This window comes from Chaetodon auriga, chromosome 3, assembly GCF_051107435.1.
Source record: "Chaetodon auriga isolate fChaAug3 chromosome 3, fChaAug3.hap1, whole genome shotgun sequence".
NCBI lineage: Eukaryota > Metazoa > Chordata > Actinopteri > Chaetodontiformes > Chaetodontidae > Chaetodon > Chaetodon auriga.
The window spans coordinates 12,398,166-12,520,145 of record NC_135076.1 but is presented as its reverse complement, the minus strand read 5'-3'; the positions used below and the strand labels follow the sequence as shown (position 1 = coordinate 12,520,145).

At 41.6% G+C, this 121,980-nt stretch overlaps 7 protein-coding genes across 15 annotated transcripts; 1 reads left to right on the top strand and 6 right to left on the bottom strand.

Annotated features, from left to right (window-relative positions):
• The first annotated feature begins 3,373 nt into the window (after nucleotides 1-3,373).
• nr2f6b (nuclear receptor subfamily 2, group F, member 6b) lies at nucleotides 3,374-14,440 on the top strand. 2 transcript variants are annotated; one of them, XM_076724603.1, is made up of 5 exons: nucleotides 3,374-5,270; nucleotides 6,192-6,286; nucleotides 9,955-10,289; nucleotides 11,107-11,353; nucleotides 12,120-14,440. In XM_076724603.1, exons 1-5 carry the CDS (start codon nucleotides 5,002-5,004, stop codon nucleotides 12,392-12,394), a joined length of 1,221 nt encoding a protein of 406 aa, XP_076580718.1. In that variant the 5' UTR covers nucleotides 3,374-5,001; the 3' UTR covers nucleotides 12,395-14,440. The 2 variants fall into 2 exon arrangements, with proteins under 2 accessions (XP_076580718.1, XP_076580729.1); XM_076724614.1 differs by having other exon boundaries at nucleotides 3,394-5,270; nucleotides 9,958-10,289.
• Nucleotides 14,430-33,124, bottom strand: LOC143316810 (occludin). Of its 2 annotated transcripts, XR_013076621.1 has the most exons (10): nucleotides 32,868-33,124; nucleotides 28,344-28,941; nucleotides 26,929-27,120; nucleotides 26,029-26,196; nucleotides 21,219-21,382; nucleotides 19,518-19,736; nucleotides 18,640-18,811; nucleotides 17,691-17,732; nucleotides 16,599-17,356; nucleotides 14,430-16,497 (listed from the first exon to the last, which is right to left on the bottom strand). XR_013076621.1 is itself a non-coding variant. In XM_076724510.1 (9 exons), the coding sequence occupies exons 2-9, from the start codon at nucleotides 28,920-28,922 to the stop codon at nucleotides 17,255-17,257; spliced, it is 1,638 nt and encodes a 545-aa protein (XP_076580625.1). In that variant the 5' UTR covers nucleotides 28,923-28,941; nucleotides 32,868-33,124; the 3' UTR covers nucleotides 14,430-17,254. The 2 variants fall into 2 exon arrangements, 1 of the variants encoding a protein (XP_076580625.1); XM_076724510.1 differs by having other exon boundaries at nucleotides 14,430-17,356.
• A 2,336-nt stretch (nucleotides 33,125-35,460) lies between these two features.
• Nucleotides 35,461-41,590, bottom strand: mfsd12b (major facilitator superfamily domain containing 12b). The gene is made up of 9 exons (XM_076724524.1): nucleotides 41,319-41,590; nucleotides 40,651-40,861; nucleotides 39,133-39,256; nucleotides 38,872-39,057; nucleotides 38,363-38,455; nucleotides 38,156-38,248; nucleotides 37,826-37,999; nucleotides 36,386-36,480; nucleotides 35,461-35,653 (listed from the first exon to the last, which is right to left on the bottom strand). Exons 1-9 carry the CDS (start codon nucleotides 41,587-41,589, stop codon nucleotides 35,518-35,520), a joined length of 1,383 nt encoding a protein of 460 aa, XP_076580639.1. The 5' UTR covers nucleotide 41,590; the 3' UTR covers nucleotides 35,461-35,517.
• Nucleotides 41,591-41,601: 11 nt separating this feature from the next.
• On the bottom strand, nucleotides 41,602-76,296 carry csnk1g2b (casein kinase 1, gamma 2b). 7 transcript variants are annotated; one of them, XM_076724562.1, is made up of 12 exons: nucleotides 76,096-76,294; nucleotides 72,105-72,906; nucleotides 59,879-59,948; nucleotides 52,692-52,840; nucleotides 52,114-52,348; nucleotides 51,478-51,563; nucleotides 49,740-49,824; nucleotides 49,491-49,636; nucleotides 49,127-49,210; nucleotides 46,951-47,052; nucleotides 45,422-45,528; nucleotides 41,602-45,099 (listed from the first exon to the last, which is right to left on the bottom strand). In XM_076724562.1, exons 2-12 carry the CDS (start codon nucleotides 72,330-72,332, stop codon nucleotides 45,045-45,047), a joined length of 1,347 nt encoding a protein of 448 aa, XP_076580677.1. In that variant the 5' UTR covers nucleotides 72,333-72,906; nucleotides 76,096-76,294; the 3' UTR covers nucleotides 41,602-45,044. The 7 variants fall into 7 exon arrangements, with proteins under 7 accessions (XP_076580677.1, XP_076580651.1, XP_076580668.1 ...); XM_076724536.1 differs by having other exon boundaries at nucleotides 49,491-49,639; nucleotides 76,121-76,255; XM_076724553.1 differs by having other exon boundaries at nucleotides 76,121-76,254.
• A 1,851-nt stretch (nucleotides 76,297-78,147) lies between these two features.
• On the bottom strand, nucleotides 78,148-81,182 carry dmbx2 (diencephalon/mesencephalon homeobox 2). The gene is made up of 4 exons (XM_076721376.1): nucleotides 81,055-81,182; nucleotides 80,329-80,505; nucleotides 79,065-79,240; nucleotides 78,148-78,822 (listed from the first exon to the last, which is right to left on the bottom strand). The coding sequence occupies exons 2-4, from the start codon at nucleotides 80,492-80,494 to the stop codon at nucleotides 78,313-78,315; spliced, it is 852 nt and encodes a 283-aa protein (XP_076577491.1). The 5' UTR covers nucleotides 80,495-80,505; nucleotides 81,055-81,182; the 3' UTR covers nucleotides 78,148-78,312.
• A 7,679-nt stretch (nucleotides 81,183-88,861) lies between these two features.
• rexo1 (REX1, RNA exonuclease 1 homolog) lies at nucleotides 88,862-100,423 on the bottom strand. Its single transcript, XM_076726797.1, has 16 exons — nucleotides 100,097-100,423; nucleotides 97,073-98,940; nucleotides 96,841-96,939; nucleotides 96,151-96,361; nucleotides 95,784-95,932; nucleotides 95,533-95,670; nucleotides 95,287-95,410; nucleotides 94,224-94,349; nucleotides 93,078-93,218; nucleotides 92,838-92,951; nucleotides 92,595-92,668; nucleotides 92,190-92,300; nucleotides 91,672-91,787; nucleotides 91,412-91,550; nucleotides 90,853-90,973; nucleotides 88,862-89,987 (listed from the first exon to the last, which is right to left on the bottom strand). Exons 1-16 carry the CDS (start codon nucleotides 100,284-100,286, stop codon nucleotides 89,899-89,901), a joined length of 3,810 nt encoding a protein of 1,269 aa, XP_076582912.1. The 5' UTR covers nucleotides 100,287-100,423; the 3' UTR covers nucleotides 88,862-89,898.
• A 3,285-nt stretch (nucleotides 100,424-103,708) lies between these two features.
• Nucleotides 103,709-117,211, bottom strand: mknk2b (MAPK interacting serine/threonine kinase 2b). The gene is made up of 14 exons (XM_076724496.1): nucleotides 117,082-117,211; nucleotides 116,217-116,427; nucleotides 115,685-115,775; nucleotides 115,383-115,484; nucleotides 115,153-115,250; nucleotides 112,603-112,682; nucleotides 112,310-112,383; nucleotides 112,019-112,123; nucleotides 111,630-111,685; nucleotides 111,341-111,436; nucleotides 107,521-107,715; nucleotides 107,227-107,391; nucleotides 107,091-107,131; nucleotides 103,709-106,996 (listed from the first exon to the last, which is right to left on the bottom strand). The coding sequence occupies exons 2-14, from the start codon at nucleotides 116,265-116,267 to the stop codon at nucleotides 106,723-106,725; spliced, it is 1,428 nt and encodes a 475-aa protein (XP_076580611.1). The 5' UTR covers nucleotides 116,268-116,427; nucleotides 117,082-117,211; the 3' UTR covers nucleotides 103,709-106,722.
• Nucleotides 117,212-121,980: the final 4,769 nt, after the last annotated feature.

The window sequence follows — 121,980 nt, the reverse complement described above, 5'->3', positions numbered from 1 at the left end:
AAGCGCAGTGACACTTCTATAACTGCTGCATTACATATGCACACTGTCTGTTTCCTCAGCAGTGGCAAACACGGACACCCTGGTTTCAACCTCACACACCAAAGCTGCAGAGAATCCAGGTGATAAAAACATGTGAAGTCAGCTCAGTGGTCCAACCTGCATCATCAACAGTGCACTTCTTGCTGTGGTCTGCTTTATTCCTAAAAACTGTTACGACCATATTATTTTACTAATAGATGGGACCACAGACGAGAGTCTTGTTTTCATTTTTACTGTTTTTGCTGACAAGATTCAAAGATTACATGAATTTTGGAGTGCACACATACACATACTTTCACAAAATGTTTGCATATTTGTTAAAAATCAGCATTTATGAGGATAAATAAAGTATCTATCTATCTATCTATCTATCTATCTATCTATCTATCTATCTATCTACAGCACAAAAAGGACACATTAATGTTACATTTATGTGAATATTTCTGGAAGAGAATGTCACCAAGTTACATTTTCTTCTGACAGTGGCCCCAGGGGTCAAAACACAAAGTTTCAGAAAACACTTCACAATGACATTTCATGCTGTTGTGTTTTGTGAAATGCTGTTGTAATGTATTCTAATAAAGAAGCAAATAAACCATTTAATTTCATTCTGCTGAGTCACTCACAGTGATATCTGTGCCAAACAAACTTGCACAGAGTACGTCCAGACATCATACAAAATAAATTCAGCATGCTCCTGTGAAAGCCATGCTGGACATAAGGGCTTGTTTTCCTCTTCTTATTCACTAAAACTCATGACTGGCTGTTTCAGAAATAACAGATGACAGTTGGACTTCAGATATTTAAGTTGTACTTAACCATGTTCTACAAGCCAATCTTTTTATATTTAAAGTTTTATAGGTTTCCATTATGTGACCACATATCAAAAACTGGTCCAGCCTCTGCTGATACACATACACAGAGGCTTAAAGGAAAGGACTAATTCGACGTACAGCAGCTTAGCTTGGCCCCTGATAACCTCTTACCCAAACAAAAGGCCTATCCATGCACAATGAGTCTCACTGTGACGGATGTGGGTTAAAGTTACCTTATGCTCACATCTGAAAGACTGAATTAAACTCGCTGACAAAAATTGCCTGAGAGAAATCTTACGCCTTCCTGCCAGCTTTTTTTTTTTTTTTTTTTTTTAGCAACTTTTACCTCTTTGTTCCTTTGACATTCACACATCTTCAGAGAGACAAAATGTTCTTTTGAAGATCAAAATGTTTTGTCACTCTAGTGGAATTCCTGTAAAACCATGTGATGAGCAAACACTTTTTGGTACATAAAGGTTCTTTTAACCAGGCACGCAACGGTGAATACCTCCTCTGTGGGTTTTTTTTTCCTGCGTTTGGAGGCTGTTATTGGAAACCTTGGTTGCCGGCTCTGATTGTTTATTTTGTCCTCCCTTTTAAGGTGGGGACTTTCATATGACAATGCTGTAGGTATGACAGACAAAGCAAGCCAGAAATTCCACAGGAGCGCTGCCAATTACCAAGACGATGGACCAAATTACAAATTAGGTTTGTAAAACACAAGCATGTAACAACGCCTTTGTTTGTATCGTTAATGATTTACAGTCTAATTTAAAGGGACAATCCGCTGATTTTACATATGAAGATCAATTTACTGCACACTGTGTGTAAAGCAGCAGCAGCGTCTCTTAAAGAATGCATCTATGTACTGCTAATCCGCAACAGCAAATACAGAATAATTGAGGGAAATGTAATGCTGTTCCAAGTGTCCACACTGGGAGGCAAAGTGAACAGCTAATCACCACAGGGAGGGCATATAGAGGGAGGAAATGCAAAATTATTTTAATATGCAGATAACACAGACAATTTTGGTCTCTTAGTTTCTCCTGTAAAACATTCAAGCTTTTGCACTCAGTTATACACAATGGCAATGGGATGGCAGTGGCGTGACAGCTAGGCGAGGTGACTTTCAAACAGCAGAAGGCTGTTCAAGCTGTGTTTCATCCAAAAAAATGGTATTTTTAACAAGGCATCGGGACATTTTCTAGCTGTGTTTGTGGCAAAAAAACGTATCTTAAGTCAAAATATGATCTTATGATAACTCCGATTGAGTGGTTTTTGGACCTAGACCCACCGAGACCTTTGACCTTTTATGTTTCAACATCTGTAGTGTGCAGAAATGTACAATGTAATCATTTATCCTGGCGGCTGCACTCCAATTGTCCGACATCATAAAGGTGTGGGAGGAGGGAGCTCAGAGCTATCCAACCATCCAACAAGCACCTCTGAAGAGGCATTCTGGCCCTTTAACTTCAAGGAGACAGGGCTGGAAACAGCTTTATAATGTCTTTTGTGGCTCTGGAAGAGTTCTTTCACGTGTAAAGAAATAACCCTGAAGATGTCTTGGCTTGGGTTTGAGACTTTTTTTGAGAAGTTTTACCAGAAAGCCTGCATTACATTAAATGTTGGCACGGTTAAGATCGCGCAAAGACCATGTTTGTATATGACCTTTATTATGGCACATAAAATATGGTTTAAGTGTGACTAGCCAACTGAAACACTTGGTGAAGTTAGCGAAAGAACACAATTGCTGATTGCCAGTTTGTGGTGGGAGGTGAACTCTGGTCTCCTGCATGAAGGTTGGGTATGCTACATGCCCATCCACCCACGCACCCTGACCTCCATAACCTTACTTGTCCACCTCACTGCATATAGGGCGCACTACTATACTTCATGAGTGGGCACTGGACGCTGATTGTAAAACAGACAAAAAGTCAGAATATCTTCATTTTTCTTTATCGATTTGGACATTCCTCTCTCACAGGTCCAACAACTTTATGGACATACAATATTTATCAGCCCTTTTGAATGTGTGCACAAGAACACAACCATCCAGGATACAGCAGTTTATCCTCCACACAAACCTGTGAGTGTGTGCAGCAGGTGTGAAAAGGAGATGGTGGCATATCACATAACCTTTTGACAAGTTGCTCAACAACAACAGGCCCCCCCTGTTATTGTTGGGTCAACAAAGTCAGATGAATTCTTTAGGATTACAGTGGAGTGGAGGACATGAGTGTGAGTGCCGTGCGCTCGCTGTGTGTCGACCCGAGGCCCCCTCTTTGTCTTAGTGCTGGGGTTAACTCCCCCCCCTTGCTCCCAGGCTGGCCCGGGGTCAGGGGGGAAACAGGCAGCCAGTCAGGCAGCCAGGCATTCTTTCTGTGTGTGTGTGTGTGTGTGTGTGTGTGTGTGTGTGTGGCTGCAGCCCACTCTGTGCTCTTTGACTCTGCTGGCCTTATAAGGCATCCAGCGCCATGGCAACGGCAGGGCTTGAATAGCAGTGTCAAATCCCTCAGCACACAGACACACGCTCACTCTCCCTAAAGGAGGGAGCGAGGCAGAGACACAGAGAGGGGATTGAGAGGAGCAGGAGAGGAGGCTATCTCTGGGCTTCTCTCCACTGCGGCGTCTGGCTTTCGCTAAAAGGTCTATGACCGTGTTTTTCCTGCGCTTGTTTGCCTAATTTATTCCTGGAGGGGCCAGCAGAAAGAAAGGCGGAAAAGAAAAAAGGAGAAAAAAAAAAAGGACGGGCAGAATAGTAAAGAGTGCAACAGGACACCCTGACTTGCTGACAGGGAATGCAGAGAGGTTCTGGCCTCTGGTTGTTACTGCTGGATGGACAAGCACTGACAAAACAAGAGAAGGAAGAGAGAAGCAACACTTTGTAGAGCCTTGAGAGAGGAGGCGGAACTGCCACTGAGGAGATTTCTCAACTCTGCTTTTGTTTTGGCTCGTTGTTTTTCTGTGACATTTGAGCCTCTGACACCACAGACGCTGAGGAGTTGGAGGAGCCACAAGAAAACATCATTTCACCACAGACACAGAGGAGGAGGACTTATTTGATGAACTTTGTTGCTACAGAGACCACAGAGACTTTATTCTAGTCCTGAAAGGAGAGTTCAATGTTCTCACCACCTCTTGTATTGATATCAAGTGTGGAATCAGTTTCAACTGGCTCTTTTTGGCACAGAGGGGCCCCTGGGTTAAAGTCCTTATGATATATAAAAGCTGAAGCGGTGCTGTGGTCATCGACTCTCAGAATACCAAAGAAAGAAAGAAAATTTCCAAAACTCCTCATCTGTGTTTGTTTTGGGAGGGGGCACATGTGAGAGTTTCCAGAGCAAAATCTTATTTTTCCTCCTCATCACCATCACCTCTGCTTCTGTAACAGCCCCGACAAGTCAAGAGTGAGTCTGGACTAGACCTGGCTCAGATCAGCAGATAACACCACTGCACGGCAGGAACTGGTTGGACTAGTTTGTACGTTGGGGCAGAGGGCAGGGCAGTTTAACCCTGCTTGTAGGAAGGCTGTGTTTTATTTTCCTCCCACTTGCCTACCTTTTCGGGAGAAAGTCTTAGAGAGGGGAAGAGCTTGTTTTTCATTTGGAGAGCGGCTGTTTTGTCCCTTGTCACCATGCTTAGGTGAGGTGAGGTGCTGTTTCGTTTTAACTTGTTGAAGGGGGGGAGAGAGAAAGTGAGAGGGAGGGAGAAGGAGTCAAAGTGTAATTTATTGTTTCCTGTGAAAAGAGCAAGGCTGCACCCTTTTCTCCTGCCTGAACTCTGAACCACTCAATGCGTGTCTGAAGTTTTCTCAGACCTCAGGAGTCATTGATCGGAGGTCAGGGCAGCGAACACAGGGGTGAAAGAGAAGAAGAGAGAGAGCAGGGAGATTAAAGAAGAGAGAGAAAACAGCAGTGGGAAGGACCTCGAGGTCATTACAACCAGACGGCAAAGGGGAGAAAGGTCAGCACAAGAGAGTCCGGGGCGACTTTTAGATCCTCTTGGACAAAACCTGCCTTTGATACAAATCTGGAGCCACTTTTTTTTTGTTCTGGAATCAGTTTTTAGACTTTGAGGGTAGCTGGGAGCTGGGGGACAGGGCGGGTCTGTGTATGATCCACTCACAGGGCTGCGTGTCTCAGAGAATATGGCCATGGTGAGCGGGGGATGGGGCAACCCCAACGGGGACACTAATGGACTCGGGGAGAAGGCTTACCTGAGAAGGGAGGAAGAGGAGGGCTCGCCTCAGGCCGGGAGCAGCGATGTGGACATCGGGGACGAGGACAAGGCGTGCGTAGTGGACTGCGTGGTGTGTGGGGACAAATCCAGTGGGAAGCACTACGGCGTGTTCACCTGTGAGGGCTGCAAGAGCTTCTTCAAGAGGAGCATCAGACGAAACCTCAACTACTCCTGCAGGTAGGGGCTGCTGGGAGATTCAGACTAATGGCTTGTTTTGTTTCTAATCTGAACAGGTGTGGAGTTAAAGAACACAGGTTTCATTTATTTTGCTCACTCTTCTTGTTTGTTGTTTTTGGAAACTCCTCACTTTGCATTTAATAGATGCTTTGTAACACACTACAAGCAGATATCAGTGTTTCAACTGTGGACACCCATTTGTGGAGATAATGAATGAAACCAACAGTTGTGATAGTATAAGATGTGTCTTTACAGGAGAAGTGTACAGCACATTAATGAACACTTAAAATGTTCTTATACCTCTTCATAACTACTTTGTAATGCGTTATAAACACGTTAAAGTTAGGTTTTGCCATCTGTTCTCATAAGCCAATATATAGTAATCCACATTCATGAAGGAGAGAGCAGATCAGTCCATTTCTCACTCCAGAATGATATGTTCCAACCTTGGATACGTCTCACAAAGAGCCCGAAGAAAAAAAAGAAAGAAATGGAAGCCCTGAAGGTCAGTCATGTGAGGATGGATTGCCTCAGAAGGTCAACATTCCCATTATTCTTCAGCACAGGAACACAATGTTACAGCTCAATTCTCTGCTCTTACTAAGACTACTCTCGGCCTCTGAATACAGTTATTTCTTCCATATGATAATGCGCTAACTCTGAATGGAAGGTGTCTTAATAGTCACTTGTCATGTTCAGGGCTGAAAAGGGCTCTCTGTGAAACATTGGCAGACCTCGTCCTGCTGTAAAAGGCAACACAAGGGCGTGTAGGGCCGATGATTTACAAAGGTCACAGCCTTGATAGCTTTTCAGCCACGCCAGCTCGCACAGTTCACTCATCACAGGGGTCAATGAGAGAGTGAGAGAGAGAGAGAGTTTCCTTCCTGGAAACTCACCTTATCTCTTGTTTCCTTTGTGCAGATCAAATCGAGAATGCCAAATCGACCAGCATCACCGCAACCAGTGCCAATACTGTCGTCTGAAGAAGTGTTTCCGCGTCGGAATGCGCAAAGAAGGTATCAGAGCTCTGTCATCCATGTGCACAGTAGTTTAAACATGTTTTTTGGGGGGATTAATGGACACATGAATGAGTTTTTCACTGACAGAGGTAAAAAAAAAAAATCTAAGATTAAACCATGAAAGCCTGAGGTTACTGTTATATTTGGGAACAAACATACAGAGAGTTATTGCCTGACTCTGTAGGTCACCCCAGCTCTATGGACCATTTTACCATCTTTCAGCTCAATGTTTTGGTTTCAACAAGACATAGCTCTGATAGATCCTCTGTACACTACCTGATCAGCACCAAAAAGCAGACAAATACTAATTGGTGAACATAGTGGAGCATTTAGCTGCTAAAAAGCTAGATATTCCCCTCAGGAGTGGGTGGAGACCAGAAGTGAGTTAAAAAAAGAGTGAACATTGGACTAACATTCATCAGGTGGCCACAAATTTGACCCCAAATACAAGTTGCTCTGTAACTGCTGGTTGTGTAAATAAGCAGCTGCTTGCTAATGCATTTGTCATATCAACTTAAAGGCTATTAATACTGTATGCAAATATTATGTTTACAGCCTGTTGTGCTGCCCCCAAGTGGCCAAAAAAAGAAAAATCCCATAGATTAATGTAGGTTTAAGTAAAAAGTTGTTGTAGAAGAAAAAGCAAAAACAATGTAAACATACTCCTTAAAAAGTACAAACTCTGCATTAAACAGTAATCACCGCAGTATGCTTTGTAGAATAGCTGTTTGATAGTTATTTCTATTATTGATGTAATGTTGACGCAACATTTTGATGCTTATTTTTCTGCAATCCTATATTTTTTAACATTTTGATTTTCAAAGTAACTCCAGCTGTCAAATGAAAGTTAAAAAGTACCACATTTCAGCCTGAAGTGCAGCAGTACAGAGTACCAAAGTACCATGAAATAGAAGCCAAGTAAAGTCCAATTTCTTCAAAATTTTGCTTAAGTACAGTACTTGAGTCACTTTCCAGCACTGAGGTCTGAACCAGTCATATCCTCTCCTTTACATAGGCTGCCAACAAATGCCCTGATTCATGTACATGCGTCTTTAAGCACAGCAAAGCCACATTAGCACAAATACCCAGAAACACATACAAATAAATAAATATCAGAAATGGGTCATTCACAGAGAAAGCGCTTACTTCGACAGAAACAGCCACTGACATTTGCCAGTGATCCAAGCACAATATTTATACTCTCAACTGAAGCCTGTTTTCACCCTGGTGCTCGACTCTGCAGCTGCTGGGCTTCAGGGACGGGGGGCAAGCTGACAAGTTCACACACTGCTCCATCTTCAGTCCAAGCAAACTGAAATGTCTGTGTCTCTACTGAAAACTACACATATCCATTTAATCACGGTTATGATTTGTTTTTCTGGAGTGTCAGTTAGTCGTAAAATGAGATGATTCTTTTTCATTTCCTCGTTATCACATCACAAACCATTTCAAACTCATTTGTAGTTGTATTCTAGTCGCCCATGAGCAAATCGTATTGTATTTCAGTCTGTGTCAGTGGATACCACGAGCTGTCCCACACATAATGTGCACTGCGGTGACAGTATGCCAGGGGTTATATTGGGACTGGTTATTAATGAACCATGCTGACTGTAGCTGTGACGCAGGTTGAACTGTTTCCACATTACCTGGAAATGTCTTCTTCACCTTTAACCCCAACAGGGAGGCACATGCTCACTGCTTTAAGTGAGATTTTGGCATGTACCTACAGTATATTGAATACAATTTAAAACAGCCAATATTGTTCAGGAAAGCTTGTTGTAGTGTGGGCACTAGTGCATTAACCTCAGAGAAAGCAGTCACATTAGAGTATTGCCATTTGATTATAATCATGAAGAGCTGCAATAAAATTAAGCGGTCTCAATGTTAGACTGCTATAACTCATGATTATATTGTTAAAAGGGTGGTGATGAAAGCAACACATTTCAAACTATTGCCTGGTATCACTAGGCGTGATGCTGATGAAAGTTACCTCAGAGATCCATTTTCAAACAAGCAAGCATAGACAGCGACCATATGTTCTTTATGCATTTGAATGATGATGAGAAAATTCTGGTATGTTACTTTAGAAATGTAAATTGATTTTCCACAACCTTCAACTCACTATTCAAACTAAAAGCTGACATTTAGTGATAGGCTGAATTGAAAGAAAACCACAAAACACGAGGACCTTTACCAAGGATACACAGTCCAGTAAATGTTAGATGTTTTTCTATAATGAAAGGTGTTGAGACACTGAATGTGAAGTAGCTCATGGTAGACAGTCTTGGGATATGTGTGCCATGACATAACAGTGAAAATGTGAAGATAAAATGTCTGGAAGGGTAACAGTTCCTAAGTAATCCAAAATAAAAAAAAATAAAAAAAATAAAAAAGAGGAAAGAGAAAAGGTAGAGCTAAGAGGGAATGCATTAAAAGGAGAAAAGCCTGGCAGGAAAGTGCCCGAGATTGATGCGCATGGAAAAAAACTGAAAAATAAAGACCTGTATCCTCTTTTCTGTCAGGTGGAATTATGGAGCTAAAAAAAATTCATGATGATAAGAATAAGTCCCATGAAGCTAGAACAGTGAGTGTCAATTTGAAAATAACATTTAGCATTAAAAAAGGAAATATTGTTACTGAAAGATGTATTGGTAGATCTCGTGATTTTTTTCCTTCTTTTTCAATGACGTGATTATTTTTCAGGCAATCAAGCTTCTTTCAGTGTCAATGGTGTTACTATTCCAAACACCAGTATTGTAACTGCTTGAATAGACGTGCATCAAAATCCAGACGGCAGCTATCTTGACTTAGCTTACTTATTATGACATTAGCTAACGTTTGTGCTGATAGCTGGCATGATCTATCATTAGCTCTGTTTCCTGACATTAGCTATGATAGTTGACATTTGCTAATGTCAGCTATGATAGCTGACATTAGCTATCATTAGCTCTGATAGCTGAGCTTTAGCTATCATTAGTTCTGATAGCTGACATTAGCTAACCTTAGCTCTGTTAGCTGACATTAGCTATGATAGTTGACATTTGCTAATGTGAGCTATCATAGCTGACATTAGCTAATGTTAGCTCTAATAGCTGACATTAGCTATCATTAGATAGGATGGCTGACATTACCTATCATTGCTGACATTAGCTTACTTCAGCTCTAATCAGAATCAGAATCAGAAATACTTTATTCATCCCCGAGGGGAAATTGTTTTCGTTACAGGTGCTCCTTACAAGAATAGAAGAGATAGAAGAGATTTAACATGTAGATCTGACATTAGCTAACTTTAGCTATGCTAGCTGACATAAATGGACGTGTAGCTGAATATACTCTTGAAACCGAAACTGAAACTGACTTGCTTGTATTTATTTGGATGGATTTATTTGGATTAGATTGGATTCACTGGAATTGTTAAAAAAATATCTTAACTGGTGCACATTTTAAACCATCTCCGTTATCAGTAAAGCAGCAGTGTTTCTTTTGCATGTACTTTTGCTTGAGTAGAACATTGTAGGATGTTGCTTCAAAACCTTTTGCAGAAGATAAAGTTGATTGATAGGAAATACGTCTTCTGTCACCTGGTATACATCAAGAAACATCTAACATCTTTCACTCACCCTGTGTGACTCTCAGTCTGTTATTGCTCTTCACTGTCTCTGCAGCAGTCCAGCGGGGCCGAATCCCTCCATCTCACCCAGGTATCAGTCCAAACTCCCTGGGAGGGGGGGTTGGAGGTGCGGTGCCAGGTCACATTGGGGCAGACTACTTCAACGGGCAGCCGGTGTCAGAACTCATCTCCCAGCTCCTCCGGGCTGAGCCATACCCCAATAGCCGCTACGGGACCCCATACAGTCAGGCACAGATGCAGGCGTCTGCGAGCGGGGCTTCTGTCATGGGCATTGACAGCATCTGTGAGCTGGCCGCTCGGCTCCTCTTCAGCACCATCGAGTGGGCCAGAAACATCCCATACTTCCCAGAGCTGCCAGTCTCAGAGCAGGTCAGCTAAGACATACATGACCTCTTCTTTTCTTGTGCTTTCTTTATTCAGAAAACCAGATTACAGTTTCGGCGCCGAGAAACATAAGCCAACACTCATCTTTTCAGCCACAAACTGCAGCTCTAATGTCATACCCACACTCTCAAAGATTCATCTATGTACCTAACATGAGTTATCAGCAAAATACCAAAACTGAACACTGGCAAACGAGTGCTGAACTTACAAAATGACATCATCCTTTCTTTGTCATGTTGTTGACACTTGGTTTAAAGTACAGTTGGACTATTCGCATTGGTAGACATGACTAAAGTCAAACAATTACCGCAGAGTTCAAAGTTGATATGTGTAGAGAGGCCTCAGATTAAAAAAAAAAATCTTAACTGTTGAATGTCACAGAGTTTTAAACCACATAAAGATGCTCATTTCCCCTTAAGTCAGTTGGTCCTTGTCATCATCACTTGTGACCCCTAAAAATGAAGCAATAACTATAGAAGTTATGGCCTTAGAGTGAACTCCTGACCTTCAGAGAGGTCTTTTTGACAGATGGCATTATTGACATGTCACAGTAGGAAAAGCACAGGTGTAAATAATAAAATCAGTGATGGCTGAATGCCATTTAGCTGCTTAAGTTTCAGGGGCCTGGTATAATGCATGCTGGCTCACTGTCACGACGACAGGGATGCTTGGAATAGAACACTGTTCATGTTATTAGTAACATTTGTGCTTCTCCTGCCATGTCAAAATGGCTGCTGTGGAAAAAGCTCCACTGGGACCCACTATTCTAACTGACCTTTTCTCAATTTAATTGACCCTACAGGTGGCGCTGCTGAGGCTGAGCTGGAGCGAGCTGTTCATCCTGAATGCGGCCCAGTCTGCTCTGCCCATACATATGGCTCCTCTGCTGGCAGCTGCTGGGTTTCATTCATCGCCCATGTCTGCTGAGCGCGTGGTGTCTTTCATGGACCAGGTCAGGGTTTTCCAGGACCAGGTGGACAAGCTGAACAGGCTGCAGGTGGACACAGCCGAGTACAGCTGCCTCAAAGCCATTGCACTCTTTTCACCTGGTAAGTTGGATTTTTACAAAAAGACTGAATGATAATTGCTGCTGTAACTGGATCACTTCACACTCAACTGATCCCAAGTGTCTTAATGGAAAACAAAACAGGACGATGTGTGAGGTATTAGACAGGGTTCAGGTTTCTGAGCGAGTAAGACATCAAATCCCTACCAGCTCCAGAGATCCTCTGACCTCACTGTAGGGGAAATACCATTTCCATGCCCATTAAATATGAAGCAACGCCCAGGAGATGGTTAGCTAAGCCTGGCATTAAGACTGGAAATGGGTAAACAGTTAGCCTGGCCCCATTCAAAGATAACAACATCCACCCAAGAGCACCTCTAAAGCTCACAAACTCTTGTTTGTTTGACCCGCACAGAAATCAAAGTTATGTTTGTTTACAGGAGATATGTGCCTATTTCTTGGCTGGGTGCGGTGACTGTTTTCAAGGTGCTGGCAGGCAGATTTTGCTACTTTTGCACAGAGCCAGGCTACCTGTTTCCCTCTGCTCTCAGTCTTATGCTAAACTAAGCTAGCCAGCCGCTGGTCTGAAGCTTTGTAAGTCTCTGACAGATATGAAAGTGACATTGATTCATCTAACTCTCAGCAAGAAAAGTGTATTTTTTCCCCCAACCAATTATTCCATAAAGGGACCAAAAATGTAAAAGCATGAATGTACAATTTCAAATTGGTGTACAAGTGTAAAATAGAAAACATGTAAAAACAGAAAAATCAAATAGTGATAAACCTTTGGGGGGTTTTTTGCCCTACAGATGCATGTGGTCTAACTGACCCAGCCCACGTGGAGTCCCTGCAGGAGAAGGCCCAGGTCGCCCTAACAGAGTACGAGAGGCTGCAGTATCCCAACCAGCCTCAGCGCTTCGGCCGCTTACTGCTGCGCCTCCCAGCTCTGCGCGCCGTGCCAGCCAACCTCATCTCCCAGCTCTTCTTCATGCGGCTGGTGGGCAAGACACCCATCGAGACGCTGATCCGAGACATGCAGCTATCAGGGAGCTCCATCAGCTGGCCCTATGCCGCGGGACAGTGAACCCTGCTGACTCCAGAGTGAGACAGACCGAGATCAGATTGCAAGGAATCAGAGCTCACAGAGATTACACACAAGTACAAACTGAATGTTATAGATACAAACTGGGATCTCAGAAGTTTAAGGTCCTGTTTATGAACATAGAGGTCAGCTTTCCCCATATTAGCTCTGTATAGCTTGGTGGAAGTCACACCAAAGCTGCTTTCAGGGAAACAAAAATGTGTAATTGTCATCATATAGTATGTTTGCAGCACTTGTCAGTTTTGATCTGACCTCTATCTGATCTCGCTCCGTCTCATTCTAGACAAAAAAAAAAAAAAACAGGGCTTTTATTAAATTGCAGACTCTGACATGAGGCCATGTGCCTGTACTACCTCCTCCCATATCACCCCTAATGTGACTCAGTTTGAACCCAGGCTCGGTGTGTTTTCCCTCTAATTTCTTTTTTTAGTCAAAATGAAGCCATAGCAGTGCCACATTTATAGACAGAACTGGCCTCAAGAGGCAGCTCCAAAGCTTTATATCATCACACGAGCAGATCATACCTTTGTTGTGTCATGTTTGATATGTGCAATGAAATATCAGACTTTGTTACCAAATGTATTTATGAAGACTGCAAGGTATCACCTTGTACAGCATTAAAACGAGGCATGGGCATTGTATTGTATATTGTACTATGTGAAGTACTGTATATACAAGACGAGGCATTATGCTTATAATGTTATAAGGAATAGTTCAGCATTTTAGGGAATTTGTTTATTTGCTTTCTTGCAGATTTAAATGAGAAGATCAATTCCACTTAGATGTCTGTTCAGTAAAGATGATGGTGAGGCCTGTTAGCTTAGCTTAGCATAAAGACTGGAAACAGGTGGAACAGTTAGCTTGGCTCTGTCCAAAGATAGATATATGCTGGGCTATTTTTTTTTTTTTTTTTTGCCAGGGTCAGTAATTTCATGGAGTTTCAACTGTTTTATTTAATAATTATTTTTTTTCCCAGAGTCCGTCTAAGCCCATGCTAAGCTAAGCTAACCAGCTGTTGGTTCCAGCTATTTATTTACTGTGCTCTGTATGCAAGAAAGTGAGTTGTATTTCTTAAATTGTTGAGCAATTCCTTTAATATAGTATATTATACAATAATGTTAGTGCAGTGGTAATCGACAGGAAGTGGAGGTGAATGTATTCAAACACACCCTGGCTCCTCAGACAGTCACATCCCCGTTCAACATTATTACCTCATGTTTTATACATCCAAGACAGAGATTGTGTATTCATGTGCTAAAGATAAACATAAAGGGATCAAGGTATCTTTATCACAGAAACAATAAATAGTAATATTCCCCTGCTGACCTGTCTGTCCACCAGACTTTGGCCAAAATATATTTGAGAATGTTTTGAAATGTAATGCTTGCTGTAAGAGGACACACTAAGTTTGAGCCTTTCAAACTGGAGACTGTTGCCTCTGCTTTTATAAAGGTAGAGGTGGTTCATTTTATTTGATTGTTTTTGTTTGTTTTTACATTTGTGGTCCCCTTTTAAAAGCGGTGTGTTAAAGCATGGCCCAGTGGACAGAGGTCACTTTCAGATAATTATTATGCTTATGCAAGGTACTCCAAGTGTTGTAACTGTTGTAAAGGTTATGGTGTTTGTTGGTACTGAGATAAAAGGATACGAAGAGGTCACATTCATGAGTATTATTGCCATTAACCACAGCTCAGTGTGACAAAGTTTTTCTTGCCAAATTAACTGACTGAAAGAAAAGACAATGTGGGGATAAATGTGGAGTTTTTGTATTACCTGTTATTATGTCATAAAAAGGCAGTAATGGCCCTGGTCCCCGATGCTGTTAAAACATCTTTGCCAGCAGCTCATCATGCTGTCCTTGAATCACTTTGTGTTATTTGTTGGAATATAAACTCTAGTGAATTGAATGTAGCTTTACGTTTGAAAAGAAGCATGTTTCTATGATCATGCCAAACTTAAAAATGCAAGAGACGTTCATATGGCTAACTGGTTATTTTTGCATTACTAGAAATAAAAGTATGCACATTCCTTCTGTCGATGACTGGAGTATCTGAGACACTGAGACACACATACATACACGTCTGTAAAACTCTTAAACACTGCTGGCAATTTCAGCGTCAAACTTCCTGATAGGGACTGAAATAATTAGTCAATTAATTCCTTAGTTAATTAACAGACAGTTTGTTAAATCAAGTAAAAAAATGTTTGCTGGTCCCAGCTTCACAATGTCAGGATTGTTTAATTAAGATGTTTCAGTTTGAGGCGACGGATCAGATAAAACAAGACATTTGAAGATGTCACCTGAGAACTTGTTACAGGCCTTTTTCACCATTTGTGATATTCTATAGACTAAATCAACCATTAAATCACAAAAACAAACAACAGATTAACTGATGTTGAGAATAATGGGTAGTTGCAGCTCTATTCCAGATATTACATGTACACATTTGTATTAAACATAAAAGGTTACACACAGTCACATGACTTCTGAATTTATTTCTTTAAATTATCTTTCCAAACTGCTATAAAAGCATCTATTCCATCATGTTTACTCGATATTTAGCTACTTACTTGTGTTTGTCCTCCAAATACTGACACTCTGTAACATCATACTGTTATTATTTGTTTAAACTTGACATGCGCTTTTATTATAGATCAAATCCATGTTTCCCAAATTGGCAGAGGAACCTAAGTTCATTTCATGAGGTCTCATGAAATGAAGAAGGTACTCCAGAAAAAGGCAGCTTTTAGCACATAGTAAGAGAGAATGACAGCAAAAGTGACAGTAAGGGCAGAGCAAGCGCAGTCTAAGTAGGTTGTGATATTCAGTTAAAATAATAATTTGGGTCTAAGAGCTGTGCCCCAATTCCATACTACATATTAATTATAATCGGGTTTTGAGTGTGTAGTACATTTGCACTGGTAGGTGTTGGTATGCAAACTAAAAACATTAGTGTGCTGTTCGTGTACACTATTATCTGACAACGCAGTACACAAAGGCAACAGAAAATTCAAATTGCAGATGGTGGCGAAACAGCGATGGAAAGATCTGACTGTGATTGATGTATTATATAATTTTCTGTCAAGTATAAAATGATTGAAATGCGTTGATATTTTTCTTCACTATCTGCACTAAAAGCACATACTGTACACAGCCAGTGTGTATGGAATTGGGATCAAGCAACAACAGCCCCAGCAAAAGATTTTCAAAGTGGTTTACCAGATGAGGGCAGCAACAGCTCACAGTGAGCTGTGATCGGATCAACAGTGTCCCTGCTCTCCCTGCTGGAGGCTCACTGCAGATGCAAAGAGCTGCAGATATCTCCAAACCAGGAGGGTCAGCAAGCCATTAAGTAAATGAAAAATAAACAAATGAATAAGAGATGGGAATTAGAGAGATTAGAGAATTAGAAATGTTTATTACTTACTGAATTCAATACTTTTTAGACATCATACTTTATGGAAGTACACAGTTACAAAAATGGTCTTATCATAGCATCAAAGAAAATAAATTCATACAAAAATAAATGGCTCGCAAATGGTTTGTAAAATGACAACAATGTTCTTCATAAAAATACAAACGCATGACAAATCAAATGTGTGTCTACACAATTTTAGAATGCACACTAGATCGTAACACTTTGCACATCAAGCGGATTAATACAAACATTACCACACATGGAATTAGCAGATGATCACTTTCATTGGTAAAGAATCAAACGAAAAAGATGAGTGCAGCTTACATACTACGACAGACAGTGTTTTCCAGTTTGTTGAGGAGCATGCATGATGAAAAATAGAAAAATAGTCTGGATGTTTTTACTTATTTGCATAGCTTGAACACACTTTGAATGACCACTGATTAAAAAAAGACAATGGGTCTTTAGTATGAACAAATAACAGGTAGTGTCATCACAAATGCTAAGATACCTGCAGAATCTAACAGACAGATACACACTGTAAATTTGTTCATGGTGTGTAGTATGAACAGGATTCATTACAAGTTTATATACAACACAACAGTGCCACACATGTATCTCATTGGCCAGCTGTCCCCTTTTTGGTCTCACTGCGTCTATGATAATCTGTATCAAAATCTTAGCTTAGACAAAAAGCCAGCACACATGAGAAATTCACATGACTCCAGCAAAAAGCAGTTAATTTCACTGATGACAAAGTTAGATACAGACACTGATGCAGAAGATGAGAAAAGCCCAACCAAAGCTCATCTGTCACAAAGATAATGCTACACCAAGGGTTAAAAGATACTGCATATTTGGCAGCAAACAATCCCAGCAACCCTCAGCCATCACTACCTTCTCCACAATACTGTTCCACCTCTTATCTGTGGAGATAAAACAACGAAAAGTTGCCAATCTGAAGAGCAAACAGAGCTACAGAAACCGAGCACAGTGTTATCACAGGTGACTAAGGGTCGGGTGACTTTCAAACAACCTCCCTCCTTGCACGCCCTCTGATCCACACGGGGCTGAACACTGCAAACAAAGAGCTGAATCTTTTAGAAAAAATGGCAGTGTTTGCTGTGGAAGTGGCTACAGCTGAGGGTCCTGCTTCCATTTCCTTCCAAAAAAAAAAGAGTTACTTGTACATAACTGATCAGAGTGAATGAAGGAAAACACAAGGTGATCATTATTAACATACAGAATGTTCCCTGTGTGTGTGTGTGTGTGTGTGTGTGTGTGTGTGTGTGTGTTGGTTCTGTACAGGTAACTTTGGTCTCAGGATGTCAGAGTCTTTGCCGTATTCTGGAGTGTATCTTGGCCTGTTTCTGTGAGTGTTTGCTGTGTGGACCACAGAGCTCAGCGTCAGCACTCAGTGCATTCACGAGTGGTTCTTGTCGTAGTCCTTCACCATGCGTTTGATGTGGAACAGTTTGTGTCTCAGCCTGCGACACCGCTTCTTTTTCAGCTGGTAGTCTGATGTCTACAGAGCAGAGAGAGCACAGATGAGTCATCTCATACTGCAAAACAGTGAATGCATATCTATGATCCAGAGTGACGTGACTTTTATAATAATACTACACGGTGAAAATGTTAACTCTTCTTCTTTTAAACAGAAATAAAAGCTATTAATGGCAGTCTGAGTTAGAGAGAACACAAATTACAGGCAATTTATGTGAAAATGTGTACAATGAAAAATAAATGATGTGACATTTGGTAACTTGATGTTACGAACAAAATCTGTAATATTTCCAAAACTAACTTCAATATGTCTTGATGGAGTTTAGTATATAGAATGCATCATCATGTTTCCTCACCTGCTTCAGATCCTTCAACTGGTTATATTCCTCTGCTACAGCCTGTGGATCATGAGAAAAACATGTGATCATCGCGTGGCCCTCACATACAAACTGAGCGTTGAAGGAATCTCGTCTTTTCCTGTTTTATGTCTGTTTTTGTTCACTCATCTGAGTATCAGACGTATACTTGCATCTACTCACTGACATGAAGAACTGTGCAGGTAGCGGAATTCCAACAATATTCACTCAGTTGTGGAGTGAAAAAGGGCACATCTTAGTGAAGCAAAGTCAAATATGTTGGATATGTGATCTGGTTGGACCAATCAGTGCAGTGACTCCATTACTGAGAATCAAATTGTGCAAATGCTGCAAGCTGTGGATGCATGTAAAACTCTTATTTTAATGGTTTCTATTGTTCCCTCTGTGCACCATATTAGCATAATTCCCTTTAACAATTCTCACAACTTCTGCATATTAAGTACATTAAAAGATTTCTTATGTGAACTGGAACTGTGGCAGCAGCAGATTTCCTTTCAGACTGGACGGCAGTGCAAGGTTTACATTTCTTTTATCTTCTATAACAATTAAAATCCTTTTTGGCATTAATGCAGAGTTCTTGCTCAGAAACTCCAAAACACTGAAGGGCCAAGAAAACAAACCACATGAAGCAAGAGGACAAAGAAGGGGGCAGCAAACCCCCATGTGTGATTCTGGGAGTGGAATATGAGTGTGGCACAAATGCAACGTCAGCATACTGTAGCTGTAAACTGCAAATCTAAATTTAGGCAATCATAAGGGAGAAGCTCAGGAAAGAATTTTTTTGAGGCATGTGTTTGAGGTTTGTTGGGAAATCTCTGCACATACAGTCAGTGCTGTGTAGAATAGCGTCTTGTGTTTCAGTATATCATTTGTTTTTGCATTATCAGGATGTCTGATGGCTTTGCAGTGAGCACAGTGTATATCTGACCTGGTATTTGGCAGAGGTGTCATCCAGTGTGTCCAGCTGTCGGCTGAGTTTGTTCAACTGATCGTTGATGTCGTCCATCTCAGCACACAGGCGTTTGTATTCTCTAAGGTCGGCGTCAAACTCTCTCTTATAATCATGGCGTTCAGCATCAGATGTTATCTCTGGGTATGTGCTGGAGGAGGAGAACGAGGCGCAAAAGATCAGAATCAGAGAGACTTAAAACACTTTGCGTTTCTGCTCAAGAACATTGCACCTTACAATCTTCACTGAGGTTATCAGGTGCACTACTGAGTCACAAGCACACAGTGCACAGGTCAAGGAGGAATACTGTAAGTGCTGGTTTCAATAATGGTATGTTAGGCTTCAAACATCTCCCTCAGAGATATTCTTTAAAGTCTGGGCAGACCAAACCACAGCCAAATATAACTACTTTCTCATAATGTACAGTGACTGCCATGTTTTGTACCTTTAGCCCAATTCTCTTATTCTGCCTGAGTACAACCCATGTGAAGTGGCATGCCTCAGAGGATTAACGACTCTCCTAGACAGACTGAAGCATATACAGACTGTAGCCTTTTCCGCTTTTCACTATTTAAGCATCTGTTTATCCAATATTCTATACTTTCATTTTTCCACCCAAATGATATTATAGCTACATTTTCCTATAAATCATGTCAGTCTCATGTGAGCTTGATTTTCTGAGCTTACAGTTACGGATTCAAATGAAAGAATTAAGGTCTGGTCCCGAGAGAGCGACAGTATTTAACTGCAATCTACATTCTGTGCTCTTAGATGATGACATTTCCATCTTTAATCCAGACAGTGTATGAGCTACACGCACAGATACAACAGTGCAGTTGTGGAGGCTTAAGTCTCACCTCTCCCATTCTTCTCCGTCGAGTTCATTGCCCGTTTCTCCGCCTGTTGTGTACTCTGTCTCATACTGAGACTCGTCCAGCTCAGGGTTACGTCTGCGTCTCTTGCCCCTGTTGGCAGAGGGTTTGCGGCCTCCGCCGGTCTCCTCTGAAGGGCTGGAGCTGGTTCCTCCACCATGGGAGAAGACTTCTGATGGTCGGCTGGTCATCCTCTCTGAGTACCTGCAGAACAGCGACAATAACAAAGGAGATAATAATCAAGTGCATTAGCATAATAACATTAGGACGATTTTGCTGCCTATATTACTCCAAATAAAACTTGAAAGGGGCCGAAAAGCTGAATGAAAACAGAATGTGTAATTGTGTTTTTCTCTTCCGCTGTTGCCTTGACATCTTCTTCTGTCATCCTCTCAGGCTGCCTACAGCCCCAATGATAATACAGACCACATGTATGCAGCCTGAGAGGCAAACTCAGGACAAGTCATTCTCTGCTGCTCATTAAACTTACTGCTGTGATGACACTCTAAATCACACCGAGTAAATCAAACTGAAACTCTAAGTTAAACAAGTTAAGTGAAAAGCAAATTACATACAGACCATCGGGACCCAAATAACTCTTGGAACTTGGACCAGGATTGGTCTAATATAAAACAAATATTTACTAACATGGCCCAGATAGACACCACATGAAGGGAGATAAACACCTTGAGCCACTAATAATTACTGTTGCTTACACTCTACTATTTGCCTCTGTGCCATGTGGAGGGCCCTCAGTGACCAGGAAGCAGCTACAGCTCTTTAATAACAGAAAGGAGGAATCGTGCTTAATTTTATACATTTGTGGGGATTTGTGGAGGAATCCAAATCCAGCAGTGCAGATATTACAAGTTCTTACAAAAGAGGCTGCATTATTAAAAGGACTGCAGGTCTTCAGGCTAACATTCTTCTGCTGATGAAAAATGCCAGTTATGTTTACTTTGTGAGAGAGGAAATCGTCCAAATCAAAACCATTGCAGTTGTCAATGTAAAATGTGATTATTTTGTCCTCGAGTCTGTGAACATTAACAGGGAAGTTTTTCACCGGCACTGAGATGAAACTGTGAGAAGCAATGTCACACACACACACTGCAATCTTGGACTTTCATGCAAGCAAAAACAAGGTGCTTGAGAAATCACTTCTAGCTTTGAAGAAAAGCAAATACATATTAGTTCACAAACATCCTGCCTTCTCCCTCGCTCAGAGATTTCAATGAACATGAGAAAAAAAAACAAGGGAAAGTTAATCCAACCGGGGCTCAAAGGTTACACACAGAGCTCTTTTTGTGGGCAGGGCAATATGTTTTCAGGGGCTTTAAAACAGAGCAGTGATTAGATATTGCTTGTGTGAGTCACATGCTTGGAGGTTCACTGTTTGCGTGGAATCTTTGCTTTACAGTGTACAGACTCAAATGTCGCAGCTACTTTTTTAATAGCAATTTATCATTGAAACAATGACCTAATTCTGCTTCCGACACATCTGTCTGAGTGGAAAGACAGTCACAGCTACAGTATTCATGGTAACATAAATAAATAATACACGACATGTCAGAAGGAGTATTTTTTTTGTAATGCCTCTCTTTCCTCGCCATGCAAAACATTACATGAACTTTTGAACCAATCAAATGTGATTTGGGGGCAACTGAGAGAGAAAACAGGGTCACCCACTCATTGTGGACGTAGTCATCTTCATTATAGGAGCTGCTGTCCACCTTGGCTGGGGGGTAGGAGATGACACTGTTGGCCGAGGCGTTGAGCAGACCGGCTCCCTTCTCTGACACCAGCAGGGTAGGGGCGTCTTGAACGCTGCGGCTTTCCTCCACATTGTTCACCTACAGCAGGGCGGAAAAAACAGAAGGAATCAGCTCAGCAAACACAAACAAACAACTACAGCACTGACAAAAGAGCAGGCCACATTACAGGCTCATTTTCTGACTGACATCCTGTTCAAGAAGCCATTAGTTTTCTCCTCTTTTCCTTAGGCCTCCACTTGAGGTGAAAAGAGAAAAGCTGAAAAGTAATTAGTGCTCCAGCATTGCAGGAGCGGTCGGGCATGTAATTGGACAGCACAGTCCAACTCTTCGGTGAAATGAGGGTTATCTGTTTGGTTTGCCAGGCTTGAAAAGGTCAAGGGAACAAAAACAAAGGATGACTAAAGGCTAATTGTAAGCTAAATCCAACACTAACAACAAATAAAGCAAAAGCCTTGAGATTGTAATGTAGCTCATAGTCTGTTTACAGCATTTGATTAAGTTAAGTTCTTTTTCTGATAACAGTTTCTGACATAAAAAGGTTAGCCACAAGGATCCAGTATGTACACAGAAAATATCAGGCAATAATTCCAGCTTTGCTTTCACTTCTCTCTATTGTCCGATGTCTCCTTGAACACCTGGAGCGGATGCGCTCCTCCTTTCTTTCTTCAAACAAAAGCAAACAGTGTCTGTCATCTATATAAGTTTGCTGTTAATCTGTATTTACAAGTCCTTCCTGTGAGGTCAGAGGGCCTGCGTGAGGGGATTCCTCACAGTGAAGACCTCAGGGGTGGTCACTGCTTCTTCCACTTCCACTGGGTTCAGTAAATTCAGCAATCATTAGATTTAGCTTTTCTTTTTTATTTGCAAATGTATTTGACAGGGACCACGTATAAACAGAAATTTTCATACTTGAAGTCCGATGCATTATGCATACGCCTTCCACGTAACCTCTGCACAAACAGTCGAGTCTAAGCTTTAAACAGGTCTTTCTGATTCTCTGTGACCTGGAAGTCTAACTGGCTTAATCTTAGCAGAAACCCTTTTGTTGTTCTACAAACATGGCAACACAAAGAGGACATGAGGTCACTAAAAACACGTTAAAAAGGAGACTAAAACGAAAATAATTCATCGTAAATAAAGGTTAATAAAGGTTTTAAATTAAGCTTCAAATCTAGATGCACAAAATATCTGCCATGGTAAATGGATGGAGTAATGCTACATTTAAAAACGCATATTTATGGAAAAACACAGAAAATCAGAGTACCACGCAGGACTATGTGCCTCTGAAATAAGACATCTACTGCACCTGCACAAGAGGTCATCAATATTTGCTGTACTTATCGACACAGTATCGCAGCACCAGCCCCCGGCCAGTGAGTCGAACACTTTGGCCGCTGGTTAGAGGTGAGATTTTAACGATTATATAACGCTTAGAAAACATCCATCCTCCTGCTTTCTTACTCTCGTAAATTCCTCCAGTGCAGGAGCAGAGCCTAACACCAGCCTAGCCCCCAAAAAACAATAATCATGGCGGGTGGAGTGCCTGGGTGGGGGAGAGCTGCCCTTCTTGCAGCTGCAGGAGAATCTCACTTCAAGACTGCACTTCATGTAAGAATCCCAACAATGCACCCTCAGTGTGAGGCACAGCGGCTTCTGGGCTGTGAGCAGAGTGTGTACGCACAGTAAGAACGTCTGAGAGCCCTGGACCTGGTGAGGAGAGGCATGAAGGGACAGATGGACAGAGACGGACCCAGGCAGGGAGACAAAACAGTGGATGCTGATGGGGAAGAAGGTGCAAATAGAAGCAGACAAGCATGGAAGAGTAGAAAAGGTGAGGAAGAGGTACATGCGTGACAAAACGAAAGGAGAAAAGCAGCAGCAAGGACAGTCGTGATGGAAAAGAGTGGAAACCAGGGAGTGGTGTGTGAGAGGAAAGATTTGGCATAGTTAAATGTCATAAAATGCAAAATGTGAAGCTTTATGTAGCTGGAAAATGTCTCCTTCAATACCAAAAACCACTCTTAACTGCAGGCATGCGTGTCACCAAAGAACTAGTGAGAACCCGTCCACAGCACATTCTATTGAGCTATGTATTGGACTATTGGTCAGACTAATTACAATTAGATATTTTTCCCAAATCATTCATCCTCACTATGCCACTATACTATTCCTCAGTAACACGAAACATTTTAAAGCAGAAACCCAAACAGTCAGACCAGGCACAGCACTTTGGAAGCAACATTTAGTTTTATTCTAGCTCGTTTCATGTGTAGACAGTATTATTCTATATATAACAATGCTGTGCTATTACTTTAAACCATCTATGAAACCTGCCCAGGATGCATTCACTCTACATCAGTGCAGCGCTTCAATGTTTCCAGCTAACAGCCAGCCTTCATGCATGACCTCATGCAGCAGACACAATGCTCTGGGCTCGCTGAATGCAGCCAGTGTGTGAGGTCATCAGAGTATGGCAGGCCTCCCCGAGCTCAGCAACAAGGATGGGTCCAATCTCAAACCAACCACAGCCTTAGACTGTCACTGGCCTTGTGTTTAAAGGAGCCAAACAAGCCCGATGACTCATTTTGTGGCACAGCTACAGTATGCAGGTAGCACAGCAACGAAGGAAATACATAACTGCAGTGTGGAACATGAGGATATGTGAGGAAAATTAGGACAAGGGGGCAGTTATACCACACAAAGAGCTCCAGTTTATTGAGCCTGTTGCAGCATCAATATCTATCTACCTACAGATAGACATATACTAATTTGTGGCACACGGTGGCTGACCTGCTTTTGTACAGAATAATGTCTCCAAGGAGCAAAGTTCAGTATGTTCCCAACCTACATACTGCAAATGTTTTAACCCTTGAGACTGACTAGCTAATAAATACTAATAAATATTAATGACAACAGTCATCAAAGCCTCTAAGAACTCTTTGCCCTTTTCATCAACCTTCATAATCCAAAACTTATCATACTTTTTTAAAAACACTATTTACATCAAACGTGTCACGAATTGTGATATTTCTAAATGCAGTAGCAGTTTACACTCCATTACTGTACCTACAATAAGTGCAATGACATCAGCGAGCATGGCTCCATTATCAGACACTAGTATTAGTCATTGGGTCCACTCTAGGCTTGTCCTACTGTGCTCTGCCTGTACACCTCCGTGGACATGATGCCATATTCAAGGCAATGACAACCACTCTGAAAAACAAACAGCTCTGTTTAGTCCAATATAACAGCATGTCTGTTCCTTCTGGTATTTTCTAGTCAGCGCAAGAGATAAAGTGTAACTGACAGCACTTTGTGCATCCTTCATTGACTAATTTGATCACGATAGAGCCAAGCCTCTGAGTCAAAAGTGTACAGATATGTATGCTTATGCATGAAGAGGGGAGGGCAGCTCGGCCTTCCAACCCCTTACTAAAACAAAACAATGGGGGATTAAGGGGACAAGGTCAGCAAGCAATATTTGTAATTGTTTTCATGCAAAATTCAAGAGATTTAGTTCTTTATTTTTTCTATTTATTTGTATTTTTTTCACTTGCAGTTGGCAGTTGTGCTGTATGTACTGTATTCCACGTGTGTGCAGGTATCGATTTGTGTTTGTGACACTCCCCTGCTCAGCAACTGAACAAACACTGGATGTGGACATTAGGTACTGGGTTATGTACTGGGTTGCTGACTACAGTGTCGACGGAAAGGAAATATTCCACAGACCCATTATCATTTAAGTTTAATAGGTGTTTCAAACCTAGTTCATTGACTGTTTATGACCATCAACTAAGTGTTCAAACCTGAGCTCCTGATGTGAACTCATTGTCACTCACTGTGTAAAACAGGTATCATTTGAAATGGTCAAGTCAATTATCAACCCATGTCTCAGGTAACGGTATACGAGCAGTGTGATGCTGACAGGTAAAAACCAGAGGGCAGGCTCTCTATAGAAACCACCTGCCTGCTTACGATCCTCTCAGCTGGTTAATGATTACTCAGAGTGAAACCAGGTAGTAGACCATGAGCAAACAATCGCTCACTGCTATCATCCCTGACCCAGAACAAAGCGAGTCAGTCACAGGAAACACTGTCACAGTAGTGCGACCGTTTCCCTACCAGGTCCTATAAAGTGATAAGGATCTGTATATGACGCTCCTTGGACTTTCAACTCATAAACACAATCGATGAAAACAACCGAGAGATTTAAACTGGCCAAGAACATTGCAAAGTCTTTCTGATCAAATGGTGCAGCCATGTCCAAAATAGCATAACAAGTGACAAACCAACCCCAGGAATGTGCAAGTCTCAGCTTGGCTATTTACTGCATCTGCATCACCACATTCACCTAACCTATCTTTATAAGTGATGACCACCTTAGCAGGATGACTCCTTCACTGATGGCCTGCCTACTTACCTACTTTGCACTGTAAAAACAGGTGAGAACTAATTTGCACATTTCAGTGTTGGTAGCTGAACCTTCTATGCAGAAAAACCACTGTAGTCGATCATTTCATCATCTAATCAAATCCATTGTTGAACATTGCGTTCCATCCACTTTCCTTAGGCTGGATTTAAACTCTCTGTGACCCTGTTTACTTGACTGCAAGCTGTGCATGCACAAACTCAGGGTCAGTTAAGGACGAAATATAATTTTTCTTTGTAAATCCTGTGTAAACCCGGTCTTATTAAACTGTGACTACCATCCTGTTGTCTCTTACCCATTCCTCTACATCTCTGCCCTCTGAGGCCTTCCCGCCAACGAGAGGCTCTTCCCAGTAGATGTTTGGTTTCCCGTAGCGCCAGATCTTCCCTCTCGTTTTGTGTGCAAAGAAAGCCGCAACACCAAAGGCGATGACAACCAGGAATCCACACGCCATGGCAACTCCCTGGAAAAGCAAGAACATGGGAATAAAGTTGATAATCTGTAAGATAAAGCTGGTTTATCCTGGTACAAAAAGTACATTTTTGTGACTCTGTGTACCCAAAAATGCAACAAATAACAGATACCATTACAAACGAGCACAGGACTGATAAGACGAGAGGCTGTAATATGCTTTGTGAGTGCACTTTTATCTCACTTTTCCCAGATTTTTAACAGCTTTATACACAACAGTTTCACAAAAACAGATGATGTACAGTATGATACACATGTAAACCCAATGCATTTCAATTACATTCATTTTAGTGCCGATATATAAATTAACTGACTAGTCGATGAACACAAAACTAATCATCACCAATTTTGACAATGATCAAAATCATTTAATTAAAAAAAACATTCACTGGCTCCAGCACCTAAAATGTGACCATGTCCTGCTTTTCTTTGTTTTATGTTATTGTACAGTGGATATATTTGGTTTGGGGGTGTTTGTTCATACAAAATAAACAAAAGCAATGAAATTTTGATGGGCATTTTCAATAGTTCCAGACAATTTATGCACTAAACAGTTAACACACATAAAACATATAAATTGATCACTTGCAGCGGTAATTTCCTCATTTTAATATCTTATTATCTGAATCTGAACAGGGTCCAGGAGCAAACCCTGCTGTGTCACATCAAACGCTGACTCTTGACCCCTGATATTTACAAAATACCTACAGGAAAAGCTACAAACCTCCTGTGGGTCCACAAAGCAGTAGTGGTAGAGATACTGGTTGTACATAGGGAAGCCTCCCACGCCTCCCATCTGTGCGTAGCTGGTCTGGTAGAGGCTCTGGCACATCATAAGCATGGGATTGTACATCATATTGGAGGAACCCTGGGCCATGGGGTTCACCCCGACAATGTAGACAATGTTTATGACACCCTGGAGACAACAAGACGTCAGTATATTGACAGCAGTATTGATATTTACAATAAAAAAAATCTCAAGTCCCTCATTGAAAAGACTTACAGTAGTACTTGTCACTATTCATTCAACAAATAAAGTGAAACACTCCAACCAGTTCAAGAAAACCATGTAAACACTTCAATGAGAGCTTGAACGAGAATGAGAAAGTGAAGACTCTCTTTCCATATTGAACATCTATGTACTAATCCCAACCCAAACTCCAGCAGTTTGGAATAACACATCCATACTAACCAGCATACATCATCTCGGTGTGATCTTGGACAAACATCTTTTGAAAATGTGTTTTAACTCACTCAGTAAAGAACGTAGATCTGAGTTAAACTGTGTGTACAGCCCTGCTTCTGATTATACTTCTGGTCTGTAGGGTTTTTGAAAACACGCATATTTAAATACCATTCATAACACAGCAAGGCGTTTACAGTTTTCACTGTCAGCTGGGATGTGGGATGGGATCCCAGAATATTATACATTAATGTGAGACTCTTGAGCAGAGAGAACGGTTTAAATACAGTTTCTCAAATATCATTTTAAAGCGCCTACAATGTCAAACCATACATAACGTAATGCAGCAGACTGTAAACATTGAAAATGAACTCCACTTCAAGCTTTTACTGTTTCTTACAGTAATCAAATCTTCTTTCAGTTCAGGGTTTTTTTTTTAGCATATTTGCCTTACAGCTTATGAGAGGAAACAAAATATATTGTCCAGAGTGTGATGCAGCAATTTCCATTTTTTTGTCCTGTGTACAAACGTTGGAGTATTCAGAGCCTCTGTGGGCTGGGCCCTCACAAAAGGCACAGACTTCGTAAGTAGTAGAGTAATAAAGTCCTTAGAAAAGACAAAGTGTTTAGCTCTGGATATCACTAGATCAGGAAAAGCAGCTGAAGCAAAACTGTTTTATCAATGAGTGTAGGCAAGAGTCAAGAGCTCTCATACCAGAGACATGTAGAAGAAGTGAGCCTTCAGTCAGAATTTAGAGATATTTATCTGCATCCTACCTACAGACCATTGTGATTTCTACAATATTTGGCTCTCTTGTTCCTCTATAGTGAAGTCTTACGCATCTAATGAATTAATCACCCGTCATCAGTGTACAACGTGACTGTAGACTCTATAAACAACAGAGAACGTGACCAGCATAAACATACGGAAACCAGGAAATGTTAATGAATCCTACCTGAAGGAAAGCCATGATGATGCAGCTTATCAGGAGGGCCAGAAAGAACTTCCTGCTGCGGACGGTGGGGGATTTAGTGAAGCTGGTGATGAAGAAGACCAGCGCCCCAATGAAGTTAATGGCAGCCATGGCAATCATGGCAGTTTTGGCTGAGTAGGGGGAGATGTAGGAACCATAGCCGCTGCCGTAGCCGCCGTAGCCTCCATAACCCCCATAACCTCCATAACCACCGTATCCTGAACCGTAGCTGCCGATGCCATAACCACTGCCATAGCCCAGGCCCATTCCCATTCCATACTGCATTTCCCACATGAATGTGGAGGCCACGCAGGCAAATATTGCCACACACAGCACTATGACCGTACCCATCATGGCCCTGATGATTCCCGGAGGTGACAGCCATTTGTAGAAGTGCTGAGGCTTTTCCTCAATGTAGTAAGATCCAGGCGGAGGAGGGTATGCGTTGTAATCGCTCTGAGGGGCATGGAAGCTGCCTGGAGGGCCAAAGCCGTTGTTGGATGGCGAGGTGAAAGGAGGACTGTACACAGGTGGACTATCGTAGCGTTGCTTGTCAAACATTGTTCCAAAATGTCCTGACCTGTAAACAAAAACGACAAAGTGAAAAGACGCTGTGGACTGGCAAGAGAGCAAAGTGTGCTGTGTAAGTGTAAGAGAGTTGTCCAGCCCTGTTTTTCAGCTCACTGATAGGAGAAACACTATGTGGAGATATGGGAAAGTTAGGCGTGACTGTCTGTAGTAATGAACTCAGTAACAGAACAGTGTAAATGTTTTACCATTTCCAAGGGAGTGTGATTTATGACGGCACCAGTTAGGCTTGTTTGTGCAATTTTCTCTTTCAGGTCGGGTACATTAGGTTTTACAGACAGCACAATGTTTATCACGTATTATATCATGAGCTAGATCAGACCTGCTTTCCTACATTAACAGAAAATATAATTAGTAGAGGAGTGACCTTTGCTTTGAGGTCTCTGAAGCAGAAAAGTCAGAGTCAGAGTGGAGATGTCGGCACCAGGACGGGGAGCGCAGCCAAACAACAATACTTTCCTTTTTGCCTCTTCACAGGCTGTAGGAGTCTCCCTCCAGCCCCCACAATGCCCAGCCAGACTTTGAACATTTCAACACATCCCACCCTCCAGCTAAAAGTTTTGTTTTCTTTCTGCTACAAATCTTAGAGAGACATCCAAGGCCACAGTGTATACGACTAAACAATGACCATTCTTCTGCATGGAGCCCTACAGGGAGTGGATGTTTGAGTGAGAAGACATGTAAACAACAGGGCAAAGTTACTGCAGGGGACAAAAAAATGAGAACACTAATTCCTTTATTGCTCTTTCCTTATTTGCCAAATCAAACCTCAGCCTGATATAAACACAATGCAGAGTTCAATGTGCTTGTAACAGACTGGAAAGAAGTCATTAATCTGTTCATGACTAACAACTACTTCTGATAATGACTCATCTACTATGATTTTTTAAATGGATGCATTAATTGTTTAGTCGATAAAACGTCGAGCCTTTAAAATTATGTGTTTTGTCAGATCAACAGTCCAGGACGCAAAACATAGAAGGAGCTAATTCTCACAGTTGAGAAGCTGGAAGCCGGAGAATGTTTGAGATTTTTACTTGACAAGTGACTTGTTGTTAATTAATCTTGACAATTGATTCATCACGGATGCATTTTTCAAACAAATATGACGAATATTCTCTGGTTCCACCTCGTCAGACGAGGAGATCGGATCTTTTGTGATGTTTGTTAGTAAACTGAATATATTTTACTGATTTTAACAACAAAGAAATCTGACTCATCTCCACATTTCTGCTGTTCAGGCACCTTGGTGGAATTGTGAGGGAGGGGACGACCATTCAGAGACGAAGACACGCAGACGGACGGACAGAGAGACGGACCCTGGCACTGCCCACAGTCTACAGTACCGAGCGATAACTCTCCTCTCTTTATGGGACTCTGGCACACACAGCAGAAGAGGTCTCGCCTCAGAGCCTCCATCCCAGACACCTTCCCATTATCCCCTCCTTCATTCCTCCATATCCTTCACCCCCCTCACAATTCCCCTGTCCCCACAATCCCCCCCTCTTCTCTCCCTCCCTCCATAACTTCTTGCCTTTGTTTTGGCAGCAGGAGGGGCAAAAGTCAGGGCTGCTAGTCACAGGAACAGTGTTGCCATGGATTCAGGGTTAAAAAAAAAAGGAAAGAAAGAAAATTGGGGCAGTGTCCAGAGAGGATCAGACAAGGGCTCCTCTGTGCTGCTCCTGAGTGGACCGCGGCAGGAGACAGGGACAGAAAGACAGGGGGACAGGTGGGTGATGGGTGTCAGGTGTCCTTAATTGTTGATCAACAGCCTGTCTCATGAACCAGTGGACCAGTCTTAATTTATTTTCTGCTGCAGTGTTTGATTCTTCTCATAACTGGCAGGAAATAATCTGAGCCTCAAGCCCTTTCTGAGCGATGAAATGACACTGAGAGGGATCAAAGCGCTGCGGAGTCCTGTTAAACGGCCCCTTTTCTCCTTCATTACATGAGGAAAAGTACAACACTCTGAGGCCAGACTGGCTTCCTGTCAGGTAAAGAGGAATCAAAGGTTTTAAAGGCTTCACAATCAGAATCTTAACTTCCTCTAAACCAGCCGAAGAGCCAATCTGGGCGAAAATCTTGTAATTTCGTAATAAAGTAATACATTTTTTCAGACTAAGCTGCATCTATAATGATTAATGGTTGAAATCATTTGTCAGGCAAAAATTTGAATGTAAGAATTTGCTGCTTGTTCTTTTTAAACATTTGTCTTTGATTTTGATGAGTGGAAAATTACTCTGGGCATTTTCCACTTCTTTTTTTTTGTTGACATTGGATTGACCAAAAAATGAATTACATAAATAAAGACCAAAAAAAAATCATTTGATAATGACAATAATTCTTAGTCTCAGTTGTAGACTCAGGGGAGGCATTTAGGGATTAAACAGCAAATTCCCTGAACACAGCGTAGCACCCTTTCACTCAAATCATTTGTTGTAGGAACAGCACGGCAGCAATAGTAGGAATAACTAGCAGCAGTAACAGTTGCAGTAGTAGTCGTCGTAGTAGTAGTGGTTGTGGTTGTAGTAGTAGTAGTAGGAGTAGTAGTACAGTGGTGTTTGTCTAAAACTGGCTCACAAATCTCATTGTGAAGCTGGGCAGAAAGCTCAGCGTTTGGACCACAGTCACAGGTCAGGTCAGACACCCACCAGCAGCAGCCTGAGCTCCACTACAACACAGAGACTCTATCATCTGCTGCTGATAATGGAATTCCAGCCATACAGTCACATGTCTCACATCTGTCAAAAACAATTAGGCCCCTGCCCAACGTAGGCTGCCTGGGACCCGCTGCCATACACGCAGGAGTCCGCCAAGACTTCCTGCCCAAAAGCACCCCACTGAAAAATCCCCTGGGCCATAAAAACATGTGGAAAAAAACAGGCTGATCTGCATTCAGTTTCAAATGTTTTTGGCACACCGACGTAAAACTAATGCATACAAATAAACAACAGTCAAACTGTTTTAGAGAAGTGTTCGACTTAATAGTCAGTTTGGACACTGTGGTGATGCTGAAGTGCATTAAGTTATATCAACGAGGGAAGACTAAATGGTGAATTAAAAAAAACCTAAATAAACATTTCCTCTTCCCTCTGTGAAGTATATTATCCATATTTTGTACTAATAAACTGTGTTTTATGCTTCAAAGGTGTTCAGTTACCATACTTGTTAGAGGATCCTATGCTGTCCTGTTTCTATGTGCTGTAAATTGAAGACAAATTTCCACTCTGAGAGACAGTAAAGTTCCTTCATGAAGGCTGGATTTCCTGCAGCACTGCTGCATTGAACTGAATAGTCTTACCTGGGTGTACCTAATAAACTGGCACCTGAAGGGAATTAATAAGTCATAAACTAGTACTCCACACAAACACACAACTAAATCATAATATCTTAATAACTTCATAACTATTTCTTCTAACCATGTAAATTAGAGTTACTGGAGGAGCTGGTTACATCTTACAGCATTTCACATGTTCCAGTCCTGAAAGACACCTCTAACACCATGATGAGAGGACATCAGGCTGTTGGACCTGCCGTGTCTCTGGCAGCGGGGTTTCTTTATTGTTTGGCATTGATCGCGGTTTGACTGCTGTGTACGTTTCCAGCCGCAATTAGCTTCAATCAAGCAATCATCAGATTTCATAAGAGCCGCTAAAAGCCAACGGCACCGTCCTGAAGGTGTTTTCCTTCGTGTTGTCTCAGCAGACCTTTGGTACAGTGAGCTCACGAGCGTTAAGTGACTGGATAAGAAGACGAGGGTCCCACCTGTCGACGGTACATAATATCCTCTTTTCACTCAGATACTTCAGGCAGAAACTTTGACCAGCTTAACAAAAACACATTCATGCAAGTTTAGTCTGCCAGACTAACTCTACATACTGCCATTACAATACGCTTAACCCACTTTCACTTTCCTACCTGAGGGTCGCTGAAGGGGAATAAAACTCTGCCAGTCCCCGTTTCCTGTCAAAACTGCGCTTCTTCTCAAAGTTTGGAGCAGTTGAGGGAAAAAAAAATATTGTGTCCGTCAGAGATTGAACCAGTTTCTCAGTGGATATTAAGGAGAAGCTCTTAGTCTGAGGCTAACTTTGAGGGTCTCCTCTCCGCTTTAACCTGCTGTCCGCGGCGGAGACTGCGGCTCCTTCTCAGACAGCAGCCTCTGAACAAGTGCTCGGTCCCGCCTGTCCGCGGTGCTGAGGCCCACCGCACAGCACCGCCACACCGCCGGGGACCAGCCGCCAGAGGTCGGGCTTTCTGCGGTTCACAACCACCATAAGGGACAGAGAGACTATCAGAAAGACACGTTTTAGTTGAAATCAATCAATGATAAAATTATATTTAAGAAATCATTACCTGAAATAATAATTAACGACTACCATCGTCATCATAGGCTTCCGCCAGATGATATAGTTCTTAAACATCTGTCCAGCAATTTTTAACAAGTCAAACCTTTTAAGGTTTTCTGAAGGTTTGGGGGTCATAATTCATGTTAAAATGCTCTGTTGATATATAAATAAAAAAGAAAGGGCAAATTATTTTAATTAGAAATGGAGCTGATTCTTCATGTTTCACTGAAGTTCACAGATCCACAACTCAAGCATACATCTTATTTTGTCAAATGTTGCCCAGAGTGTTTTTGTTTTTAATTATGAAACGTAAGACTCTGAGTGTTTTTATATCCTTTCACCTTAAAGTTAATCTTTAGACAGTTATAAAGTCAGATTTAATGAGAAATCTCTTATAACAGTTCATAAGTCCAAACTTCATTATACCATGATCCGTGGTCAACTAGAATATTTGCTAAATTACTTCATTATCCATATAATCCATCACACTCGTGCAGACATAATTCAAAAAAATATTCTCACATAGATAAATAATAATCAGTGTTTCAATATGTTTGCTTTTCAGTCCTGATTTACTGTAAATCCCTGGTCTTTTCTTTTTGTTTCTCAGACTCCTCTGTTTCGTTCTATCTATTCTGAATTCTCCTCAATTCCCTCTTTGGTTCAGTGTACAAACTGTTTCATTCCTCCGTAACGGTGAACTTCCGTCTTTCTGAGACAAATATCTGGGCTTCATTCTGATGTCCTCTGTAGAAAACAGTGACCTTTTAACACAAAATGACCCTGAAGTTGACAAAAATAATATCAGAGTAATTCTTAGACGTTACCAACAAAGAGATAGTGACAAATCAAAGGTTATGAATGAAACACAACTTTGTGCCTCACAAGAGAAAACAGGACTCACAAATGATGCTTGAACTTAACAGAATTTTTAAAAACAATTTCCATTACAAGAAGATTTTAAATCACAGTGTGCAGCTTTCTGATTTATGGTTGTTGAGGTCCTTTAGGTTTTTTTTTCATTACCCCTGAGGAACAGCTTTTTAAATTTTGACATACTGTATATTTACTGAGCCATTTCACATTTACAAATTCAACATGCAGCTCTCATGAGACAGAAGAGGATGACAAACATACCACTTGAATAGACAAAATAAAGAACAAACCTAAAAATGCAGTGTGTGAACATTATTAAATGATTTTACATGTCAAAAGAATGCACCTTTATAAAGAAATTAATACAATTATCAAAGAAAATTCAGTTTTGCTCCAGTGTCGATCAGTCAGTCAGAACAGTTACAGTACATTTTCATTTTCAGATTTACTTTCATACCAACCAGTGTCTGCTTAGTTTTCTCCCACAGCGTGCATGATCAAAGAAGCTAGTAGAGATAATAATCACACACACACACACACACACACACACACACACACCCCTACATACATACACACAAGTACAAACTCACACAAGAGGAGTCAAGTTCACCCAGTTCAGTTCCTTGGACCAGTGCCACAATTGCTGCCAGGTCAATGAAAACATCGGCTGCATTCACAGTAGAAAACCGAGGCAGAGGTTGGTTCACATTATATTACAAACACGCGTCTCATGTCTGTGCAGACCCCGAGTCATCCAGGTCTCGGTATATCTGGAAGTGCTCAGTCGAGGCCAACAGCTTCTGAAGCAAGTCTGGTTGCCCTCGACTTCTTGATGTTTACATGAAACGTTATATTTTGTATTTGTGTTGTTGTGACATCACTTTCTACATTTCTTTTATAACTCTGAGTCCATTTAATCGTTTTCCAGTCACAAACTTCACCTGTGATGAGCAGCATTTAATATAATTCTTATAGCTTTAAATGCCTCACACAGGGAAGCGCTGTAGTTTTATATTCACACACTAGGTGGCAGCATGGCCTTATCCTTTATCAAAGGCAAAACATTTAGTAAATTATGTCCAAATATTTTGAGAGATTAGTGAGTAAGACTTGATCCTTGAAGATTTTAAATATATTTAAAAATGTGCTCAGCATCCATCTGAAATAGTAACTGCAGATTTTATCAAAAACAACCAAAAAACAAAAAGACTAAATTGTAACGAAAACACAAGTGGTTGTTTTTCTGTGTGTGTGTGTGTGTGTGTGTGTGTGTGTGTGTGTGTGTGTGTGTGCGCGCGCGCACAGGTATGACAGTGACTACCCATGTGTAGTGTAGATTTTGAACCCTAATTTTTCCGTATCCTGATTGGCCAGATTAGGATTGTGAACAGGCAAAGTGCTGCGACCAAGGCCACGCCCCCAGTTGCTGTCACCATGATGTCACGATAAAACCACACACATGCTGGGCAGCAGGCCTCTGTGCTGTTGAAGCGCAAAGAAAAGAAAAAGGGAACAGCTTTTGTTAAACTGTGACAAAAAAGCAGCAACATTGTGGTCTTTGAGAAGTGAAAGGTCAGGAGGTCATCACGTCTCTCAGAACGGACGCAGACTTCCCTGTCCTGCCTGTGGCGCTCAGACCAAAGTCTTAGTCTTAGTCTTATGGCACAGAGGAATAAACTATGTTAGGCTTTGGCAATGCAGGCAAAACTTGTTAGTGGGATCAATTTGTTGTTGGTTTTGGTGTGGCTATGGGATCTGATGGCAAAAAAAAATGTAGAAATATGATCAGAGGCCTTTTTGGTTCCCAACATAAGGGTCAGGACCCCCAAAAAGGGTTGGGAGCTGAGGAAATAAGAAAAAAGGTAAATTCTGCTACACAAAAATACGTTTCTCCAATCTTTGCCTCTTTTTGTGTAATACTGTACAGTTTTGCATATCTAGGCCTCTACAAATTATTCAAATGAAACAAGAAAAAGTGATCTCTGACTGACCTGCTTAATAGACACAGATTCATATCAAAGAGTCACAAACTAAAAAGGCTGGAAACAAAAAACACGTATTCTAGCCAGGCAGAAATAAAAGGTCAGATTAACCACAAAACTCTGTCTGTTTTCACTTCTCTGTCTGTAGGAAATGCCCACATCTTCCTGCACACTTTCATTTCAAAGCGTCCGTCTGAAGCACTGTGAGAGTGTCAGTCACAGAGACACTCACCTGCATGGTCGGATGCTCTGGATGAGGATGACCCCCACGCCATTAGCCACCTTGTCTGTGAAGCTCATGGACCCATAAACGAAGGCTCCACTTTGCTGCCGAACAAGACAGAGATCAGGGATTGTTACACTAAAGCAAAGCTCAACAGAATCAAACGTACGTGAAACACCCACACAAGTGTTTCTTCCTGTGAGTAAGACAAACAATCTGTGAGCATGCACCGGGTATCTTCATCATCTCTTTTCAGACAGTGTGAGTGAAGAAAGGCAGACAGAAGAAGAGATGTGACAGTGGTAAAATATGCTGTGACACAAACACATCACTACAAACCCTCCCCTTTCATTTCACAGCTGAGAGCGTTTCCAAAGCATCTTCTAGCGTGACTGTGGCACAACAAACTGACTGATTTAATGCTCTCAGTATTACAACACACATTAATAGATTTATCGTACTGTAGATCTTCAGTTAACTCTCCTGTGACTGGACGGCTGATTCTGACGTGACATTTAAAACAAAAAGGGTGCTGTTTGTTCCTGCCTTGTGATGAGGTTTCTCTTGACATCATTTGCCTTGAACATTAACTACAAAGTGAAACTTAGGTTTTGGCATCTGCATATTATCCTGCACTTGCAGAAGTCTTTTTGGAGAACCATGTGATTTTAAGTGTTTGTTCCCTGATGGGCTGTTTTTTCAGTTTTTCACAGAGAAAACTACTGCATTGCAACTGTCAATGCAGGAATTGTGCTTGACACCAACAATATCTTAGTCTGTCTCTTAGCACTTTTCAACCTCCCCGCCCAGTCTGTGGCTCTGTCACAAGCTGAAACTTCAATGAAAAAAATGAATGTTCGCTTTTAAAAAGGGCTCAGTGATTTCCTAAAACAGCTTGGCACTGTAGTTTTTAGCAAGTGTTACTCAGTCAGAAGGAAATTGTGTACTTGTTGGGTACTACTTTCAGCCATGGATTTGTACATATTTGGTGATCTACTGTGATCACTTACAGCAGCAGGAAGGTGTATGTTGGATTGACTCAAAAAACATTGCAGTTCCCATGTTCATCATAATGAAGGAACATGTCACCCACGGCAATAATGTGGCCCATTGAAATGTTTTTAATAAAAGCTGACAACAAGGACGTGCACATCCTTGGGTCAAATTGCCCTCTGTGGCTGAGCTGCTCCTCTGAAGAAAAAAAAGGTTCATATTTGCTGTTTTGGCTGCATAAATACAGGTAGCACATTGCTAAAGTTAGCCACTGCCCTGCATGTTTTCTCTGGTAGCCAACACTGGAGATCTATGGCACAGAGGAATAAGATATATGAGGATTTGATATATCAGATGTATCAGGATATCATGGCCAGCCTCATCCTTTTAATTCCTCCATGCAACAACTCTCCTGAAAAGCTGTAAACTCCTGTAGGTTAGTTCCCTTCCACCTACCGTCTGCTCTCCAATGAGTGTGGCTGTCATGGACAGCGACATGACCAGGACTGTAGCTGAACCAGCTCCCAGCAGCACAGCTGCTCCATAGATACTCTCGGCTCCCATGTTCTCATCCACAAACACCCAGGTGGCGAAGCCAAACACCAACAACAGGCCGATCAAATAGGTCATCTGACAACGGACAAATACATTTCATTCCAATATAACTTTTCTTTCAAATTACGAATGTATTAATCATACAGCAAAAATGAATTCATAACACAGGGGAGTACTGTTATGGCAACAGAGTTGATCAAAATGTACGTATCTTATTAGCTAGAAACTCACATTGATTCCTATGAGCTTGCTGAGTGGTTTCATGACCAGAGAACAAACAAAGCCGCTGACATACATCACCAGAGGTATGACAGCAATGAAGTTCTAAGGAGAGAGGAGGGAAATTGGTTTTTAAATTGCAACACAGATGTTTCCCAAACAGAGGCTACATAATGAGTTACACAAGTCAATGTATGATTAAACACTGTGTGGCCGTACCTTTGGTAACATCAGTGAGTTGGTGAGGTAAACAGAGATGTAGGTCTGAGATAAGTTGACTATTAGTCTGGTGCACATGTACAGGAAGGCCATCTGGTACAAAATCAAGCAAAGGACACAGTATTGAGGATTTTTGCAGATTTTAGTAAGAAGATCTGAGGAATGTATTTGTATTTTTTCCTGTTCCTGCCCACTGGCATCCACTTATTTCTATGCAGCGTCAGGACTGATACCAAAATGATGATTTGATGCTATGAACACATTTCTCAGCCCTGATCACAGTCACATCAAGTCTGCATTAGTTTTGCTTATGTTACATTATTCTAACAGGTGGTAATACAGTTTAAATGCAGACTGATTTGAACACCTTGTAATGCTAATATAACTTTGACAAAATAGAAAGCAGACTTCATACTCAGTGTGTTTATAAAGTACATGTGATTTAACGTCGACATCAGAATACATCCAGAGTTACAGCGTCTTTCCCTGAGAGAAAAAGGAGGTGTCACCTGGTAGAAGGAGGGCTCCTTCAGCCAATGCTTCCACTGAAATACAGGACAAGGCAAAACTTCCGGTGAGGGTGAAGACGTGATCAGCTGATCGTGTATCTCTGGAGCCGACACTTCCTCTTTTGTGCCCACGTGAAATATCAAGGAGAATAGAGCTCCAGTGCCCAGCATGATGAGGGCCAGCGTCTATGGACAGACAGCTCAGTTGAAAATAGTGATTTTACAGGAGCGTATAAACCTCTCAGACATCTCGTTTCTTACCCTGAACAGAGGAATGTCCACCTGGCCCAGGGTGGACTGGTCCACACTGTGCTGAGCCTGGAAGTGAAAGAGCAGCCAGGCCACAGTGTACACTGTGATATTGGCCACCACAGTGAATGCATACCTACACAAGACGGAATATAATTGAAGTAATCGAACAATAACTTGGTTGTTAGAGCTTTAAAGGAATTATAATAGATACAGAGGCTTCTTGTGTCAATGTTCACAAATGTCATTTGGTGTTACCTCTCTTTTCACGAGCAATTTGGCTGCTATTTCTGTCTTACTGTTTGACTACAGGCATAGAAATCGCCCATGACATGATGTTGATGTCGCAACTAGTTTTGTCAGTTCCGCTCTTATAGCTTGGAAAGTGGAAGTAGAAGAGGAAGAAGGAGTTACAGGAAGCCACAACAACTTTTTAAAGATGGGAATGAGGTTAGGGTCGAATAGAGCAGCGGTCCCCAACCTTTGATGCGCCACGGATCCGTTTCAAGTAAAGCAATAATTTGACGGACCGGCATAGAAACGAATAAAAACAAATTATTAAAAAACAACTCACCATTACTCTAAATGTAGTAGTTGTCATTAGTTGGGGCCCTGCGCTTGTTTCTCTTCAACGAGAAGGCTTCATTGCCTCATTTGCGAGCCTGTCGCCACATATTGCGCAGAGCGCGCTTAGAGCGAGAATCACCTGAAGCGATAAACCCGTATTTAAGCAGGACTGCTGACATTGTCTCTGTAATGCAGCTTTCTTTTTCTTGGAAGTTGTAGGCTCTTCTTCCTCTGTCTCATCATTTGACCTTTTCCCTTTTCTGAAGAAGCTCTCCAAAGAAATTTGTCTTTACTCATTTTTGCTAGCTGACTTTTTTTTTTTTTTTTAACTTCCGAATCACGTGACCGAGACGAGCGGTTTGACATGTGTTCAGACTCTGATGAGTAATAAACATTTTTTGTTCAGTCTCTCTGTGCGGCCCTGTACTAAATGGCCCCGGTGGTTGGGGACCGCTGCTCTAAAGCACTATCATTGTCAGTGTGTGTGTCCTGGGTCAGATCCCGGGACTGATCCGGGTCCGGGTGGCTATTATTATTATTATTATTATTATTATTATTATTATTATTATTATTAGTGGTAGAAGTAGTGTGTGCGTGTCCGGTTCGGATCCCTTGTCTGGTCCCGGATAACAACCGGGTCGGATCCAAGGTCAGATCACGGCCAAGTCCCGGCAAAGTCCCGCTACTTACCCGGGTCCGACCCAGAGCTTTCCCAGGACTTTCCCGGATCGGTCCCGGAAATGTCCCGAGAAATTTCCGGGTTGTGTGCATGTGTATAGGTGTGTGTGTGTGTGTGTGTGTGTGTGTGTGTGTGTGTGTGTGTGTGTTTGACATGTGTACAGAGGCACAGGCGGATGCACTTAATTTTCAAAATAAAACTTCTTTCAGACTGTTGATCAATAAAATATTTTTGTTCAGTCTCTCGTGCGGCCCGGTACCAAATGGCCCCTGATGTCACCTCACCTGTACGCCGTGAGCTCCACCTTGTCGCTCACACGGGACACAAGCTCCGGGATGAGGGACAGGTGGGAGATCTGAGTGGCTGCCCAGCCGAACTGGAAGATGATGATGAAGGGGGTAAAGTATACAACCTGAGCCCACTGAGGAGTGTTTTCGGTACAGGCCAGGCAGGGGTTGAAAATAAAGGGAAAACACACAAGAACACAAACAGTTCCTGGAAAGCAGAGAAGGAATTCTTTTAAAACTACAGTAGTATTAAACCCTATACTATATGTAGTATTTTGAGCGTTTTATACTCTATTTAGGACGACCAAATAAAGATTATTTTTCTAAATAAACACTGTACTCAAGTATGGTACGTAACTTAGTAAAAGTGCTTTCAACCATATAAATAAATGCATGTAAATGAATATGAATAGCTCCTTTCGAAGTGTAATATAAATGACTGGATTATTATTGATGCATTAATGTGTAAACCACATTTAAGCTGCTTGTTTAAGTGAATCTAATTTTATACTTTCTATACTGTCAATTATATATACAATCAAATAAATCAATAAATAATTGTAGTAGAGTTTAAAGTCATTTTCCTTCCCCTGAAATACATATGGAGTATGAAGGAGGAAGCATATAAATTCATATTATATATATTTCCTTGCTCACTCACTTACCCAGTAGATGCCAGGTTTTTCTTTTTCCACAGATGCCTGTTGTTCTGTCGGATTCGTATCCAACCAGCGGCGTGCAGACTCCGTCCGCTATTTGACCAATCAGCAGCATCACACCTGCATAGGTGCTCTGAAAGCTGAGTACGGAGTGGAGGTAGACCAGCAGGTAAGTGAACCACATCGAGGCGCACAGGTCATTCAGAAAGTGTCCCGCTGCGTAACATAGCCGCCTGCAGACCGATAAGGACCGATCAGCAGGCACAAACTGCTCCATGATTGATTGGACTCCTGTGATAAAACTTCCTTTATTCACAATTAGAGATCTGTCGTTGTCATATTTACAAAATACATAAAGCAAATAATTACACTAACAGACGTTGAGCAAAAGCAGAGTTGGTCTGAGCATCTCCAAAAATCCCCTTATAATAAATCTTATAATAAACGCAGTGTAGTAGATTATGCCAAGCCGGGTCCCCACGCTGGTCAGCTGAACCGGTTTAGCTTTCGGCGGAATAATTTCATGCTTCTCTGACCAATCAGCGGCACTTTGGACAAACCGACGACTTCACGCGTAAAAGCGCGCTGGTGCACCCTGCGACATCCTCGAAACATCTGGAGATCCTGTCTTTAGAGTTATTATGCAGCTCTGCAATGTACACGCCTCCCATGAAGTCTAAATTAGGTGATTTACCAAGTAAACCACGTGGTTATGAATGCCTTTAAGAACTTGTGAGTAACAACACTGTTAATAGTCACTTCCTCTTTCTGCTCGTCACATGGCGAGTGATTTAAGCAGGGAACCCACTTCAGTCCTCGAAATAATGCTTGTACAAAGATGTATTAGGTCATCAGTTAGGTTTGATGACAACTGACAAGTTCATACGTCAATTCAGTGAAACGCACCGGATTATAAGCAAGCAAAATGCCTCGACTTCTTATATTACCTGAGTTTTTTCCATTGCAGTTGTGTTTGGATTTTGAACGGATTAGGTCTGATATTAAGTACCTCAGCTGGTCTCTGATGTCAAGTATTTGTTTTCAGTCATTAATATGGATTTAGACATTTGCAGGATTGCCTTTTGTAAACTTCAAGTGGAAAACAGCCTTGACTTCCCTTTGAAACTTCATGACACACACGTGTGCTGTTGTTGTCATGGTCATCACTCGCGTCACACAGCGGTGACAATCTGGGCTGTCACTCTTGTGCAACCTTACATCTAAAGTTAAACTTGAATGAATCATAATACAGTAATACAGGGAACCTCCACTGATGTTGTGCACTGGTGGAGTTTAGTTTACCCATTACCAGGAGTACTAAGGCTAGGGCTGGGGCTTCCACTTGCATTATGGGAGACAGGGGATCAAATGTTTTTGGAATTTGACCCCCTGGGATATCCTGACGGCTGCTTTGACTATTCTTTTTTGTTTTGTTTTGTTTTAATCTGTCAATATTTAAACCATTGGAGAACTCCTTTAAATAACTCAAGGCCATTAAACTGATGACCTAGAAACTTTAGAAGGGGTTTAAACAATCCTGAACACAGACAGAGCACCAAGCCACACACACATCTTAGTCTGTCTGGAAACAAAAAGAACACAAATGAAATCAATGATGGAAGAGAAACATGAAGCGAGAGCTGCAACGATAAGTCCATCAATGCACCAGTCAGAGAAGAATGAATCAGCAGCTGCACTGATAACTGAAAGCTCATGTAAGTCATTCTTTAAGTAAGAATGTCAAACATTTGATGGTTCCAGGTTTTCAGGTTTTTCTGCTCTTGCATAAAAATAATTGAATATATTTGGTTCTGGACTGCTCGTCAGACACTTGATGACATCACCACGGGGCGAGGATAAGATTATGGCCATTTTTCACAGTTTTCTGATGATTTACAGTCCAAATGATTAATGGAGAGAAGAGTAAGCATGTTCATCGACAATGAAAATCATCATTAGTTGCATCCATACAGAAAACTACAGATGTTAGCAGCAGCAAGGATCTCAAAAAAAACAAGGCAAATTCTTTCTTCTCCAATCCAGAACACTGTGAATTTGGGAAGGTTCCTTTCTTTCCAGGCTCAGGAGCAGCAGCCCATTAACCTCAGAGACAGCGAGTCAACCTCAGAGAGCTGCATGTTCGTCTGTGACCTCCAGACAAAATGAAACAATGGTTCAAACAGATTTGGGTTGTTGTCTGCTAGACCTCTTTGAGCTGGAACCATGTGAACGTACACACACACACACACACACACGCACACACACACACACACACACACACACACACACACACACACACACACACACACACACACACACACACACACACACAGGCGCGCACGCACGCACAGTCCTGATCTCTCGCCAAACCAAACAACACCACTGTACAGATGTGTTGATTGTCACAGCAGAGGATGAAGGGGTACACTGCTTACAAGTGAGAGCAAGGGATGTGCACACATTCACTTACAAAAACCTCCAGATTTACACACAGACGCACAGAGAGAGAGAGAGAGAGAGAGAGAGAGAGACCGACAGACAGACAGACAGACAGACAGACAGACAGACAGACAGACAGTAATCCAGTGAGCATTTGGGACAGATTAGATAAAATGTCATTGCGGGACACTCACTTGAGCTTTAAACATTTTACTTAGAAAGGCACAAACTATGATTTCCTGGTAAATTATTTTGATGTAAGAAATAAAAATCGAAAGACATATCTTTTTTTTTTTTTCCATGTAAATCGACAACATTTTTCCGGCCATAACTCAGATATAAGCGTTGTGAAGGACTCTTCCTAGATCAGTCTTTATTAAGTTGTTTTCTTAATTGTTAATTTCAAACCTAAAGTTTTCCACTGTAATCGTTTTTTTTTTTTTTTTCAAAAGTGCAATAATAATAAGAGAGCTTAATATCTGTTTCTCTCGATCTTCCACAGTACCTGAGGCCAGTGACTGTGCTACAAAGTCCACGTTGACAGACAAAAAGAAAGCCAGAGTGAGGAAAAGAATTGAACTCCAGAACACTACAACATAAAAATAAGTTTTCAATGCAGGGATTTGACTTCAAAAAGTGAGGATTCAATTACAAAAAAAGAAGAAGAAAAAAAAACAAAACATAAAAATCCTCCAAATTCTGTTTTCTAGATGAAATGCTTCCTGTGTCTCTCAGATTTAACATCAGCATAGTTCACCTTTTCCTCTTAACCTTGATCCCAAAACACACACCAAAGGAAGAAAAGAAAGAAAAAAACAAATTTTCTAATGAGCAGATTTCTTTCACTCGAACGGTTCCCCCTGATCAACAGCTGACTGTTGGAACAATACGTGTTCTTTATGGAATCTAGAATACAACAACTGTTTCAAACAGTATTTTTTCATATTCACGCCACGGTATTCGAGTTTCATTGTTACAGCTTTTTTACTTTTTCTCAAGCCCCCCGTTGTAATGCAGGTACGTTTATTTTTCGTTGATAAAGGAATCAAGAGTCTGTTGTGGAGTCAGTAGGACTGCAACATTCCTTTAACTCGTCAGTAGCCGGGGAGCACTGACAACGAGAAAGAGAGAGCGCGAGGCTGGAGGTACAGAGTGACAGGGGAAATAAGGTGAGAGGGATAAAGAGGTGAGGGGGAAGCTGGAAAGAGATAAGGAACAGGGGGTCTGTGTAGTTGCTTCCATTTAAAACTTGACAGTGACCACAATGTTTCAAGTTCTCTCTGTTCTCTTCTTTCACTTGTGCCTCTGGAGGGCTTTCCTCTTTCTTCTTTTAAAGAAACAACAGCACCTGCAGGAAAACAAAGCAACACTTAGACTGAGGAAAAAGGACATTCCAGACACACATCTCCACAGCTGACATACTGCTTTATCAACACAGCACTCATCATGCTGCTGGTCATGGCTGGGTTTCAATAGCTGGTTTAATTCTGGAGCTGGTTCTGAGGCAGCATGATCAAGACTTGGTAAACCCTGATCAATCTTGATTTTTTTTTTTTTTTGAATGCATGTAAATAAAATTAAAAAATTCTGTGTGAAATGCAAAAGGTTTCCGATTTCAAATCTGCTATTAAACACCAATCCTCGCATGCATCTGCACAGCTGTTCCGTACTTGGTTTCGTCAGCCACTTCGACCTCAGTGGGAGCGGTGATGGGAGCGTTAGAGTGTCCGGCTGTGGGATCATCAGTGTTCAGCTCGCCATTCGTTGAGCTCATCACCTGCACAAATACAAAAGGACACCAGGCTACTCACACAAACGTACACATCGAGCCGCTGACTGCATGGTGGAGATGAACGTTCACATAAAAATATGTAACCTTGATGTTCTCTTTACATCTGCCCTCTCAGACAAGGAGAGCAGTTCAGCATGTGACCTGGAATGCTCCTTAAAGGGGCAGGTTTGCATTTTTTCATGTCTGTCTTGAAACAAAAGTCACAGTCAAGCCTGCTGTTCATACTGGTCATTCAGAGGTCCTTCTCAAATGTGCTTCCATTGTCAAGAGATGAGGGATAATATCCAGAGTTCTCTATCTGTGCAAATACACGTTCCAAAGTTCAGCTGCAATAAAAAACGAGGTTCCAGCAGTTCGAGTTACACACATGAAGTGAATATCTTTCAAACAGAGCCGCAACTAACAATTATTTTCATTATCGATCAACCTGCTGGTTATTTTCACGATTAATCATTTATTCTACGAAACGTAAAACATTGAGAAAATATCAAAACATCAACATCAAAATAGACTAACTGACTAATCTTTGCAGCTGTTTTCAAATTTACAGTATTTGTGTATAAAATTCCCTTTTTGTGTTCCTATCCCACCACTACTGCTCAGCATGACATGGACTTTCATACTACAAAGATTTTGGGAGATACACATTTGATTTATCTAACGTCAGACTGTTGAAGCAATACATTACCTTCACATGAACTCTGGAAAACATTTTTGAACAGATGGAAGACTTCCACTGGAAGCACAATGGAGCAGGAGGAATGACAAGAGCAAAGCAAAAGCTCTTTTGATTCAAATGGGAACGTGAATACTGTTTTAAGACAGAGTTGAATGAAAAACCTGAACCTATCCTTTAAAAGCTGTAATTCTATTAGCAAACGCTAGGTGGCACATCTGTGCCACATTTTCTATGGAGGCCTCTGATTTCTAATGACATGTAACAGATTTTTTCCACATATTAAATATATGGAAAATATAAAAAAAAGATTTTAATGTATACTTTGGATGCTTTACTGTATTTCTACTAATGAGGAAACAGAACACAAAAATCTACTGTGTTGCTTTTGGGCCATCTATTTGTTTTGTGTGTTTTTCTTCTAATTCAAAAATCTTTGTTGAATGAGGTTTGCAGGACAGTTGCTGTTGGCTGTCATCTTTGCATGCCCCCTCCTGTGGGCAGCCTACAGCAGACGAGGCGAATGAAGCAGTGAGAGCAAACAGAACGGGCAAAGCACTGACACACAGAGACTCAAACAGTCTGATGCAGACACACAGAGAGAAAACAAGACAGAGCACCTGACCAGGCAGGCAGCGTGGAGTCAGTGTGAGAGGGCTCAGACACATACAAAACTATGTGGCTTCATGCATTAGCCATCAGAGCAGCAGCAGTAGCAGCAGCAGCAGTACCTGAACAGAGCCCCCCAGCCGCTCAGCTGTGAGGTGCGACCCCAGAGTCTCCTTATTGGTCACTGGAGTGGGCTGAGACTCACTTCCTTTGGGCTCAGGTGACTTGACGCAAAGAGCAAAAAGGGTTGAGGCAGGTGGTCGTGATGTGGTGAGGGGGAGGAGGGGGGAAAGTAGGTTGTGGGCGGAGGGTGAGGCAATGTGGTGGGAGGGGGTGGGAGTAGAGGAGGGGAGTGAATGAACAACAAAAAAAAAGGAACAAAAAAAGAAACAAAAACAAAAAAATTATAGAAGACATCTCCCAAGCAGAAGCAGGCTGGTTAAGACAAACTATGTTAATAGAGGAGTAGAGGGAAGCAAAAATTTATGCGAAGCACAGATCAACACACTAACAAAGTCATGCAAGAGTAAAAGAAAACAGCCTTGATCACCTCAACTAGCACTCATGTTCAGTACAACACAGACAATTATCCATGTTCTTGGGCACTATTTTAACTTTAACTGGAGGCTTAAATTTAGAGTACATGGGTTTGTTTTTTTAAATATTGCGCTGTCATTTGCAGAACTAAAAATTGAACATTTCTCTTCCCACCAACAAATATAACCTGTAACTGCAGAGACAGATAGCAGATATTGTGTTTTATTGCAGCTGGCCCTTTTAACCAGGATGTCACAGGTTTTTACAGTCATGGGCATCGTGCATGTGTGCTGGAGGTGGTGCTCCGCGAGCTTCCAAAGGTGGCAAGTTGTTATCAAGCCAATCACATCAAATGTAGAGCAGTAAAAAGAGGCTAGAGTCCACTGCAATAAGTCCATCATAAAATCTGATGCACTCCCTGTATTGCTTTATGGTAAACGAGTCAGACTCGTCAAGTACAACAACATGATTTAAACCATGACTTGTGTCTATCACAAGGCCTTCATGGGCGTTCTCTACTAAAACACTTAAATTATAAACTCTGTACTAAATCAAACAAACAAGGCTCGGATAGCATGCTAATAAAAAGGAATAAAAAAATAAAATTCAAGTCCACACTTTGCCACACACTAAGCATAGGGCACGTCATTACTGGTATGAACAATGCAATTTGCATTTTCAACTCATGCATGCAATGACTGGAGCTTAGAGTGGCAAGGTGTGAAGAATAAATTGAAGCCGAAAACAGTGCTTTGTGTCACAGCTGGAGCAGAGGAGCCTGCCTCATCATCGTGCACGTCGATTAATTTACTAGTAAGGCATCCATCAAGTCTAATTGTCTGACAAAGACTTAGGACAGATGATGTCACTGCCCAGCAGTCAGGCTGCAGACAGGAACAGGAATGAAAGAGAAGTGGAGCTCAACGGCAGAACGACTTGGGGGATTTATTAGCAGAGTTCTTTGTATCCACAGAAAGAACGGGTCCTCCCCCACAGAGTCCGCCATGATTCTACAGTCGCCCAGAATGTGCAAACCAGACACGGGCTCTGGGGAGCACCTTTTGCGTTTTTCATGGCCGCTGTAGTGGAGGGTGAGGTGAATCTGCAACCTCACCACAAGAGGCCACTAAACCCCACACACTGGTTCTTTAAAATTGACAAATTGTTTGGAAAAACTGGTAAATTTCACAGATAATCAACATTAATAGCTAGCTGGTTAGCTAGTTTGGCAAACTGTTGTAACCTTTGAATCAGTAAAGACGAGTACAAATTGCTCTTTTGGCAGAACAGTGCAGTATCATATTGACTCTGTCAGCTTAAGTTAAGGCAGGCTAACGGCTACAAAACGAGAACATGAGTGCACTTGAAATGCTTCCTCATCCTTTCTCCTTGGCCTAAATGGCAAATAAACAGTAAGTGCAATCAGCAGAAAACCGACCATTGAACACATCTGCAGGTCCTAGTCTGAAAATAACAAATAAAGTAGTTGTAGGTGACTTGGCTATTCGTTGCAATGCATCTTAAATCTACACTACAGAATAGTCCATTTTGATGATTTTAAAGACGAAAACTGCATATCATAATCTCCCAAGTTTGGCAGATCTAGCGTTATCATCTAGACCAACCTGGTTGGACACAGCAGTGACCTGGCAGAGGAATTTGAATGACAGGGTTTGCAGGTTGGCTGGCTGTTTGGTCAGTGGGTCAGTGGACTGGAGGGTAGGTGTTGTGTTTGTCCTGTTTTAATGCTGATGACCTCACCTGGTTTTTGGTCTGCTGTTGTGCTTTGTCTCTGCTGCTGGGCTGCAGGGGGGTGTCACTGGGGATAGGGCCTATCGGTGTGGGCTGCAAGGAACACAAGGAAGCAAACACGTTTAAAATGAAGACCATTTAAAGAAAATAAAATGGAGAGGAAAGACTACAGAGTTGGATTTAGCAAAAGGTAAAATATTTAGCACTGACAATATGAACATTGTAAAGCTTGACAAAAGAATTCAGTTCTGATCTGGTGAGAGCTTATTACGGTGAGAGCGGTAAGAACTGCAGCTGTGACACTGGATGGTCAAACCAAAGGATTTCAGAGGGAGAGGAGAAGGAGGAGGTGGATTCAGTAAGAGGCACTCACAAGTGATTTTCCGACCCAGTCGTATTCATAGTCAAAGACATAGCCGTTCCTATCAAACAGATCAGTGAAGAGCTTCCTCAAGTAGTCATAATCAGGCTTCTCGAAGAAATCCAGCCTCCTCACATAGCGCAGGTAGGTGGCCATCTCTTCTGTAGCAACAGAGAACATATCGGTAAACTTGAAAACTGAACGAATGAGAAAGAACTTATGTAACACAGCAAACGAAGGAAACTGGTTGGTTCTACTGACCGGGGAAGCTTTCACAAAGCACTTCAATGGGTGTCGCTCGTTTGGTGTCCCCAATTTTCTGATACCTCTCCTTTAAAGTGTCCGCCTAGAAGGGAGACAGGAAAAATACATATTACACTGGAAATCAGATACCAGATGAATGCATCAAAATGGTTGCATTTCACCCATTGGCCCATACATTTTCGACTATGCATGATAGGTTCTCATATTGTCTAGTGTTATTCAGGCAACACGCTCAATCTACCAGCTATTGGTTCCTGATACAGGTCTGTGGAATGCCTGCTTCAGTGTAATCAAGGCCTGTGGTGAATCTGTATCTGTAGCCTTATTCTACTCTATTCTCATTTTTGATCTGTTTTCATGTCCATTCTGTCTTGTCTATGTAAAGCACTAACTTGGTGCATGTGACTCTTTCTTGTAAAGCACTTTGTGTATGAAAGGTGCTCTACAAATAAAGTTTATTATTATCATTATTGTTACCACTGTCAACTACCAACCAGGATTCATCAGACCGCAAACACATCTTCCACCCTCCATCAATCTATAATCACAATTCTTAACCTGCTGCTCTACACTTACCAAGACCTACTGTATACTGTTACACTCCATGAAGATGTGAGAACACTCATTGTGAGTTCTGTAACTGGTCACTATACTCCTTCATTGTATTTTGATGCACTGTCATGTTGTGTGTTGGTGAGAACTTGTTTTGGCCCGAGCCACCCAACATCCCCCACATTCATACATCCCTCACATTCATCTACCACAAGCTTCCTCCCACATAGCAAATGCTCAGATGAGGTGTCTTGTCTTCTAGTCTGTTCTATGTGCACCTTTGATGTGGACGCCTGCAAAAAGCTCAGCAAGTCTGCGCAGCTATAACCTGCCCTCCGAACACCTGTGTGTATGCCTGCATTTCTGTGCTTTAAGCTCTTTCTCAGCAAACGGTTCAAATGCAAAGTGAGTGCGCTTATGCATGTACTTGTTTATGTAGTAACACATGCAAATGCAAAGGAGGTCTATTTTTCTAGTCACTGACTGCATAGATTTGATAATGAGCGCCTATGGTGAGTCCTGCCACACAAGTGGTGTGTGGCCCCAGTGTACACAGAAAGCTGTGACAAATGACTTTATAAAAAGGAAGACAATATTAGATAACATTGCACTGTGGCCACTGAGAATTCTTGATTCTGACTGCCTGACAAAGCTACCTGAGGCAGAACTCTGCTGGAATATTAATGTTAACACTGTGTAACACTCTTCTCTATTGTTATACTTTGGGTTTGTTTAGGATGTCGGAGCAGATGATCAGTCTAATTTCTCTTTACTGTAGATAATGTAATGAAACCTAGTTTGAAACAGTTTAAAAAGAGCTTAAGCCTCAGGTCTATGGGTTTGGTTGAGTGGAGGGACCAGCTGTACCATTTGCTGCCATCAGCTGTTCTAAGACAAGCAGCATGACTTTAAGGTAAGTACAATATTTCATGATCTTGAACAAACATGTAAGATCATACTTTTGTTATACACTGCAAATAAATTGATTTGATGACATATGTCCATTTGTTGGCAAGTGGCTATGGTATAAGTACAATACAATAGGTATAAAAACAGTCCCGTACTGAGGAGGGCAGCAGGAAAAGGGTACATCTCTATGCTAAGCATGAAGAGGACTGCAGGAATCTGACACAAATCATTATGAGCCAATATTTGGATGATGTTAAACAATACACCACAGTACCTTTAGGCCCTGCCAGGGGAGGCTACCTCGGAGGAAGTACATGAACATGTGACCCAGTGCCTCCAAATCATCCCTTCTGCTTTGCTCTGGAACAGACAGAACAAGACAAAAACGAGGTTACCTGTGAGAAACAAATTCATTTCATATCCAGCTGGCAAGGTTAACAGGCAACCGGGCCCAGCATGACTGCACAGTTATCCAGGAGTTCTAATTATGACCCATGGTGGGCCACGTGCGCCGTAGATGAAAAACAGCAGAGTGAATAAATAGGAGATGCTTCAAAATAGCCAAGAAATGAAGCTGCACATTAGAGAAAGCTCACTTTGAGAGAAAGACGAGAATTCATGATAAATCTAAAGTGACACAGCTGATCTCAAGAAACACCTTATGTATGGTAACTTCCAACTGTTACACAAAAAGGTATTTTATGCTCTTATTTTAGTAGATGTGTCATGCACCAATTTCACCAGAAAAAATTTCTCGTATGTGTAAAAGCGTACTTGGCAATAAAGCTTTTTCTGATTTCTGATTCCGATTTCTGTTTTCAATGCTGCGCACATTTAGATGATGTAGCACATAATAGAGTTTGGATATCTCCATTAAGCCACCTGTCATCTCTAGCTCTGACTTTCTTACCCTTTCCCAAGTGTGTGTTAATGCTCATGTAGCGTGCCGTTCCAGTCAGACTCTTGTGCTCCCGGTAGGGGATGTGTTTTTTGGTCTCGGGGTCTATGTACTCTTTGGCCAGACCAAAGTCGATGATGTGGATGGTGTGCTGCCTCTTGCTTCCTGGCCGCCCAACCAGGAAGTTTTCTGGCTTCACATCTCTGTATATCAGACTCTTGGTGTGGACGTACTCCATCCGTGTTATCTAGAAGCAGGGGAAAATGGAACAAGATGAGTATTTGAAATTTGAGTCACTAAATCCTCCGGGCAGTTTTCAAACATTACGATTCTGATGACAAGAATGAAAACTAAAATTACAGTCAATTTGCATTACCTTAGTACATGACTATTTTTAGCTATCTTCCAAGTTCAAATGTCAACTGAAAATCAAGGTATTTCACACAAGACACAAGGAAGTCGTCAGGCTGTAGGGAGCATATGGGCATGTGTTGTTCACCGTGCCTTGCATACAGCACCTTAGAACTCCGTCTACTATATCTATAGCTTATCTAAAAATTGGCCTCCTGCTCTCCTCTTCCAGGCCTTACCAGCTGTATGGCTATCATGAGGACGGTCTTGAGGGAGAAGGTGCGGTCACAAAGGTCAAACAGGTCCTCTAGACTGGGCCCGAGCAGCTCCAGCACCATGGCGTTGTATTTCCCACAAGGACCAAAGTAGTACACCTGAGGGATTCCCTCTGTGAACACACACAAATAAAGTTTGTGGATTTTTGTAGAATATTCAATCATCACAATACAATTCTCATGTCTCACAGAATAAAATTTTCTCTTTTGTTGATACTTTTACTTTTTAAGTGTGAGAAGAGACTCTTCACTGGCACTACAGGTTTGTCAGAAACAGGTGTGTCTCACAGTTCCTTTTCCCCCTGAGCTAGGATTAAAGGGAAAGGTGTCTAAACGAAACACCGGAGATGGTTAGCAGCACAGTGACAGCAACTGTAAATAGCCTTTGCTACTAGAAACCACCACACCCATTTTGTGGTAATATGTATGACGTCTGAAGAATGTGGATGGATCAACCTGGCAAGACTTTATGTATATCACTGTTCTGACAGAGGGAAAACTGTGGCGTGGCAAAACACTACAGTCTGTAGTGTTCATAAAAAGGTACATAAGGTAAAGTAGTTCTGATTCTGCATAAAACTGTGCTTATATCTGAAAAATCATGTGGGAAAATTTCAATTTCTTAATTTCGTACTACACTTGGGATTAAAAACCAGAAAAGAAACAGCCTCACAGTGGCCTAAAGCTAATGTTTCTTAATGGCTATAGAATTGACAGCTTTGTTGCAACAAGCTGAATTGCAGATGCTTGTGGAGGAGCCAGCATCATATTTCACAAACAGTCCAGAATAACAAGCAACAGCTCACTGGAAAAAAGATAAGTAACACTACATAAACATAAAAAGCAGACCCATTTAGCTGCCTTTTTGTTAGTCCTCCCCCAGCTCAATTTCAGATGCATTTTATAATGGTCATGGACATTTTTGCTTGAGCATCCACTGACTTCTGATCCAAACACAATTTTTCATGATCAAAACAACCAGTCTCCAGATTTACTGTCTTAGCTACCATGTTAGTCCTTGTCAAATTGATTTTGTCATCAGGCAGCCATCCAGGCCAAAGCCCTAGTATCTAAATACCAGCTACCTCCCTGAAAGCTCACTAACCATGAGATACCACATGAGTGCTGCTACAACAGCAGGCATTGCAGCACTGAGAGAGAGAAACAGTGACACAGACAGATAAAGACAGTCAGTGAGATTAAGATACAGATTAAAACAGGAATGGACAAGCACATTTATACTATACTTGTCTGTGACAAAACATGTGTGATAAAGATAAATGAGAGTTGAGACTGGGCAGTGAGCACAGCACTGTGTGCAAAAGTCTTCGATTTGGATAGTGTGTATCAGCTGCTTGCCCTGGGGCCGAGAGTTTACAGTCAGCTTTACCTGATCCCCCTTCAACATCAGTCCAACAAGGAAACAAAGAAAGCGACACATGCACGGATGCAAACTGACACAGGTACACATGTACACACATGTACATATGCACACACAAACACACACACACACACCTGTCTGCCCTTTAGTCTCTAGGATTTTCCTGGTAATTATGCCCATGACAGATGAGGCAGTGACAAGAGATCACTGGGAGGCTGACTCATCAAAGCTTGGCCCAAATCTAGAGGGCATTCAAAGCACAGTCATCACAAGAGGAAAGCACACAGTGTATTATAATCTTCTGTTTGTGAATGTGAGCAAAGAGTGGTGCTAACAGCAGCTGTAAGCACCACTCTAGATATAGCTCGTGGAAAAAGCCCAGAGTGCATTTTTGGGGTGAGGGTATTCTTGATGTGTATTGTTATGGTTGACACTAACTATAACTCACAAAACAAACAAAATGAAACTGAAATCACACTCCAACGCAACAAATTTTCTCTGTGACAGGCAACAGTGAACACTTCAAAAGCAACGAATGATGAAACATGACTGCCAAGCATCATCTTGATCTGACAACATTCGGCCAAACAAAAAAGTTCAGCAGTTCAAAGACACATAAGCAAACCGAATGGCTTCTGTGATGATAAATGTCTGGAATCCGAACTATTACATAAAGCCATATCAAAAAATACATCTAACTGTGGTCAGCATTATGGGATACGCTCTGGCCTTCACTGCGAGCCAGAGTCAGTGGTGTTCTGACCCCCGCTGTCTTGACAATTCGAGACAATCCAACCTATTGTATCTGCAGGCAGGCCTCTCAGGCAACACAGTAAGAGGGAAGGCTGCATCATGGCAGCTGAAGGCAATGTTGCCCTACAATGAAATGTCAGAGTTAAGGGCCAAAGAGGAGACGGCTGAAGAAGAGAAGAGAGGAGACGGCCAGAGAGGAGGAGAGAGCAGGGAATGCGTATTAAAGATTGAGATTATGGAGTGGAGTGTACAGAGAGAGGAGGGGGAGAAGAAGTGACTTCCATTAGGCCCAGTGCTCTGGAGATGTTCTCACAAACATGAAATGTAATCAGTACTTGGGCTTGCACAGACTGAGCCTGAAGCTACATATGCAATATAGAATCAATCCTACAACACACCACAGGGCTGACCACTCGTGGAAAAAAAAAAAAAAAAATTAAATCCCAATACTTGTTCTTACTAAGTTAATAATTAATTCTACCAGATATATGCAGCTTTTGCAACAATGATTTGCCTGATTGACGAAAAGCTAGGGCAGTTGTTTCACTTTCTCCGACTCAACACAGCACTCTCTATATTTATTATGTGCAAAATAGTATCAATTTGGCTATATCAAGTTATTTATCAGACGGATTAGACTGCTCGTCTTAAAGATTAGTCATTATTGTTGTCATTCTTCATCAAGCGGCAAGATCCTTGGGTAATATAATGTTCCACTGAGTGGCCTAATTTGCATCTTTTGCATTATGACTACTGGACATAATGCACATAAATTGAGATGTAGATGTTGAAATGATTCATCATTCAGCCTCACTGAAAAAAGACTGAAAATTTAGTCAAGCCACCATTAAAAAAGGTATTACTGTGAAACAGTAACAAAATGTCATAATAACCATAATTTTCAGTGTGCTAGTTAAATAAATGTCTGTAATATTTAATTACATAAAAAAGTAAATGTCATTATATATATTTATTCATGAATTGTTTCTTTTTCTGTTATTTGTTCCTATGGTACCAAACTCTCACTGTCAAACTTTACACTGTTTTGGTTGACATTAGCTTAGCATTTTTACTGGCATTAGCCAACATTCTGCCACTTGATGCATCCAAAATTCTTTGCAAAGATTCTATATATCATCTTAAAGTTTTTACAGAAGAGTAAGTACTGAAAAAAGGTACCATTGGGCACCATTGCTGAATTCCAGGTATTGGCATCGGTATCGGCTCAAATGTGAAAAGTGCCCAACGGTTCTGAGGTGCCGTCAGAAGTTAGCAGCTTCTCAGTTTTACCTCTGAGTTGATAAAATAATCTTATCCATCTGATCTAGGATAATCCTGCAACAGCAGTATACACAAGCTGATTTTTCCAGGACTTGCATGAGTCCATGATTTGCATGAACTAATATGATCACCACAGACCCCATGTCACTGACACTGCATATCATACAGTCATACGTCTTGATGGAGCTCATTAATAATAATGGACATGCTGACACCCATCACTGAATAACATACAAAAGGAAAACTCCTTAGATATGACACTAATGTACAAAACAAAAACAAACTCTCATGCTGACAAGTACAAGACTTGTTTCACTATGACCAGCACATTTTAGCAGTTCTGCTAATACTACCAAGAACAACTACAATGCCAGGTCTATTGTCAATTGCTTGGAGGCAGCTTTCCCTACAGCTGGGATCTGTTCAGGACAGGAGAGAATTAACAGTGTGCAGATAAGCTCCTCCTGGGCGTTAAGCACTGAGCAGTCCAAGCAGTGACATATTTGAGGCTCTTGGGTTGTGTAGGACTATCAGGGTCACATGTGTCCATTTAGCCAACTTGACAACATAAGGAGATTTAATCTATCGCCTTGACTCCTCCCATGCTAGACAGTCAAGTGAGCCTTCTTGTCATATCACCCTGGAGTAGCCAGTCATCAGTTGGAGACAGGGCCTCTATGTTCAATTGTGTGGTAATATTGTAGCTCCACTTTTAGAAGACAGTAAAACTATAGAAAGTGTATCCAGTCTGGATGGACAATCAATGGACAACCCTTAAACAAGATAAATGCATTTCAAATCAGAATTTAGTTGAGTCCATTTTCAACCGATCTTTTGTGTTCTGACAATTTCAAGTGCTGTTTGGCAACTTAATAGTCTGACTTGGGTTCAAAGTATCATTTGAGTAGTGAAAGGCTGAAACATAGTGGGAGGGAATTTAACATTCATCATTACATGTGTCCTTGATTTCCATCCACCCACTGCCTGCCAGTAACACTTTGACAACATTGCCTGACATGTCAGACCACCTGTTGATTATTTTTCATTTATGTCAAAAAGTAGCAAGATCTCACCAGCTGTTTCAGCCAAAATAAACTGGCCCAATCGCAGACACAATATTTCCCTGCATGTTTCTATTTTTGAAAGCTAAAAATGCCTATGACAGACCAGGTCAATGTGAAATATCTAGTAGTGAATGAACACTAAGATGCAGGGCGTGCAAAAAGCATGTATTACTATGGATCCATTATAGAGTATAAAAGAGCTAAATGTTTCAGTATGCATTTGGAAACAATTTAATGGCGCATCATCAGCTTACCTGTGGACATCGCCTATCTCTAGTTGTGTGTAAGGGTAAGAAACATTTTTACATGTTGTTCAACCCCAGACCTCAGTGAATAAGAGAAAGGATAAAGGCCAGCAGTGGTCTCAATAGAGGAAAGGATGGTCATGGTGTGTTTAATGCACCAGAGGAAACAACCAAAGGCAGAAAGAGCCAAGCCTGGACTAGTGGAATCCTCTGCTATAATCATGGGAAATGGCACAGGAGATGACAATTACAGTTACTGTAGATTCTATGTATGTGTGTTCATGCATTGAATAACATTTTGCTCACAGATCAAAACGACAGATTAAATCGAGAACAGCCATGAAGAAAAATAGGCCACACCCTGTAGGCAATGCATGTTAGAGAGTTTCCCTGCAATCTGCAGGCAGCACACAGTCAATCAGGGGGGCAGAGGATACTGTGGCTAGGGAAGCGATCCAAGTAGACACACCATAAAGGCCTGACTGCTTGTAGAGGGCCATCTATAAATAGTCAAGGACTGCCCTAATGCCCCACCTCCTTATCAACAGTGGAGGGCTTTTGCTCTGGCACAAGGAGCCAAGAAGCTGGCACGTGTCACTAAATTAGACCACCCCACACACACACACGCACACACGCACACAAGTCTGCCCTAGTCTTAGACTGACAAACACAAACTTAAGTGAGCATGCTTGTATGTATAACATGAGTTTTCAGATCTACATATTGTACAGCGATCACTCATCATAGGGCCACTAACAAAGCTACAACACAGGCACCCACACAGAAACTCTCTCCAAGGGTCATAAATACGCTTCTAGTGACTGTCAAAGCTCTACCAGAATCTCTGTATAGTTACCCTTTAATAGACTAAGTAAGCCTACTTCAGGCTGAATTATGTAAGAAAATGTCAACTGGGACTTGGTACCTGCATTTACTCAATTATAAAAGGACCTGGTCTGAGAGAAGGGACAAAAAAAGAACAGATGGGACATGCAGGTGTGGGTGGTTGCAGTGCAAAACGCAGCAGGAGCAGGACACTGCACAGACTTTTTTGTCTGTACCTTTTGCTCTTGTCAGTTTGACTAAGTAGTGGTGACATGTTTGCATATGGTTTCTGAATTGAACACTGAGCGTGAGTGTTGTGAGTCCGCCAAATCAACACATGCATCTACACAAACTTACACAAACATGACAGGTGAGCCTTTCCAAAAACAGCCAGCCAGGCAGCCCTGTGAAACAAATCAAGTCCCAGTCCCTCCCAACCATCTGACTCTGCCGTCTCTCTCAGCCTCTGTAACTAGCTGACCAGCCAGACCAGATCAAAGAGCTGCTGCCCTGGAGCCAAAGCTATGCATCATAGCACATTAACATGTTCTGGGTCGTGCTGTAGGAGAGGAAAAGACTCCGGGCAAAGTAGAGGTGGGATTAGAAAAGAGTAAGCAGGCTTTCATAGCATTCATTGGCTCTCACAGATGTGGAAAGATAAACAAACTTGCTGTGAAATTTAGCCTCAAGTAGAGTGGAAGCCGTAGGACTGTTCATGTGGCTGTTCCCCTGATGTTACATGTCCACTCGAACGCAATTACTTTTGGAAATGCATCCTTTCCTCACCAGTTTTGCCTTCCATCCACACTATGCTCACAATTTTCACATGCAGAAACTGAATATTTTAAACCTGAACACAGATGTCTCACAGTGCAGATAGGAAAAGTAAAGGTTTTTTTAAAATGAACACAATCTGTGCTACATGGATGACTATAGAGGAAGTGAAATCAAATTTGTACAAAAACATCATGAAGACCTGACTGAACAATAGCTGAACAACAACAAAATGCAGACCTTAAATGAAGTATTTTGTCATTTTTTCAGAAAAATGACATAGAAGAACAGGATCACAATATGATCCATATATTATTTGTTGCAATACAGTATATAATCCTGTAAGCAAAATGTCTCACATAAGCTAAACACCAGACATAGCATAAAAAAAGATTTACAAAAAAAAAAACAAAACACTTCACCAAATCAGACTGTCAACATTTTTAGGGATTAAATCTTTGTTCTCCTCTTTCTCTCCCATTTGTTCCCTTCCTCTCTTAAAAGGCATACATTCCCATGTGCCATTATTCCTGATTACCCAACAAGTGTTTGTTTTTTTAATCATTGAGATATTACAGAATAATGCAGATAATTATTATCACAAACACAAAAGTGACCTGAAAACATGTGACTGGAAGTCATGCAAACATTGTTATCACATTTATCCCACCCTCAGGTCTATGTGCCTGTTTCTGAATGTAAAGGTTTCATTCAGGAAGTTTTCTCTTCCTGCCAAGCTCAATCTAGTGTGAAAAGACCCATTCACATTTAACTCATCATAGCTGGCTAAACAGAGACTAAATACCCTCCAAAATGAATCTCTCTTACCTGAATTTCCCAACTGTTTGTAAAATCTATACTCCAAATGGAGCTGTGGTGCCCTGGACTTTATAGGTTCCTGAAAGAAAAGAGAGGGAAAAGAAAGAGTGTAAAATATTACATACAGTAGCTCACAAAGCAGTTAATACAGAATGTCAATATTCTTTATCAACAGTGACATGTTGGTTGTTTGGCTCAGTTAACACTGCGGGGAAAATTATTCGAAATGGAGATAATAGAACATTGTGTACTTGTAAAAGGAAAACAAAAGCTCACTGAAGTAATTCTGAAACATCAGTGCTTGCATGGCTTTAATAGAATGAAGGGAAATCATCAACTCATAACACCACAAAAGCACAAATGACTGTGAGAGCTTCATCGAAATGGAAGAAAGTAGTTTGTGACTGACAACCTTGCATACACAAGATGCAATTAACTTATTATCTTTTTCATGGCTAAAAGAACTGAAATTTAGTCTCAGGTCAGACTTGTGGGATGTGAGAGGATAGAGAGCAGTTCCAGCTGGTGAACAGCAGGCTTTTGTGATGACATGGCTGATAATCAACCCACGAGGACATATTGTTCATTATATCGCTAGCTCCAGCTTTACAACCTAAAATGTAATCTGATTAACCCCACTCTCATGATGACAAGGGCATTATAGACAAACGTGAAGAGGATAGAACAAACTCAACTTAATTCCTTTTCTTAATCTTCAATAGCTGTACCACAGCCTGTGTTAAAGCCCCCAACCACAATAGCAATACGCAACCCCCTTTTCACACACTGCCAGCCAATACTGGCTTTTTTTAATGGGGCCGCAGATGTACATTATCCTGTTTGTCAAATTGATAAAATAAGCTCTGGACAGCCAAGTATCAGATTTACTTCTATTGTAAGTCAGTAAAATGTAAAAGTTGGTGATGTTTGCATTTATGTACACAGTGGGACAATTAGTTATGAAAGACACATGGAAAGTGAAGCCTCCACTCTGTGTATTAAGCTTGCTACTCTCCATACAAATTTATGAAAATGTATGAAAAGTTTATTAAGCTTGGCAACTTCTCAAGAGGTGCTTGAAGTGAGATTTAATCTTAAAAGTTATTTCCCATGTGCATCTAATTCCAAAGCACTTGTATTTTAAATTATATAAACTGAAAGCTGAAAGCTGTTAAGCTCCCCCATTCACTCCATTAGGCCTTTATCAAATCAGGAGCGTTTTCTCTTCTAGTGCCCTGCTAGCACACAGGAGAGCGTACACCAAGTATGAACTGCGTTCAACGCAATGAGGACTTTCCATCTTTTTATGATGACCGTTCTCAGTCCTAAGGGACGTGTTCTGTGGAGTCACTTCGAGGTTCAATCAAGAGATGGTTTAACAAAGGTGGTAAAAAAAAAAACCTGCTTTACATGTGTGAGAAGCCACTTGGGGAAGTATTAACAGTATCAGCAAGGTTCAGTTAAATTACCGAAAGGTGATTCAATTAAGTTTAGTAAGCTTTACCCATTTTTAGCACTTTTTCCCAAGTAGTCACTTTGGAACACTTTGATAAAAGGGAAACGATGAATAATAAAAGAGAGATGATCATAAGACAACAACAATAACCCTCTGGCAAACACTGCAAGGACTATGTGGTTTAATAGTTTAGTTTTGGTTTGCAAGCAAAAAGAAATAGCAGTCATACGCAGGTCAACAGATTAGATGATAAGGAGGTGTATGAGCTTATAATCATTTGAGCAAAAACCTCAAGCACATAATGAAGATGATTGCTCAGACTACATGCATGCTTTTCTACAATCAAAGGGAGAACAAATGGATATGTGACTTTAACACATCCCTACAAAAACCTATGGGCGATCTCATAAACACTACATACAGTACACGTTTTTCTTTTAAATATGGGAAGAAAAAAAAAAGATTTCAGCATACTGATCCAACATGATGCCAACAAAGAAGAGTGTCAGAGAAGTAAGAAGCCACTACTCATGCCAGGGGCTAGAAATTGAGAGTGGAAGAAGGCAATACAGAGGAGGGAAACCTGTAGGAGGAAGACATGTGACTGGTTGGGGAGGCGGGGTGGGGAAGTGCTGTAGCATCATCCACCTCCTACATGAACACGGACAACGAGCACGTCTCACACAAGTCAGGCCATGCCAGGGAGGAGAGGGAAAGAAAATATAAAATATATAAATAATGAGTCAAAACAGATGGCACCAAACCACAGGACCCTTTAAAACAGCTTACAATAGGAAACAGAGGCTTATGGCAGCTTTACGTACTTAAGAGTCATCTCTATTCCCAGTAGATGGGATAAGCTATGGCTGTGTAAATGACCAGGGCCAAGCGACAAATGTGTGATGTAACATCTTTGCATACGACGAGGATTTTTCACAGCTCCTGCCCATATCAAATCATGTTTGATCTGCTCCCTGTCCTGACATGCTCCCCTGACACAGCAGGGCTGCACCCACAGAAGCAAAGGAGAACATACTGAGGGTTTAAGCCTCCCGAACATATATTCAAAAACTGAAGTCAGCGACACCCTCCGTCTCATCGCCTTTGGTATTTGCATCATAAAAACCTCCGTTATTTTGTATGTAAATTTAGTGATGCAACATTTTTAGGGCATAATAAAAACTTTCACATCAAAAAATAAAACGTTTTCTGATAACTCAGCCATTCACCTTTAACTTCATCTTGTTTGTAATCCTCCACTGGAGTGAAAGTTTTGGTCACCCTGTTTGATGTCATGCAGAGACCAGCTTTTTGCCAAGTATGCAGGTCTGTGTCCAGGGCAGCTGACCCACAGTCCAGAAGGGCCCTTCCCTGTCTGACCTGCTGCTACAGTAACCTCTCCACCTCAGCTGTTCCACACTGCAACCCTGTGTGTTTCTGAGTATCTGGGTTCAGTGTATCTGAAAGGACACTGAATTCCCCCCTCATTAGAGCATATATTCAAGATGACAATTCCTCTGGCTTCTTCAGTTTACAGACTTGAGTGAACCTTTGTCAGGTAGTGGAATGATCGTAGCCAATAGGAATGGAACAAACAGCACAGTAATATATCCTGATATATTCTCTTGTGTCTGCCATCAACAATGTGATATTTTGTTGCAATTATGTAGCCTGGGCACATCCTTACTTTGAACTCTGGATCTGTTCTGATTGGCTTATGTCTGACATTTGAATGACAGAACATGTACACTCATTATCTTATCTTGTGAAGCTGCATATTTGTAGTTTTAGTTACACTCTTGATCTCCACCTACTCATATACAACTTTGCCAGTGACATTTACTTTTTTGTACTACTCAAATGAACATTAAGTTTAGAAATTTTAACCTACATGGCACCAGAACTGCAGTTCCTGGCATTTTTTATCCCATAGTCACATGTTTGTGCCAGAAAAGAGATGACCTCACGTCCAACTATGTAGAAACAGCTTTCCACAACAGCCAATCCCATACCAGCATTCCTACAGCCATCATCATTGGCCGACTTCTCAGTCAAACTACGATGACAACAGCAGGGGTGATGGACAAGATAGACACATAAATAGTGGTAACTGACTTATACTAGCTGCTGCTCACAGCTAAAAAGATTACAGATTGGTCGATATTAGCACTACCAGCAAATACTGCCAGAGTCGGATCAAATCCCATAGCTACAACAGCCTGGGGATGGGTGTGAGATGAAATGTTACAGTCTATTTCAAGGATCCCTCTTAGAGTAAAACACTTGAAGCTTGTACAAATATATGATTATGTCATCACGGATTATGTGGTGGTTTCTGTATTTTAACCTGTGGTAGCCTCCGTAGACTTGTGTGGATCGAGCAAGCCATCAGCGCCACACAAAGTCCTCTTCCTGGGATTAACCAACTCTGCATATGATGTCATCTAGGCTAAATCTGATCTCTGATCTCCAACACAGCTGAGAAAGATCAGATTTGACCTCAGTGACTGGATGGAGTAATGACCACCAAATGAAGAGGAAAAGGGAAAACTATAAATGACAGACCCAATCACAATATTAAAGGGGAAACAGTAAACCACAGTTACAGCCTACATACTTTGTGCTGCATATCTTGTGTCTGATCAAAACTTGCAGTCAAAATGAAAACCCCACACAGACATTTCAACAAATAATATGCTACAGCTGACCAATGAGAAATAAGATTTCCCAGCCCTTTTCGCACGTGCAAACACACCAACTACAATTCCTCGTCCTGTATATTGTCATATAAATATTTACACTAATTCTGGAGATCACTGTGATCACAGTTAATCATCTTGTGAGTCAGAAAAGACTTATTTTCCTGCAGTTTTCACTGTTGTATTAACAGTCAATAACAGAAAAATAATTAATCGGCCACCAGAAAATAAATCGAGCACCAAAAGATAAATAATTTTATACAAAAACTAAAATAATAAATTACCACTGGTAATTTTGCAACATGCCAATATTGTAAAACTATTAGGCACTTGAAACACACGATGCTGCGTTGTGGTGAAATACAACCAGAGACAACCCTTTGACCCCATAAACAGTATCTTGTATTTTAAAAGAGCATGGTACAGTAAAATAGACAGCTGGGATGCAATGTAACACATAAACATCTGTGTTGTTTATCATCTGGAGAGCAAGTGTGACATTCAACGGGTACATATGTATGCCTATGAGTGCAATGTCCAGGGGAACAGACCCAACATTATGCATAGAGCCCAGAATAGACCCTGACCTTTGCCTGACACCCAGTAAACCATTTCACAATATGCAACTGGCAATATGACAGGTCTCATCTTAGACAGAACGACTCAAATGTCAACACAGTGTATCTCTACTCAGCAGCATTCATAGGGGTATTAATGATGCTTAACACCAAGTGTAAGGTTAAAAGAAATAGATAAGTCTGAAGTGTGTGTGGTGCATGTGTTTTCCTCTTCCTGCAGTCTGTATGATCAGAGGCATCTATGGTTGGGAGGTAGTGTTAAGGAGTGAGTGGTGTCAGAGAGCAACAGCTGGCCGGTGTCCAGCACTTCTCCTGTTTCAGCTCAGATTTAACACACGCAGATGGAGCCATCAGCTGCGTCCCAAAACCCAGTGTGATAATCCGACACTGCTTGAAATCAGACAGAATTAGACATCAATTGTATGTTCGGGAGATTTTTTTGTACCTGAGTGGGGGGTAGCGCTTGACCTAGGTTTTGTAATTTAGAATTCAGAATTATTGTCATGATTCATGATTTTAGAACAATTTGAAACTGTTGAAACATTTCTACTTAGAAGGGGCTATGGGATGTTGTGCTATAGCTGAATAAAAGTTGTGATAGGATCAGAACAATTAATGGTGTATGATTTTAGGTCACTGTCAACATTAGCTAGCTTGCTAGTCCTAGCTAGGTAGTACTAATAGAAAGCAGCAGGTAAAATTGGGCTGGTTAAAGCATAATGAACACAGCTGCTACAGTCAGAGCAAGGCAAACACAGCACATAATGTTGCCTGTTGCCTGTCATGACAGAGGCAAGTCTCCTTTGTCATTTAACAGAGGAGCAAGGCATGGCATAAGTACAATGGATTGTACTGTATACTCTCTCATTTGTTTAACTGAAATTTTTATATTGGGTCCTGACATAGCTAGAAGTAATAACACAGTACACTCACTAAATAGTAGGGCTGAGAGTTACTTTTGTTGTTCTGGGTCTCTATTCTAATGTACAGCAAACACTGTGGATTGCATTTAAAATTAAACAGTGACTGAGTTTAAAGTGCTAATTTCCAGCATCAAGGGTGTCCACATTCAAATTTAAAGGCAGAGATTTTTTTAATACACAGTCACCCAATTTCTCTGACAATGCAGCAGGATGATGATCCCACACTAACAGCTTAAGCATCCAAGTAGGGAATGACCCTGACTAGTGAAGTTCATCACCAGACCAACTGAGTATCAGCTCACGTGCTGTTGACCAAACTGAAATCAAAAAGCCCCTTAAACAAGCAAGAATTAAAGGTGTCTTGAGAACATGTCAGAGATCATCATCATCAGAGATGATAGAATCACCTAATCACAGATCTCAGAGAGTCATTACGTGCATTTTCAACCACGTCTCAAATTAGTCGAACACATGCTGCTCCCTAATATCAGGGTACTATGTGTGCCAAGAGCTGCAGTTCCTAATGTTGTTCTGATGTGGAGGTAACGCCCACAAATGAAATTTGAATTTCAGAGTAGTCATGGGGCTTGTCACAGCTGGAATTTTGACATGTCATAGCAGGAAAAGCACAGGTAATTAATACCATTAACGATGGCTTTGTTCATTAAAAGTATGTCAGAGAGCTGGCATGCAAAATATTAGGGCCTTGAAGAGCAACCCTCGATTACATTCTAATTACATCTGTGGTTTTCTTTGTATGACATGCCAACATTTCCACTGTGAAAAAGGCCTGCTGTTTGATTTTCAAATTCAATATACTGAAGTGCAGAGTCAACACAACAAAAGAAACGTGTCACTGTGCTATTCCCTGTGGTCTGCACTAGATAATCCTGTCAAACTGAGGCCATGCAGCAACATACTTTAATTCCTTACATGGTATCAAGCAGCTTTAATTCTAACCTCAAACCTTGCCATTTTGTCTTGCAAAGCAAACTCTCAAAAATAGACCTGAGGTCAATTTGGCTTCAGCTCTTTTCAAATTACCATAATCTGATTCTGGTTTGGTTATTTTGGCTCTAGTTTACCACTTCAATTACCATGCTGTAAAGAAAGTTAAGACAGAGCTGTGCAGTGTAAATTCATGGCAGTAACCAACATCACAGTAAAAAAAAAAATGTGAGAAACTGGTCAATTATTCCTATTGCCTTGAGCAATACATATAATTTAGAAAATACAAGACTACAGTGTCAGAATAACTCCTTTAAAAAAACTCTTAAAATGAAAACTACAATAGTGCTTTACCATGAGCCAGGATGTACACTTAGAAGGTACAAATTACACAGCACTCACTGCTCTACAGGCACACACCCTACACCATATTCAAACCTTTTTTTGTGCAGTCATAATTTGCACTTATGCACTTCTAGATTAAACACTGACACTGTTCTCCTTGCTACTCTGAAGTCACTAACATTTAGACTCTGCTGTGCAGGTTTTATGACCGCTACTAAATCATCCTCAATCAACAATGTGAGTCTGTGTGAATGTACTGTGTTGCTGCTGGCTACTGATTCATTTGGAGGATTAGCTAGTTGACTGAAGGTAGGCTTTTACATGCTGTTGACATGCAGGGATTTATTCATTTAGCCGGCCCAGCATGCTCTCTGGAGAGCCCAAGCAGGGTAGGAAAGAACTTAAATCGTCAAAATGTCACTTTAATTCCAGCCAAACGTGCTGACAGGGCTTTTATGCCTTCACAGTTCTTCGACAACTACCTCATGAAGAGCTGTGTAAGCTACTGAGCTAGACTGGAACAAGATCTGCTTATCATGCTTCAGTGGGAGGCAGACTGGAGAGTTCAGTACAGCACCTCAGATTTCCTCCAGAACATCACGACTGACCAGCACCATGAGAGGCTTCACTCATAGAAACCACCTTCCTCTTATGCCTCTGCATCAGTGACTAAGCCAAAGAAAAACAAAGGTCTGCCAGAGACATTCCACTCTTCTCCATACAGTGCAATTACATAGGAACTCTTCAGAAGCAATACAGTTTTTCATGGAATACTTATGAGGATCATTAATCCCTTTCTTTTTTCCTACTTGGGAGCAGAACCCCACAACAAGCTGAACATCACAAGCACATCTGACCTATCATTGCTCTATAAAGTTGTTATTTGCCAGTCTACACATCCAGCAGACATATAGCAATATTAGCACGTGGAGTCAGGTATCTGACAACCTGACAAACATACCGCAAGCTCAATATTCACTCTCCTTTAAGCACTGTTTTGGTCCTTACAAGTGATTACAGTTACCTTTTAGTATCCACTAGTTATCATTCAGACCTGACTATAAACCTAGCAAGCTAATTCAGTTGTCTCAAACTTTCATCACCCACTCAGCAAGATAATTTCCCAAGATAACAACACCCCCATTGTGTCATTTTTCAAAAGCAAAACAACAGTCTAATATCTTTGTGAATACCAAAATGACACAGTGGTGTTTCTGGATCCGCAGTATGTCAACATCTTTGCTGAAGTATAAATGATACAGACACCAACAAAGCACGTTTAACAGTCAGTAAACAGCTACAGAAAGTGTTGAATTTGGTCAGCTCACAGAATAAACCCTGAGTAGCTTCAGGTGATAAAGTCTGCCACCGACACTTGTTACTTCAGCCGGGGCAAGTGAGGTCACAGCCTAAAAACAATAAGCCTGAACTACCATTGAATATTCTGGTGGCAAAGGGGCAATTTCATTTTCTAGTCTGAGATCCATCCAAGTTTTGAACAAGCACAGTGTAAAAACACTGCTTTATATGTACATGGCTGGCACACAATGCACAGTAGATCTCTGTGTTTACTGTGTTTGTCTCCCTAGATGATCACTCCAATATCAGCCCCCTCTCCTTGAGCTATGGGAGGCACTGTGCTGTACAATAAGTCCCAACACTATAACATTCACTTATTAGCCTCCTGTCATGTCAGGCAGATATTACTGCCACTTGTCATTGTCAAAAGTGTTTGTCCCCACAAAGAGGCCTCTGACCGGTTTAATACATATTACTGATAATACCAGTTTTACAGGCAGCATCTCAGAGGCACCTCCTTTCTGTCAATGAATGACCAAAGATATGAAACAGAGCGACAATATAATACATGTTGTAAAGTCTGTAACTGCAACTGTTTGCTTGGTGGACCGGTGAAAATGTCAGTGAAAATCAATACCATTGAATTTCTGGGCACAAACAATGCAAACGATTACATGGGTGTGTGCATGTGTCCTGCACCCAAGGCTAAACCATTGATGGGGTTAACAGGGGGCTGATGGCCTTGATAAGACAACACCCTTAAGACAATAGCTGAAAGTGATAGAGAGAGAGAAAGCAAAGTAGGAAGAGTATTCAAATAGAAATAGTATGATACAGTGATGTGCACAACATTCGGGGGGGAAAAAAGAGGATTAGATGGTCATTTTCTCAGTGGACAGTTATGTCACCATGCCAGGGGATTGTGTTGGTGAAGATGGTGGTGGTGTCCTTTTACCCTTTAACTGAGCCTGGTGGGTGCCAGTTTCAACAGTAAGCCTTGACAGAAAGCAGGCATTAAGTGCTGCTGTTTCTTTAAGACACTGGGATCTCCCCTTGGGAGTAAAGCCTGCAGTGTACTTACAGCAGTGGCTATATGGTCCTGCCTCCATCACACAGGCGTTTGTCAGTGTGAGAAAGCATCCAGCTGAACCAAAGACTGAACCACTGTGTGTCGACAAGGCCTGCTAACAAAGGCAACCTTTCAGCACTCCGCAGTTTCCCCCTTCTCTCTTGCCTTTTGCAACAACATTCACAGCAGTTCCAGATCCACTAATGGAGGATCTTGTGCACTGCCCTGCCATACATCTCTATCTCTGCTATCACGTGGTGGAGCAGGGTGACACTGGCATTCACCTTTGTCCCAGGTGCAGGCAGGCACCACCCACACGCCTAACTCTGCAAGTTGGTACACAAGATACTCAGCACAGAAAGACACGAGCTGAACTACATGCTGTCCTTCAGAGGCTGGCATCTACAATTCATAAAGTTCCAAGCAAAGAGAGAGATTACACTAGTTTGAACCAGCCAGATAATAAACTACACTTCTTATCACAATAAAGACACCTTGTTGGTTCCCAGCTGCAGAGACCAGTGGTTGATCAGTGAAGAAATCTGACCGGCCCTTTTTGATTTTAATTACAAGGGGAATATTGGTGTGTAGTCTGTATCAAGATCTGAAATGATTAGTAGTTTGTCAACATAAAATTAATTTCCAACTATTATTCATTCATCTATGCATAATTTAAATCAGAAATCAAGCAAAGCATTATTTGGCACAAGCCTCTCAAATGTAAGCATGTGTTGCTTTTTTCTTTTATAAAACAATAAACTGAATATCTCTGGATTGTGATTGATTAGATAGTCACAACAAGCAATATGAAAACATAATCTTGGATTGTAGAAAATTGCAATGGCCATTTCTCACCATTTTCTGACATTTAACCAATTAGTCAATTAATTGAAAAATAAAATTGTGTTTAAAATAATGCAGCCGTAATACACTACTTCATTTGACAGAAAACAAGATCTGTACAGTTTAACATAAATCTAGATTTTCTTCATTCTTCTAAAATCTAAGTATCAAACTGTACAACACACTTTAGAAAAATAATCAACACAAAGCATTTTGCTAGTCTTACATTCTGACAACTATTTTAGATTGCATCTACAAATGAGCAGTTACCACTGAAGTGACAGACAATGAAGGAGACCCTACTCATGTCGACCATGTGTTAGCAGGTGGTTGTAGATAACAGGACTGTTATGTGTGTTCGTCCATAAGGAAGAGCTCTGTAACAGCCTGACAAAACAGAGGCCTAACTGGGCAGGCAGTGACATTCACTGGGTTACCCCGGGGAGCTGTGACATCAGGGACAGACAGAAACATGTGGACAGACAACTGTGGCCGAGTCTGGGTTAGCCTGAGAGCTGACAAGGGAGGAGACCGCTTCATGTCAGGCACAACAACACCAGTGTGCAGGCCAAAAAATACTTTAACAATAACAGTCCAATTTGTATATGTCGTGTTGAAAACATAAGCCTTAAAGAGATCATTTTTGTGAACATCAAAGGCAGCAATTAGAGTCACTACAAATTATAATTAAACATGAATCACCAGCTGAAATTAGTCCTCAAATGAAATCCTAACTTCACAATCAGGCCCGACTATTAGCCAGGCCTTGTCGAGCTTTGTTGACACCATTAGCACACTTCCTCCTCTAACTGTTATACATTCAGATAAACGCTGGGTCCAGTGGGCCAAGAGATCCATGGAGCAGTGTCATGGCCGTAATGCCAGATCCAGATATAGCTGGACACCATGGGGATAAAAATACCTTAACAGATGGGAGGGTTCACAGGCAAAGGGGGAGAGGCAGCAAGCACAACTAAAGATTTCAGAGGAGAGGAGAACTGCAATTATAGCTGTTTGCTAACCTCTGCCTTCTATGTGGTTAGCAAAGCCTTCAGTGGATGCCCATTCAGAGATAATGACCTCGCTGGGAGATACAAATGTAAGGATAATCATACACAGACCAGTGCAGATGTGGTGGAGATGACGCCTAGCACACATGACCTTCAGTATGACTACTTAAGTAGAGATTGAGTTAGGCCTTGCTTATATTAAGGCATTATGAGAGGAATAAAATATCTGCCTGTGCTCAAAGCACTGCAAGTGGCAACACATTCATAACAAAGAAAAGATGTGCAGAGGAAATGGTTGAGCAGCCACTGGCTGTCCTAGAACCCATGAAAACAAAGAGGCCTTGACATTTCATGTGGTTTTACACAGCATTTAAATGCTACTGAGCCAGTGGCTCTGAAGAAAAAGAGTTCATGCTGACACAAAACAAAAAGAAGAAGTAAATTATTGATTGTTCATAAGGCCTGGTGTGAGCTTATTAGAGGGAGAGCTTCCACAAGAACTGACATCAACTCCACTGACTAAGGAAAGTGTGGGGTTGGTAGACTTGAAAATTTTGTACTTACAAAGAATATTGTTTTAGATTGAGTGTCTAAATACATAAAATCTTCAAGGAATGAATGTCATCTCAAAGGCTTTATCACCTGTTTAGAATCAATTTAAGGAACTAAAGAATGCTACGGCTGAAAAATGCAAGGTTTACTTTCAGTTTGCCTCTCTTTGAAATGATGTAAACGGAAAATAAGTGGCTGTTTGTCTATTTAAAAAGAAAAAAAAGAAAAAAAAAAAAAAACACCAATCAACATGTGGTTTAGGATATTACCCAGTCTCAGCTTACTCTTCTTCAGCCACGATAAACGCAGAGCGTGGTTGATTCATTAACAGTATGTTAAAAAATAACAGAATTTTAACTGCTTAAAAAAGCAGAATAAACATCAAAAAAGCAGGATTCTTCACGTAGGATGCAGAGTGACAATGCAGATATACCAGAACAGTGGTGTGGCACATTGGAGAAATTGTGAGTTCATATTTCTTTGTTACTTCACCAAACCTGAAGATGAACTTACCAATTTGATGGCCACATATTCATTAGTATAGAGGTTTTTTCCCAACCGCAGCTCTCCAAAGTTCCCGCAGCCGATCTTCTTACCCACACGGAAGTTTGGGCCAACCATAAGAACTCCAGAATTGGTCCCTGAACTCCGGCCCCCATGTCCAGTCCTGCTGCCTGCCGTCTTAGACATCTTTTTCCCTTCCTCTGTCTCTCCCTTGCCCCCTCTCTTGTCAAAATCCATAAGCTTGTGATACCCTGGCCTCTCCACGGTTATTCTCCAGCCATGCAAACCATAGAAACTCCAATAACAACGACAGAGGAGGCTTTAGAGGGGAGGAGGGAGACAAATCTCACAGAACAGAGGGAAGGTGTTGCTGTTAAAATGTGCAATGGTTCAGAAGACACTTGAATGAGCTCAAACTACAGTTGAAGTTCCTTGTGTGTCTATTAGACAGCTCTTTTGCTGAGTGCTTCCCTTTTTTCTTCGTGTTCCTTGTTTACCAGAGGGGCTCCTTTCTTGTGTGTGTCTCCAGTCTCAAAGAAGCATGTCCCTGCCCGAGGAGTAGGCAGGTTGTGCTAGAATGTGCCCAGAGACACACATACAATACTAGTCATAAAAAAGCACTCCAAAACCCGACTAATGCACCCACAAGGCCACTTGGGAACATCTCCTGGAGTGCTTCATTCCTTCTGGTCAGCCTTCAGTGACACAGTGGACACTCTCCATGTTGCAGGGCCACAGCAGACGAGGCAACCCAGAGTTCGTGAAGACAGCGACGAGGAAGACGGGGACAGATGGGTTGATGTCAGCAAGTCTGTAAAATAAAAAACAGATACAGATCACTTTCTCGATAACGTGTAACAACTATGATCATCTGTCACAAATAAATGCAGTCATTACTTATTCTTACAATATCTTTTGGCCAGTTTAAAGATTTAAAAAGTGAAGAAACAGATGGTGACTATGTTTACTATTAGCAGATGAGATACTCTCTCCGGTAGCTATCCAACTCTACACTTAAATGAAACATACTGTCAAGCTCTATAGAAGTGAAGCAATCAATATAAGCCAAAATACTGGAAAACTTTACAAATCAATCAGTATCTGTTCCCATAACACTTCATTGCCATAAAGAGATTAAAAAAAAAAAAAAAAAAAAAAAACTTGAACCTTTCACTTGAAGATCAAATTATGTCTACTGTGGCTGTTCCTTACTACAGCTGAAATAAGAGCTTGCTCCAGACCAGCGTGAGGCAAATTCAATTAAGCAATCAATATGAGCGGAAATATTCCACAAAGGACCTCAGGCATGAGAGAAAAGATCTCTTTTACAATTAAACCTTATTTTCTCAAAGTCCAAAACATGGTGCAGTACAGGGATTTTGTTTATCACAAAGCTGTATTTTTACAAATGAGACTAATGTACAGCATCTAATGTTCTGTAACACTGTTGAGATAAGTTTCATTCTACTGAACACTTCTGTGAATGTGTATAAACACACATCCAAGAAACCAGGGAAAAAGTGACAAGAGATCAGACTCAGCCATACAATTTCATAAAAGCAATGCCACGCACAAAGAACATCAATCACAACCATATTTTCAGTTTTCATTGGCAGTGTAACTTGACCATCTCTGTGCAGCTTTTCGCTAACAATCACATGCAGACACGTCTGTGCAGAGCAGCTCTCTTTACTCCCCGATGTCCATAATCTAAAATGCTGGTGGTGCTGAAGAGAGCAGGTAATGCAGGCACTAGCAATGGGCAGCTACTCTTTCCTATGGAAAGGCACTTACACGGATCAATGACTGCTGCAATACCTCATCTCATCATAACATTTGCATCATTGGGAAGCATACTATAAGAAGGATTTGGATACAGTCTATTTTACAGTCAGCTCAGCTGTATCTGACAAACTAAGGATTAATATAACCACCACAGGACTGGAATACAGTATTATCAGACCTAAGCATGCTGATGAGTGAGTGTTGTTCTGTGTAAAATATTAATTTATGCCATTCACACATATGATACCTTTGTGACTGTAACAAGGCTGGAGCTAACAGTTATTTTCATTATCGATTAATCTGCCTATCATGTCACGATTGATCAATTAATCTATAAAAATTGTTTAGTCTTTAGATCGTCAAAAAAATAACATCACACTAGCTTCTGCGGCCTGGAACTTTTCAAAATGCATGTGAAGGTAAATAAACTATGACATGTTCCATAAAAACCCACTGGAAATCTTGCGCATGACTGTATTCTTTCGTTAGTGCATTCAGCATGCCTGAGAAAAAGAACACATTTATGGGCCAGGTATGCAGTCAATCATTACACTGTCATGTCTTCTTGTAGCATGACGCATGGTGATACTTACTGTAGGAAATGAAACAAGCCTACCTTGTCACAAGATTGGAAGTACAATCAACAAGGTGGGTAAAACCTAAAACTATCAAATGATCACAATAATTACTGAAATGGAAAAGTGCAAACACTTCATTGGTCAAGGTGACCAAAATAAAAGGTCCACACACTTAAAACAAAAGCATTACGTGTGAGAGAGAATACAGATGGCCCGGAACACAACAGAGATCTCAATCATTTTCTGGCCATCTTGGCCCCTATGTCTAGACTGTCTCATTTCAGGAAGTTGTGTATTGTTTTTCAAGTCAGCTGTTTGGTATAGCTGCCAAATTGTTTAAAACACAGCGAGGAGGTAGTTATTAATTTCAAGTTTTATTGTGGCACTTAAAATATATGGAGAGAGAAAAAAAACGATGAATGATGTCTCGCCAAAACGAAATCTTGGGATAGACTGTGGCTCTAACGTCAGCCTGCTACAATTAACACTGTAGTCAGTACAGTTAGCTAATAATACCACGACGCAAGACGATTTCACACGTTATAAATATAAATCAGAAACCTCAAATTGACAATAAAGTGACAATAAACCGTATTAGCCGGACCAGATTGACAAGTTTCCCTTGTCGTGGCACGAAATATCTGCATTTTAGAGTTTATGTTAACGCTAGCTATTAGCTTACTTGCTGCCGAATGGTGCTTGGCAGCTGTCATTTAACGTTTGTTTCGGGTGATTCAAAGTATTCGCTTTATCCGATACAGCACGAAAAAAAGAAAATACGATGTTACAAGAACCTTGTAAATACATGTCTTGAGAAAAACTAGGGTTTAGATTACAGACTGTTAGTTGGTTCAACGGACAAGGCCAGATACTCTCGGCTATCTCGGCGTTACTTAGCAAGCTCAAGTTAGCTTGACATCGTTCAATCGTAGCCAATTTCTTTCTGGTGAGCCGTTTTCTTCCTGTACTATATAAATGCAGCATTAACAGCAAATTCATATAGAATACAAATGTACCTTAATGTTGCAGCTACACCGAAATGTCACGTAGCAATGTTAAGCTAGCCTAGCTAGCACCTACCAAAAACACCGTTCCTCTTGGCCCAACGGTCTGATAAAAAGCAGCTAACGATGTAACGTTAGCTAATCTGTTCACAACACTGAACCATACTAACACAAGACAGCTACCCAATGGCGAAGTAACGTGAATGCAAACTGAATATGTCGAAGTAGGACAGAACATAAAATATTCATTGATTGACAATGCCGATGTTACATTAACCTGGTTGGTTAGTCAATGCTTAATAACTGAGAAATAAGAACGTCCCGAGCGACGTTGTAACTTGTTAATGTCACCGAATGGAGTAACGTTGAGACAAAATTGGTCGCTGTTTCACCTGAGAAAATCGTTTTGAGTTTAGATTCGAGCTAAAGCCATTACCCTGACCACTGCCGGGCAACTCCTTAATCCTAAACAACCGACTGCACACCAACGGCAGGCAGCCTGGGATCTCTTACCGCTTAGCTCACTAGCTAGCCATTTAGCAAGCTACTACACGAAACATTAGCAAGATCGTTATGTAGCGTTACGATACGGCGAGACGGCGTCTTTGAAAAACAACAGTTAGGAATACACACCTTTAACCAAATGAGAGCATATTACCTTTAAATTTTAGCTATCGAAACGTAGTCAAAGTCATGGTTCTTCGTTCGAGGGTATGTTTCTCATTTCGTTTCTCTTGCCCTCAAGTTGCTATGATTTTGCTGTTGTCTCTTTAAGCCTCCCTCAACTGCCGATACCCAGGCACAGCGTCACGCTGGATCGCAGCACTATACTACGCTAAAGAACGTTGAAGAACGTAACTACTTTGGGGAATACGGTAAAACATCAGGCGTGCGTAGCTGGTCGATTTGGTTGGACAGTTTTCACTCTTGATAAAATTCAATCGAAGATGGTGTGAAGACATCCCAAAATCTGGTAAACGTGTGCAACCCAATTCTATTCTTTAGTTCACTAATTTAATACAAATTGGGAGATTATTCTCAGGTATGATCCGATCAAACATGTTTTTTATGCTACAGGTGTGTCCAGATCACTTCTAGTGATAGCTTCATCTTAAACGAAAAGCTGGCAGTTAGCATTGTGTCTTATTTTGACAAATCAAGCTACTTTGTACAGGTGGAAATACTGAAATCCTGATGTGGAATTTAGACTGTTTATCTTTTCTATCAGTTCAACAAACTGTAGATGTGCACACTTAAGATTTCAGCCATACCATAATATAAATGTTGATGAAAGCAAAGTCACAGCAGACATAATTGAACAATTATCCAGTCTGTCAATTGACAGAAAGTCAATCTGCAATAATTTTGACAATTGTTTAAGATAGATAGATAGATAGATAGATAGACACTTTATTCATCCCCAAGGGAAACTCACAAATTCCAGCATATTCCACAAATTTAAAGTAAAAGGCATGCAATAAATAATCAAAAGTAAAACTGTCCAAATGTTCAGCGCAAACAGAATTAAAAGTAAAAATGTCCAGTGCAACAGAATGTAAGTTTAAATGTCCAGTGTTTAAATTAGTTTAAATGAGATGTCCAGAGTTTAAATGTCCAGTGCAAACAGAAAGTCATATTTTAAGCAAATATACCAATAATAACAATTATTCCAACTTGTCCAAATGTTTGTTGGTTTTCTTAGTCTTCTGTTTTCTGACACTTTGTCAACTAAATGATAAGTCCATAGAACAAGTGACAGACAAATTGACAATCTAAATATTCGTTAGTTGCAGCCATAACCTAATTCACATCGCAGGGATTAACATTGGAGACACATTTTAATAATAATCCCCTGGTTTAAAAAGAATAAAATCCTTGTGACTTCAGAAACCCGTTTGTCTTCGTAACAAAAAACTTATGTTTGGTTTCTGTCAAATTCAAGCCTGTTCCTGCCTCACATGCTACCTTTTTTGTGATTAAAATATGTTTTATGAAAGCCAGCTGTTTGCTTCATCATATCTTAAAAGCAGTTTTCCCAAAATGCCAATATTCATGTACATTTTTGACAACTTATATATAAGTTTTAGACATAAACTTATCTAAGTTTATATCTAAAATGCTGTAAGTTTACATCTAAAAGTACTCTACAGGTATAAAGTCCAGGCTTGGCAATATGGTTGAAATTAATGTCACAATATTGATAAAAGTATAATATGATATGACACATACAGTATATGCAATAATGAGATATAAAAGTGTCCAAAACAATAATGTGTTATGATTGGAATACAATTTCAGTCTTGTTTCAAGTGAGTGAAACCATCCTACTGGCAGCACTAATGAGCCTTGCAAAAAAGAGAAAGAAACTGACAATTCAGGTACAAATAATTTTAATTCACAATTCTATGTTGCAGTGCCTAGTTACAATAGGGAACTTATCTCACACAGTTTACCATTATAATATTACTGTGCAGCTACTCGGCAGTGTAGCTAAATAATGCTGAAGGAGACAACAGTATCTTTGAATGTTTTGTGTCTGAAACCAAAATGTGATGGATCAAACAACAAGCTCCTTTGAGCAAACTCTGTTGGCAATTTAAAACCAAACCATGGTCTATCCAAAAAAAAAAAAAAAAAAAAAAAAAAAAAAAAAACTGAAAGTGTTTGACTGTACAGCTTTGCATCCACTAAATAAAAATTCCCATTGCATGCACTGTCTGCAGCCAGGTCAACAGGAGCAAGGCAGTAAGTGCATCTCTACCTTGTTCCCCTGTCTATTCTTACACAGGGTTGCTTCAGGTGTACCTGAGTCCACAAGGAGCAGAGATCTTGGGCTGTAGGTGTTAAAGTCTACAGTTGCAGCCCCAGGTGAGGCACAGTTTTATTTGGATATGCAGTCTGAAGGGAGAGGCTACAGTTTTTAGTAACTGACGATGGATGAACACCCTGGGCGGAGCTGTGCTGCTGTATGATGGGCCAGAACAGTGGGGGGAGGGCGAGCTCAGTGGACAGCACTCCTACAACCGGCTGGTGAGGTGGGTGGCTGTACCGCTCCGCTGTCATGAAGGGAAAGAGTGGAGGAGAGTGAAGTCGGAGGGGGCACTGTGAAACATCAGAGTCTGAAGGAGCGAGAGGAGGGCAAGCATCCCTCATTTTATGCACATGAGGAGGGGGAGGACAGCCAGGAGGAGGGATGTCGCTGTCTGTGTGTGACGTGGTGATGTCCTCTTTGTCTTCAGGCCTGACTTCCTCCTGTCCAGCCTTGCTGCGATGTGGTGCCTCCTCCAGACTGTGGTCTCTGGAGAGTAGGGAGCACCTCTGACCTTTACGAAACTTTGCCCTCCTGTTCTTGAACCACACCTGGATGAGCAAATAACAAAGATTAAATTAGGAATTACCGATAAACATAACATTGGAAGGCATAATGCAGCATCACAGCAGCCAAATCACTCATAAGAATCCTCCCAATAAAGTTGCATGTTTGCTGCAAGGTTTTTATTCATGCTTTCCAGCTAAATGTTGACCATTAATTAACAACTGCAAACATGCAGCGCTGGTTTCAGCAGGTTTACGGTCAGGCGGTGGGTGGAGTGTGCTCTCACCTGTATGCGAGCCTCAGGCAGGTTGATGCAGACGGCCAGCCTCTCTCTCATGCCGACGTCTGGGTATTGTGTCTGTTGGAAGGCTTTCTCCAGAGCCTGCAGCTGTGACACTGAGAATGCCGTGCGGCTGCGGCGCTGCTTCTGCTGGTTGCCATACCGGGCCTCCAGAATAAGCTCTGGCAGGACAGGGAGGAACAAAATGTCATCACCAAAATAAACTGTGAGTCAGCAGCAAGTCTGCTCCATCTTCGTGTAATAAGGAGCATGATAGGAAGTCATTTGCTATTTCCTTCCACATTTACATTTTGTTTTTCTGTGCTATCAGGGATGCAGCAGAGGTTTGACCCAGATACACTCAGTTTGTACTGATTTTATACTTTAAATGTCACCTCCTTTCTTAGGCTGACATAAATCTTTGAAATATAGATTGATCACTTACGGTAGCAAAACCACACTTTACATTAGTATTATCAATAGATTAATGCAACAAAATGCATTAATATGTACTAATTTATACACAGCTGACAAATCCTTTTTAAAAGGCACATTTTATATATGGAGTCTTTATTTACAAAGTAATCAGTGGTGGAATAACCACTCAGATCTTTCTCTTTCGTAAAAGTAAAAATACCATAGTGTAGAAATCCAGCATTCAAATGTTTACTCAATCAAATATTAGCATCAAAATACACTTAAAATACCAAATGTGACATTACTCATTATGAATAGCTTATGTCAGAATAATGCATTCAATTACATTCCTGTATTGTAATTACTGATTTAAACATTCATCTATACCTCACCTTAATGTTCAGCTGTTAAACTTAGAGCTATTGTACTTAAAGTCCTGCTTGTAAACATCCCCACAGGGACCATGAAGTCTTATCTTAATCTATTATAACATAATTTATGTGTTATTAATCTGATTCTGCATAGTAACTAATAACCAAAGCTAGGTACAGAATTGTACTTGAGGACAGTGGTTGAGTAAATGCTCTTTCCACCACTGTATACTTTGAAAGGACCCCCCAAACAAAGCAATGCTCATTTAAGCTTTTTGCAGTTTCTATTGTTCATAATCTGTTGTTCATGTTTCTTATGATCATGAACTGGACACCATCAGCCCTCTTTGTATTTACAGCAGTGTCTTTCATTCTAAAAGCTTTCTATCAACACAGTCCTGGATGTGATGTGCTGTCTGACTGATCAGCAGCTCAGTCGTTCAGGTGTTAGGTGTGTGTGGGACCAGGATGACCTGCTGTACCTGCCAGTCTCTCGGCCACAGACAGGGTGTGCACTGTGGGGCTGGCTGCAGAGTAAACGTGGTACTGCTCCGCCATCTGGTGGTGCAGGTCGTACAGCATGGAGTTAACACCGTGCAGGGGATACACACCAGCGCCGGACGGCCCGCAGAAACCCAACGAGTTCATGTCTACGGAATCTGCGGACACACAAAAACTTATTTTACAGACTGAGGGGTGAAGCCCTAAAGGCAAAGTCCCCAAAACGTCTTAAACACACCGTTGACGGCTGAATGTATGAGGTCAGGGAATCTGTTAGTGCAGAGAGAATAATAAAAGATGTTATTTTCTGTTAATTGTTAGAATGAGAAGCTGCGGCAGAACATTATTATTATTAGAGGGATCGACATTATTCCTGTATAATATTATTAATTCTGTTCTTTTGTCCCCTTTACGGCTAATTCTTTTGTCACTGTTCATATTGTGACCTCTGTATTTTTGAAGTTAGTTTATCTTTTTCCAAAAAGAAATTGAAAATATTCACCCCCAGCACCGAAATTTACACCCATTTTGCATTTTACAGCCATAAAAGCAGCATTTTGAACTCCAAAACCAGATTTCAGTGATATCATACAATTGAGACACTAAATATGTGCCCTCATTCAGCTTTTTTGTTTTTTTTCCGGATGAAAACAGCGTTAAAATCTTTTCTGTCCGCGCAGGTTGTTTGAGCGTCTTTGGCTGTTTACCTGAGAGCCGGACCCCGAGCAGGAGAGTGGTATCCGAGTGCGCTTTTACGCGCAGAGGTCGAACTTGGTGAGCTTTAGTCCGGTAGTTCCTAGTCCAGTTTGGGCCTTATGTCCTCGCACACCAGCACTCTTTGTCGTGGCACGGATCTAATTCTCCGAAACCATTCTCACCCACGACTATTTAAGAAGCATTTACCCAGGCTCCCCTCAGCCATTAGCCAATAGAAAGAAAGGTATTAACTGGGATTAGGTGGGATGAGGGAAGAGAGGGGGGTTGCAAAGGGCTCAAGTTTTTGAAACTATTGAACTTGAGAGATTTATGCCAAGGATCCCCGAATAAGCGAGCGTTTCATTCCCTCCCGTTAAAACAATTAAAACAATGTGGTCGGCTAATCTCCGAGGCAGGACAGATTAAAATAACAGCCTTTGATTGTGCTCTCCTTCTCAGTCCTCTTTCTCCCATACCGCTGCCTCTGACAGGAGGGGGGTTTCTCTAAGGGTTTGTTTTGCTAACAGGCACCATATTTTGCCTATAAACTGTCACCATGTGAAGTTAATCTGAACGCAGCTCAATGGGAACAATTTCCTCCGATCCAACTCAGCTAAATTAGAAGTCTTCCTAGGAACAGAACAGAATCGAGAAAAAGCATCAAATCATCGCCAAAACCAAGTCCTCTAATACATTTTAGAAGACACAGTGGAAGTATCTGAGTACATTTACTCAAGTACTTGACTTTTATGGCACTTTATACTCCACAACATTGACCCGAGGAAAATTTAATGGCCCTACTTTGTAAACTTACCCGCTATGATTTATTTAATAAATGCTTTATAACACACTATAATGTAGGTCTATGCAGGTATAAGGGCATTTTTATAATATAATGCTAATTTATCTGACAGCTAGAGTTAGCAAATCATTTGCAGATTCAGATTTTCCCTTCAGTAAACAGAAGCTTATAAAACGTGATGTGCTGTCATAGATTACACTGTCCAGTGGGATATAAAGTAGTTAAGAGTTGGCCATAAAAGCATAAAAATGCTTGAGATTGACAGTTCAAGGAAACAGTAGACACGGTATTTTCACCACTGGGCCCATTCAGTGTTATAGCCCATGTGACGCTTTTGATTATATCACATGATCTTCCGGATGGAGTTTGTCCAGTTGTCATCAAATTGTAGATTTCTTTCTGAGGGCTTCTTGTCTATGTTGAGCTAAGATGGACAAGAACTCAAATCCTCAAAAAAATCTATTTATATTGTGTTATTGGTACTTTTACTGAAGTAAAGTAGCTGAATGCTTCTTCACCACTGCCATGCTGCTGAATCTCCTAACCTGTACAGGATGAGGATAACATCATCCCTCACCCAAACAAATTCTTCCTACAGTTGTGAAAAAAATGTTAAACATTTACTCAAGTACTGCACCTAAGAAAGCATTTGGGGATCTTTAGTATTTTCATTGTCTGCTTTATGTTTCTTCTCCACTTCAGAGGTTACATTTATCTGGCAGCTTAAGATACTAGTTACTTTGCAGATTTAAATTAAAAATATAAAATATAATCAACAAGTAAGTTATGATGGAGACCATTCAGGCCAATGATCGTTTACTCCGACAATCCAGGAAAAAGCTTTGTAATCATTCATTTCAGGTGGGTTTACTTGATCTCTTCTTGTTAAGTTCATTTAGATACGATGGTATTTACTTAATTTTCTTAACCTACAAAATAAAAAGTGTAAGTTCTTTAAAATAATAGTTCACAGTGAGGACAACTTGTTGCATATCCTTTGTCATCTTTAATTACTGCATTTCTCTGTGTTCAATTTCACTACATGTTCACATGTCACACACAGATTTGAAGCAAAATAAGACGCCTCAGTTACATTCCTCCACCCAAATCAACTGCACTGAAAGAAATCGCTTAATATTTGATCAATATTCACAGATCAACGTCTACGGTGTCTTGACTGTTGTGGTCTTTGAGGGTGTGCGCGAATAACCATGGTCCACTCCTTCCTCTCACACTTGCACACAATCAACTGCTCAGACTTCCAAAATATGTGAAAATGTTTGTGCTCTTTTTTTCCCCTGGCTTTTTTCCTCCTCCTTTCGCTGTTCTTGGCTGTCAAGCTATATTAGTGTCCGATAGAAATAAGTCATTTAGAAGAGGCTCTGTCGGCCAGCCCCTCAGCTCCACTAAAAGCTCCAGGATTAGGTCCCAGAGGCCTTTGTCTCCGCAGCCCGCAGGATTAGGGGAGATTTACTGCGAGGAGAGAAAAAAAGTAGTTATTTCATGGCACTTTCATGATGAAACCTGGCCAAAGCTGTGTTGGCTGGGGGGATTAGAGGCACACAAAGAGTGTGGTTGTGTGTGACCCTCCCCATCCCAGAGCCGCCTCCACTGACTCACTCACCACCACCCCCTCGCCACCCCCGGATGGTCTCCCCTTCTGCAGGCCAGGCAGGGCTCGGCCGGGCTCACCTCCTACCCATCAAGATGACCAGGGTTCAGCCTAGATGAGTAGTCGCCTCATCAGTTAGCTCCTTTGTTCCCAGTCACCCAAAACTGCTTCATCTTCAGATTCCACGCAGCAACCAGCTCTAAGCAACACTAACAGCCATCCACTCCATTAGTCTGTAAGTTAATCAGCAGGTTTGTGAATCCTAAGAAGCAGGCCTTGGTGCAGCAGGTCTAATCACCAGGATGTGAGTATTTTGCATTAAAGACTTAGGTGCAGAGGTAAATGAGAAGTTACTGGATTTGAGTCCCTCCTGTAGTGTTTAAAACCGCTTAAAAGGAGTTATCCTGCTCTTAGAGGATCCACTTACACATGAGGGGATTACAGTGAAGAAAAGACAAAAGGCGAAGTCACTTCACTGACAACAGCGTCACCAGTGAGCAGGTGAAAACTGCTGCAGGTTTATGAACTGTTGTCACATACAGCGGAGGGAATTACAGGGACCTCGCTGAAGAAAACCATGATGTGAATAGTCTCCGTCGAAACGTTCAGTCTTTATCCTGCTTGATTTCAAATAACATGCAGTTATTAAAGACACCCTTTATAAAGGATTTTTAAGTTGTAACTAACTAGCAATCATTAAGAAGAGCATTTTGTGCGACCGTTTCAGCGCTTACATCTAGAGGAGGGCTGCTAACAACAGATTTACACTAACAGCTGCAGACTTGATGATTAAAACCAATGAGCATCAATAAAGGAACAGTTATTACTGCATTATGAGTAAACAGAAAGGATAAACATCTGCCAGAGGGATTTTTCACAGCTTGCCAACCCTGCAGTTATTCTAATGGATGGAATATAACTGATCTATAAAACAGATCTATAGAAAGGGTGAAAGGGTAAAATTAGAAGCTGGAACCAGCAAATGTTTGACTTTTTTGACATTTTTGCTTGAAAAATGACTGAAATGATGAAGTTTATTACCAGAGAAGAACAACAGCAAATGTCACCGTAGAAGCTGGAACAAGTGATTTTTTGGTGGCATTTTTCCTTTAAAAAACAATTAAACTGCTGATTCCAAATAGATTTAGTTTCTGATCACATAAAGAAAATAAGCAAATCACATCTGAGGAGTAGCAACTAGGAACTATATGCACATTTAATTGAACAATGACTCAAACAATTAACTAAATAACATAGCCACCACTTAATTTTCTGTCAGTAGTCAAATAACTTGACCAATCATGTCAGCTCGAGACTCAATGCACCTGTTGTTTCATTTAAAGCGCATGCATTGATGAAATACTCAGAAAAGTGTTTGCTTTGGTGGAAACTGGGAGGTATTGAAGTAAGTGAGGGTGGAGGGGCGAATCATTTTCTTCTTTTTGGCCATTGTCGTCTTCTTTTGTCGCTCAGAGGTTTTTGTTAATGTCTCCTGTTTAACAGATGCTACAGAAAGCAAACCCCTTATGTTCAGGCTTTCTTTAATTACTTATCAATAGTGGAAATTTGTATTGACAAGAGCCTGTCAGGAGGGGACCTTTGTAGTTGTCAGTTATCTCAAAGGAAGGCCCCCCCCTCAGACACCAACGGGATCGATCAGCATGCAAAACACAATTGAGAGGCCTTTTGGGGCCGCGATGATAGTCTGGGAGCATGTGGGCCGAATAGGGGAGAGCGGGCGGAGGGAGCTAAAGACTTCTTCATCGGGGGAATCGATTGGGCCGGCTGGCCTTTGACCTGAGGGAGACAGGGAGAGCGGGCGGCGGGTCAGTCGGTCTTCTTAAGCCCCTCTGAGTGCCCGGATCACGCTGTGAGGACTGACACTGGCTATGACACACTCAGGGCTTAGAGTGACATTGACCCGGCTGCAAACACAAACAAATGAAACAAATCTCAAACACACACACATCAGTGGTTCAGAGAGCAGAATGTACGTGAAGAGAACGAGCCGATCCATTGGTCTGATTTTATTGATCTGAAATGAAGAGCTGCAGCTTTGGGAAATACTCGAGAATCTAATAATTCCTCCTTTATAAGGCCAAGAGACTTATTACATTCCAATTAGCAGCTTATGATCTCCTGTGCAGCCCCTGGGAGCACAGCAATAAGCAGCTACAGCAGCAGATCAATACGAGGGGGCTGAGTAAAGATCAGTCTCTTAATTGGGCGAGAGTGTTAAAGATTAAAGACGGACAGAGGGACAGGCAGCTGTGGGTGTCCTGAGGGTCAAGGGCACCAGCAGTGGGCTCGGACTGGGGCGCAAGGGCCGAACTGGAGACCAACAGAGAGAGAAAACAGACCTCGGCCTTTTTAAGCCATCGTCTTTTAAGGCCCAGTGACAACAATCACTGTGCAAACAAAGATTTGGATCCACTCGCAAGCAAGTTTGAGTTTCATCCAGAGGAGTGCAGGAAAGTGAGAACATTTAATCTGCAGGCATTTAGTGCCATAAGAGGAGCTGCTGCCAGAGGAAGAGCACCATATTCAGATTTAATGGCTCGGCTTTTGTGTGAAATCCTTTATTTTGAAACATCTCTCAGAATATGTCACCACCAATGAGATATTTAAGGACGCAACAGATCAAGGGCCTTTTCCTAAATACCTTTAGAGCTGAATCGTTTAGTCAAATAATCAATTGGGCATTGATGAATTGGCAACTAGTTTTCTAATCGATCAATCATCTTAGTCATTTTTAAAGCAAAAATGCCAAGCATCAGCAACTTTCAGCGTCTTCACTCAGAGGATTTACTGCTTTTCTTTGTCTTATGTGATGGTGAACTGCAGATCTTCGTGTTTGGAGCTGATATTTCGACAAAAAGACATCTGAAGACGTCACTTTCAGTGCTGGGAAATTCAAACTTTCTGATGTTTTTTAAGATACAATGAGTATTCCCGAAAATATTTTGCAGATAGATTGAGAATAAAAATAATCATGAGCTGCACCCCTAAAAAGCAGGATGTTCAGGATCAGGGCTGAGCTAATGATTATTTTCATTATTGATTAATCAACTCATTATTTTCTCAATTAATTTTTTGGTTTAAAAGAATGTCAGAAAATAAGGGGAAATCACAGTTTTGGGTCCAAGATGTCGTCTTCAAATATCTTGTTTTTTTCCGATCAAAAGCCCCAAACCCAAAGATATTCAGTTTATAATCCGAGAAGAACAAGAAAACCAGCAAATACCCACATTTGGAACTGGGACAGATGCTGTAGCCAGTGATCTTTTGGATTATTCAGCAATAAATCGATTATCAAAGTTGCCTGATGAATTTTCTATAGATCAGCTAATCAATGAATCGCCTAATAGTTTCAGTCTATTCAGTTTACAGGCAGTAAAGTGCTTCATTGCTCCGGCTCTGGCAGAGATAATGCAGCTCTCCATCTCTCAGCATGGGGTCAGTTTCAGAGCCCCGGCTCGCAGCTTCCCCCTCGTGACCCCCACTAGTCAAAGGTGATCACGGGGGAGAGAGAAAGAGAGGCACTGATCGAATTTGATAATGAAGACGACCCCTCTAAGCTGCTTTGCTCCACATGTTCAAAATCTCTGCAACACTCAATAAACACTAGGAAGCCCCCCTCCCTGTCACTGGAACATTGTGTAGGTATTGATCCCAGCTAACTGGCTCTTTTAATACCTGGGGTCTGTGGCCCGGCCTGGGGAAATGCATACTGACATGTGACGGGAGAAGCTTAAGAGGCAAACACACCGAAGAAAGGATGGGCCTCTCAGTTTAGCATTTCTCTCCCATTTTTTCCAATTTACACATCTGCTGAAGAAAAGAGAATTACGACCGCTGCACCTGCTGTTACAGGGACATATAGACTGCAAGAGGCCCAGCACTGTACTGAGAAAAAAGCTGTCACACTGTCAAAAACTATTTGTGCAGCAGAGATGCAAGAAGTATTGAGACCTTTTACTGAAGCCAAAAGTAGCAACAGAACAGGGTAAAAATATTTCCATTACAAGTGAGTCCTGAAGCAAAATGTACTTTTAAAAGTATTAATTTCAAATTAATTCAACTTTAAATTTCTACTTCTTGTTTCTAGACCACCTCGACACTTACAAACAAAGGGTGACTGTAATGAATCTGCCGCTGGGAGTTCCCTGAACTCATCAGGTTTCTTCAGAAACATGATCAGCATATTTGTGGACTTCCCAGCATGCATTGTGTGAGAGGTAAACCCCTCCAGAGACACATCTTTATTGTGGTGAAGAAAACATATGCACCGCCTTTAATCCATGTTAAGACAAGTCGTGGTTGATTCTTTTCACAATCTTTTCACGATAATAAAAACAGTGCTTTAATTTAACACAGCCAGCAGCTTCACGAACTTTGGAGCAGCTGTAACTACACATATCCTTCTATGGTCATCACCTTAAGTTTATGGAACTTCAATTCAAGTTTAATTCAGGGGCTTTATTTAAGCCTCACAATCACTGAGGTTTCATTCGCAGCGACACACAGAGAAATACAAAGTTAAAAAAATGTAAAGACTTCATGAACACAGTAGCACACTGAGGTGAAGAGGCTTCAGATCATCATTATGAATTGTTCAGGGGTAGAGAGAGTGTCCATTTTGAGAGAGTTTGTGTTAACATAATCTCAGATAGGTAATAATAAAAGAAATTTGTTAGGATAATTCCATGTGTTTGGAGCACACAGGTTCAGAGTATTTATCTCTCTGTGCCACAGAGGACGAACCAACTGTGTAATAGAGAATTCAAAGGTGAGTGTCATTGACATCTCCAGTAATGACTCTGAACTTGTTTTCTTAAAGGGGAATTTCACCGCTGGGCAGATGGCGTCCTAAAATTGGTCTGTCTGTGAAGTAAATAGTTTTGAAATTGCTGCTACATGATGAAAATAGAGAAAAGGGGCTGTGGCGTTCCCCTTTGCTGAAAAGGTAGAAAAACCTACAACAACCAGAATGCACTGCACTTGTTGCCCTCCAAGGCCACTCCCAGACCGCTTCGATTGACCAGACCAGCAGCAGCAGCATCACTGGCACTGGCTCAAACAGTCTGCACTGCCCACCAAGCACGGCACTGATGGCCCAACCTTCAGAGGGAGCTGCAGCGACCCAACACGACCTCTGAAGCAGACAGACTTCAGGGTGTGAGGGTGGGCTGTGCAACAATGTGCAATGACTGTTATTGATCCTATTGAATCAGATTAACCCCCGAACCGTAAAGAATGTGCAGTAATAGAACAAACTACAATCACCAGATATCTGAAGGTTCATTCATTCATTCACCAAAAGGTTTGAAAACATTTGCACGAGCATCCTTCTGTTGCGTACTGCAATGATCCTGTGTTGTAAAGACGGAGCAACAACTTCTTTTAACTAATACATTTTAATAGAAAAAAGATAAACAACCAAAAATGAACAAATACAAAAGCTTACAGCGTATTTACAGCACTCAAGTACTTCTTCAGTCATTTTTAACATAAAACAGCACAGGTTAGCTGGTACTCACTAAATGATAACTGTAATCAATAACCCAGGGCTGATACATCAGTACTGAACCTAATTTTGTCTTCAGGAAGGAAAAACATGTCGTCCCTGCTATCACACTGATTCCCGTTGTTTTATTTCACACAGTGCACATGACACACAGACAGTGGTGGATATAGTCAGTATGTTGTGTGAGCTATAAAATAAAGTGATATATTCTATTAACTACTTCAAATAGGTAGCAGCAGAGACTTTACACGTCTGCTGAGGGTATTTATATGGTCAAGTATTACAGAATTAGTCAGGTTTGAAAGTCAAGCAATGACTCCATAAGAACTGCACTATAAACAGAGCGTCAGTGACGAGGTGCAATGTGAAAACACAAGTGCATTTACAAAGCAATGCTCAACAGACTAAGACATCAATGCACTTAAGTGTAACTAAGTAACGTGTTCTTCATTAGAAGTGAATGCTTTATAACATAGATGAGGTACTCATCTCAGGCCTCTTGACGTGGGCCCTATATAACAAGAGCGTTTCTATAGTGCAATTTAGGCTGAAGGTACAGCCTGGCATGAGTATCATATTAATCATCATCGTTCAGTGGACAATAACCTGGCATTGTAAGTAGTTCTTCTATAGAAAGGTCTCATTCAGAAATAGTTTGAGGCCGTTAAAGCCACTGGTCAAATAAACTGAAATGCATTTTAGCTAACATTATTCAGAACTGAAATACCAATGAGCAAATGAAAACACTGTTAATTTGGGCTCCTATTGCTTTGAGGGGACCAGCAGTTCTCTTCTTCAGTCCAGCAGGCAGCAACAACAGCAGGCTGACATTAAGTCTCTGAGAACAAGTGCAGGCCTCCTGACCATGATGTGAAGAAACTGGACTGAGGAAAGTGGTGCAGAGGGGTCAGAGGTCATCTTTTGACCTTTGCATCCTCCTTGATCTTCCAAATCATTAGCTCCATGCAGGCGGATGCATCTTCACTTGAGTCGTGGCCTTCCACTGCAAACACATGAGCAAGTGACAGAAATCATTTTTACCTGGATGCTGCAAACAACAGCTGAAACCCAGACTCACACTCAGGCTTCAGATGACACAGTGAGCATTAGTGACATCTGCTGGTGACACGGATGTACTGCAGCCAAACGTATTGGACTGCACCACATTAATATCACTGGCAGGGCATGAGAAATAGATATATATATAATATATATATATAAAGACTATTAAAACACTGAATATGATATTGACCCTACAAATAAAGTTGACTTTGACAGTCATTCTGTTCAAGATGATGTTAACTTGGCAGGTCTGATTCTGTGGGCTGTGTGTCAATGAAATGTGACAGAAAAATAAACATTAACTGACTTTGACTGATCAAGATGAGACAAGACTGAATTTATCCCACGCTGGGGAAATAAAATTCTGTCAACCTTTAGCTGTTTGTTGTTTGTATGGAAGTTGGTTACAAATGGAGATAGTGTGTTTATGTTCTTGGGCATAAATGTGCTCAGGATACAGAGGAGAGGGTCTGTTTGTGGAACTGGGGCCATATTAAAGTGACAGGGGATTATGTTTGTGTAATGGGGATGAAATCCTGTAAAGATGCTGTTTTATCTCAAAAAAAAGAAAGAAAGAATTAAAAAAAATACATTTTTACATCACATAACATCAGTTTAAAATGCTGTCACTACTCTCCTACAGCAACACAAATGCAAATAAACGGGTGAGCATTAATGACACGTTGCTATGGAACAGCACATACTGCATGTTTGGACAAACTAATACGTCAACACAAAAATGATGAATTATAAGTCTTATCATAAAGGAACAATACAGCTGCTGCTGTTCTGTGGGATTTTCTCACCATTGTCCTGGATGATGCGTTTAAGGTGGTCGGCCATCAGGTTCTTCAAGGCACGTTTGTAGGGCAAGCCGAGGCGGTGGGGGAACACAATGGCTGTGTCTACAACTGAACTGTGGATGAGCTGATGGAGAGACGGACGGACAGACAGACAGACAAAGAGAGAGAGAACACTAAACCAAGGATTTTTTCAGTGTCTCAGCCTGGACCGAGGCCAAGGAACAGACAGATTCATCCTTCAAAATAAGAATCTTTTGGAGTTGCAGTACCTCCTGATTGTAATCAAACATCACTGTTTAGAGCAGAGCTACATTTCACAATGAGTTACTTCACTGCTCTGCTTGACTGTGTGGAACATTTTCAGCCTCTACCACAGAAATACTCCGACACCTGTGAACACTTCCTCAAATGCACTGAGTTTCAGTTTTCAGTGTTTACCACAAAGGTTACTGAATGACTGTTTAATGAAGCACTGACTTTCAACCATTTTGGCTGATTTAACAAAGAGGGACAGTAACCGTTTTGGAGGAAAACCTTGAAGATGAATGAAGAGCCTCAGTACCTTCAGAGCCAGCAGGTCGCTCTCCAGACTGTGTCCTATGAGGATGGATTCAGCACTGAACATACTGAGCAGCACAGCCTGGACATCTCTCAGACTGATGGTGGCGCTCTCCAAGTCCTCCTCCGTCACACCTGAAAATCTGTGAGATACATACACTGCTTTTAAAATGCTGCTACTGTTTCAAAGACTGACAATCACTACAGTCACACTCATAAACGGACACGACAGACACGGGGTTGAATTGCAGGAGGAAAGCTCACCGCGTGTTGTAATCAACCACTTTGCTTTCAGGTTTGACAAATGTGTCGTAGATGACCTTCATCTCAGAGTCGATGACAGTAACCCTGGTCAGTTCCAGGCCCTGCTTTGTGTAACACTGATTCACAGGAGAGAAAATAATAACAAGTTCATCTGACTTTGATAAAAAAAAAAAAAAATATGACAAAACTGCACAACTATTCAGAGATTTTGACATGTTTGTGACATGTGAGAAACACGCTGTCTTCACTTACAGACTATTTCTTTTATCAGCTTCTGAATTTTTGAGACATTACCGAACGTGTTTTGTGTGGTCACAGCGACCTTTGACAACCAAAAGCTTATCAGTTCATCCTTGAGTCCAGGTGGATGTTTGTGCCAGATGTAATGAAATTCCCCAGAGGCATTCCTGAGATACTGTGTTCATGAGAGCGGGACACACAGACAACCTGAAAACAGAAAACCTCCGGCTACAGCTTGTCGTAGGTGTGGAGGCATAACAAACCTCTGTCTGACTCACCATCTCACAGTCCAAAGCAAACACCCCTGCGTTACCGTCAGGCGGCAGAGCTTTACTGAACGTTGCGACGTAGCCATCTACTGACTCTTTACGGCCGTCCTGGACATGTTGCTGTGGGAACATGAAATATTCCATGAAATATGAGAGGGCAGAAAATGACTTGAACGTAAGTTAGTTTTCCTGTAAGTTATCATGAGTGAGTGAAAGTTTGCCTTCATACTGAAGGCTCAGGAACATTCAATAAAAATACACACACAGTAACACAAGTTACACAACACATTGTGATTTTGTAAAACATGCTGTAAACCTATCCCACATAAAAACACACATCCTTAAAGGGGACACGCAGAGGGAAGAAATACAAAGGAGAAGATGGAATGGCCGCTGGCTTGAAAAGGATGATACCTTGGCAACCTGGCAGCCTGGCGTGCCCACAGCCGCGGCGCAGCAGCTGTAGTTGGTCTCCCAGCCTCCAGCGACTGACGGAGCGGACGGCAGAAGACGAGTCGGACAGAGAGAGGAACAAGAAAGTGGATAAAAGAAGGCAGATGGAGGGAGAGGGAGTTAGATTCGGCAGTGTGAATTACAAAACGCAAAAGACAAAAATGTGCATTCATAATATTGATGCTTATTAAGGAACAACCGTACCTTTATGTCTGCGCAGTCGCCCCCAGTGAAAGCTACACTCCTCTTTCCGCACACAGTTGCCGTTGACGTTGATCTTATACTCTGCTCCACATCGACAGCATATCTTGCTAAATGCTGGAAAGACATGACAGAGTTTCAGCTGAAAGTCAAAGAACTGCTGGACCACATATACCATGTTAATACCATATAAGATGTACTGCTGCCATTAGAGATGGGTGAGAGAGCTGTGGGGTCACTCACGGTCTGCGGTGGCCTTTTTCTCTGGGAGGTTGAATATGATGGCTTTACCCACAGCCTCCGGGTTTGCTCTCGGGTATCCGTGCTCCTGGAGCTGCTCCTCTGTCATCAGGTACGTCTTCAGCTTCCTGTACAGCGTGGCTCCTACAGAGAGACAGAGCAACACGTGAAGCAAATGCTGCGTTTGAACAATGATGTCATGAAATCTACACGGAGAATGTGAAGAAACACAAATCGAAGACAGAAGCAGATTTTTACTTTTGTTTTTTTACTCAAACAAGTTGATGTATGTTGCAAGAAATGCAACTTTTTTTTGGTTCATTGGTTCATTGTGTGTGAAAAATGCCACCAGATTTTCCTTGAGGCCAAAGTGACATCTTCATATTCCCTTTCTTTGTCTGACCAACAACCCAAAACCAAAAGATTCAGTTTACCGTCATCTGAAAGGAGAAAAAACAACTAATCTTCACACTGAAGAACCATGAAAAATTATTATGAAAAGAAAACTGCTGCTTCATTTTCAGCTGGCTGAACGACTCAGTGAATCTACTAATTGTTCAAGCTGTAATTTTCAGTGAACAATCATATGAAAATGTGAATTGACTTTGAAAAAGCTGCTGTCAGTGAGCAAGTCTTTGATATTTCAATTAATTTCCTATTAATCACACAAATCAACAGCTCTTTCAGAAATACGACAGTCCTGTAAACACACTCGCTCTGACATCATGTCATGGGGCAGGGGGTTCGCTGTGAACAGCACCTGGAGGTTGTCACAAGGGTATCTGAACAGCTCCACTGTGACTGTAAACTGATTCAACACATCACAGAGCAGAGAAATGGTCACACATTTCTACTCGACACAAAGGCTCTTTCAGTTTTCTATTTCCCTCTCTTGGCTTTTTGATTTTATCAGAGGTACAATCTGCATTTTTTTCATTGCCAGGGATGTGATCAGGTGACCGAAAAAAAACAGGAGATAACAAAACAGAATGATATGAAAAGCATAACTCAAGGGATGATGCTGAGACCAATTCTGAAAACAGAGGACTGAAAACACTGACAGCATGATACTTCTGCTCATCTTCACTGCAGTCCTCTGAGGGAGTTGGCTGAGTACAGAAAGTAAGAAAAACAAAACCTGTCCCTTACCAATGAGTTTCTCCTCCTGCTGTTTGCCCATCCTGTTGACAGTGAAGCTGGTTGTAGCAGCGAGACGACCCCCGAGAACCTCTTCGTGGGACTGGGCCCTCCTGTTAGTAACTAAACCAGGGTCCTCTGCAAAAAACACAGGCCAACACACAGAGGTTACCATATTTGATGCACTCATTAGTTTTCTGTGTCTGTGTGATTTGTACTCATGTACTTGAACTAAAGCAATACGTACACATTGACTAAATTCCAAAAGAGTTAGGACATGATACGAAAAGTAAATAAGAACAGAATGCAAACGAACTGTGTTTACTGACAACAGTTATTCAGAGTTCCTGAGTCCATGCAGTAATATCCTTTAATACAATCCTCTCTCCATCCTCGCTTGTGATCGACTGAGCCTTTCCAGGATGCCCCTTTCATACCCGATCATGATACTATCACCTGTTACCAATGAACCTGTTTACCTGTGGAATGTTCCAAACAGGTATTTTTGTAGCATTCCACAACTTTCCCAGTCTTTAGCTGCTCCTGTCCCAACTTGTTGCTGCATCAAATTCAGAATACGTTTATATTTACAACTAGGTATTAAGGTATTAAGCGCATTTTTGGGTGAAATGGAAGTTATCATGATGTTGACATGTATGATTCCAGTGAATGATTTCCAGTGAGAAACATGCTGTCTTCACTTGCAGACTGTTTTTCCAGAGGAGGACAGAGGACTGACAGAGAGCTCCATCACATGGTGCAACAACAATCACCTGAAGCTCAATATGAGCAGAACCAATGAGCTTGTGGTCGACTACAATGCTTCAAATATGGATGGACAGCACAGAAGATCTACACAATCAGCACAGTTTAAAGGTGGACAAACAAGATCAGTGTCACCAACTCAGTATCTGACCAAATATGAAACATGGTCACAGTCTGCCCTTAACAATAAATTTGGGTATATGTTGAAAAGGATTAGCGAGTTATCACATTCTGTTTTATCTATGTTTGACACAGTGTCCCGACTGTTGTGGAATCGGGGTTGTTTACTGCAGAGGCTGAGGTGACATACTGGTGACAGGCGATGGACAGGAGCTGCTCTTGCTGCGGAGCTTCTTCAGGGTGTTAACAGCCACATTGAGGTAGATGTTCTTACTGTTACTGCGCTCATACACCAGCTTCTCCTCGTCAAGGGCCTGAAACAGTAAAACCTCTGTCACTGTCAAAAACCACAACTTGTTCAACTGAAGCACTTCTTGAATGTCCTCTGTGTTCAGGACGGGGTGGGATCACAGCCTGGTTTGGGTGTGATTCATACCATCTGGAAAGCAACGTCCTCTGATGGGCAAAATTTGACACATTCATCTATGAATGTGTTGAGGTAGCGCTGGCGGATGTTGGTGGGAACTTTGGCTCCAAACTCAGAGGGGATGACAGGGCGCTTCATTGAACTACTCTGAAAAAGTCAGAACGGAAAGAGAGCGCAAACAGTAAGTCACATCCTGCAGATTAAGCAAAAACAAGCAATGAGAAAACGAAGCAGCAGTGGTTTTTCTGGTCTGTGGCTACCTTCATGGAGGGTGTGTGTGCCACCCTCTTCTGCATGACAGTGGACACAGTCTTGGACAAAATGCCAGCAGTGGTTTGGGCCTTGACAGCCTGATGGGTCTGGCTGGAGGACAACACTCGGCTGGATACTGGTTTCACATCTGCCGGACCTAATCAGACACACACACACACAGTTCATCTGACTTTCTCCTTAAGCAGGAAAAATAGCTTCATTTCTTTCAATCAGAGAAGAGTTTGAGAACATTACATCTACTTCAAGTTGTTATGACGTTAACATATTAAAAGCGATAAGAGCAAAGCAGTGATACACTTATGCAACAATGGAAACAAAAGCTGAGTCCTGTTACAGCAGTGGAGGCACTCGTACTGGTTTTGGAGGATGTTATCTGTGGGTTGGGACGGTGCGCTATTCTCTTCCTCTCTCCTGAAAAGCTGGGGCTGGAGTTCTGTGAGGCAGCCTTGATTGAAGCAGAAAGCTGAGCAGCTTGCTGTTGTGCCATCTGCATACGTTGGTAGCAGACCTCCTGGGCTGTGAGTCTCTTGTACGGCCGCACCGCAGACTTAGAGGGTGCATCATTCTGGTAAAAATAGAAGCACGTTTCATTAAAAAGTGACTGCTTTGTGTTGATGAATAATGCTGAAATCAAGTTAGTCTTTGGCTACCTGCACTAGAAATGAAGGCGGTGACTGCAGATGTATCTGTTCAGTACGTAATTGTACACATGTAACAGCATGTAGAGTAGAAGCTACCTCCCTGTGGAATAGCTGACTCTGCGAATCAGCTAATGCAAGAAGCTTGTGACACAACGTGAAGTATTGTGTGAAGTATCTAAATGGTAGCACTTGTAGCCGTGGTAACCCCCACACACAAGTTGTACTCTTTTTCTGTTTTGTCAACACCTATGACATGCATAAAATGATGTATCTGTATCACGTGATAAAGTTTTGTAACACAGGTAGAGATGCTGTGTGCTCACCCCACACTGACTGACTTAAACTTACCTTACGGAGCATTGTGGGATGGAGAAATACAAAAAAATCAAGGTAACACACTTACATTTGTTTTGGCAACAAAATGGGAGACTCTCTTCTTCTGACCAGGGAAGAGGGTAGTTAAAGCGCTCTCTGTGCTTCTCTCCTCTGAATCCCTGGAAGGCTGAGAGGGCACAACATCGAATGTTCATTAGATCCCACCAGTGGGTCATTTGCAAAATATGGCTGAAGAAAAATAATAATAAAAAACTGTATGTGGTACAGTAAATGAAATGGTGGAAAAGAAGTATCGATACCTGTTTGGCTTGCCTTCCCTTGTCTTCCCTCTTCACGTCTTTGGATTCATTGAAGATCCGCAAACACTCCTCCATGGGATCTGAGTCAAAGTCCAGATCATCCTGGAAACTGGAGAAGTCGATTCCAACCTCGTCGACCTCGTCCTGACCCGCCCCGCTGCCCTCCACGCCGCAGTCGCCCTCGTCGTCGGAGGAAGACGGAGTCAGCTCTGACGCCTTCCTCTTGTTCAGACGTCCCCTCTTTAAGGCATCAGCAGATTTCCTCACCAGCACTTCTTCGGGTTCCTCGTCGTCACTGTCCACTTCCATCGGTTCGGCCTCCTCTGGGCTCTCGTCTCCAAACAGATCAGCGTGGCTAAGACTCAGACTTCGTCGTTTCTCCTCAAGTCTTTTCCCGTTTGATGAGCTGATGTTTTGCTTCACCTTATCTTTACTGTTTGCAGAGCTGCCTTTACTGTTACTACTACTGACGCTGCTAGAACTGCTTTTACTCATTTTCTTTACATCCTTCTCTTTTTTACTGCTATCAAGTTTACCATTTTTGTGTTGGCGGTCCTTATACTTGCTGAGTTCTTTTTCCTTGTCTGATATCTTGTGTTTCTTACTTTCCCTGACACCATTTTCTGCACCTTTATCTCGTTTGCTTGAGTCCGTTTTTACTTTTTCCACAGCTTTGATCTTACCATCGCTTCTCTTTTCGTCTCTGTCTTCCCTGTGAACTTTATCAGACGTCTTAACTTTCACTGTGTTTTTCCTATCATCTCTTTTTCCATGACTTTTGTTCTTCTTTGCAAAGTCCTGGTTCAAGTTCTTTATTGACCCTTTCTCCTTACTGCTGCTGCTGCTACTACCAGCTATCTTGTTAACGTCCTTTTCAAGTTTATGCACTTTCTCATGTTTGCCACTTTTCTTGTGACTAGTTTGACTGGCCACCTTCTTTTTCTCGGGGCTGTCCTTTAGTTTAACATCTTTCTGGAAGTCTGAGCCCCTTGTCAAGTCCTCTTTATTCCTCTGTGTCAGTGCATTTGGCATACTTTCAGTTCTCTCTTCTCTATCCTTCCCCACAGCATCCCAAAGTGAGCCACTGTTGCCTTTTCTCTGAAGGAGATTACTAAGGGAGGTGGGTCGATACTCTGTCCCAGAGCTCTCCTCATCAGACTCAGAGAAAGTGTACTTTTTTGAGTCCACACTCTGCTGCCGTGATGTTTTCACAGCTACAACACACTCCTCATCTGACACATCTGATCCTGTTCGTCTGTGTGTCTTCCTCCCCTCTGTCTTAACAGCTTGTCCGCCCTTGTCCCTCTTGCTTTTCACTGTGATGCCTGCCGAGTAGTTGGACAGCGGATCATACTCCATATCTGTGGATGGTCTTGAATTGTCCACAGTGTATTTACACTTGGAGGAGGATGCACCGTTGGAGTACTTTGGACTGGGGGGAGGAGAGGGGATTTGGTGTGTTTGTGTCCGAGGTGGAAGCTTTCTCACTGAAGTCGGAACATATTCCATGGAGTTACTATTGTTCCGCTGGTTGTCTGAATCCAAGGTATACTTGCTGCAGCCAGGGGTGGGATTATAACCTCCTGATGTCATCTGATAACTCCCAGGGTCATAGGCCATGTGTGAAGGTGGTGTTTTGCTTTTAACAGCATCAGATGAAGATAAACTGTTACTCCCGCTGGGATCATATGGTTCGTCCCCAATCCGCGAGAGCTTCCTCTTCTCCCTCTCCACCTCGCTGCGGACCTCCTCGATGGCCCTGTTGACCAACTCCAGGGCACCACTGAGGTCTCCTGAGGCAGTCGGCTTCCCATTCTGCTCCTCCTGGGGTCTCACAACTTCTGGCTTGAAGGGATCATAACCTTGTTCTGCAAGAATGTAAGACAGTCAGTCTTAAGAGCATCCATCAATAAAATGATTAAAAGTTCACTGCCTAGCTTATAAGAAGCTTTCAGCTGGGGATGCACTAATCAGGTCTGCTACGACTTTATTAAGCAGAGCAAACATCGGCCATCATGTCAACGATCCACATTACAAAGTTTCTTTGTCACTGGGATCGTAACATTCAGTGTGCCAGCTTTAGGCTACATTCATTCAGTGACAGAAGACCACTCACTCAATTTTAGTGCCACAGCAATCCCTGGAAAACAACACTGCATTATCCAAACAGTGCAGTGAGGTGACTGCTGTGCAGATTAGAAATGTGGGGAACTGAGAGAATCTGTGACTCCTTGAGTTTTCATATCAGAGAAAAGGTTGGATCAGCGCAGACATACTTTGCACCACATCTCAAGGACTTCCTCACAGGATGTTTTCTGGTGTATATGGGATATATGAGACTTAAATATATTGGATAAACATCTAAAAACACAGACAAAAATAAAGGCAACTATAATATGTTCAGGTGTCAATGTGATAAGAAGGTAACAAGTTGTGAAAGTTGGGGTAACAAAAACATCCAACACAACAAGGGGAGTATTATTCTTCAAGGGGAATATACTCAGCAGGAAAAAACAACTACTGCACTCTGAGTCTCACTTCCTATCTTCCTTCTGCAATACTGTCTTAATAGATACACACTTGCTGCAACAAGTGCCTGATTCAATTACCTCCAGTGTAATTGTGTGGCCGTTCACTTTTTCAACTGCAGTATCTGCTTCGTTATTTTTGTTTTTTATGCCTTGTTTTGTATACAGCAGATGTTCATATTCTATGATGGATTCAATTGACCCCAATACCTGTTCTTCTGCTACTTTGACACTTCAGTTTCCCTGTCTGGGCTCAAACGGTCTTTTACTTCCTTGTTATAGCTCGGTTTACACAGAGCATGAGCAGACAGAAGTGGAAAGGTGCATCAGCTGTGGGTGTTTGGAAGTTACAGCGCAGCTAAAGGGTAACGTTCACTGCGCTGGTTGTTGGTTTCGTTAGCCCGTTTCGACACATTATAACCAATGAGGTCCGGTCCACACACGTCCTCGCTAGCTACTCTGTGAGTTCAGCATTTAATGAAACAATACTCAGCACCTTTCTGTGCGGAGTGAAGGTCTCTTTGCTTGTTAACATCTGCTGGTGCTCCGTAGGACGGGCGTCTCTGCTGGCTGTGCCTGAAGTGACAGTACGGTCTGTTGCACCCATTTTTGCTGCCTTTGCCCTCGCTGTATTCCGTGTAAAACGGGCAGTCAATCCCTCGGAAGAAGCCGGTGGATCTTAGCATTATCTCCAGATACTCCTCTCATGCCCGCATGAACACGCTCATCTGGTTTTCCGCGTAGGTTTTGTCGTACTGCGAAAGCTTGTAGGGACGATGGAACAATAACAGCGTCCCTACGGCGCCATGTTGGATTGGTCGGAGAATGAAATCTCACGTGAATTCGATTCACACGTGTCGCGCTCCGTGACGTCAGTACGCGGTGGACGTTTAAACCGTCAAGCCAATGGTCGAGCCCTCAAACCTCCCAACATTTAGCAAAAAACAAACAAACAAAACCCTCAATGGTTCTACTTGCAAGTCAAAAAATGCTCTTAACGTGATGCAGGTATTTTAAAGTCACAATAGAAGCGTTCCCGGAGCTTTACGTGTCTTTTCCCACCCTTTATATCGGTCTTTCCCTCACTGGCTCTCCGCAAAGGTTAACTAGAGGCCGGTGTGTTTGCTCCTCATGGTGGAGCCGCTCTTTGAAAGCCGCTCTGCAAAGTAAATGAGACAAGTGTTTCAATATTTTATTTCACAGGTATCCAGTGATGGGTTGTCTTGAAGTCCTCTGGTCAGATGACCTGGAAAGGAACTTTATCTGTATTCTACAAGCAATATATTGACAATTTAAAAAGAATAGACATTTTGCAAAATGTGCTTGCCATTGCAAAGTTCATGTTTGGCTTCGTAAATGGAACTAAAGATGACTGCAAATACATTTCCCAGATGTAATGTTTTCCACTGCTCTTAAGTGTCACAATTAATTGTGAAATCACGTTTACCTGAGCACAGATGAAGTTAACACATCTTGTGCACCTAGAAACTCAAAACACATTCGCTAGAATTCTGAGAAGCTAACTTGAAATATGCTAATCTCTAAAATAATATTTACTTAAGGTAAATCCAAAGAAAAAAAATATTTAAAAAAAAACTCTTATTTTTGTGTCTGCTGAAGAAAAATTACCTAATTTACTTTGCTTATTTCTGTTTTCTTCAACCAACCAGTGACTTCATTTCTTTGTTCCTGGTTATGAAAATCTCAGATGTCCTGACTGAGCTGTAAAAAATAAAAAGAAGACAAATCAAAATTCAGAAAGGCTTCCTAAAATGTTCCATGATACCTACCTGCGGCTCCACTCTCAAACTGCAGACGACCACGTGCTCAGGCTTTTTGTGCACTCCAGACAAACACGTGACTCAGTGGCAATCATCACCACCCTCAGGTGCGCTGGTAGGTAATCAGTGACGTAGTAATTAGCAATCTTTCAGCTGGTAAGCTTTTGTAATCAAAAGTCGGCTCCATGAGCTCCTGTAGGCTCGGTGTTCATTTCAGGACAGGGCGTCAGGACAAATGTCTCTGTTTCACTGGAGGTGTTAAATTACACAAAGAAGGAGAACTGAAGGGTATGCACATATTACTCATTTCAGCTCTGTTTGCTTAAATTGTTTAATCTTACTCTTTTGACACGTCACACAGGAGGAAAAGCCCAGGTGGAAACAATATATGGAATGATTTCAGGTTCGAGGTGCTGGTATTGTGCAGGCTGATCCACCGTCACACACCTGGTGCATGGGGACACTGGCATAGACCAGAGGCATCACCGTGTTATTGGTAACACTTGTGCTTTTTCCTGCTGTGACTTCCTGCTTGTTGCAGGCGTGAAGTTTACATTTTATAAGTAACATCAGTGCATGAGTGCTCTGCTGCTTTTCTGAGGAGATGTCATGGAGAGCCAATATTACGTCTGTACTTCACTGTTCTTGTCAGTTACGAGTTGAGACGCAGACCAGACGGTGAGGCATTACAAGCATAAAACCATTTACCCAGGGAAGTTCACAGGAAGACGTGTTCTCGGCCCTCAAAGGAACACTTGATCCTTCAGTTTATCAGTACAACTCAAAACCACCAAATTTGGACAAGCATGAGTATGAAAAAATGTAATCTGAAAAGTAACTAGTAACTTAAAGCTCTCAAACAAGTGTAATGGAGTGAAAAGTACAGCACTTGCCTCTTAAATGTAGTGGAGTAAAGTACAAGTACCTTGAATTATGTGCTTAAGTGGAGGACTTGAGTAGATGTACTTGGTTACTTGGTTATTCCCCTGCTGAGCAGGAGGTTACTGTGTGTGATTCTACGTGCAGCTGTGAGGACTTCCCACTAGAGGGAGACAAATACCGCTGAAGTCTCTCGTCGGCCACATGTCCTCTGGAGACTGTTCAGAAAACGCTGCTGTTGCATCATTTAATTTCCTCATGGATTATGACGTGATGCGGAAAGTTACAAGTTATGCAATTGGCTGTTTTTGTGTGTGTGTGTGTGTGTGTGTGTGTGTGTGTGTGTGTGTGTGTGTGTGTGTTTTCGCTTGTTTTGCTTTTTTTTCTTTATTTTTTATTTCAGGGTAAAGGCCAGCGAATTCATATTTGGACGAATCTTAATGATGTAAAATATGTGATCGTTGTGATGAATCAGCATGTTGATAGCGGAGTTGAAACAATTAGTCGTTAATTGGCAGAATCCAAATATCTGCTGTTCCAGCGACACAATGTGAGGACTGAATGCTTGTCAAGGTTTAATATTTTAAATGTCATGTTTTTGAGTTTTGGACCGTTGGCCAGACAAAAACAAGACATTTGAGGACATCAGCTTTGGTTCTCAGAACTTGTTTTGAACTTCTTCTTCTTTTTTCTTTTTTTCTTTTCTTTTTCTTTTCTTTTTTTTTTTTTTTTTTTACATTCCATCGACAAAAGGAATTGATGTATCAAATATGACGTCATAATCAATAATGAAAATAACGGATGATTGCTTTTGACAAGTCATTAAGCACACACACTGTTATTGGTGTTGCTGATTATTGATTTTGTTTGATGCTTTTTTTTTTCTCTCTGTTTGTCTACCGGACACCAGTAAGACTTCCTCGGACATTACTTTAGTCTGTGCAGCTGATTTTAACCCCAAAGACGACACATTGAGATTCGTAGCAGCGACTAAATGAAACACCTTTATTTAGCTAATTCAGCAGAGGTCATTTCATGTTTTCAGGGAGATCATGAGGTGGCACACGGGAGCTGCAGCTCTTGCAGCAGGTTGCATCAGTCTCGTCAGATCTGACCTGTTTGTGAAGAGCGCCCCCTACAGCTGCTCTGAGCATGAACGCAAGGTGAAAGCACTGTTACATTTCGGCGTGTATGTGGCGACAACTGAGCTCATATTTACCAACATCCAAGGACATACATGACACAGCTCAGGTATCAGGGAGTGTTACTGATAAAGGATTTACAGCAGTGACTCAGATGACATCGCTTCAGCCTTGGCCAAGAGATAAGACTGCTGGTTAATATGAAACTAGATACAGCAGAGCAGAGAGCAGGGAAAGTGCAGGTTTTTCACTTTGACCCTTCATGCTTTCAGCAAAACACAACACAACAGAAACCAGACAGACGAGTACGTAGTTCAAAGCATTTTATTGCGTTTTTTTTTTTTTTTTTTTTAGAAAAACAATACAAAATTCTGTAGCAACGGTCATAAATGTTGCCTTGAGTGAACTGCAATCATTCACATGGTACAGTAAAGTGCTTATTTTAAATCAAAATATTTTTTGTAAAGGATGTATTTATTTCAAATTTCTTCCTTCCCATGAACACAGCGGGCTTGGGGTGATTCAGACAGTGTTAAACTCAGGTGTCAACTCCCTCTCTCTCTCTCTCTCTCAAAAAAAAAAAAGACTGTATCGACATAGAATGACCCCACACCACGTCCATGAAATGAACCATTTATAAAACATTTGATCAGTGTTGCTGGATTGTAAATGCTTTTGCCTGTGGGCTACATTCAAATTGTGGGGAAGTTGATGGACTGTCCATTTGAATGAATGACTGAATTTTAACACTTCCTTGCTTCAAAATGACTTACAATATAAAAATTGCGAGGCTTAAGGATGTCACTTTGTCCCCTTTCCCCTAATAAAAGGCAGTCCAAAAAGCTACTGCCATTTGACAAAAGTAGAAATGGTCATGACCAAGAAAACTCTTATTACACCATTCAGGATATTCCAGAGTATGGCCAAAGTCTGTGCGTTTCTGAGTATCCAACCCTATCAAAAGGTAGGGACTAACTTGTCTGATGCTCAAAAGGGAGAAAAAGGCAGAATACTGAACTGTATTGGTAATTTCAAAACCCCAAGATTGCCTTGATCATCAGCTTAATGCTTTGAGATTACTGATAGCAAAGTAGTTTCCCAAATGGAGAAGAAACAGCTGCATACACAAATTCAAGTAAGTCTTATTATAAGACATAAAACCCATAATTATGCATCTGTAGAAAGGTATTTTAGAACTATTACAGTGTCCTATTATCAGCAAAATAGCTCCTTTGACACCACGGGAGCCATTACCAGAGTACCGTCGCTGCAGTGCTGGCAACAGGACATGGACAATCAGAAGTCCCCACTTCTCACTGCTAGGTGATGGATCGCATGTTCAAAATCATGACTTGAACCCTCTTTGGTGAAATGGCTACAGTGTTGTGAGACCTCATCACCAGTCCATTACCTGTCAGTTTCAGAATGAGCTTAATGAACTTAATCTGAACAAAAAAAAAAAAAAAATTGCCAACTCTTACACATAAAAAAAAAAATTAAAACTCGCTTTCACTGGGCATGAGCGCTCCAGCTCAACTAAACTCTTTCCATCTCACCTCATACACCACATTCTCTGAACTTTTAAAAACACAAAACATAAAAAAAGAACTTTAAGGAAAACATCCGGTGTTTCACCTGAACTGAACAGCACCTGCATGAAAATCACCATATAGAAAATAAAAGCTTATTAACAGCTATAAAAAGAAAAAAAAAAAAAAAAAAAAATCAGTGTGGCACATTGACATGGAGTTTCCAAACATTAAAATAAAGTAAACTTAATACAGCTACACGTCTGTGGAAGACTTTTTTTTTGTTGTTGTTTTTCATTTTGTGGAATGTTTTTCCTTTTTTTTTTTTTTTTTAATGTTTCTTTTTTGAAAAAATCTCATCTGCCTCAGATTTTGTTATGAGAATTTGTAATATCAATATTTTTTGAAAGGGCTTTATCATCAAAAAAAAGACAATAGTGGACCCTCGGGGGGAAAGAAAAAAAAAAAAAAAAAAAAAAAGATGGTCCGAATAAATGTGATCAATAAACGACACTCGGGTCACATGGGCCAAAATGTGCTTTTCAAACCCCAGACAGGAGTTCTAACCTTTACTGCCAAAATATTCAAGGTTAATCTAATGCACAAATTGATTTGCTGGAAGAAAAAAACAAAACAAAACAAAAAAAACAAGTTCTGATAGTGGCAAGGGGACATGTCATGATTTCTTTACAATGAAAGAAAGTAACCCAGTTTCACTTGCCTGGCCATTTAACACAACTGACTCGTACAAACACATCAGGTACTTCAGAGGGAGCTCAGAGGGTCTGGTTTTGGGGTGGCCCTGCATCATAACCCAAGTGCAACAGTTTAATTTAATACTATTAGACTTGCCTGATGACCACATATACACTGAAAAGGTGTGGCCACGGATAATTTAGGATATATTTTCATAAAATAAACTGAATGGTTGCAACAGTAAGTAATGGCTGGCTGGGTACAGACGAACATTCTCTGCTCGAGGAGCAGTAAGTGCATGGCCACCAAGCTAGATGAGTGCATGTTTTATCTCAGACATTTACAGAAGAGGCTCAGTGTTGAGGAATTTATCTTGAATGAGGACCAAAAAAAAAAAAAAAAAAAATCTTTGAAGTCCCCAGCCACATAATAGACCGCACCAGGCACGGACAGCATTGGCTAACAGCCCTTCCAACCCCTTATACTGAATCCCTTCGAGACAGAACAGCCTTCATCTTGGCATATTGCATAAGCTTGTACGTATCTGCAGATGGGCCATTCATGCATATACATACAGGCAAAGAGAACATTCCAGATAACTTAATTCACAGTGGATCCAGTTGTAACGTGGGAGCAGCACAACAGGTTGTCCTTTGGTGTCTGAGCTTAGTTTTGAAGATAAGTGTTGATTTCTTCTGAACTGAGTTTCATGGAAAAAAAACAAACAACTTAACTTAGAAAATACTTCTCTCTGCCTCCCTTTCTCTCCCAAATCATTAACTGGCCCTCCTCCCAAACCCTGACATGTGTGTGTTTGCTATATGCTGGCCCTGGGCTGATGTGCTTCAGAGGTGCTGCAGAAGGGCAGAAGTGCTGCAGAAGGACAGAAGTGCTGCAGAAGGACAGAAGGCATTTAGAGAAAGGGCTGCAAGCAACATCTCCCTTTACAGCGAGGCAAGAAAGCCTGAATGGCAGAGGAACCAAGGCCAGCTAGAGTCAGAGAGAGGGGCCAGAACTGGAGAGAGAGCGTCTCAGGGCAGTCCGAGAACTGGACTTGAATCTTAACGGAAGGTCAGAGGTCAGGGTTGACAAAGTTCAGGCACAGTCTCCCACAATAACAAGAGGGGCCAAGAGCTGACGAAGCTCCGCAGCAGAGACGGGCCCTCCCTTGGGCTGGCTGCTTCGCTGTCTGCGCCTGGCCAGCTTGGAGTTGGAAGGAGGAGAGAGGCGCATAGAAGAGCCAGCAGCGGTAACAACAAACGGGACTTCCTGCTGCTGCTGGTCTTCCATGCCATCCTGTTCAGCCAGCTGCCGGTTTACAGCCATGGCCTTGTCAGCAAAGAATGTCAGATCCCTGGCATTGCTGCTCCTAATGGACAAGATCAGAGACAATATAAGTCATTGTTAATAAAATACACACAAGTTGCAAATATGTGTCTTCAGTAACTTTAACTTTCTCTCACCTTTGATGCAAGATGGATGTCGGCAAAGTATCAGATGCACCCTGAAAAAAAATAAAAAGTCAAGTTAATTACAAACCACAACACTTAGCTGTCTGTCACAGACATGCAGAAGAGGTTTGATGATTTTAAGACTTACCCCCTGCACCCAGGGGTGCTGCAACACCTGACTGGCACTCAGGCGGTTTTTGGCGTCCCGAACGAGAAGTTTGGATATTAGGTCTTTGGCACTTGAGGAGATATGAGCCCAGTCTTTCTCCGGAAATTCATATTTTCCTTCCTGGATACTTTCAAACAAAGTATTCTAGAAATGGACATAAAAACATTTACCATCAGTTACCTTGACCTGGATGGAGAAGATACATTGTTTCACTAATGTCCTGTACAAGATATACAAAAGCTGAAGGGCTGAATAAATGTGTCAAATTCTTACCTGGCAGGTGTGGCAAGGCTCCCCTAATTCCCAGCCACAGCCACCACCACAGCGGCCTACGAAGGGTGGGTAGCCACTTAGCATGATGTAGAGGATGACTCCAAGGCTCCACAGGTCACAGCGTTTGTCGTAAATCGTGGCCTCCTCACTAAAAGCCTCAACCACCTCAGGTGCCATGTACTCTGCTGAGCCACACTGTGAGACAAAGGGGGGGGGTGTTAGTCAGCCCCAGGAATGACAACATAAAAACGATACAAGAAAAAGAAACACAAGCCTCTTCTGGCTGCAGCCTACATTCCTTCGCTCAGCTGATACCTCGTGGTTTGCAAGTGTTAAAGCTTGAGGCCCACTCTCGGGCTGTGTGTGACAGTCACATGCTTATCTGCGGTGGTGGGTTCATTTAAAATGTGCTATACAGCTTCTCTCAATGTGTTAAGGACACTGAAGTAAGAACATCGTGTACAATTACATATCAAGGGTAGAAGGAGGGAGGGCTCGGCTATAATGAAGCAGTTAGGTGTGGGTAGGCAGCAGCAGTGAGTCACTGCCATGACCATCCAGCTGTATACAAGCCAGGCAGAATGGGCTGAGGCCAGTGATAGGCTCAGCACTGACGGTGCCTTGTTATGTAGCTAAGAAAGAAATTAGGCCAAACACTGAGCATGGAAAAGAGGATTGGCTGTCCTGCAGTGCCAGAGACTGGGCTGAGGCCTCGCCGGTTACATAACTCGCAAACACAACCACCAAATGCCGTTTTATACTTTCGGAACAGAAAAGGGGAGAAGGTCGCTAGTTCAGCAGGACATGTAGATATTTGTGGAAAAGACATTTCATTGTTGACTCACTGTTGAACTAAAACAACTTTTATTGACATATGAATTTAATTTGTTTCAGGTCAAGAGTTTAGTACTCTGAGATTTCTAGGGTCCTAAGTACGGTCAACTACTGGTATGAATTCAGAAATCCTGCTATGAGAATACCTGTTACTAGGTCCTTTGCCCAATCAGTTATCTATGCTGTTATCATTTATTCATGTATTTGTCTCCACCGAGGCCTGCACCTGGGAAACCCCTCTAGCTTATATCCTTCCATCTGTGGGCAAGCATGTTTACATTGAGCAGGCATCTATTGTGTCCCAGTAGCATATCCCAGCTGTCTCCTAACTCCTCCACCCTGCTGCACCCTTATGTAATGAAATTTGCTGCACAGGAATCTCGTCTTAGACAAAGCTGCTTCTGTCGGAGAGAAAACCCCAACCCCCACTTTCCAACAACAACATCATGTCTGGGGCGACTGCCTCCAGACAAGCCCCTAGGATTCAGGCCAAATGCAGCTGCCACAGAAATAAGACACAAAGGATATTTTTGCCTACTGAGGTGCCCTAATAAAGGCAATGTGATAGCTGTGCTATCAAAGAACAGCTATCAAGGCTTATTTTATTTCAAAGCCACCAAATACACTGACAATCAAAGACAAGTCTCGATGAAAGATAGCCAGTCCAGGACTGCCTGTAACTGCCAGCTCTGTGATAAGAGCTGGGGGAGGTGGGGCAATCATGTCTTGTTGGTACAGCCTCATATCTTAACTCACATTTGTTGTTCATGAGCTGCTGTTGCAAGCATCTCCTGTACTTGCATCAGCCCCGTCCTCCTCAAACCTTCCTGTAAACTGCAGATAATTGCTGATCAGCTGCTGTTACCGCAGGCTTCGTTGGCATTGCAACCTGGGGTTTTCCGGAAACCATGTGACTAGTCAGACCATACTGACACCACATGCTGACATGATGACACATACCTCTGTTGTTTGTAAACCGTGAGATTATCTGAAGAGGCTTACACTGAGAAGACATTTCTGTCATCATACAGCTGTACTTGCAACAAGAAATAATACAGGCAGTTCCTTGTTTGTGTTTTTTTAAAACTGTCCAAGCTGCACGTGTGAAGTGTCTTCATGTTACTGCTCCTCCCAGATCCCAACTGCTGCACATGAGCATTGACATTTTAACAGGCAGATGTATTTCATGCTGCGCTGACATGCAGCCACATGTGTGCAGATTTCTTGGTCAACTAAAATTAGCCCTTTCCTCGAAATGTCCCTCTCCCTCTTGCCTGTGTTCCTGTCATTCTAGTTTGCACAAGAGAGCACACAAATACTTCCACATTTTCAACAATCCTTATGCTAAGTTAATTAACACGGTAAGTTGGATGAGGAATATAAGTAATAAATGCAAAAGTGCATCATATTGTGCAACAGCAACTGTAGGAATGTGGGTAAAGTGGGGGCAGGGCGAGAGTACCAACAGTGAGATGAAAATCAGATAACATTGTTCCTGTGATCAAGGCAAAGAAAACAAGCCAGAGCGCATGAGCAGACTGGGTGTTTGTCCCTCCCAGTGACCCTCCCCCTCCCACTGGTCTAGCCAATCACATCTCAGTTGCTAGGTATATGGGCAAAGACTAAAATTTCTAGAACAAGCCTTATGCACAGCCTTTGTATAAAGAACATAAAGAAAGCGCAGACCAGCACAAGCGTGGTTGGGGCCACTGGGTGGAGACTAAGCAGAAAGAAAGGGTGGATGTTTTTCTCATACCACAGATAGAAAAGGGAAATGAGAGAGTTGGTGTTCTTTGGTTTCACTGTAACTCCTTCATTCCACAGGACATGGCCTTGTAGAAGTCACAATGTGTTCTCTGCAGATTTACTACACCCCAAGGCTATCACATCTCTAATGTGATAGTCTGTTTTATCCTCAGGCATCGACTTTTCTTTCACTGTAATCACAACATTAGATCAAGCCTTGTGGTTATGTACAGAAATTCCCAGTACAACAAAACTTATGTGATGATGGAAAATGGTAGGGAAGCAGGCCATATCAAATAATAACAGACACAACCAGACAAACTAATAGGCTCACCCCAAACACAAGTCCTATGTCGAAGTCCATGTAGACTAAACACGTGGCGCCTGCTGGCCCCTTAACTCTCCCCTTCAAATAGTCCAGGGATGGGCTCTCTATCCATTAGTTCTACTATGAGGAAGATGAAGTTACCAGTGTAGAACTCCCCACTCACCCAACCCTACATTCCTGCAAGCTGAACTATCCTTCACCTGCTCTGGTCCATCTATCCAGCCGCCCCCCAGACAACCAGCAGACAGAGTATGTGTTGATGCAAGTAGAAAGCTTGCCAGTTCAACTTTACCATTCCTCTTTGAGGTTGCAAGGGTCCTGACGTTTCTGGGCACTGTTGTTGAGAATTTGTGTTGTGACGACAGCTGGAGGGTTAAACAATCATAACCCCCCAAACTCATGGGCCTCAATATTTGCGACTGATAAGCTACAGAACATGGACGTTAAACTGAGGGATATCTATCCAAATGTTGCAGATACCTCAGCAAGATAAGGAAAAGCAAAAGCAGCCAGCTTGGGTCATAAAGGAAACAATCCATATCATTTGAGAAACTGCCCAACACTGAACTATCTTAACCTCAAAACAATATTTTCTCTCTCCCAATCAGTGAGCTGTCCTGCAGCTAACGCCACTGAGGATTGCCCAATAGGCAACCTGCCAGTTAGACTTGATAAAGACATTGTTTTACAGCCTAAAAACACTCTGCTTATCCACAAGTACACAGACCACTGTACAAGGAAATGTGAACAAGGATGTATTACAGATTAATCTCTTCCTTGCTCTCAATAGCTATACCCATACATTGCAACCATGCAACCTTCACCCTTCCCCTAGCACTTTCCCATACCCATTTAGAAAGTGGTCTAAACTGTTTGGTGAACAAGACAAGGACAATGTGCAGCAGGACTTACAGGAGTGAGGAGCTCAGGGGTGGAGATGGGTGAGCTGTCACTGTTCAGCTTTATCCCACTGCCCAAGTCAAAGTCACAGATCTTGACTGGGGAAATCTGAAAGAGATACAAGTTCAGAATCATTAAAATTCATCAATATTTCTTACAAATTTGATAACATTTGTGTGGAATATCTACAGTGGGACCACAGATTTCCACTGTCACTTATCATTACCAAGGTTCATATCACCATACTACATTAGTTTCTCTATAAACTAGTTGGGCTCAAACATGTCAGCAGTAAACTCACCTTGTCTGCACTCTCACAGAGAATGTTTTCAGGTTTCAGGTCTCTATGTGCCATTCCTATATAATAAAATATATAAAATGAAAGCAATCAGTCACACTTTAAATATTAATATCTGGCCATTGTGTCAGGATGTAGGAAAATGTATTTTTATATTATATTGATTAAACAAGCAAACTATGTTGTACAATTCCAACAAATGTAAAAATAGTTTCATGTTCCTTAGTTAATTTGAATAAGAATGACATGACTATGCTCAACTTTAGCCACTGTAAAGTATGGCATCAATTCCTCACTATTATATGAAAACACATTTCATAGTAACCATATATCCTTGGGGCTGTCGCCTGTGCATTTTTGGTGATCATGAGGAGTAAGGAGAGTGGTCTTACCCTTGTTATGCAGGAAATCTAGAGCACTGGCGATGTCCTGCACAACAACACTGGCTTCCTGCTCACTGAAGTGGCGTCTCTTGTGAATGTGTGCCAAGATTGACCCTAAGAGGATGGCAAATAAGAGTATATCAGGTCTATTTACAAGGACAAATCATTGAATTAATGCCTTCCCACACACAGACACAAACAACTGGCTACACACTAGAGAAGACACATGTGCATTACAGAGATGTTTAAAAATAAAAGGGATCTGACGCAGGCATCCTGCAGCAGCTATAATTCACTTACCTCCTCTAAGCTTTTCAAACACCAGGTAGAATTTGTCCTCCTCTTCAAAGAACTCCACCAGCTCCAGGATGTTACTTTAGAAAAGAAAAAAAGCACTATGAGCCAGTGGTAACACAGTCGTCTAGTACTCACTGACTGAAATTTTTAAGTGATTTTTGCAATATGGTGGAAGGGGACTAAGGGGCTTCAAGAGAACACGATTCACCACAAACTGCATCAATCAGTTAGTGATTCTGTCTCCATGCATTCGTCAGGTGGCATTACTTTAGTTGGTCATGACAGCAGGACATTACCTGTGGCCCTGGCACTGATAGAGCATCTCAACCTCACGGAAGACACGGCTGCGGCTGTGACCTGGTCTTTTCTCAATGATCTGGAACAGAACATTGTGGTTCAGTCACATTATCTAAAAATAGCCTATTGAACAAATGAGTCTGACTTTCATGATTTCCACAGCACTGGGGTGGAGAACAGCTTGAGAAAAACTAAGTCCAACTGTGAGAGTTAATATTTGGGTGAAGGCCTTCCCCTCACTGCACCACAAAACCCCACCCATGGCTGTGTTTACTTTAAACTAGGCAGTATAGCACAAATTATGTGTATTATATATATTCCATATACATTGCCCTATAACTCGTTTCCTTCCAGACCTGCATTCTCCCTGTTTTCCTGCCCTTATCCCACCATGTGACACAGTTGCAAAGATAGTTTAACCTACTTTCATTGCAGCATGCCAAGCTGAGACTGAACAAAATGCAAATGAAACAAGTCACAGCACCTCTATATTTAGCCTTCATGTGCGACCCATATTTAAATCTTAAGTGCTCCTAAGGAACCATAAGCATTCCTTTGAATCATCCCATGAGCTCATCCAAACTGTTTATCATAACAACAAAAACAATGCTCTCTAAATATAACTTTGTGCTGCCTGGAACTAAACCACAGAGGGGCCACCAGCTGCATGATGCCCTGCCAAGAGAGACAGAAAGACAGACTGCTGACACCAAAGCAAAAGGCCTGAATTTTCCAGCCCTGGTTGGTTATTGTCTGCTTGGGAGGCTGTGCATGTTTCTCTTCCTGGTAGCTGGATTACAGCTGCTATTGAAGCCCAGTGGGGCCAGAGTTGCAGTGTGTGTCTAGGATTAATGCACAGACAAGAGGCCTATGAACAGCCCAAAGCCTTTGCACTATTCCAGTCTGAGTCAGCAGCACATACAGCCCCCAATCAGCTCACTTTCTCCGGATCACTACACAAACCCCCGACTCTGAAAATGACGAGCAAGATTTAAAAGAAACTGATAAACTTGTGTGCTGAATGCATTATCACCATGATAAATGGGTCAGCAGTTATTTGAGAGGTACCAGGACTTATGGCCATTTATCCAAATCACAGATCAGAATCACTGTCTGCTGCAAAACAAGGCCCCACCAAGTCACGCTGCAGGTTCAAACATCAACCCAGGGTTGTGAAATTGCACCTTTAAAGGAGATTTGTTGGTTAACCAGAGCTTTAGGTTGGCATGCACTGCATAGCCCTCTGCATATCCTCGGTACTCTGAGGCTTTTGTTGCAACTGCAACACAAGGAGCCCACACAAGTCACCCCAGTCTGGAGGGGGAGGGGAGAGACGAGACATCTGGCAGGAGCAGTCTGAGCCCCCTCCGACTCCTAAATGACCTCCAATAACTGCCGACCCTTGTGCCTCCTCCCCCAGCACTGCAAAGTCCCAGGGGATCAACCAACCATCCCAGGGTAAACAATGCTAACAGATCATGGTCACATGACAGAATTTGTGCTCAGACTCTCTGAAATATTAATGCCATGACATGGACACTTGCTCTTTTGGGAACCCGACTTAAGTCACTTTGTTTCCAAGTTTAAACAGAATCAAACCGCAAAAAAGGTTTTAATAAGAATTTAAAAAATAGCTTAGTGTTTACATCCAGTGTCCACATGAGAGTTAGGGGCCAAGAATTCATAAAAAGAAAAACAAGCCAAAGTTCCCAGTTTTGAAAGATATTTCACAACGTTTTGTGCCTAAAAATGAGGAAATAAGCATTATAAAAATGCAAAAAAGGAAGTCCCCATGAGTCAAGACATGTATTCACAAGTCCACACCCCATTTGGAAAGGAAAAGGAGAAAAAAAAAGTACAACTCTACTGAGCGAGAGAGAGAACAAAGCAGTGTAAACACCCTGGGTCATAACTCTCACCCAGCACCCCTCCTTCCTCTCTACGTGGGTTTTTGTTTTGGCACAGTTAACAGTACACAATGTTCTCACTAAGAGCGTCCTCTGTAGGCAATAGGAGTAAAGAAAAGGGGCGGGTATATCCCTCCCAGCTCTCTGATAGGCTGACAAAGTATAAAAACAGAGAGGGGAAGGGCCTGCTAACAGCAGCTAGTGTTGCACACTCAGACAAAAAAAAAAAAAAAAAAAACGAGTGCAGCAGTAGCACAACACAGATGAGAGCCTGCAGACATCCCCTACAGAGACCTCAACTAAGGGGGAAAAAAAGGAAAAGAAACATCTATTCTAAAGAATAAGCGGTGAAAAGAAGGCAACATGGACACAATGACGCACATCTCATATTGTAGCTTTCTTTCATTCAAAATCAACAGTAAGTAAAGTAACCAAGCATGTCCCTAACATCTATATATTGATTAATAGCCATGGCACCCCACACAGACAGCAGGCAAATGTTATGTGGCAACAACTACATTCACAGACTCATGAGAGATGTGCACCAACCTGCAGGAGTCAAGACCCCATTATGCATTATGCTCATGTTTTCAAATATATCACAGTCATACGTTAAGTAGGTGACAATGTCTGCTCGCTTACCTTGACAGCATATTCTTTGTTGGTAATGAGGTTGATGCATGTTTGCACTCTGGCATAAGCACCCTCTCCTAGTACCTCTTCCTGCAGTCTGTAGACATCTGTGGAATAGAGTTTGACAAGTTAGGAGAACAATTGTATGAAGAAGCAGAATCTCACTAGTTTCAACTAATATGTTTTATAAAGAGCTTTTATAACTGCAATATAATGATATTGGAAATAAAAGCTTTTACCCTCGAATCGCCCAGAGAAACTGTCAGTTGCCCGGCAACGCTTTTTCTTCTTGTTTCTCTTCTTGGCATCGGGGATGTCAATAGGCTGGCTGGAAGGCATGTCTGTAAAAACAGGAGTGCCTCCGTTATCATGTGCCAGTTAGGATATAACCCACCAAAAAAACATTAAAAAGAAAAAATTTGAAGAGACAATCACAGTGTCTTTGTTGTGAATAAACTGTTAATTTTCATTTACAAACAGGAGAAACCACTGCTTTGACAGAACTCACTGATTAGAAAGTTGCTGTTTTCAAAATACTCACCATGTCTTGGGGAGGAATCAAAATTAAATGAAGAATCAATAAGATGGGATCCATTTTTAGTGAAGTCGTCAGATTCAAAGGGATTTTGACCCTAGGGAGTAATAAAAAATGATTAACGATAAGAGCCTTTGTTATCTCCCATACTGTACTGTTGAAGTAGAGTTAAAGAGCTGATGGGCAGAAACTTCTTAAACCACTTTGAACACCTGATGCACAACCACTACATAATCCAAAGCCATATAGGAGTCCACCCTAACACAACGCAAACAGAAATAGTGTTAACTATGAATGCAGAATATTTTCTCCAAATAACAGCCGTCATCTACTGGAGAATACTCTCATGAGCTGAACATACACGTGACATCAAGTCACATAGCATATGCGTCAGCCATTATATGTAGAAGAGCAACACATGTGTTTATATATAGCAAGGTGAGGTCCTCTCATATATGCTGACATGTTCTGATTAGAGAGACTTCCCAAAAGGCACGATAGCAGCTCTGCATTGCACCTCAACACGTATCAAACTCACCTTGAATGAGCGGTGGAATCCGGTGACTTCGGTGATCTTATTTTGCACCATTTTACTTCGATTTTGGGTGATTTTTGGTGGATGTGCGGCGGCGGCAGTGGTTTTTTGGGATATCAATTTGCACTTCTCCGAAACAAAGTCGTTTCAGAGAGTCGCAAGTGATCACACTGCGCTGGCTGGTGAGCTTGCTGCGGCGCTTTAAACGGGAGCCCTGTGGACAATACATAAAACACCGCAGCGTTACAAACCAGAACAAACCACTGAGATATGTTACCATCCTACTACCACCAGAGTTTCGCCAACTTTAAACGAAAGCTTAGCCCAATAAAGCAGACTATTGCAGCTTAACCTTGGCTAATACACGTCACATGTTCATGGGGTAACAAAAATAGAGAGCAACAACAGCTAACCGACGTTACAATGCCACCCTCGTTTAGATTAATTACCTGTTAGGCTAGTTAAATGCTCCAGCCTTTCTAGTTGACAAGTTAATAGTATACCAAACAGGGAAGCTCAGCACAATACAAACGTTACATTTTGGGTAAGATGAAAGAATATGTCGCAGAGCCACGCCGTTTCCAGTTTAGCAGTAACGTTAGCGGCCGCTACAACCGCCGCAGGGAGGCTAGCATTCTTTTAGCTAACATCTCCACGTTCCTGAGTACTAACGGTGACCTCGCGGGCACTGGTCGCGCGAGTTAAGACAAATTTACATTAAACGTCAGACAACGATGGTTATCTACCGTTAAAACTGTAATATTAGTGTGGTGCTGCCAGACGAAAGGGTAAATTCACCCTTTCGAAACAGCAATTTAGAGTGCAAGTCAAGTGCTACATAAAGCTGCTTTTTTTTTTTTTTACTCACCCCGTTGTTAATTTTACAGCTCCAGTGTTAGCGTCGTTGTTTGACCCACTGCTTCAAAAGCCGCAGAGGACGGTCGTGGGGGGGATACGCCTGATAGGAAGTGCGTGGAAGGTGGCTAACAAGCAACAGCGTAGGTGGTTTTATAACCTTCCTGCTGACTCCTCCTTGTCTCCACCCTCCTGGACTGCACCAACAGACTGGTTGGGTCATGTGTTTTCTGGAAAAGGATATGGTGGCTAGGTACCATTTCGTTCCACTACAATAGCGTTGCTGCTGCTCAAGGTAAGAAGCACAAGTAGCTACTCGGAGTGATGTGGAAGACAAAAATAGGATATATCATGATGACGCCGGTCATTTGAATGGTTTAATATCGTCTCAGGTGAAATTCTGTACACATTTCAGAAGAAGGCCTCGGAAACAAATTGGTAATACTAACGAAATGGTACTCGGCCATTGAGCTCTGTTTTGTTTCAGGGGCCACGCGACGGGATGTATGAGGAAAGAGAGCTGGGAGTACGTGCGCATCGGCACTATCAGCAGCTGCTTGCATGAAAGCGATGAGAGGATCTCAATGGAAGTGGAAAGGGATTAGCGTAACATGCAGACAGACAAGATCCACCAGTTTACACCATTTAAAATCATAAGAAGTCTTTCTGCTGCTGTCACTGGACGTCAAAGCCACATCATCAGTAGGAGCTGGTGCATTAAAGAACCATTTGTCAGCTTTGTGCTATGTTAAACGTATAGCCAAGGCTTGCAAACATACACCAAGCCTCCTGCTCCTTTTGTATCTCAGAAATGGAAAATTGTACGTCTGTAATGCTTTATTATCACACCCAGTGATGAACGGCCATTGCCAGATGGGTGTTCAAAGAAATCCCCTGTCTGAGTCACTGCACGAAGCTAAATTACTGACCAGGGCAGTGGCATGACTTCAGCTGTTGTGGCATTTCAGTATCACGTACACAAACACAGTGAAACACACACACACACACACACACACACATACACACACACACGCACACACACACACACGCAATCTAGAAGAAGGTTCAGATGTTTTCCTTTGCTACTTTAAATTGTAAAATGTAACGAAGAAAAAACACTACAAGTTGAAGTCCTGCACTCAAAAATGTATTTCAGCAAAGAAGTATGAGAATCAAAATGAAGGCTACTTACAGTATCAAGAGTAAAAGTACACATAAAGCAGACAGAATGTTATTTCTTAATTCTGGAGTGGTATTGCTGATTACTGTGTATTTAGCTGTCTTGTGACATAGATGGGAAATTATTCATACTAAGCAAAGTAATTATTTGGATTTTGTGCATAGGAGTTGGCAGGGAAGGTGAGCACTGCAATGACTGGTTGCAGCTCCCACCTTTTGTGACGTGTGACATGGCAGAGACGGCACGTTTTTGAGCGTGATGAGGGGGCTGTTCAGGAGACACTGTCTCATGGTTGTGATAATGAAGGAAATCCAAGAAGTCTGATGATGTGAGATGCTAATTGTGAAATGCCAAAGCAATATTTTCACAGACATGTGAAGTTCATATAGTATTTATAGTATAATAGATTAAAGGTTATGGTATTTTGACAGAGGCAAAGTAGAGGGATGACAAATCTCCCATTAATATTGTTCTTTCACATGCATCCCCCGATGACAATAACTTTTCAGCAACTTGCCACATTACATTATATGCCAAGAAGTGTAAAGGCTTTTTTGTACCATGTGCTTTGTCATCAAACTCTCCTGTATGTCCTGTGTGATTTGTCTGTTTATCTGTCTATCTATCATTGTAACGTGTCCACAGTCCACAGGCCTGCTCTGCATAGCATTAATTTATTGTTTATCAAAGGTGTTAAAGGTAAAACCATGTACAGTTTGTTCTCAGGATTCAACTGTCTTGTGACTGGAGGCTTTCAGCCTCTCCTCCTCTTTTCACCTTCTGCCCCTCAAACATAAGCCTGATGGTAACAAACATTACGCAAGCTGCTGGCTGCCGATCCCTGGCCAGGAGCACATGGTGTAGTTGAAGGTTTAGTAGGAAAACAAGATCACACGTCGAAGTGCAGGGGGTGGGTCTGGGTCTGTGTCACCACAGGTCAAAAGGAGGGGGGATACGCCATCATAAATAACTTGAGGTGGCAACAACACTTTTTCTGACGTGAATGGCACTCAACTGGGAGACACTCAGTAGGGGGCTCTCTTTATAAGCAGAAATGATCCCAGTCTGAAATATGATACAACAGAGTTGTGTGTCTGTTGTTGTTCATGATGACAGTGCAGTTCAAGGCTAGTCTTCTGCGATATCCCAATATTGTATGGAGATAAATCAGCAGATGTACTGTTGTCAACCAGTTGGATTGTTGCCATCTGTCTCAGAGGATGTGTGCAGCTGCATCATTTCCACTGTGTTTTATAAACATCATTCTCATGTAGTCAGTGTGTGACTTTTCAGTCCAGAAAGCTGCACTGAATCTGAATTCAACACTTCTTCAAAATTGCTTTGCAAATATTTCAACACACCACTAATCCAACAGTGGGCCAGTCAGCACAAATTTGTGCTGTGCAGCCCATATTGTTAAATTTCATACAATCTATTTTAAACAGGAGGGCAGACCTCAAATTTTCCTGTAATACTAAACATCTTAATGCAGAGCTGCAATAAGCTTATACAGAACGTATATGTAACACTGTCAGAAGCCTGTAAGATAGTTTCTCCAACTTTAAAACTACTTTAGTAGAAAAAAGTATAACTTTATATCTACAGTGTTAGTATAACAGCTTCTAAACTCTGCTATCCTCATAAAAATAGTAAATTTGCACAGTTTTATGACTGAATAGGAAAAAAAGCACAAAGCTACACTTAAAATACTTTATGGAATGCTAGAAGAGGTCATTTTGATTGATTTGTTGAAAGGACATAACCAGCAGGACTTGTTCCAAAAACATTCCTGTACTATCTATGACAAACAATACAATACTACAGGTTATGTGCATCTGTGTAAGTGAAGAAGTACTGTATATTCACACCTGCACATGTATTCATGAAATGCAAGCCTGGCAAGTCCAAATACAGCTGTCAAAGTCTAACAAGATAAGTGTGCTAGAAGCAGCCTGCTGTCTCACATAGCTACAGGTTGGATACTTCTCAGTAGGGAGGTAACAATGCCACATGGTGCTGACCGTACCTTTTCTGAGAAAACTTCGCACAGCAAACTTCTTAGAATGAAGTTGCCTCCGGTTAGGAAAAGACTCAAACACAACCTGTGGCAAAACATGCGGTATACTTGTTAGGTATTACAGTAGAGGGACAGCCCGCTGTCCCACTGAAATGAATCCAGTATTCAGCAAAACTCCTTTAACACAGAAACAGTTGCAAGAATTTTGCAACAGCCTTTTTGTTCCAACTCTGCTCCAGTTGTGCTCTGGAAAACCTTTTGTATGCTTTTTTTTTCCACTTTGCTCCTGTTGCATAACCATGTATAACAAAGCATTCTGAAATTAATCATGTTTTTCAGTTCTTAGAATCTCCTTTCAGATTGGGCAATGCACAGACTGTATTCTGTTCCTTGTTACTAGCACACAGTTGAAATGTTTTGTCATTTCCATCGCCTGTTTGGCCTGGGCTGCAGTGTTTGTGCCATTATTATTTTCTGAATAAGTAGCTATAACTCAAAGTTTTAGTGTTAACCTGTAATAAATCATCACCAGTCCGCTACTTTTTCGAAGCTTATGGGAAGTGAGTAGGTTTAAGTCGTTGGAACATAATAATTAGCCTTTGTTGTGCTGCTGTGCAAACTTCAGACAAAATTACAGTGCACAGGGAACACTTGCATGTCCTTAACAGAAAGGGAAATTGCTGTTTGCTGTGGATCGCAGTGACTCGGTTTACACAGACATGGAAATGTTATTTAGATTTTTTCTGTAGATTTCACAATAGATGATGTAATTGTACAGACTGCCTTTGTGCCTTTGTGATATTACACTTTGATTCTATTGTCTTATAGTGTAATAAAGTGACATTTAGGGCTGTAGCTAATGATTGTTTTCATTGTTGTTTATTAGTCTGATCATTTTCTCAAGTAATTATTTGGCCCATTGAACCTGAGAAAACAGGAGACCCCTTCAAATAGCTTGTTTTGTCCATGACCCGTCCATAACCCACAGATTTTCAACTTAAAATCATTTAAAACTAAGAAAAGTGGCCAATTCCTAGAACGGAGAAGCTGGCATAAGCACATATCTGGCATTTAATTAATCCATTATCAAAGAGGGCATGGGTTTAGGTTGTACAACTTGAATAACATTCTTGAGGTCCCACTTTGAAATAGTTCCAGCATCTTACTGGAACTTTTATGGCTCCTTTTTAGCCATGGGCTCTAAAAATCCTCTCTTTTCATCTTAGCAACTGACTCATCAGCCACACAACCGTTAAGGGTGTGTGCTCATTCCAACATTTGCTGAGTCACATTATCTCCAAAACTCTTTTCTCTACGTGTAAATTATCACATTGTGCCATCAAAACAACTGGCGGGCACTGCTGTATAAACCCTGACAGAGTTGGACAAGCCGCAGTCTGATTGGTTGCAGCCCAAAACTCTTCCCGTTGGTCATGGCCTCTTTCCAGTACTTTCCTTTATGTCTCGCAACTGCAGAACACATCAGGGCTGCCTGGTACATTCCAAACGTGAAAAACACACCAGATAGAGGAAGAGCGGGAGGCGGACGCAGCTCATCTCACACGTAACAGACGTAACACATGCTGCCAGAGTACAGTGGAGCGTCTGCAGGAAGTGACTCCGCTGGGAGGAGGCAGAGAGGAGGGACAATCCTGTAAGAGGATCAGGTTGCAGCAGGCAATGAGGTCATGTCAATGGCTGGTGTTAGTGGGGCA

Coding starts and splice junctions, on each gene's coding strand:
- nr2f6b (XM_076724603.1), top strand. CDS start 5,002: ATGGCCATGGTGAGCGGGGGATGGGGCAACCCCAACGGGGACACTAAT. Junction 6,287..9,954: donor CGTCGGAATGCGCAAAGAAG/GTATCAGAGCTC, acceptor CTGTCTCTGCAG/CAGTCCAGCGGGGCCGAATC. Junction 10,290..11,106: donor AGCTGCCAGTCTCAGAGCAG/GTCAGCTAAGAC, acceptor TTGACCCTACAG/GTGGCGCTGCTGAGGCTGAG.
- LOC143316810 (XM_076724510.1), bottom strand. CDS start 28,922: ATGTTTGACAAGCAACGCTACGATAGTCCACCTGTGTACAGTCCTCCT. Junction 21,383..26,028: donor GCAGAGATGTAGAGGAATGG/GTAAGAGACAAC, acceptor GCCCTGCTGTAG/GTGAACAATGTGGAGGAAAG. Junction 18,812..19,517: donor GACGGAGAAGAATGGGAGAG/GTGAGACTTAAG, acceptor CTCCTCCTCCAG/CACATACCCAGAGATAACAT.
- mfsd12b (XM_076724524.1), bottom strand. CDS start 41,589: ATGGAGCAGTTTGTGCCTGCTGATCGGTCCTTATCGGTCTGCAGGCGG. Junction 38,000..38,155: donor GCAAGCTCATAGGAATCAAT/GTGAGTTTCTAG, acceptor GTCCGTTGTCAG/ATGACCTATTTGATCGGCCT. Junction 36,481..37,825: donor CACTCATTGGAGAGCAGACG/GTAGGTGGAAGG, acceptor CTTGTTCGGCAG/CAAAGTGGAGCCTTCGTTTA.
- csnk1g2b (XM_076724536.1), bottom strand. CDS start 72,332: ATGGATTTTGACAAGAGAGGGGGCAAGGGAGAGACAGAGGAAGGGAAA. Junction 59,949..72,104: donor AATATGTGGCCATCAAATTG/GTAAGTTCATCT, acceptor CTTTTCTTTCAG/GAACCTATAAAGTCCAGGGC. Junction 45,100..45,421: donor GAAGTGGCTGACGAAACCAA/GTACGGAACAGC, acceptor GTTTTCCTGCAG/GTGCTGTTGTTTCTTTAAAA.
- dmbx2 (XM_076721376.1), bottom strand. CDS start 80,494: ATGAACTCGTTGGGTTTCTGCGGGCCGTCCGGCGCTGGTGTGTATCCC. Junction 79,241..80,328: donor TGTGGCCGAGAGACTGGCAG/GTACAGCAGGTC, acceptor CTGTCCTGCCAG/AGCTTATTCTGGAGGCCCGG. Junction 78,823..79,064: donor TGCCTGAGGCTCGCATACAG/GTGAGAGCACAC, acceptor TTGCTCATCCAG/GTGTGGTTCAAGAACAGGAG.
- rexo1 (XM_076726797.1), bottom strand. CDS start 100,286: ATGCTAAGATCCACCGGCTTCTTCCGAGGGATTGACTGCCCGTTTTAC. Junction 98,941..100,096: donor CCTTCACTCCGCACAGAAAG/GTGCTGAGTATT, acceptor ACATTCTTGCAG/AACAAGGTTATGATCCCTTC. Junction 93,219..94,223: donor GCAGGAGGAGAAACTCATTG/GTAAGGGACAGG, acceptor GTCTCTCTGTAG/GAGCCACGCTGTACAGGAAG.
- mknk2b (XM_076724496.1), bottom strand. CDS start 116,267: ATGGTGCAAAATAAGATCACCGAAGTCACCGGATTCCACCGCTCATTC. Junction 111,437..111,629: donor TCTGTGAGAGTGCAGACAAG/GTGAGTTTACTG, acceptor TATCTCTTTCAG/ATTTCCCCAGTCAAGATCTG. Junction 107,132..107,226: donor AGCACCCCTGGGTGCAGGGG/GTAAGTCTTAAA, acceptor ATTTTTTTTCAG/GGTGCATCTGATACTTTGCC.